Source organism: Nesoenas mayeri (genome assembly GCF_963082525.1).
Source record: "Nesoenas mayeri genome assembly, chromosome: 5".
In the NCBI taxonomy this organism is placed as follows: domain Eukaryota; kingdom Metazoa; phylum Chordata; class Aves; order Columbiformes; family Columbidae; genus Nesoenas; species Nesoenas mayeri.
This window is the reverse complement of record NC_137548.1, coordinates 69,082,113-69,195,185: the sequence shown is the minus strand read 5'-3', so window position 1 is coordinate 69,195,185 and position 113,073 is coordinate 69,082,113. Positions and strand designations below refer to the sequence as shown.

Genomic DNA, 113,073 nt, shown 5'->3' with positions numbered 1-113,073 from the left:
CATTCCCGGTGGGGTCATTCCTGGTGGGGTCTGTCCCGGTGGGGTCATTCCCGGTGGGGTCAGTCCCGGTGAGGTCAGTCCCAGGAGCGCTCTGTCCCGGTGGGGTCAGTCCCGGTGGGATCTGTCCCGGTGGGGTCTGTCCCGGTGGGGTCAGTCCCGGTGGGATCTGTCCCAGGGGTGCATGTTCCCCAAGCGGGATCGACCTCCAGGCGCTCACTGGGGTGGGTGAGGGTCTCCCCGGGGACAGCCCAGCCCCTTGCAGCCCCGCACAGCAGAGCCCCCTCCCCAGCCTGTCCCACCAGAGCAGGGGGAGACTGTCACCCGATCCAGGGCGAAATCTGCCCCGAAGCAGGACTCGGGGGGGACGGGCTGCAGAGCACCCGGGGGCCAATCTGGCTGGAGGGAGCCGTGCTGGCTGGAGCCCCCCAGCCACCCCTTGAACCCAGGTGCTCATCCCCAGTGGATTCTGTCCCCGTGGGCCCACCAGTGTCCCATGGGCTCCTTCACCCGAGACTGCGGGCGGAGGGACAGAGCCAGGGGCTGGGGACAAAGGCACCGCCAGACAGTCTAGCTGCGGGTGACCCAAAGGCCCTGCTGAGGGGAGCACGGCTGGTTTTGGGAGGCCCCTCGTGCGGCCAAGGCTGCAGGGACAATGCGAACAGGAGGGCTGATGCGAATGGTGGGAAAGCACGGATCTGACAAGCCAGGGGAGCCGGGCGGCGGGGAGGGTGGGCGGCCTGGCACTGTGATAACGGTGCCCTTCGCAGCACACGGGGAAATGCGCCAGCACCACCCAGCCAAAGCCATCCTGCTCTGCCCGGCTTCCCCAGCACCAAACCAAACGGTGCTGCCGTCCTCGCTGGCACGGAGAAATGGCAGAAGGGGACCTGGGGAGGTACAGTGGCCTGGGGCAGGAAATTTAAACGTGAGGTTTAATAACGGCAGCTCACCCAGCCCGAGGACTGCAGCTCCCGCAGGAGCAGCGCTCTGCACGGGAGCGGCGCCACGAACCAGCGCCTGGCCCGGCCGCTCCTCAGCCAGAACGGGCCGAGCCGGGCGGGCGCGGCGGCGAGCGGCTCCGTGCCAGGGGGTTTCCCCTCGGTGGGTGAGGAAGCGATGCCCAACCTGCCCCGTCCCGCGAAGGTCACAGCTGTCTGCCTCGCGTCTGGCCCCGGGCTGGAGGGATCAGGCACTGCAGAATCCTGTGTGCTCCTGATTGCCAAATCATTAGTAAGGCAATGGCAGGAGGAAAAGAGTTGAGGAAGGTTTTGGGTGGGGACAGCTGATTCTTGGGGTAAATATGCATTGCTCCATGAGGCAAGGAGGAGGTGGGGGAGATGCGATAACAGCCTGCAAATGTTTGAGAAAGTAATCCCCCAGCCGAGGGTGGAGTTTGCTCAGGGTGGAGCAAAAAGGTATGATGAGGAGAAACGGGATTCATGCGTGTGAAGGGCACATTTTGGGAGTTATCAGGATGTGGGACCCCCAAATCCTTGCTGATGTTTGATTTGTAACATCACCCGACCTGCAGGCTGTAAAGGGCAGGGAGAGCTGATCTCTGCCCTGCTAGGGACAGGGAGGTTTCTCCATCCCACAGCGGGGAACCGAGACCTCCTCCCTCCGCCCCCTCACCCTCGCTGTCCCCCAAACCGAGTGAGTCGGCCCCTCTTGCCCTGTGCCTGAGCGAGAGCTGCTCCCAGGCCACAGCTGGTCCTTGGCTGCCCGTCCCTCCTGTTGCCTGCACAGAACCACAAAATCACAGAATCCCAGAGTGTCAGGGGTTGAAGGGCCCTGGAAAGCTCATCCAGTGCAGCCCCCCATGGAGCAGGAACACCCAGATGAGGTTACACAGGAAGGTGTCCAGGCGGGTTGGAATGTCTGCACAGAAGGAGACTCCACAACCCCCTGGGCAGCCTGGGCCAGGCTCTGACACCCTCACCACAACAAGTTGCTTCTCCTCTTTCAGTGGAACCTCCTGTGTTCCAGTTTGCACCCATTGCCCCTTGTCCTGTCCCTGGTTGTCACCAGCAGAGCCTGGCTCCATCCTCCTGACACTGCCCCTTTCCATATTGATCCCCAGCAATGAGTCCCCCCTCAGTGTCCTCTTGTTCAGCTCCAGAGCCCCAGCTCCCTCAGCCTTTCCTCACATGGGAGATGCTCCACTCCCTGCAGCATCTTGGTGGCTGCGCTGGACTCTCTGCAGCAGTTCCCTGTCCTGCTGGAGCTGAGGGGCCACAGCTGGACACGATATTCCAGGTGTGAGGAGGAAGGCGGTGTGTACCCTGAGCCCTGGGGACAAGGAGGGACAAGAGGTGCTCTTGCAGTTCATTCTGGGAAGCGAAGTCCTCACCTGCTTGTCCCAGGGACTCCCGACGCCTCTGAAGGGACAGCTTTCCCGCGGGGAGAACGTACCGGGGACACTGCGCTCCTCTGTCCCAGCCCCGGCTGCCACCACGTCCCCAAGGGACACTGGGACAACGGGCTGCCGGGGGCACACGCGTGGGCTGGCGCGCTCACACAAACCCTCCGCCTTGGCCACACAGAGCGCCGGGCACTGGTTCGGGGGATCGCCAGACGAGCACAGCGGCTCACAAACGGTTCCAGCCCACGCGTGGGTTCCCAGCACGGCCTCTGGTGCCCCCGCCCCAGCAGGGTGTGCACGTCGTGCTAAGGCTGCACAACAGCGTGTCAGACGGGCGGCACAGCCCAGCGCGGCGGGAACGTGCAGGGCGGGGGCTGCCCCGCGCAGGACACGGGAGCGCTGCGGGTGCAGAGCTGGCAGCCCGGTGCACACGCACCTTCCTGCTGCTTCAGTCGGCACACACACTTAACAGCCTTTAAAGTCTTTGGTGCCTTCAAAGGTTAAACGCGCTGTCGCAAACACATCTCTGCCGGCTCCAGGCCGGAGCTGGAGTCAGGGCTCTGAAGCTGGCAATCGCCTCTTGTCCCGATGCTGCGGGATGGAGCTGCGCAGGGTCTATCAGCGCGTTGCCAACTCCAGCTCCCGCTCCAGCCGTGGATCCTGCACGTCCCTTCATCCTGCAGTGCTGCTGACGCCTTTTCCAGATGAGACACCCAGAAAACGCAGCTGCTGCCTGCACTGAGCACCACGACTTGTTTACAAGACAGAGCAGCACTGCTCGGCAGTGGGAGGCTGTGCGGGCGGCTCAGAGATGTCCTGCATTGTTCTCCATCAGGATAACAAGGCGCTTCCACAGCCCCTTTCCTACGGGAACCCCAAAAGGTTGTTGTCTCCCCTGCCAGGGGAAGCGCGGCACCTGGGGCTGGAACGACTCGTCTGCTGGGTGCCAGCGCTAAACGGGAGGAGGGCGGCTGGGGCTGCTGGAGCCTTTCAGCCCTAATTCGATGACACCATACAAGAAAGCAAGTTCACAGCCCACCCCAGCACTTCTTGGAGCAGCGTCTGGCGGCTGCACACGCTCAGTGTGGCACTGGGTCGGAACCAAGCGCGGTGCTGGGCCCGGGCCTGACCGTCCCGCACACCTGCCCGGTATTAACCTTTGGCGTCTGACCCGACTGTGCTCGGACTGTCAAATTCCTGTTACATCTTTTGCTCAAATGTGCAAATGACAGAAGCGTGCATGGAAATCTCCCTCCCCCCAGCCCCACCGCGGTCTGTCACTACTTACTGTCTGCTCCTGCTCCCCCCGGCTCTTTCCCCAGCCATGGATCCTGCCCTCCTCCGTCCCCGCTGCGGCAGTGCCAGCAAAGTACGAGGTGCTTCCCGAGAACGGGCAAGCAGGCAGCTCTTGTACCGCAGTCCAACAACGAAACCAAAAGGGGGTGTTCCTGGAAAAGAAACGTGGCTGTGAGACTCAAGATGGGACTTTCTCTTAAAGAAACCAGTGCAGAATCTGCTGATTTGAGGGCTTGGGAGCCACGGGGAAGCCGTGACCTGTGCTGTGGGGATGGCTCTGCTGCCAGCTGCAGAGCCTGGAGACCCAGCACACGCTGAGGCCGCCTCCCTTGCCTTCCCTTGCCTTGCCTTGCCTTCCCTTCCCATGCCTTCCCTCGCCTTGCCTTCCCTCGCCTTGCCTTCCCTTGCCTTCCCTTCCCTTCCCTTGCCTTCCCTCGCCTTGCCTTCCCTCGCCTTGCCTTCCCTTCCCTCGCCTTGCCTTCCCTTGCCTCGCCTTGCCTTCCCTTCCCTCGCCTTGCCTTCCCTTCCCTCGCCTTGCCTTCCCTTGCCTTGCCTTCCCTTGCCTTGCCTTCCCTTCCCTCGCCTTGCCTTCCCTTGCCTTGCCTTCCCTTCCCTTGCCTTGCCTTCCCTCGCCTTGCCTTGCCTTGCCTTGCCTTGCCTTGCTTTCCCTTCCCTCGCCTTGCCTTCCCTTGCCTTGCCTTCCCTTCCCTTGCCTTGCCTTCCCTTCCCTTGCCTTGCCTTCCCTCGCCTTGCCTTGCCTTGCCTTCCCTTGCCTTGCCTTCCCTTCCCTCGCCTTGCCTTCCCTTGCCTTGCCTTCCCTTCCCTTGCCTTGCCTTCCCTTCCCTCGCCTTGCCTTGCCTTGCCTTCCCTTCCCTTCCCTTGCCTTGCCTTCCCTTCCCGACACGGGGTCCCGTTGCCCACGGTGCACCCGCACGTCAGGACTCTGCCTCGTCCCGCAGAAGACAGCTCCCGTGGGGCGGGGAGGCTGGCGCGAGGCCCTTCATGGGGTGCGCGGGCAGCGTGCTGCACGGCCCGAGCGCCGCGAATGCCTCTGGAGCTGAGGGACTTTGCTTCTCCCGTCACCTGCCAGCTCAAGAGCCCACGGGGCCTCAGCCCCCCTGTGCTCTCTGCCTGGTGCAGGCTCACCCCAAACCCCCAGGGCTCACCCCCAAGGCCCCTGTGCTCTGTGCCAGGTGAAGGGCTCACCTCGAACCCCCAGGTTACACCGGTTCTGTCTCCCCTGCGGGGCTGCGGGGTCTCTGGAGCTGAAGGTGCTGCCCACGGGGACATTTCCAGGGCTGGGACCGAGGGTGCGGGGCTGCTGTGGACCCAGGGAGAGACAGCCAGGCTGGGGAGGGATTTAAAACACAAAGCAGCGGCAGTCGGGCTCTGAAGCCGGTGAGCTGGCCCCTCAGCCAGCGTCCACGGCCAGGGAACCCAAGCTTTCCAAGCAGTGCCTCCGACCATTGTAATTCCAAAAGATTGCAAGGGCTGGGGGAGGAAACATCTCTATTTTTCTTCTATTTTTACGAGCATATGATAGCACTTTGATACAAAATTATGTGTTTTGCTGTATCCCTCGGTATTTCGGGCCGGGGTCCAAGCCACCCGAGGCCAGCGCCAAGGCTGCCACCGACCGCAGCTCCGCTGCCCAGACCCATCGCCAGGCGCTTTCTTTCTTGGTTTGTGTCCATTTTGCATGCGGCAAAAATGGGTAAAAAACCACCCTCACATGTCCAGCCAGATGAAAATCCATCTGCAAAGCCACGGGAGATACCAGGGGATGATAGCACATCTGAACACTTTGTAGGCTTAAAATCTATGGCGTCATTCAGACTCCTGCTCTTCTGCAGCTCTTGAAGTTTCCACCCACTTTGGTTGTTTGTAAGAACAGCTAGTATCTCCGGGCAGTTGGGTTGGGATTATTATAATTGTTGTTCGTGTGTGTGGAGTGACTGGTGCAGACATTTTTACAATGGATGCTTTATAAAATGACAGAATACTTCCAAACAAAGTAGGCAGCGTCGTCTGCATGAAGGACGGCTTCCAAAATACCCACCATCAATCTTCCCTTTCTGCCGCTGTCTGTGCGTGCCCGCTCCTCCCAAGCGGCGTCAGCGAGCCGCCAAAACGCCATTTCTCACACGCCAGGCCACAATAGATCTTGAAAATCCAAAACAAGGCCCAGCACAGGGCTGTGAACCGTGGAGCTCCAGTGCCAGCCTGCGGGAGCTGCTCTGCACACAGTGTCCTGGTTATTTGTCTTGGCTTAGCTGTCTTGTCCAAGGGCAGGGGCCAGGGCAGGGTGGCTGTCCCCTGCTCTCCATCCCCTGCTCCCCATCCCCCGTTCCCCATCCCCACTCCCCATCCCCATCCCCCGCTCCCCATCCCCACTCCCCATCCCCTGCTCCCCATCCCCATCCCCTGCTCCCCATTCCCGCTCCCCGTCTCCGCTCCCCATCCCCGCTCCCCATCCCCTGCTCCCCATCCCCTGCTCCCCATCCCCGTTCCCCATCTCCTGCTCCCCATCCCCGCTCCCCGTCCCCGCTCCCCGTCCCCGCTCCCCATCCCCGCTCCCCATCCCCTGCTCCCCATCCCCGCTCCCCATCCCCTGCTCCCCATCCCCGCTCCCCATCCCCGCTCCCCATCCCCTGCTCCCCATCCCCGTTCCCCATCTCCTGCTCCCCATCCCCGCTCCCCGTCCCCGCTCCCCGTCCCCGCTCCCCATCCCCGCTCCCCATCCCCTGCTCCCCATCCCCGCTCCCCGTCCCCTGCTCCCCATCCCCGTCCCCTGCTCCCCATCCCCGCTCCCCATCCCCGCTCCCCATCCCCTGCTCCCCGTTCCCTGCTCCCCATCCCCTGCTCCCCGTTCCCCGCTCCCCATTCCCTGCTCCCCGTCTCCGCTCCCCATCCTCGCTCCCCATCCCTGCTCCCCATCCCCGCTCCCCGTCCCCGCTCCCCGTTCTCTGCTCCCCGTTCCCGCTCCCCATCCCCGCTCCCCGTTCCCTGCTCCCCGTTCCCTGCTCCCCGTCCCTGCGGGAAAGGGCCAGCACAACGGGTCTGGTCCCGCAGCCTGTCCCTTGCACGCCCCACAGCCCCGCGCTGTGCTCCTAGAGCCCCAGGCGAACGCCGCCCTGCAACGAACCACCAGCTTCGGCCTCCGGCGCTGGCCAGTGCAGCGGCCCGCCCGCCCGGGGACGCCAGGTCACGCCGGGCGGCCACGGCGGGGCTCGCAGCGCCAACCGGCTCCGCGCGCGCCCTTCCCGCCGCAGGCCCCGCCGCGGCGCCATTGGCTGGCAGGGTGCGATTGGCGGGCAGGGTGGGCCAATGGCCGGGCAGCTGCTGGGCGGGACAAGCCCCTGGGCCACGCGAGGCGGCGGGCGCGAGGCGCGCGGTGCCCGCGGTGCCGTCCCGTGCGGTCCCGGCCCGTCCGGTCCCGTCCCCCGCGCGGCCTCGGGCACGTCGGCGCTGCCCCCGCTCCCGCCGGCAGGTACGCGGGGGGCGCGGGGCTGCCCGTCGGGCGGGCGCTGGCGGCCGGGCCGGGTCAGGCGGCGGGCTGCAAGCCGGCCCGTGTTCCCCTCACAGTCGCCGGGGCCGGCGCCCTCTGCTGGCCGAGCGGAGCCCCCGAGATGGCGGGGCGCGTGGGAGCGTGCGTGGGCCCCTGCGCAGACAGCGGAGCCCGCGCGGAGCCCGCGCAGCCGTGCGGCCCGCGGCGTGGCTGCGCGGGGCCGCAGAACGCGCCTGCACCGCCCCGCGCCGGCCCGTCCCCAGCCGGCCGGGCCACCCGCAGCAGCGGCGGCTGCGAGCCCCGCGTCCCCAGGGCCGGCTGTCTCCGCAGGATGTCCGTGGGCTCTCCGTCGGCCACCCCGAGGCTGCTGTACCGCAGCACCCGCCTGCTCCGCGCGGCCTTCCAGCACCTCCACGAGCAGCAGCAGCGAGCGGACGCGTTCTGCGACGTGGTGCTGCAGGCCGAAGGTGAGCGGGCAGCGCGGCCGCGGGGCTGCTGGTGCTCGGGAGGACGCGTGGGCAGGGTCCCCGCAGCCCCCGGGGAGGGTCAGGGACAGCGGGAGGACTGCAGGGCACTGACAGCAGCTGTCGCGTTGCAGGCGAGGCGGTGGCGGCCCACTGCTGCGTCCTCTCTGTCTGCAGCCCCTTCTTCATGGAGCAGCTGGGTCGGGAGCTGCCCCCCCGGGGCCGCAGGGTGGTGCTGGAGCTGGGGGGGCTGAGGATCGGGGTGCTGCGCAAGCTGGTGCGTTTCCTCTACACGGCCGAGCTGGAGGCCACGTGGGAGGAGGCGCAGGAGGTGCTGGCAGCCGCCCGCCGCCTCCGCGTCACCGAGCTCGAGTCGCTGCAGCTGCGGGGGGGACGCCTGATGCGGCCCGGACCCCAGCGGCAGCTCGACCGCTCCTGCCTGCGCCCAGCCCGGCACGGCTGCCCCGCGGCGGGCGGCAGAGCTGAGCCCGGCAGCGCCACTGTCCCCACGGGGAGCGCCGCTGTCCCCCCGCGGGAGCGGTCGTGCTCTCCAGGGACCGCACGCCCCAGCCCCGGCCCCGTGGGGCGGGTGAAGCTGCGGAAGGTGGAGAGCAGGGGGTGCTGGGAGGTGGTGCAGGAGTGGCAGCCCCGCGCGCTGGCAGCAGGCGACGGTGCGGTGACAGAACCGCAGCCCCTGTCAGACGAGGATGCGCTGGAGCAGGCAGGCAGGCGCTCCCCCCACCAGCGGCCCTCACCGGCAGCCTGGAGGAAGCAGGAGCAGGTGCCCCCCGCACCCCCACAGGGTCACAAGCAGGTAGTGTCACTGGAGGAGGAGGATGTGGACGTGGGGACGCTGGAGCCGTGCCTGCCCTCTGGCACTGTCTGTGTCTGGCCCTGCCCCTCATCCGAGTCGGACGAGGATGTGGATGTGCTCACTTAGAGGGCGGCTCTGCCTCCCGGGCAATGCCGCCAGGGCTGCCCTCACCCCTGGCCAAAAGGCTGTACCAGCCCCAGGCTGCTGGGCCTGGAAATAAAGCAGTAGAGCTGAGCTTGTGGGGCTGCTGAGCTTTATTGGGGAACAGTAGGGGGACGAGGAGGACGTGGGGAGAGCTGCCCACAGCAGAGCTGCAGCATCGGAGACGGGACTGGGGCTGGCAGTGCCCCCCACTTCGTCTCGCCTCTTCATGGGTGCTCATGCTGCGAGTGCTGGTCCTGGCTTGGCTGTGGGGAGAGGTGGTCGGCGTGCGGCCTTGGCCCAGCCCAGCCCACCCCTGTCCCCACTCACCTGGCCGCCACCTCTATGCCAAGTTGCTCTTCAGCGCTTCCACCATGGCCTCTGGCTGGGGGAACTTCAGTTTGCGGGGGGGCCCCTTCCCTATGCCGCTCCACAGCTCCACGGCTGCAGAGAACAAGGGGGGACGGGTCAGGGGGGGACAGGGAACCCTCGCCCCCGCCCCCCCAGCCCCTGCACTCACTGCTGCCATCCTCCTTCACCAGGGACACCTCGAAGCTGTTCCTGCGCGGCTGCCGGGGGTTGATGTCCACGGGGAGATGGGCCACGGCCCCGCGCAGGGCCTCGCTCACCGCCGCCGCGTTACGCCCGAACACCCGTCAGCTCTTGCTGGGGGGACACAGGCGGGTCAGCGCCCGGGGGGCACCCCGAGGGCCTCCTTGACACCCGAGGGGCGCTAGGGGGCAGGTGAGGTCCGCTCACCAGTGCTCGATGACGACGCGGGGGCCGGTGCCCCCCGGGCTGTCCTGGCCCTGGGTGCGGGGCCGCTTCTGCGGGGCGTCCGCCTGCTCTGCAGCCTCAGGCACCGCCGGCCGGGCCCCGCGCTTCCGCCCGCGGGGAGCCATCCTGGGGAGAGCGCCGGGTGCTGCGGCCGGGGCGAGCTCGGGGGGTACCGCGGGGTCCCACGGTGCGGGGACAGGGATCCTGCCGGGGGACGGGAAGGGTGGGACACCGGGGGACCCGCGGTGGGCGGGGCAGAAGGGTCACGGGGATCCCGCTTTAGGAGGGGTCAGGAAGGGCGGGTCCCCGGGGATCCACCCTGGGGGTGAAAGGAAGGTCCCCATGGGGATCCTGCCGTGGCGCGGTGGAGATGCCGCCGCGGTGTGTGGAGAAAGGGGGTCTGAGGACCCTGCTGTGGGGCAGTGGGCGGGAAGGGGGTCCCGGGGACGCTGCTGCGGGGAACGGGCACGGGAGGGGCCGGTACGGGGGGCTCCCGGTGCCGGAGCCGGGAGCGGCCGCGCCGCTTCCTACCTGCAGCGCCGCGCCGAACACGTGCCGCGACCGCGGGGCACCGCGCCGGCCTCCGCCACTAGGGCGAGCCTCCGGGGGGGCAGGGGGCGGGGCCGAGCGGCGCTCCGGAGCCCGCGTGCCGGGCAACCGGGCCGCCCCCGCTCCTCGCTGCCTGACGCCTCTGCGGAGCCGTCTCGCCCTTCCCGGTCAGCGGCGGCGGCGAACGGGGCCGTGGTAACGCGGACACAGACCGGACACCCCTCCGGGCGGGATCAGTGGTTGCGCCCGCCGCTCCCGCTCGGAGCCGCGCAGCCAGCGCCGCAGCGACACCCAATCAGAGCGCGGGGCCGCAGCAGCGGGCCAGCCCCCGGCAGCAAGCCCCGCCCACCGACACGGACACACGGACACGGGACCACGGACACACACCGTTTATTGTCAGCGATGAGGACGAGCGTTAGCCGAGGGCGGGCCCGGCCCACACGGCACCCCCGGGCCCAGCCCGCAGCTGCCCCCACAGAGCCCTGGGCAGGGGTCCCGGGGGCCGGCGCCACCAGGAGCCGGTGCCGTGCGAGGGCTGAGAGCAGGGGCAGCCGCTACTTGTCCTTCTTGGTCTCCCCCGGCAATGGCGCCTGCGCGGGGGATTCCTCAGGCGCCTCCTCCCGCGGCTTCGGCTGCTTCTTGGCCCTCTGGTAGAGCTCGTTGAGGTTGAACTCCCGGATCACGTTCTCCTGCGGCACAGAGGCAGCGTCAGCGCCCCGGGACCCCCGCGGGCCCTCCCCGCCCCATCCCACCCACCTCAGAGAAGGTCCAGGACACGGCCCGGCCCTTCTTGTCGATCTGCGGCCGGCGCATGGTCTCTGTCCCGCCCTGGAAGAGGATGAGGGTGGGCAGCTGCTTGGTGAGCGGGGAGGTGCTCACCTTGTACCTGCAGCAGGACGGCACAGGCTGGTGGGGACCGTGGGCAGCTGAGGGAGCCGGGGGCTTCCAGAGACCCCAGCCCGGCCCCACTGCCCAGCCCGGCCCCCAGACCTGGTGCTGACATCCGTGTACCGGCCAACATCCACCTTCCCAAAGTGCAGCCCCGAGCAGTTGTACCTGGGCGGGACGGGCAGGAGCTGTGAGTGCCACGGGTGACCGGGCCCCGCGCCTCGCCCGGGCCTCCACGGGCACCACTCACTTGAGCGAGAGGTCGGCGAAGATGGGGGCGAAGGACTGGCACTCGCTGGACCAGTTGGCAAAGAACTCAACGATCCAGGTCACCCGCTTGTCCCGCTCCAGCTCCTCCTGCCGCGGGGGCGCGGGGCTCAGCGGGGGCGGCCGGCGGAGTCCCGGCCCCCCGGGAGGGGATACTCACATCTATGGTCTTGTCGCTGAAATACTTGATGTACTCAGGGCCCATGTAGAGGGGGGGCTTGCAGGTCATCAGGAACACTGCAACAACAGCGCCCCTGAGCCCCCCAGCTTGCCCAGGCTGGGTTTGGGATGAAGCTCCCCCTTCCCCACGGAGCCACGGCAGAGCGAGCCCTGGGATGGACCAGCCCCCTTCCCCTTGCGGCGCTCCCCGAGCCGCCCCTCGCCCGTGGAGGCTCCTCACGGCTGCAGCCTCCTTGGCAGCGAAGGACACAGGGCAGCCCGCGGTGAGGGGGCTCTGGCCCACAGCGGGGCCGCGGGCGCTGGGGGTGCTGGGCACACTGAGCCGTGCCCGCGGGTGCCCTGGCGCCCCCGGCAGGTCTCACCTATGCAGAGCGTGAGGTACAGCAGGCCCATGCGGATGTCCAGGCGGAAGAAGAGGATGGCGTTCGCCACTTTGCTGAACATGAAGATGTTCCCAATGTGCTGCTCCACGGTGACTGCGGGAGGGAGAGAAGACGGTGCCAGATCCTCACAGAAGACCAGGGACGATCCTCAGGGTGGGCCAGAGCTGGTCCTGCAGATCCCAACCCGTCCGGCTCCTTGCGAGAGGGCCCACACGCGGCCCCACGGCCTCCCCCACCGCAGCACAGGCCCCAACTCACTGGAGCGCCGGTTCTTCATCATCACGATGGCGCTGAGGAACATGAGGATCTCCACCTCCCGCTGGGACAGGACAGAGAAGCGTGAGCAGGAGGCACCACGGGCCCTGCAGAGCTGGGGCGGCCGCAGCGCCAAGCGCAGCGCCAACCGCAGCCAGGCTGCTCCTGGCACCAGGACGAGCGGCTGCGCCGGGCCCTGCTGGCCCCAAGCCCCGCCGGTCCCGCGCCTGCTCCGGGAGCTGCTTCTCCTCCCGGGCCCCAAGGGGGACACAGCAAGGAGACGGGGCCGCCCTGCAGCACGGCCTCCCAGGCCCTCAGCAGCGGGACGGCAGCAGCAGGGCAGTGCCAGGGCCACTGCGCTTCCCCAGCCGGGCCGGGGACACGGGCCCAGAGCATGGCCCCGCCAGGCCTCGGAGAGCGGGGCCAGACCCAGGGGCCCGGCAGGTGAGGGCAAGAGGGAAACCAGGCCCGGGGGGTGCGGGTGCGGGTGCGGGCCCGGGGGAGGCCGGGCCCGGGGGAGGTCGGGGCGCCTCACCCAGTCGAAGTCGCAGGGGTTGCCATCCTCCCGCTGCGAGGGCAGCCCCTGGCAGAGCGGCGGGACCTTGCGGACGAGCAGGAAGGCGGTGGCCAGCAGCGCGGACAGCGGGTAGTAGGGCCGCGCCAGCCAGCGGCACAGCCCGGGCACTGAGTACAGCAGCGCCAGCAGCGGCGCCAGCACCGCCATCTTGGCCTCGGCGCGCACGACCGCCCACCTCCTATTGGGCCGCCCACCTGCTCGTAAGCGGGAGGCGGGGCTTTTTACCCGCTGGCCAATGGCGAGCGGCGCTGTCAAGCACGCCTCACGCCTCGGCAGACCAATGAGGGTGAAAGAGAGAAGCGGCCAATCAGAAGGCTAGGTCTGAGTCTCCCTTAGCAACCGGGCAGCGGGCGGGGCTCGGCCAATCGCGGCGGGGCGGGGCGGGGCGCTGGCCCCGCGCGGGGCACGCCGGGAAGATGGAGAACTTCTCCGCGCTGTTCGGCGGGGCCGAGCCGCCGCCCTCTGCCGCCGCCGCCCTGGGCTTCGGGCCCGCTAAGCCGCCGGCCGCCGGGGCCGCACCGCCCCCCATCACCGCCGCGCCGCCGCCGGGCGAGGACGCGGCCCGCAAGGCCGCCACCGGCCCCTTCTACCTGCTGCGGGAGCTGCCAGGTGCGGGGCGGGTGACGCGCTCGGCCAATCGGCGCGGCGGAGCCGTGCCGCGGCGGAAACTGGCGGCGCGACGGGCCAATGAGGAGAGAGGGTGGTGGGCGGGGAGGCGCGAACTGACAGCGCGGCAGGCCAATGAGCATGCAGGGGGCGGGGCCAAGCGGCTTGCAGTGGAGCGGGGAAATGGCGCCTAAGGGGCCCGGGGCGGGGCGGGAGCGGCGCCTGGGGTGGCCGGGCGGGGGGAGCGGGATCGGGGGTGGCCGGGCGGGGGGAGCGGGCCCGGGGGGGAGCGGGATCGGGGGTGGCCGGGCGGGGGGAGCGGGATCGGGGGTGGCCGGGCGGGGGGAGCGGGGCCGGAGGTGGCCGGGCGGGGGGAGCGGGATCAGGGGTGGCCGGGCCGGGGGGAAGCCGGGCCGGGTCCCGCAGCGGGGGGGAGCGGGATCGGGGGTGGCCGGGCGGGAGGAGCGGGATCGGGGGTGGCCGGGCGGGGGGAGCGGGGCCGGGGGTGGCCGGGCGGGGGGAGCGGGATCAGGGGTGGCCGGGCCGGGGGGAAGCCGGGCCAGGTCCCGCAGCGGGGGGGAGCGGGATCGGGGGTGGCCGGGCGGGAGGAGCGGGATCGGGGGGGAGCGGGATCGGGGGTGGCCGGGCGGGGGGAGCGGGGCCGGGTCCCGCAGCGGGGGGAGCGGGGCCGGGGTCGCGGGCCCGCGCGGCAGCAGCTCCCCATCCCATCCCATCCCGTCCGTCCCGTCCCGTCCGCCCCGCCCCGCCCCACAGGCACCACGGAGCTGACGGGCAGCACCAACCTGATCACGCACTACAACCTGGAGCACGCCTACAACAAGTTCTGCGGCAAGAAGGTGAAGGAGAAGCTCAGCAACTTCCTCCCCGACCTGCCCGGCATGATCGACCTGCCCGGCTCCCACGACAACAGCAGCCTGCGCTCCCTCATCGAGAAGCCCCCGATCTGCGGCAGCTCCTTCACCCCCCTCACGGGCGCCATGCTGACCGGCTTCCGCCTGCACGCCGGCCCGGTGAGCGCGGGCGGGGAGCGGGGGGGCGGCCGCTGGGGCCGGGGGCAGCGGGCGGGGGTGCGCCCGGCCCGGCCTGAGCAGCCCCGTCCCCTGTCCCCAGCTGCCCGAGCAGTGCCGGCTGATGCACATCCAGCCGCCTAAGAAGAAGAACAAGCACAAGCACAAGCAGAGCCGCACGCAGGATCCCGTCCCCCCAGGTAAGGGGCTGCGCCGCCGCAGCCACTCCCGCTCCCGTCCGGCCCCGGGGGATGCCCGGGCCCTCCAGCGGTCTCCTTCCTCCAGAAACCCCCTCGGACTCCGACCACAAGAAGAAAAAGAAGAAAAAAGAGGAGGATCCGGAGCGAAAGAGGAAAAAGAAAGAGAAGAAGAAGAAGAAGGTGGGTGGGGAAGGCCGCGGTTCGATTCCCAGCCTGCGTCCACCCTTGGGGCTGCCGAGTGAGCTGCTGTGGAGCAGGTCTCACGGGATCCGTCTGTCCTTCCTCCGCAGAACCGGCACAGCCCCGAGCACCCGGGGGCGGGCGGCTCGCAGGCCAGCAGCAGCAGCAGCCTGCGGTGAGGCCGCCCGGGGTGCCCGGCCCGCGGGAACAGCCCCGGCTGACCCGGGAGGGACTCGGCTCTGCTGCGGCATGCGGCGGGGGGCTCGGGCTGGCCTGTGCCCCCCGGCAGAGAGGACACCCCGCAGCCCCCCATGCAGCCAGCGGGACCAGGGGACCAGGACTCTGCTGGCAACGGAGCTGCCAGCCTGGGCCTTTTATACCAGAACAACCCAGTGCGTCGGGGCCTCTCTTTTTTAGTCACCTTTTAATTAAAGTCTTTGCTCTGAGGAGGGGCTGGTGGCCGTGGCTGCTGCAACCGGGGAGTCCACGTGCCGTGGCACCAGCGCTGCCCCGACGCGCCGTGCCCGGGGACGGGGACCGCGCCCGCGCTCCCGCCGGGGCGGGCAGAGCCCGGGCAGGGGCTCCGGCTTTGGCTGCTGGGCTGGGGCGAGGGCCTCCGGGCTCCTCCCGCCTCGTCCCCCGGGCCTGGCAAGGACACGGGTACCCGGGGAGGCACCGTGTCCCCGGGCGGCGGCGGCTGCTGGCAGAGCAGCAGGACACAGCAGCTCCGGCCCGGCCGAGGTCCCGCCGCGCTCCCGGAGCCTGCGCCGCACCGGAGCCTGAGCCGCACCAGAGCCTGAGCCGCACCGGAGCCTGCGCGCCGCTCAGCCGAGGAGCTCGCCCGGCGCCGGAGCAGCCTGCACTGGAGGCGCCTCCCGCGCGGCTCGGTCGCGGACGCCGAACAAAGCACACGCACGCCGGCCGGGGCGGCTCATTAAATATCCTTTTATTCCTCGTTTTTAAAATGGCTAATAAGAATAAAAAACCAACGGCGTGGCGCCGCGGAGGCCACGGGGGAGAGATCGCCACGAGGGCTGCGCGGCGCCGGGCGCCCGCGGGGACGGGGACGGGAGCGCTGGGCTCCTTGGCTGCGTTTTTGGCATGTGATGAGAAAAATATTGCTCTACAGGGCCGTGCCCCCCGGCCCCCCCTCCCCCGGGAACAACCAGCGCGGACGGCGAGAAACCCGGTCAGCCCCGCTCAGACACCACAAAATGAACAAAACCAGGGAAACCCACCAACACAAATCCCGGGAAACGGTAAAAGCCCAAAAACCGCGGGTAGGAGGAGGGGCGGCCCCGGGCTGGAGCCTCAGAGTGAAGAGCCGGGAGGAGCCTCCTCGGCCAAAAGCACCTCGGGGGGGCGCAGCCCTGGGGACAGCAGCGCCAGCAGCGCCAGCAGCGCCGTCCGCCCGCACCCCGCGGGGACAGGGACAGGCGGGACCAGGCCCTGGGCCGGGGACGGGCACTTTCTTCCTCTCTCTGGGTAAGATATATAATTTCTGTGGGTTTTTTTAATATTTATATTTATATATATATAGATATTTATATATACACACACCTGGTAACTCAGAAAGAGAAAAAAAATAGAATCCGTAACAATAATAATAAAAAAAAGTATCCTGGTTTAAAAACAACGCACCCCTGCCCCGCCAGGCGGGCGATCGGCGAGGCCGCGGGGGGCGGCAGGACGCGGCCCCCGCAGTCCGTGCCGGGGACCAGCGGCCCGCGCGGGCGGCGCCCCGTCCTGGGGCGGGAGCGGCCGCGGCCCCGCCCGGCTGCTGGAGCCACAGTCTGGCGCAGAGCGCCCCGGGGCCGCGCCTCACACCGAGATCTCGTAGGTGGTGCCCCCCACCCCAGAGACCTTCTTGACGCCCCCGCGGGTGGGGCTGCCCAGGGGCGCCTGCCCCGTGCCCGCGGCCCCCAGGCTCTTGGGCTGCCCGTTGGACTTGCTGTAGGCGGCTCGCAGCTGCAGCTCGTCCCTGCGGGGAAGGACAGACGGACACAGGGTCAGGAGGGGCTGCGGTCACCCCCGAGGGACCCCAGCCCTGCCCCCGCCCTGGCTCCCGGGGGGGACTGGCTCTGTTCTGGGACAAGACGAACAGGGCAGGGTTCTACTCTGCCCTCTCCCCGCTGAGGGGGGTCACTGCTGCGGGTGCAGGGAAGGGGGGGCTGGAGGGGCTGCTGGGCGGTGGGGCAGCGCCGGGGCATCCCAGGGTGAGGACCCCCCCCGTGGCTCTGCAGACCCCCGCACGCGCGGCAGCCGGTGCCGGGACTTACTTTGGTGGCAGCAAGGGCTGCAAGGCCACCTCCTCGGGCTCGGGGCCGCCGGGCTGGCCCGCGGGTTTCTGGCTGCTGTAGGACAGGGACTTTCCGAGGTGGGGGGCAGCAGGCGGGTCGGGGGAGCCCAGGGACCGCGCGCGCAGCGCCGCGGGGGGCTCGGGCTTGCCGAAGCGCGGCGGCGCCGGGCGCGTCAGCGGGTTCTTGCCCAGCGGCGAGCGCTTGGAATCGTCCGAGGAGGAGCTGGTGCGCGGCGCGTTGCTGGAGCCCGGCGTCGACTGGATGCCCGAGTCCGGCTGTGCCGCGTCCTCGTCCCTGCCCGCGGCCGGCGGCTGCTGCAGCAGCTTCTCCCGCTCCTGGATGGAGGCCACGATGTGGCGGGAGAGGTTGTCATAGCGCACGGGCGAGGGCTCGCGCGGCACCGGCTTGGGGGGGCCGGCGAAGCGGCCGTGCAGGTCGGTCTCTCGCTGCTGGGCGATGCGCGCCGAGAGGAAGGGCGAGGTGTAGCCCACGGGCGCCTCGGGCTCCGGCGCCGCCTGCACCGACTCGAAGTCGGGGCTGTCGGAGGGCGTGAGCAGGCTGTCGTAGGACAGGCTGCCGTTGCGCGTCTGGTTCACCAGGCTCTTGTAGGAGGTGGAGGTGGTGCCCTCGGAGCGGATGGACTGCAGCTGCCCCAGCTCAAAGCCCGTGCCCTGCGCCGACTTGAGGCTGGAGGAGCGGGAGCCGCTGGAGAGCGGGTCGAAGGGGAAGCTCTTGCCGAAGGTGGGCGAGCGGAAGCTCTCGGGCTCCAGGCTGGGCTCCGAGCGGTAGCTGGGCTTGTGGCCGCCCTCGCACATGGAGTTGGGCTCCTTCAGGCTGTTCACTCGGCTCAGCTGAGGGGCAGAGGCACGGGGGTCACCCGCAGAAAGACAGGGTCCCTGCAGATCCCCACCCCCCCGCCAGGAACGCGCTGGCTGCCCGGCCCCGCGCGGCACAGCCGTACCTTGGCGCTGGTGGAGTGGGGCAGGGCCGCCGAGCTGCTGCTGCTGCTGTAGCCGGGCCGGTACCTGTACATGGTGGGCGTGGGGGGGCTGTCCTTCCCTAGCAAGCTGCCGTCTGCGGGGGGAGAGACACATTGAGACCGCGGCGGCTCGCGGGAAGCGCCATGCAGAGCCCCCTCCCTGCCCAAGAACCGGCTCTGAGCCTGGGGTGCACACACGGGGAGGCAGGGACGGGATGGCAGGCGGGTGAAACACAGTGGGATGGAAAACACGTCCCCGTGGCGCGGTGTGGGGCCGGCGCTGCCGTTCAGTGCCGCAGCCCCGCGGGGTGGGCGCTGCCTGGAGGTGCCGGTGGGTGCCGGGTGCTCCGGAGCCGCCGGCTGCTCAGCCGCAGGTGCCGCAGGTGCCGCAGCCCCTCTCCGGGGGGGCGGGAGAGCTGCGGAGACCCCGGCTGCTTCCAGCTCAGCGCTTCGCGTCCCACCTCTCGCCAAGCCCACGCGGGAGCTCCCAGCGCTGCTCCCACGGCGCTCGGGGAAGCGGAACGCGAGTCCGCAGCTGCCACAACGGTGCTCTGCCGCTGAGCCTGGCCCGCCGCCACTTCGCCCCCTTCACCAGGGCAACGCTCCTGTGCCCGCTGCGGCACGGCAGCCCGCACGCCGCGGCCACCGCGGCCTGTGCTGGCTTGGCACGGCTTCCTGCCCCCTCGCAGGGAGCAGCGCTGTCTGTGCGCAGCCCCAGCGCACGGGGCTGCGTGTACCAGCCCAGAAAGGCGGCACGTCCTGCTCCGCACCGGTGCCGATGTGCTCCGGGTCTGCCCTGCAGCCTGTTCCTGCGGCCCTGGCTCCTGCTCCGCCTGGCGCAGCCCTGGGCTCCCCTCCCAGCGCTGCCTGGCCCTGCGTGCCCTCCTTACCCTCGGTGGTGGCCAGGGTTAAGTGTGTCCTCAGGCCGGTGTAGCGGCTGAGGTCTGGCTTAGGTGGGGGTGGCGGCTCGGCGTCGGCTGACTGGCTCTCCGTCACCTCCAGGCTCCCCTTGGACTGCGGAGACAAAGCGCAGAGATCAGGGGCACCGGGTCTGGCCCCGGGCAGGGAGCGGCAGCGGCAGCGGCGCTGCGGGGGCTCTGGCTCCCCCGGCATCCAACACTGAGCGCCTGCGGGCGGCACGTGCTGCCGGAGCTGGGACGTGCTGGGGAGGGGACACCCATGGGACGCCGCGAGGGCAAAGGACGGACGGGGAAGGGGACGGAGGGGGCAAAGCTTCACGTGGCTGCCGCCACATGGGGGGACGTGGTGTCCGTCCCACGGGGTCTCAGAACGAGATGACACAGAGGGACAGGAAGGTGACAAGGCTCACTCGGTTCTTTACTCACGGATGCAGACTCGCAACCCTGGGCTGCGTGGAGGGTCCCAAGGTGGGGAGCACCAATCCCCCCCGTCCTCACCTTCGTCCTCTTCAGCTCGGTCTGGATACCGTTGTCCATGACCTTGACAGTGACCTGACCGTCCGACACGTCCGGCCGCAGGAAGGGGGGTCTCACCAGCACCGTCTGCTCAGCCTTGGGGCGCCCAAGGTACCTGGGGGAGGGTGTCAGGAGCCACCGCCGGGGACAGGCGGCTCCCGGGGCTGCGGGGACATGGCCGCGCGGGGACAGCTCACCTGGGGGCCGGGGAGCTGCAGAGCACCCGGCTGACGTTCTTACAGCAACCGTTGGTGAAGGGGTTGACGCCACCGCGGAACTTGCCCGTCACCTGCAGGACAAGGAGCATCGCAGCGCACGGGGCAGACAGGGACCCCAGGGGGCTCTGGTCCCACCGCCAGGCCAGGGACTCAGGTCTGCTCAGCTCCCTCAGGACAGTGTCCAAGGACGGAGACACCCGGAGATACCCCCTCCCCCTTCCAGGTCCCTGTCCCAAGGTTCAGCCGCCTTTGATGGGCACAAGTCCTTCCCCGACGTGTGACTGGACGCTGCCTTGTCCCACGCTGCGCCCATTGCCTCTTGTCCCCCAGAAGTGCCCGCCCGGCTCCGTGTCCCACAGACCCCCGGGAGCGGCGGCGGGGCTGCCATGCCCAAGCTGCACTCAGCCTCCTGCAGACCCCTCCTGCTCTGGTCCCCAACCAGCTTGGTGACCGTCCCCCGCTCCCACCCAGCGCAGCTGCCTGGCCCCAGGGCGCCCCAGCCGCCCCGCAGCCATACCTGCTCGTTGGTGGTGCGGCCCCTCGCCACCAGCACCACGTGGAACCCCGTAAGGCCAGCGACGGGAATGAAGAACAACCCGGCCACGCACATCACCACCATGCTGCCACCGCCAGCTAAGGACGAGCCGCGGCCCTGCGGCGCACGCACTGTCCCCAACCCCCCCGGCCCCAAGCCCCCCGCCCGCCCGCAGAGGATACGTGACGGCCATGCGGACGCCGGAGAGCTCCTCCACCTGGTACAGCACGTAGAGCAGCCCGAAGCCGAAGACGCCCATGATGTGCGTGGTGAGCGACAGCAAGAAGAGGAAGAAGTAGCGGTAGTTGCGCCGCCCAATGCAGTTGTTGACCCAGGGGCAGTGATGATCGAACTCCTGCGGTGAGGGGACACGGTGAGGGGACACGGTGAGGGGCTGCCGGCTCTGCCGGGCGCTGCGGGCACTGCCGGGCGCTGCAGGCTCTGCCGGGCGCTGCCAGGCTCTGCCTTGCGCTGCCGGGCGCTGCAGGCTCTGCCAGGCTCTGCCTTGCGCTGCCGGGGGCGCCGGCGGGTCCTCACCTCCACGCAGTTGTCGCAGACGCTGCAGTGGGAGCAGCGCGGCGGCCGGTAGAAGCGGCAGGTCGCGCACCACTTCATGCGCACCTGGATGCCCTTGATCTCCACCGTCTTGTAGAGCGGGGCTCGGAAGTCGTCCTCCTTGTCCTCGTCCTCCTCGGCTGGCGGGAAACGCCAGCGCAGCCGCGCGTCAGACGGGCCCCGCTGCCTCCTGCCCTCCCGTCCGCCTCTGCCACCAGGCCCAGGGACCAGCCCACGCACCGGCAGAGGAGGGGGGCTCTGCCAGGCCCTGCCCCCAAACCAAGACCCTCCTGAGCCCCAGGGACCCGATTCGGGTGCCAGGATTTATGCTGCTTCCACGTGCCGGTCCCATGGGCTGGGTGCTGCCCCCAAGCGATGTCCCCACGCCGTGTCCCCACCCGATCCAGCCCTCGGGATCCCCCGTGCCCCGGAGGAAGGAGGCGGCTCCACCGAGCCGTGTCCCAAGCAGAGCCGCACTCACCTCGCGGGAATATGCCGGGGTCCATGAAGGTGGCCATGCTGAAGTTGGCCAGCACGAAGAGGAACACGACGGCATTGTAGGCGGGAATGACCGGGGAGACGTACAGGCTGAGCCCGGGGCACCTGCGGGCACAGGGGCAGAGTGACGCGCTGGCGTGGGCCCCGCTCCCGCACAGCCCGGGCAGCGTCACCGAGCCCCGCGGTGCCCCCGTGAGCCAGCCCCGCGCACCGGGGTGGCCTGGCCGGGGAGCCCCCAGCCCTGGCTGCGTGTCCCGGCTCCTGCGCAGGGGCTGTGGCCATTCCCTGCCACCAAATCGCCCCCCACCCTCAGCCAGTGCCCTCCACACGAAACCGGAGCTGCAGCTGCACCAGCCCGACCCCAGCTGTGCTCAGCCACCCTCGCGGAGCAGCCTGAGGTGGGACGTGCTCCAGGAAACCATCACACAACTCCATCGTCACCCTTGGCCCCGCTGCCACGGAGAGCGCAGCAAGGGACTCGTCCCCGTCCCCCCGCTGGGCTGGGGACAGCGGGCTTCCCCGCGAGGCGCCACCGTAATTCCCTAATCTGCTTTGCCACGGGAGTTTAATCCGGCAGATCTAGGGCAGCATCTGTCCCTCCATCCCCCCGCAGCGATGAGCGCAGGTGGATTTGGGCAGCAGGACTGCGGGGCCCGGCGGGCAGGGGACATATGGTGCCAGCGCCGTAATCCCGCAGCCCCGAGCGGGCAGAGGTGAAGGGGCGGGCGCCGGTCCGTCCCCTCCTCCACCGCCACCCGCTGCCCCTGGGCCGGGGCCGGTGCCACCGCCCGCCAGGCGGCTCCAGTGGGGGCGGGAGGAGCGAGCAGGGCTGCCGTGCACCTGCCTGGCAGGCACGGGTGGGACGGGCACCGGGCACCGCGCGGGGCACCAGGCCCCGGCCCCACAGGGACAGGGACAAGGACAAGGCAGCGCCAGACACAGCAGGAGGGCAAATCTGCTGGGCTTTAGGGGACACCGGGCAGCGACACTGCGACAGGACCAAGCCCTGCTCTGCCTCCAGCACCCCGGCACAGGGCTGTGCCCACAGCTCTCTCCAAACCCCTGCACCCCGCCCCTCCCCGGGCACCTCGTGGGGCGGGAGCCTCGTCCCCCGGGGCACCCTGGGTGGTGCCACCAGCCCCAAGTACCTGGGACACATCTGCGGGGCCTCCCCCGAGCTGTGCCCGGGGCAGGGAGGGCTCCAGCACCGCCTGGGGCACCGGCCCGGCCGGCTCAGCCGCCCGTGTCCCCTCCCGCGTCCCTCGGAGCCCGTCAGGCGCTCCCGCTGCACCGCGGGACGGCTGCCAGAGCAGCAGCTCCAGCCTGCGCCCCAAACCCTCTGAGACAGCTCTGTGGAACCACGGGGGAACGGCACCGTGGGGAACGCCACCGGCACCGCGGGGAACGAACGGCACCGGCACCGCGGGGAACAAACGCCACCGGCACCGGCACCACGGGGCCGGGACCCGAGCGAGGGATGAACACACCAGTCGTGCCCGGCCCAGCTCACCCAGCACGACCAGCATTGCTGGGAGCCGCAGCAGCAGCGAGGGGCTCACACCTGCCCCCTTGGGCTGTGCACCCACCACCCCTCTGGGCAGCCTGTGCCAGGGCCTCACCACCCCCATGGGGAAGAATTTCTTCCTCGTCTCTCATCTAAATCTCCCCTCTATATCAGTTTAAAGCCATCACCCCTCGTCCTGTCACTACCCTTGTAAAAAGCATGTCCTCATCTTCCCTGTGAGCCTCCTTTGGGCACCGGAGGCTGCTCCAAGCTCTCCCGGAGCTTCTCCTCTGCAGCTGCACACCCCAGCTGTCTCACCTGCCCCAGCAGAGCTGTTCCAGCTCGGGTCACTCCCGGGGCTGCTCTGGCCCCTCTGCAGCCGGTCCATGTGTGTCCTGTGCTGAGGACCCGGAGCTGGACCAGCACTGCAGGGGGTCTCAGCATCTGCCCCATCCCTGGAGACACCTCAGGCCAGGCTGGACGGGCTCTGAGCAACCAGAGCTGGTGGAGACGTCCCTGCTCACGGCAGGGGGCACTGGGGGAGCTCTAAGGTCGCTCCCAACCCGAACCTTTCCGTGACTCCATGCACCCCACCCATGGGAGGGAGCACGGCTCCTGCAGGGAGCAAAGGTGCTGCCGATCCCCGGGAACTGCCGCTGTCAGCACTGGCTGCTCCCCGGGAAGCACAGGGGCTGCAGACCCTGCCTGGCAGGAGGAGCAGGAGGAGGAGGTGCCCACCATCACAGCCGCAGGTCTCACACTCTCCCAGATCCCTCTGCAGATGGGGACATGCAGCACGCCCATCACTGGAAGAGCTGTCCAGACTTGTCGCTGGCAGCACATAAGAGAACCTGGGGAATCTCGGGCAAACTGAGTCATATCAGGATCCGAAACGGGCTTTTTGCCACCAGCCACGCCAGGAGAGCCCATCACTGCCAGCCTGGCGCCCCCTCCCCGCCGCAGCCCCTGCCCCGCCCCCAGGACCCCAACGCACTGTGCTGGGCTCCCGGTGCCGTCCCACGCCGACTCTGCCCTCGCCGCGGTGCCAGCGGCCTGGCTGCACACACAGCCCCGCTCCCGCCACCGTCCCACCAGCGGCATCTGTGCCACCGTGCACCGGAGCCACCGCCAGCTCCAGGGACACCCACGTCCTGCCCTGGTGTCCCCTCCAGGCACCGGTGCTGGGAGAGGCCAGAGTTCCTGTCCCAAACAGGCGCCGATGCCCTGAGCCGTCCCAGCCACGGGTCGGCATGAACAGCTGGGGTCAGAGCTTTTACAGGTTCACCTAATTGCAATGAAGAGTTTATACTCTGCGGGCTCTTGCATGGCCCCAGAACTCCCGCAGGCTGACCGAGCGCCGGCTCTGGCGCGGGACGGAACCTCGTTCCGTGTCTCCCCATCCCAGCAGCTGGAGAAAAGCGTCCGGAGAACCGTATCGCTCGGAGTAACGCAGCCCCTGGCCAAACAGCCTGTGTGAAAGTGCACAGCGCCTTGCTGCTCTGCTTGAGAGTTAATGTCATGTTTTAAAGTAGGTTAAATAACATCCACTGACCTACAATTAACACGACCCTGCCCAGGTGTTCCTGCTCTGAACAAACCTGCTCGGCAGCACTGGCTCCGGCGATGCTGCACCGCGGCACTGACACGCGGCTGCCATCGGCCACCGCGACAGCTCAGACAGGGCTGTCCCCAACACACAGCCTGTGTGACAGCGCAGTCCCTGGGCTGTGACACAGCTGCTCAGAGACACTGCCGCTGCAGCCCCCGGAGCAGCCGCACAGACCCAGAGACTCCCTGCGAGCGTCGGACAGCCCGGAGCGGCCGAACCCCCACCGGGCTGCCGAACCCCCATCGGGCTGCCAAACCCCCACCGGGCTGCCAAACCCCCACCGGGCTGCCAAACCCCCGCCGGGCTGCCAAACCCCTGCCGGGCTGCCAAACCCCCGCCGGAGCAGCCAAACCCCCGCCGGAGCAGCCAAACCCCCGCCAGGCTGCCAGCGCCGCCAGACACCGTGTCCCGGCAGGCCGGGCCGGCCGCGCTGCTGAGCGACGCCACCAGCTGCTCTGTCCTCACGGGGCAAACGGAACGGCCCGGCCCGGTGCTCAGGTTACCCGCCGCGTTGTTGCCCGGCTGTTGCCAGGCGCTAGAGCCGCGGTGACCTTGCAGCGCAGCAGTCAGCGCGGCCGAGGAGGAGTTGCCTCCCGCGGCAAAACCCCTCAGCAGGGAGAGCTCTGGCCGGGGCGCGGGGACAGGTGTCCCACAAGAGCAAGGGACAGGGCGGGGGTCACCTCCCTCTGCACCAGCCACGGCCCTCCCGCCAAGGGAACGGCCGGGCAGGGAGGGAAGCAGAGCCGGCACCCCGGGCAGCAGCGCACATCTCCGGCTAACGGAACCACCCCAAGCCCTTCGCACGGGGCCAATGCGAGCCCTGCAAGGGGTGAGCACACAGAAAACCCTGTCTGGGCTACGCTGCTCTCTGCTGTGCCCCCGGAACACCCCTCCGCTCAGACCCCGACCCGGGGATACGCTCAGGACGTGGCAGCTCATCCCGGTGGCCATGCCCCGTGCCGGTGGCCGTGCCCCTCACTCCCTCCCGGCACACAGCGGCGTGGCCGCGGCTGCTGCAGGCGGCTCCGTGCCGTGCCCAGCAGCTCCTCGCCAGCCGCGGTCCTGCCTCCCACCCGCCGCCAGCCCAGACCCGGCTCAGACCCGTTACTGAGCTGTTTGCCACCTGGGAAGGGAAAACGCCAACGTGAGCAGCAGCCCTGCCCGTCCCGGGTGGGGAGGTCCCTGTGGCACCGCCTGGCCCCCTCCAGCGCCTGGCACCGGTTTACACGCTGCTTTTCCCCACTGGCTCCGAGGCCACGCAGGCACCTGTCCCAGGCAGGTCACCTCCTCAGCGCCCTCTCCAGAGGCACCAAACCCTCATTTCCTCGGGGCACGGCCAACATCGACAGCAGGAGCAAGAGACCACACAGGGGTCAGAGTCCTGCTCCTTGAACTTCCCTTTGTGGCCCACAAATCAGTTACGAAACTCTCAAATAACCAGGAGCCGCCGCAGTCCACCGAACCCCTTCATGGAGCTCCAAAGGTGACAGTTCCCTGCACCATTATCCAGCGCGGCCGAGTTGTGCAAGCACTCGGTGACGGGAGAGCAGTTGCCAGGAGCTGAGCTGAGCACAGCACGGTGCCTCGTCAGGACCCAACGCGTGCCCGTCCTCGGGCTCGCCCCCGGGACACCCTGTGAGGCGGGCGCAGCCGCGGCTGAACCGCTCCACGGGCCGCGGAGCTCCCGCACCGACCCTGCTCCGCACCCCCAGCACCACGGCCCGCCAGCCCGTGGAGAAGCCCCAGCTCCCCCCGCTGCCCCGGCGGTTCCCGCCCCCGCCCCGGGTGCCGGACCCGCGTGCCCCCGCCCGCCCCCGCCCGGGAGCGCCCGCTGGGACTCACGTGAAGGCGAAGAAGAGGGTGGTGGCTCCCACTAGGAAGATGGCGGCAGCTGAGACCGGGACGTACTTGCTGGGTTTGAATCTCTTTCCCGACGCTGCTGGCATGTTGGAGCTGTGGCGGGGGGTCCGCCCCGCAGCATAGCCCAGGCCCGCGGAGCCAGAGCCGGGCGAGAAGGGGAGCGCAGCGGGACACAGCCGAGTCCCCGCAGAGGAGCCCGGCTACACGCTGCCCCGCCGGAGCTCACGGGCGCGGGGAAGGGGGGTTAAAAACATTAAAAATTCAGAGCAGAAAACTGGATTTGGATTTAAAACCGTCGGGGCAGGAACGCCCGGAGCCCCTGCAGCTGCCCTCAGCTGGGCACCGGCCCGCTAACGCCGGGCCCAGGGGCCGAGGTGGCCGCTGGGCTCACCAGGATGAGGCCAGCGATGTGTGGGATGGGCCACGGTCCTGCCCAGCCAGCACCCCCGGAAACAGCACGGTATCGGTCGCTTCTGGCTGACAAACCACTTCTTTCTAACCTGCTCGGACGCCCGCAGCCCCTCGGCTGCCGCACGGAGCGGGGTCTGGAAGCGCTGCGGTGCCTCGCCGCGCGCCTCCCCTCGCTGGGGGCACAGGAGCACTCTCCCTGATCTCCCAGGATCCGGGGCTGGCTGGCGGTGGCCGTTTAATTTTATTTATTCTCTCTTGACTGTTAAAGCCGAGGAACAGCTGGTGCAAGGTTGAGCTGTAAATCCCTTTCTTGCCAGGGGGGCGGGAGGGGAAGGTCCAGCCGATTGTGCGTTTGCTCCTCTTCCTACTCGTTCCTTTCTCCTGACCCCCCCGGCCTTTCCGCAGGCTCCGTATCCACTCGGTGGGCGGGAATCAGCAGGAATTTCATCAAATCCTTTCTGCCGCAACCATGTCCAAGCAGCGCAGGGCGGGCCGGCCAGAGATCCGGGGGCAGCGCTCCTCACAGCCCCGGGAGACGACGGACGGTGGCAGCAGCGCTGGACAGGGCTGGCTCACCCATGGCCCGAGCGGAGCGGGGACGGCCTGCTTGTTCCAAACTGCGTCGCTTTTTCCACCGGTAAAATTCTGCTTCATTAATCCATTAGTCTTTTATAAAAAACAACTACATAAAATCATTAAAACTTGAAATCTGGTACACGACACCTCACCTAGAGAAAAAAGAAAATAAATTAATAAGGCACAAGACGAGCCGCGGCCATGCAAACACAGTCAGCAAAGTAGCGCCGAGCTCGCCGGGACACAAGCAGGCCTTGCTCGAGATGGAAACAGCACCTGGTAGATGTAAAACCCCGATGGCAACTCCCAGCCCGCGAGACGCCGATCCCGGCTGTGCCACAGCGACGCCGCAGCCCTGGGCCTGTCCCCGGCACGGCCGGCCCTGCCCACGGCCGCAGCACCCGGCGGTGACAGCCCGGCCGCCGGGGCCAACGCATCCCCACGGAGCCACCGGGAGCGCCCGCACCTCCCGCTGAGACCAGGGACCCGGCGGCCTCCCGCCCAGCGCCCCGCAGGTCCGGCGCCAGAGAACGGCACCGGGCAAGGGCCGTCCAGAGGGCTGGGGGCTCCACGCAGGGCGGAGGTGGCGGGAGGGACAGGCAGGAATCCGGTCCCTTCCCTGGGGCGCAGCGAGCGGGGACACCGGCCACTCAGACACAGGGACCCGCGGCTCCGGGCTGAGAGAGCCGGGGTCTCCCAGGGACCCCCACGGTTTAGGGAGCCCTGGGGAACGCGCCAGCCTGGGCCGAGCCTGCGGACACGCGAGGGAGCGCAACAGCAAACACAGAGAAACTGCTTGGAAATGGCCGCGGGAGACGCCAACCTGCTCCAAAGCCCAGACACCGAGAGCCCATCACAGCTCGGGGACGAGCCAGACACCGACTGTAACGGTACAGCAGCCCGCCTGTATCCACCACCGACTGCAACGGTACAGCAGCCCGCCTGTATCCACCACCGACTGCAACGGTACAGCAGACCGCCTGTATCCACCACCGACTGTAACCGTACAGCAGCCCACCTGTATCCACCACTGACTGCAACGGTACAGCAGACCGCCTGTATCCACCACCGACTGCAACGGTACAGCAGCCTGCCTGTATCCACCACTGACTGCAACGGTACAGCAGCCTGCCTGTATCCGCCACCGACTGTAACAGTACAGCAGCCCGCCTGTATCCACCACCGACTGTAATGGTACAGCAGCCCGCCTGTATCCACCACCGACTGTAACCGTACAGCAGCCTGCCTGTATCCACCACCGACTGCAACGGTACAGCAGCCTGCCTGTATCCACCACCGACTGTAACCGTACAGCAGACCGCCTGTATCCACCACCGACTGTAACCGTACAGCAGCCCACCTGTATCCACCACTGACTGCAACGGTACAGCAGCCTGCCTGTATCCACCACCGACTGCAACGGTACAGCAGCCCGCCTGTATCCACCACCGACTGCAACGGTACAGCAGACCGCCTGTATCCACCACCGACTGTAACCGTACAGCAGCCCGCCTGTATCCACCACCGACTGCAACGGTACAGCAGCCTGCCTGTATCCACCACCGACTGCAACGGTACAGCAGCCCGCCTGTATCCACCACCGACTGTAACCGTACAGCAGCCCGCCTGTATCCACCACCAACTGTAACGGTACAGCAGCCCGCCTGTATCCACCACCGACTGTAACCGTACAGCAGCCCGCCTGTATCCACCACCGACTGTAACCGTACAGCAGCCTGCCTGTATCCACCACCGACTGTAACCGTACAGCAGACCGCCTGTATCCACCACCAACTGTAACGGTACAGCAGCCCGCCTGTATCCACCACCGACTGTAACCGTACAGCAGCCCGCCTGTATCCACCACCGACTGTAACCGTACAGCAGCCTGCCTGTATCCACCACCGACTGTAACCGTACAGCAGACCGCCTGTATCCACCACCGACTGTAACCGTACAGCAGCCCGCCTGTATCCACCACCGACTGTAATGGTACAGCAGCCCACCTGCATCCACCACCGACTGTACAGTACAGCAGACCGCCTGCATCCACCACCGACTGTAACTGTACAGCAGCCCGCCTGCATCCACCACCGACTGTAATGGTACAGCAGCCCGCCTGCATCCACCACGGACTGTAACGGTACAGCAGCCCGCCTGTATCCACCACCGACTGTACAGTGCAGCAGCCTGCCTGTATCCACCACCGACTGTACGGTACAGCAGTCCGCCTGTATCCACCACCGACTGTACGGTACAGCAGTCCGCCTGTATCCACCACCGACTGTAACGGTACAGCAGCCCGCCTGCATCCACCACCGACTGTAACGGTACAACCCCCCCGACCTGTCACCTTCCACCCTGCCGTCTCGCCACACACGGTGTGTCCAGCCGGCGCTGCCGACGCCTCCGCTCTCTCCTCCTCGCATTCTCCTCTCCTGCCTCTCAAGGTCTTTTTCTTGAGGGTGGACAGGAAAGTATCTGGTGCTGACTAAACACTGCTGAAGGCTGAGAGAACTGCAGCACACAATTAAAGGCGCGTTTAATGACAGGAGCACATTACAATTAGATCGGTTCAGTCACAGCCAGGGCGTCAGTCACCTGGGCTGACTGACGCAGAACGCCCTCCTGCTGAGCTGCTCTTCCTTCGCAGGAACGAAGCTCAACTTCTCAAACGCCTTCTTCTGGCCCGTGTGACGGAGGGGACGCCCGGCACAACACGGGGCGACGCTCAGGAGCCGCCGGGAAAGCGCTGGTGCCACGCGGCAGCAGCTCTGTACCGCGATGAGCTCTCCAGCAGAGCCGCCGCCCGCCGCAGCGGCGCAACGCGGAGCCGGGCTGTGGCGAGAGGCGAGCGGGACCCGGCGCGCGGGGGACGCGGCCGGCGCCCACAGCCAGGAACCCGGCGTGCACAGCGCGGGCGGCAGCGATCCCAGGGATGGGTTACCAAGAAGTTAAACACGACATCACTGCTAATTACTTCAGCAGCAGCGATCTGCTAACGCACTCGTCTGCTGCGGCAGAACACCCCGGCCCTTTGAAAGGCTCCGCCCGAACACCAGCCACGCCTGGAACTCAAACAGATCCTGCCCGGGTGGAGCCTTCTCGGCAGCGCGGTCCCCAGCCCTCCCCGGCCGGCGCACCGAGCCCCTGCGGCCAGGGCTCCCCAAGCCCTCGAGGGACCTGCCCCAGCCGCTCCCCGTGCCAACGGGGCAGGAACTGCAGTGCCCTGACCCCCGAGGTCCGCGCAGCCGGCACAGCGCGGCAGGAACGCCAGGAGCAAGAGCCAGACCCCCACCGAAGAAACGAGTTGAGGTACGTGCTGAGGGACGGTCTGCCCGAGCAAGCACCACGCGCGGGGGAGCCCCAGGAGCTGGCGCTGGTGACACCCAGCGAGCCGTGACACAAGCACAACCCCCAGCTCCCTGCTGCCTTCGCCCGAGAACGACTGCACAGTTCACCAAACCTGCGCAGGGCTGTGAGCCTCCCGAGCCCCCGGCACCGCCTGCGGCCGAGGCCAAACGCCGGCCCCGACCCCCCATGGTTGGAACGTCCGGCTGCTGAAGCCACCGAGGTGCAGCACGGCCGGTTCTCTGCTGGGCAACCTTCAACGCACCTTCTTCTCTTTGGGCTAAACCACGTCACCCTGACCATCCTCGTCATTCGCCCCAACGTGCAGGAGAAACACCAGCAAAACCCGCCCGACTTCCCACGATGGCGCCAATTCACACCGTGTTCACACTGATTCTCCAAACAGGCGCTTCCTTCCCCCGCAGCCCTGCAACCCACCCACCTCCAGTCCACCCCACCTCCCTTCTTTCCAAACCCTTCGTCCCCACTCACGACAGCCACTCAGACTGTCCCCAGGGGCACACGGGCTCTGCCCCGGGCCCTCTGCCCCTTCCAGCCCCACCTGCCCTCAGCGCAGCGCCGCTCCTGCCTCCCCAGCCCCACCTGCCGGGCACGTGTCACCGGCGACTTCCCTTTCCCTGCCCACCTGTTTTTCCAACGCTAGCACCCCGTTCCCAGGGCGTCTTCCCGGCCCCGCTCAGCTCAGCCGCCTCCGGAGCTCCCCAGCAGAAGGGCTCCTGCCGTCCCTCCTCACCGTTCCTGAGGACTTCCCTAAACTTTCAGTTCCTTCTCCCAGGACGTCTGCGAGCGCGACTGCTGTCACCCCCATCTCCTTCAGTCCCAGCCTCCGTTCCGTTGGCTGAGGTCCTGTGAAGTCCCACTACAACCTCCTCTTGTTCCAGCACCCACCTCCCGAAGCCCCGCGCCCCTCCCGCCCTGCTGCAGACCCTCGGCTCACCGGCTTCTCCAGCCACCCACCCAGACATAGCCTGGAGAGGTGGTGCTTTGTGGCTTAATCTTCCTGCAGCATCAGACAGGACAGGAAAACACGCTGCACCGGGCCCTCCCCACGTCTGCCGGGCGAGGAAAAACACGTGTAACCAGCTCACAACATTCCCTTCCTTATTTCAGTCGCTGTCGATAACCACCGCGGTGCTCGGCGCTCCTGCCCTGGCAGGAGGAACACGCCACCGTCACCACGAGCTTCCCTGGACACGCCGCGTTCCGCAGCGCCCGCGGAGGAGAAAGTTCACTCTCGGCTGCCGGCTCCTCACCGTGCGTCACGTCCCCGCGATCGCAGCGCGTTCATTCCCACGGCACGGGCCAGACAAACAGCTCCTGCCGCGCGAGGCGGCGCCCAGCAGGCAGACCCGGCCTGGCACAGGCACGATGTGCTCTACCCTTGTTCTGATCAGCCCCAGCGGGGATCCGCGGGGAAGCTCAGCACCGCAGCCCGAGGCAGCCCAAGCAGGGACCGCGCTCCCCAGCATGGCTCCCCCCGCTCACTCCAGTGCTGCACAGCCAGCCCCCACCTGCCACTGAGGTTTAACACTCACGACAAGCAGAGAGAGCAAAGTGCTCTCAGACCTGCTGGTCAGCGACACAACTGGACCGGAGCAAACGTCCCAGGCCACAGGACGCGGGGACACCGCCTCTCTGCCGTCATCTCCACGAGGCGGGCCAGGGGCTCCCGCTGGCCCCCGCCGCCGCAGGGGCTTGCCGTGGCCGCGGAACCCTGCAGCCAGAGCCAACGAGGGGCTACTGAGCCCAGACAACGGGGCTGGACACGGGCTGCACAATCGAAGGCAGAGCCCGGGGCGCCACAGTTCAGGTGGGCAAACACCGAGACGAGCCCCAACGCCGCCGGAACCCGCGGGCTCTCCCCGTGGACACGGCTTTCTGATCACCCCGCCGCAGTGACACAGAACTCAGGCGTATTGTGCTGAGCACTGTCCGCGAATGGGAGTTCCTGCCTCAAAGAGGCGATATGGTGGCACTTCCCTGCTCCAATCCGAAAGGCAGGTCCCGGGCTGTCCTGGCTCCAGGCGGACGGCGACGCCTCTCCGCAGGGAGACGGACGGGGCTTCCAGCAGAACGAGATACAGAAAACGGACACGCGTTCCCTGCAGACAGCAGCTCAAAGGCCAGCACCCACTCCGTGCTGAGCTCCTGGCCAGGCTTACAGCATCCCACCCTCCCTCCTCCGCCTCCCGCTGCTTTACACGGGATTAGCCCCGTTTTACGGGCAGAGGGGGCAGGGGAACGTCTCATCCGCCACGGCCGCCTCTCACCGTGCACCGCGGTGAGGGACAACCCGGCCTCTCGCCGCTGCGTTACGAGACAACAGTCGGCAATGGAGACACAGGCACAGCGAGATGTGACTGTCCCCAAACAGGCGCCACAGCGGCCCTGTTGGACTCCTCAGCTCCACTTCATCACCAGCTTCTCCACCTCCAGCTGGGGCTCGTACCCCAGGAATCAGCAGGAACAGACGCTGCGCTGCAGAGCAACCGCTGCCTTGGCCACGGGCACCAAAGCGGCAGTGACATTAAGCCCACTAAGACAGGCCAAGACCAGCTCTCCTCGCTTCGATCTAGACAAGGTTCGAGCTGTTCTTCATGCGCCCCAAAACACTCAGCAGCACCCGCACGGAACAGCCCGTTTCCCTGCGTACCCCGCCTCAGACCCCGGGAAAACCGCAGCACGGGGCGCGCAGCGGCCGCGACCCCGTCCTGAAGCAGCGCCGGGTCTGACTTCAGCTCGGGGAGCGGACCGGCACGGGCACAGCCTCCCGGGGCTCGCGTGCCTCCCGGGGCTCGCACACCTCCCGGGGCTCGCAGGCCCCCCGGGGCTCACACACCTCCCGGGGCTCACACACCTCCCGGGGCTCGTGTGCCTCTCGCTCGGGTCCGGGACCCGGGCAGCGCGGCGGAGCAGCCGCCGGCCCAGGACACGGCGCCACGCGAGCTCGAGCAGGGAGCGCCGGGCTCTGCCCCCGGGCCCGGGCACCGCGACACGGCCCTTCGAACGGGGCAGGGGCCGCCCGGGCGCGGGCAGCTGACGTGTCCCGGGGATCGGGCCCGGCCGCCCGGGCACGGCCCCTCCCGGCCCCGCGCGGCGCTCCCGCCGCTGCCCAAGGTCGCGCTCGGCCCGCCCCGGTCCGGGGCCACGTCCCGCCGGGCCGGGCGGTAACACGGGGCGGGGCCCGCTCCGGGGGACGGCACCGGGGTGGGACGGCGCCGCGGGCCCCGGGAGCGCCCGAGCGCCGGGCCGGCGGGGCTGCTCGGGCCGGGCCGCGCGCCGTGAGGCGGGGCGCGCCGGGAGGGGCCGGTCCCGCCGCGGGGCCGGGCAGGGCGTCCGCCGCCGGGGTCCCCAGGTGAGCACGGCCCGGCTCGAGCCGCGCTCGGGGCGGCGGCAGCGGGGAGGGGCCGCGTTGGGCCCGGGCCGGCGGGGATGCGGCGGGAGGGGCGGCCGGAGCCGGGCCGGGAGGGGCGCGGGGCGGCCGGCGGGGCGGGGGCAGCCGGGCCCGCGCGGCGCAGCCGGTGCCGCGGGGGGGGGGGGGGGGGGGCCGGGCCGGGGCCGCGCGGGCGGGGCGGGGCGGGCCCGCGGCCACGTGACTCACCGGCGGCGGCGGGGGCCGCGAGCGCGCGGCGGACGCTCCCGGGCACGATCCGTCGCCGCGCTGGGCGGCCGGGCACGACGTCACGGCCACGACGTCACGGCCGCGCCTGCGCACGGCGCGGCGCCCTCGCGCGCCCCCGCCGCCGCTCCTCATTGGCCGCGGCGCGGTGAGCCGGCCGGAAGGGGCGAGGCGCGTGAGCGCGAGAGAGGCGGGGGCGGCCGAGGGCTCGCGTACGTCACAGGGGGCGGGGCACAGGCTGCAGACGGCGCGTGCGCGGACCGTACCACGTGCGGCGGGGAGAGCCAACGCTGCGTACTGCGGGGCCGGGGGGCGGGGCCGGGGCCCGGGGGGCGGGGCCGGGGGGCGGGGCCGAGGCCGGGGCCGGGGCCGCTCCCTCACACAGACAGTCCCCAGACCAAAAGTTTCGAGGTTTAATACGAAACGTTAATAAGAAACGTTACAAAAGGCTCTAAAAGCACGCGGCAGGCGCAGGGCCCGGAGGGCCCGGGGGGCCCGGGGGGCGCGGGGCCGCAGCGGCAGGGACCCCGCTACTTGAGGTCCATGAAGCGGATGTCCATGATGAGCAGGAAGCTCTTGGGCAGCGGGCGCGGGGCGGGGGACAGCACGGTGAACACCTGCCGCTCCAGGTCCACACCGGTCACCACGATGAACCCGGCCACGCTGGTCTCCGAGATGTTGTCGTCGGGGCCGTCAGCCGTGCTGACGCTGAGCAGGTGGTGCACCATGTCCCGCCCCGGCGTCACCGGCACCAGCTTCAGCTGGTTGTCCTCCTGCGACATGCCCAGCGGCAGGCACGAGTCCGGGATGGTGGGAGCCCCCACCTTGTAGATCTTGACGTCGGAGAACTTGACGTCGAAGGCGTGCGGGTAGAAGCAGCCGCGGAAGCCGTAGAAGTACTCGCGGATGCGGTCGTCGCGGCACTCGCGGCGGAAGTCCTTGGAGCGCTCCACCACGCCGCCGGACTTGGGCAGCAGGACGGTGCGCACGAAGTGCGGCAGGTCCCGCTTCAGCTCGTTGTAGAGCCGCTCCTGGTCCAGCACCACCACCACGTCCACCTCAAAGGCGGAGGCGGCGTGCACCAGCGCCTGGTAGCCCGAGCCCTTCACCCAGCCGCAGGTGTTGATGACGCAGCCGCTGACCGAGGCGCGGCGGTTCACCTCGCAGCGCTGGTTGAAGACGTCGGCCAGGCGGGACGTGATCTGCGGGGAGACCGGGCGCAGGCGTCAAGACAGACAGACCTTTCAGGAGCGCTCACGTCCCCAAACCGCAGCTGCTGTCTCCAGCACCATCGCTGCCTCCTTCAAAGCCCCAGCGCTCAATCCCCACGGCAGAGCTGCGCTGGCTGCAACCGGGCAGGGAGCTCAGGGAGCAGCGGGCGGCCCCGAGATGGCAGCCCGGTCTTCCCCTTGGGGACACAGTGACCCTCGCGGTTATTTACCGCTGAGGCCCCAGCACAACATCCAGCCCCTGGGCGGCCACGGGGTGAGATCCTCCCCGCTCAAGCTGCAAAGGGCGATGTGCCGTGCAGGAGGCTGAAGCTGTTCCCGAACGTGTTACAAGGGTGACAGACTGTGGCCGGAGACGCTGTTCTGTCCCAAGGGCTGTGGTGGCGTCCAGCCAGGCAGGGGCCTATGTCACCAAACAGCCACAGCGGGAGGGCCCTAAGCGATCGGGATCAGCTTTTTGGGCATCTTCAGGTTTTTCACGGACATCTTTCCACTCGGGTTTCCATTAACAGGGCGTGGGGGGTTCCTGCGGGGGCGCCGCTGTGTGGCGACGGTCACTGCGCTCTGACTGACGCCGGTTCTGCGTGAGAGCGATCGGACGCACCTGCGCCCTGTTCCCCTCTCACCCGACGAGCCCGCGGGCCGAGCTGCTCGCTGTGACCGCGGCTCTGGCTCCGGCCCCGCGGCTCCGGCTCCGGCCCCGCGGCCCGCAAAGGGCCCGGCCAGCGAGGGCTCAGTTGTGGCCCCTCAGCTCCTCCGTTCGGGGCTGAAGAGCTTCCCCTGGGGTCCCTGCAGCCCCTCCACCAGCCTCGTTCTGCCTCCCCCCTCCACAAGTCCCCGTGGAGCCGCAGTGCCAAGAGCCGAGCGCGGTGCTCGGGGCCACAGCCCCACGCGGCGGCAAAACGAACAGGGCAGCCGTGGTGGAGCAGGGAGCTCCGGAGGCGGCTCCGAACCCGGCCCGGCGAGAGCGCCTAGCCGCACACCCACCTTGTTGTAGAGCTTGATGTTGGTGCCGGGCGTGGTGGAGCCGAAGTGGTAGACGAGCGGCGCCTGCAGCGAGAAGCCCTCCTCCACATCGGCCGGGCGCTCGATGTAGAGCGCGCCCATGGTGCCAGGGATGGACACGGAGCCCTGGCCCACGTCCAGCTCCACGAACGTGGGCCGGCGGCCCAGCCGCACCGCGTAGTTCAGCAGCAGGCGGCACACGGTCGACTTGCCCACGTCAGTGGGTCCCACCACCATGACGCGGGGCCCGCGCTCGTCCTCGCGCTCCGCCTGCCGCCGCATCTGCTCCAGCGCCGTGTGCGTGTTGAGGTACAGCAGCATGGGGGTGTCCCTGGACACGTAGGCCACCTCGGTGCGGCCGCTGAGCTGCAGGGCGCAGCCGTGCCAGGTGAACACGGCCACCTTGGCGCCCGCGTCGAAGCTGAACTTCTTGTTGCGCGTGAGCTCGGTGCCGAACACCTCGGCCATGCCGCTCAGCAGCTCCAGCTGCACCGTCTGCGACGCCTCCACCTCGAAGCGCAGCTCCGTCTCCCGCTCCAGCTCGAACTTGGCCACCTGCTTCTTCTCCTCGCCACCGTCGTCTGCCATGGCGGGCCTGGGCTGCCCTGCGCGGGGCGGCGGGTGGGCGGTGGAACGGGTCTGGGCGCCGAGCCGGCCCCGAGCCCGCCGGAGCCGCCCTCCAGCCGCCCCCCGAGCCGGCCCCGAGCCGCCCCCCAGCCGCCCCCGAGCCGCCCCCCAGCCGCCCCCCAGCCGCCCCCCAGCCGCCTCTGAGCCGCCCCCCAGCCGCCCCCCAGCCGCCCCCCGAGCCGGCCCCCAGCCGCCCCCCGAGCCGGCCCCGAGCCGCCCCCCGAGCCGGCCCCCGAGCCGGCCCCGAGCCGCCCCCCGAGCCGCCCCCCGAGCCGCCCCCCTAGTCGCCCCCCAGCCGCCCCCCGAGCCGCCCCCCAGCCGCCCCCGAGCCCGCCGGAGCCGCCCCGCCCCCCCGGCCGCGGTCACGGCGCCCGCCGGTGCCCGCACCGCCGCTACTCACCGGCACCGCCGCGCTTCCGGGACGGAACCTGCGCCGGAAGTGGCGTCAGAGCGGCGCGCCCGAACCGTCGGGCGGAGGGAGCTGCGCTGGGGTTGCTATGGCAGCCGCGCGGGGCCGCCGGGTGACGTAATGACGCAGGGGGCGCCGCGCGGTGCTTCCCGGGAAGCGGAGTCCGCGGCCCCGCGGGGTCATTTGCATCTTATTTGCATACAGCGCGCGCCGCGCCCCGGGCGCGCGATCGTGTGTCGTTCGACTGAGCCCCCGGTCCGCCGGCAGGGCCCGGGGCCGCTCATCTGCACCCCCCGTGCGCGCAGCCCCCACGGTCATTGCGTGTTCGCCGAGGGGAGAGCTCGGGGGACACGGGGGACACGGGGGGACCGAGGAGCCGGCGGCGCCCGCAGCGCATCCCGGCGGCGGGGCTGACGTCGGAGGTGCGGGCGGTGACGTCACGGCGGCGGGGGATGAGTCACGGTGCCGTGATGCAGCCCCGGGCACGCAGCGGCCGCCCCGGGGACAGCGGCAGCGGCGGCAGCGGGGACAGCGGGGACAGCGGGGACAGCGGCAGCGGGGACAGTGGGGACAGCGGGGACAGCGGGGACAGCGGCAGCGGGGACAGCGGCAGGCGGTGAGCGGCTCCCGCGCACCCGGCAGCTCCGGGGACCCTCGTCCCCATCTCGGGACCCGCATCCTGTCACCCCCGGGACCCCCTCAACCCCCCCAGCTCCCCTCCCCGCGTCCCCTCTGGGACCCCAACATTGTCCCCTCAGGCACCCCCATCCTCCCGCCTCAGGACCCCCATTGTCCGTCCGGGACCCCCAGACTATTCCAGCAGGATCGCTCCCACTCCCCCCTCTCTCAGGCCCCCCTGGGTCTCCCTGGGGACAGCAGGGACGCGGCGCTGTCCCCCGCGCCGTCCCTCACTGCTGCGACGGGCCGGCCCGGGCTCGACTGGCAGCGGGGTCGGGGCGCGGCTGCGAAATGGGGGTGCAGGGGAAAGGGGCCCAGGCAGTGACCCCCACCGCCTCCCGTTACCCTCTCGCAGGCCGCCCCCCTTTTCCGCCTCCTGCTCTCCTGGGGGGGCCCGGGGCGGCCGTGCCCCCCCCACCTCCGCGCGGGAGGAACGACGGCGCTGGGCGCTCTGCTGCGCTGCTTCCCCTGCGAGCGGCTCTGCGGGGGCTGCGCGGTGCCCCCCGTGCCCCCCGGGGCGCTGCCGCCCGCCGCGCCGCCCCCCCGCCGCCGCCTGCCCCCCCGCACGTTCCGCAGTTACCTGCCGCGCTGCCACCGCACCTACAGCTGCGTGCACTGCCGGGCGCACCTGGCCCGGCACGACGAGCTCATCTCCAAGGTGGGGGCTGCGACAGCCGGGTACCCGCGCTGTCCCCGGCGGGGGAGCTGCCTGGGGGTGGGCTGGGACAGCCGGGGTCCCCCCATGGTGCCTCTGGTGTGGCAAGTGTCCCCTCGAGTAGTCCCCGGGGTGAGGACATTGCCACAGCGTCCCCAGGGTGGTGAGTGTCCCCCCACGATGTCCTGGGGTGGCAGGTGACCCCTGTGGTGCCCCGTGGAGGTGACCATCTTCCCCTCGGTGTCCCCAGGGTGGTGAGTGTCCCCCCACGGTGTCCCCGGGCTCGCGTGTTGCAGCCCATGGGGGTGATGCAGCGGGGCAGGGGGACGCGGGTGGCCCAGGGGGCGCGGGGCCCGGCCGGTGACTCGTGCCGTGTCCCCGCAGTCCTTCCAGGGCAGCCATGGCCGTGCCTACCTGTTCAACTCGGTGTGAGTACCCGGGGGCGGCGGCCGCGGGCGGGTGGGCTGGGCTGTGGGCACCGGAGACTCACCCCTGGCTGCTGTCCCGCCGCTGCCGGCGGTGCCGGGCTGTACCGGGCTGTGCGGTGCCGGGCTGTACCGGGCTGTACCGGGCTGTGCAGTGCCGGCTGTGCGATGTCGGGCTGTACCGGGCTGTGCGGTACCGGGCTGTGCGGTGCCGGATGTGCCGGGCTGTGCGGTGCCGGGCTGTACCGGGCTGTGCGGTACCGGGCTGTGCGGTGCCGGGCTGTAACGGGCTGTGCGGTGCCGGGCTGTGCCGGGCTGTGCCGGGCTGTATCGGGCTGTGTGGTGCCGGCTGTGCCAGGCGGTGCGGTGCCGGCTGTGCCAGGCGGTGCGGTGCGGCTGTGCGGTGCCGGCTGTGCGGTGCCGGGCTGTGCGGTGCCGGCTGTGCCAGGCTGTGCGGTGCCGGCTGTGCGGTGCCGGGCTGTGCCGGGCTGTGCGGTGCCGGGCTGTGCCGGGCTGTGCGGTGCCGGCTGTACCGGGCTGTGCGGTGCCGGGCTGTGCCGGGCTGTGCGGTGCCGGCGGTGCGGTGCCGGCTCAGCCCCCTCCCGGCGCAGGGTGAACGTGGGCTGCGGCCCGGCGGAGCAGCGGCTGCTGCTGACGGGGCTGCACTCGGTGTCCGACATCTTCTGCCAGAGCTGCAAGACCACCCTGGGCTGGAAATACGTGAGTCCCCCCGCGTCGGCACCCCCACCCGCACCCCAGCCCTGCCGAGGGCACCCCAAACCCTTGCCCTGGGCACCCCCTTTGCTGGGGCACCCCAAAGCCTCAGTGAAGCAGCCCCCGGGCACCCCAAGCGCATGGTGCCCGGAAGGCTCTGCTCCGTCTCCCCAGGAACAGGCGTTCGAGAGCAGCCAGAAGTACAAGGAGGGGAAGTTCATCATCGAGATGTCGCACATGGTGAAGGAGAACGGCTGGGACTGAAGGGCACAGCGGGGACGCCCCCGGCAGCGCCGCCGCGGGGTGCCGGCAGTGGGGACCCCCCGCTCACCTGCGCGGGGTCGCCCTGGGGTGCGGTGCCCGTCACCAGCATGCGGTGGTTTTCTAGGGCAATAAAGGCTTTTTTTTAGGAAGGCGCTGAGTGTCACCTCCCGGCCCAGCCCGGCACCCCGGGGCGGCGCCTGGCACAGCGGGGCCGCAGCGTGTCCCCAGCACGCGGGCTGTCCCCTCCCCACCCGCACGCCGGAGCCGCGCAGTGGTCAGGGCGTTTATTGAGGGAAACTGAGGCACGGGGGGAGGGGGAGGCGGGGACCTGTGAGGTGGGGGCAGTGACGGGCGGGAGATGGGGAGGGAGCGGAGGTGGGTGGTGAAGGGAGGGGGGGGAGGTGGGGAGGAGGAGGGAAGGAAAGAGGGAGGGAGGAGAGGAAGGATGGATGAGGGAGGGTGGGGAGCGGGAAGGATGGGGTCTGGGGGGTAGAGGAGAGCGGGACGGAGGGAAGGGAGAAAGCCAGGGAGGGAGGCAGGGAGCAGGGGGACAAGGGATGGAGGGAGGGAAACAAGGGATGGATGAGGGCAGGACAGATGGGAGGAGGGAGGGAGGGAAGAGAAGAGGGGACAAGGCAGGGAGAGACAGGGAGGGAAGGCGGGAGGGACAGAGGGAGAGGGGAGGACGCGGGAGGGCAGGCAGGGTTTGGGGCGCAGGCTCAGGGCTGAGGGTCGCTCAGGCGGCCCATGAAGAGGGGGATGTCACCAGCGTCGTGCCAGAGGACAAACAGGAAGGGACGCAGGGCCTCCAGCAGCAGCACCGTGCGGGCCACCGAGGTGGCCATGGCACCCGCCGCCTCCACGCCGGCCTCGTCCAGCGCCAGCACCGCACGGTGCCGCGCGGCATCCACCAGCACCGCCGGGCCCCGCGCCAGCCCGCACAGCTCCGCGTCCAGAAACAGCCCGAAGTCTGCGGCACCCGGGACACAGGGACACCAGGGACGTGGGGATGGACACGGGGACAACCAGGACATGGGTGCAGAGGGGCAGGAGGGGCTTTGGGGACACTGGGGACATGGGGGGCAGTAGGGGCACACCAGGGACACTGAGGACAACAAGAGCGAGTGGACAATGGGGGGCAATGGGGGACACCGGAGAGATGGGGGATATTGGGGCCACTGGAGACAGCAGGGTAATATGGGGACCCTAGGAGACACTAGGGACAAAGGGGACATTACAGGCACTGGGGGCAGTGGGGTATGTCAGGGGCACTGGGGACATGGGGGAGGCCAGGAACATGGGGGCACTGGGGGACCCTGGGGACATCGGGAAACACCAGGGCCACTGGGGCCACTGGGGCCACTGGGGAAAGGGACCTGCACAGGGACTGGGGAGGGGCCAGTGACGTCCTGCAGGGAGTGACATCACTGCACGTCACCTGTGCAGGATGTGACATCACCCCAGCCCACCCAGCCCAGGGAGTGACACGGGGGGTCGGTGGCCTTACCCATGTCATGGACCAGGGCCACCACGTCCAGGGCCAGGTCGAGGCGCAGGCGGGGCAGGGCCAGGGCAGTGGCCTGGAGGGGGGTCTGGGCCGCCCGCCGCAGCAGCCCCAGGAAGGTGGGGGGGTCCAGCGACTGCTCCAGGGTCCCCAGCGCCCCCAGGGGCCCCCGCGGCACCAGCACCACCAGGCTCAGCCCCCCGCTCAGCTCCAGCCGACCCACCTGCGGGACAGACCCCCAGTGCCACCGCGGTGACCCCACAGCCTGGCATCCCCCCAGTGCCACCGCGGTGACCCCAGGGCCTGGGATCCCCCCAGTGCCAGGAGAGTGACGTCACAGCCCGGGATCCTCCCAGGGAGGTCCCAGCCTGGCATCCTTCCCCGAGTTCCACGGGAGTGACATCACAGCCCGACACCTCCCCAGTGCCGCCACAGTGACCTCACAGCCCCGCACCCCCCGGTGCCAGAGGAATGACGTCATAGCCCAGCAACCCCCCAGTGCCACTGCAGTGACGTCAGAACCTGTCCCCTGCTCCAGCAGCAGGTCCCAGCGGGTACCTGGACCTGCAGGCGGGGGTCAGTGAAGGAGCCCACCGGGTACTTCTTGCTGGTCATGGTGGGCACCAGGCGGGGCGGGCGCCCGGGGCGCAGAAAGGGCAGCAGCACCGTCTGCTTGGCCTCCAGCGGCGTGCGCCAGGCGGCTGCGGGGACACGGACCGGCTGCGGGGGCTGGGGGACACGGGGGACGAGGGGCCGTGGGCCCGGCCCCGTGACGGATCCCAGGGCAGACCTTGAGGCCAAGCCCAAGGACAGATCCCTGATCCGTGTCCCCCGAGCGGGTCCCGGCGCAGGTCCTGCAGCGGGGCTGTACCATGCAGGTGAACGGCGCTGAGCAGCAGCAGCTGGGGCTGGGGGGGCAGCGCGGGCAGCAGTCCCGGCAGCAGCCCCTGGCTGGCCCCTCGCACCCACTCGTTGACGTGCAGCAGGTCCAGGGTCTCGTTGCCGCTCAGGGCGCTCGGGCGGGCGCCGTACAGGTGCCAGGAGGCGTTGAGGAAGCGGGGCTGGAGGTGCAGCTCTGCCCGGTGGCACAGCCGGCATCAGCCCCACGGGCTCTGCCAGCCCTGCCGTACCCGGCCCCCCGCCTCACCTGGGTGGTGGAAGATCTGCGCGGCACAGAAGAAGCCGGGTGCGCTGGCGAGCTGCCGCAGGGCGCTGTGCACGCAGGACAGCCCCAGCGGGTACGCCAGCACGGCGGCCAGACGCTCACGGGTCTCACCACGGGCACCTGCGGGCACCGGGGGCTCAGGGAGTGCCGTGGTGCAGCCACCGCCGCGGCTGAAATGGCCGAGGGGCCGGGGGTGGGGGCAAAGCCCACGGCAGAGCCCACGGCGGTGCTGGTGCCACTGGCAGCCTCTCACCCAGCAGCAGGTGCGAGAGCCCCATGGCCACGTTGATAGGGGAGAAGAGCAGGTTGGTGTCGGGCTGAGCAGCCTCCGCCATGTGCTGGTAGAAGCGGAGGGCGAAGGTGCCCAGCGCCTCGGCCACGGCCGCCCGCTGCTCCCCTGTGGGCGTCCCGCAGGCCTCGGCCGGCTCCTCGTCCTCAGGGCACGGCGGGGCGCTGGTGCCTGGGGGGCCCTGGGTGGTGGGGGGTGCGGATGCTGCCGTGGTCCCGTTGGCCCTGGTGCCCAGCTCCTCGGCTGCTCCCTCAGGCGCCGTGGGGCCGGGGGGGTCCGTGGTGGTCAGGGGGGCATCCGAGGCAGGCGGGTCCTCGGGGCGGGCAGGGGCGGTGGGCACCGGCGGGACGGGCGCCCCTGTCGGCTCTGGGGCCTGATGGGGGGGCACCGGCAGCGTCGGGTGCCGACTGAGCAGCTTCGCCTCGCGGGGAGAGGCCTCTGGAGTGGGCACCTGGGCACGGCACCGGGGTGAGCAGGGACAGAGGCACCCAGGGGAGAGTGGACTTGGGGGCACCTGGGTGCAGGGAGCCCAGGTCTCTGGGACACACTTACCATGGTGACGGTGGCCATGGCTGTGGCCACCAGCCACACCAGGGGCAGCCAGCACGTCACGGCGGGCATCCTGGTGGGTGAGCGGGTCAGGGCTTGGCAGGCGCCCACCACCCGCCCCACTCCCGGCACCCTGCACCCCCGGTCTGACACCCCGGGGTGGGTGCGGGGCAGCAGCCCGGGCCCACCTGGGTGCCGGCGGGTCGGTCCCCGTGTGTCCGGGCGCGCAGGGGAGCTGGCGGGACCCGGCCCTGCCTGGTGAATGATCAAGGACCGCGACGGGCGGCTGCCAGCGCTTCCCGTAAATCAGCCGGGGGGCTCCGCCTGCCCCCGCTGCCCGCCCCGTGCTCGGGGCGGGGCTCCAGCATCTTGCCCCGCCCATCGGGGCGTGGCGCGGAGGAGTCCAGCCCAGCGGCACCGGGCACCGGTAGCCATGGCCGCGAGGATCGTCAAGGTGGGCAGTGGCACCGGGGAACACCGCGGGTTACCGGGGCCGGCAGCGGCCGTACCCTCGTATCGGCACCGGGGGGCCGGACCGGGGGATCCTGGTGTCAGCACCGAGCGGTGCCAGCACCGGGGTGACCGGTGTCCGAGGGGTGCCGGTCACAGGGTGCGGGGGTCCCGGTACCGGCGTGCGGGAGGTGTTGGTACCGGGGTGGCGGGGGAGCCGGTACCAAGGTGCGTGGGGTACCGGTGCAGGGGTGCTGGGGCTGCCAGTGCGGGTAGTGCCCGTGCTGGTGTGCTGACGTATGTGGGATACCGGTGCGGGGCTATCGGTGTGGGGAGTACCGCTGCAGGGGGTGCCGTGCGGGGGTGCTGGGGTGCGGGATGTGCCGGTGCAGAGGTGCTGGTGCTGGGGTGCGGGGTGTGCCGGTGCAGAGGTGCCGGTGCAGGGGTGCGGGGTGTGCCGGTGCAGAGGTGCCGGTGCAGGGGTGCCGGTGCTGGGGTGCGAGGTGTGCCGGTGCAGGGGTGCCGGTGCTGGGGTGCTGGAGTGCGGGGTGCGCTGGTGCGGGGTGCCGCCACCCCCGCCGATCGCCGCGCTCAGGTTTCGTTTCCCGGCGCGGATGGCTTCGTGATGGGGCGTGGCTTAGATATTGCCCCGCCCACTGAGACGTGTGTCTGGTGAGACCCCGCCCATTCGGGCGTGTCCCGGGTGTAACCCCGCCCACGAGGGCGTGTCCAGCGTGGCTCTCGCCCACTGTGGCGCCCCCTGCAGGAGCTGGAGGAGGCGCGGCGCTGGGGCGGGGCCCGCGACCTGCGGCCGCTGGACGGGGACGTGCTGCGCTGGACGGGGCTCCTGCTGCCCGTGCGTGGGGACCGGGGCACCTGGGGGATCCCTGGGCTGGGGATATGGGGTGGGGCTCCCCCGGTGGGCGAGGGGCTGGGGTGCGGGGTTCCCATGGGGGAACACGGGGCACCTGGGGCAGGCCCGTCCTTTGAGGGCTTGCGAGCACTATGGGGCACAGGGGACCTGGAGGGGAGGTGGGCCCCTGGGAGCAGGGGGTGACTAGGGGAGTGTCCTGGGCGCATTGAGTGGGTGTCGCTATCAGAGCAACATTGGGGAGGGTCCCCCTGGGGACACTGTGTGGGGAACCTGGAGTTCTCAGCTGGGAGCACTGGGTGGGGATCCCCCTCCTGGGAGGCTCAGGCTGGGGGGGGTGTCTCCTCGGGGGCACCGGGTGTCACGGCTGGGGCAGGGTCCCCCCATGGGCGCTGCAGCAGGGGGGACTGAGATGTTCCCCTTCCCATGGCAGAACAACCCCCCGTACAACGCAGGCGCCTTCCGCTTCAACCTGACCTTCTCCCCCCACCACCCACTGGTTCCCCCCCACGCCACCCTCTGCACACGCATCTACCATCCCAGCGTGAGCACCGACGGCCACGTCTGCCAGCCCCTCACCTCCAACCAGCACTGGGTGCCCACCACCCGCGCCGTCCAAGGTGGCACCTCTGGGATAGGGAAGGGGCACGGCGGGAGGGGCTGCCCGCCCTGACCCCCCCATGCCCGCAGTACTGCAGGACCTGCTGCTGCTGCTGGACAGCCCGGACCCCCAGCGGGCGCTGCGGCCGGACCTGGCCCGTGAGCTCCAGGAGCGGCCCGAGGTTTTCCAGCGCCGGGCAGAGGAATACACCCGGCGCCACGCTGAGCGGCGACCAGAACCTTGAGCCCCCCGAACCTGGGGGCGCCCCAGCCTCACCCTCCCTCTCTGTGCCAGCCAGGCTGGCGCTGGCATCACCCCCACCTTGGTGCTGGGGCGTGGGGGCCCAGCCTGGCACAATGAGGGGTCCTGGCAACCTCCAGGGGCCACCCCACTCTGTAAGTAAATTAATAAATCTACTCTTGCTTTGGCACCATGATGCCTCATTGGAATGGTGGGGGCACTGGGGAGAGGCAGCCCGCTGTGTCAGCCCTGGGGGAGCTGCCCTGCCTGCCTGTCCCCTCTGCGGTGGCAGCGGGGCTGTGCCCACCCCAGTGCCAGCTTGTGCTACCCCTAACACTCGTTCGGTGCCAACATCCCCTGCCCACACGTCTCCCAGGACAGATGCAGCCACCACAGCCTGGCACCACAAGAATTTACCGCTGGGGAATGAAAGGGGGGGTGGCACAGGTGGGGGCCATGGGGGACCCCCCTCAGCGCTTCTTTGTCTTCACCAGCCCCTTGGCCACCAGGCAGCGGTACAGCTCCTGCAGGTACGTGTACACGCACTTGGCGTCAGGCACCGGCAGCCGCACCATGTCCTCCACCTCCAGCAGCGGGGCACAGCCCGCCCGCTCCCTGTGGGGACAGCGCTGTCACCCGGGGCCACCCGCCCGGGGCCGGGGGCGGGGGCCGGAGCCGCTCTCACTCGGCGGTGGCGAAGGCCAGGGCGAAGTTGCGGCGGCGGGCGCCGGGCTCCAGGCTGCCGTACTCGAAGGCGTCGGGGAAGAAGCTGTGCAGCAGGGCGCAGAAGGCCAGCCCGCTGCCCCAGCTCCCCGAGAAGTTCTGCACGTCCACGTGCTGCCGCGGGGGACGAGGGACAGGGTCAGGCCGCCCCACGGCCCCCAGCCGCCCCACGGCCGCAGCCGCCCCACGGCCCCCAGCCCAGCGCTCACCTGGTACCCGCGGGTCCGGGAGCGGCACCACTCCAGCAGCATCGCCTTCACCGTGGCCGTGCCCCCCGCCCGCTTCAGGTGCGGGGCCGGGCCCGTGGCTGCGCTGCAGGCGGTGCCAGGCGCTGTGAGGCACCCCGCACCGGGCACCCCGCACCGGGCATCCCGCACCGGGCACCCCCGGCCCTCACTACCCGCCACGTCACTCCCCCTCGGCCCCACCCACCCCAAGGCGACCTCCCATTGGCCAGTCCCTGCGCCATGAGCATCCCCATTGGTCCATCTGTGCCCCCAGGTACCTCCCCATTGGCTCATCCTTGCCCAGGTGTTTCCCGTTAGCCCATTTCCCCGTGGCGGCCGCCGCAGGGTCCCCACAGCGACCCCGCTGCCCGGAGTCCCTCCGAACCCCCCTGCCCCATGTCCCCCACAGCACCCCAGTGCCCCCCCACTGCCCCCCGATATCCTACTGTCCCATGGCCCCTCAGTCCCCCTGATACCCCCATTGCCGCCCCGTACCCCACAGGCCCGGCCCCTCTCACCCTCCGAACTTCTCCAGGATGGCGCTGCGCCCCTGTGCCCGGGTGCTCACCCGCGGCCGCCCCCCGGCCCCCTCCGGTCTCGGCCTCGGCCTCGGCCCCGCCGTGCCGGGGGGCGCACGGCCCCGCGGCGCCCCTGCCGATGCACCCCTGCGGGGACACGGGTGGCCCCGTGGGTAGAGGTGAGGGCAGTGCTGTGGCCACCCGTGGGGCATGGGGCTGTGGGGTACGGAGGTGCCTGGGGGGGGACACAAGCTGGGGGGTGCCAGCCTGGGGCAGGGGGCCGTGAGTGCCCGCAGTGGGGCAGAGCTATGGGGCAGCCCCGGTGCCGGTTGCCGTGGGACACCCGGGGGGCTGTGCCCCCCTGCCCACACTCACCTCTCGCCGCCCCCCGGGCCCTCGGTGGTGCCGGCTGCAAGGGAGAGGAGGGGTCAGTGGGGTGGGAGGGGCACCCCGGGGTGGGGGCACTCACGTTCTCTCCGGGCACTCATGGGGTCCCAAATGGGGGGCATCCCTGGGGCACCATCCCAGGACCCCACTTGCCCACCCTGCCCAGTGCAGCCCTTACCTGTGGGGGACGTGGGGGACACCGGGGACGTAGGGGACACCGGGGACGTGGGGGACACAGGGGGCGTGGGAGACAGAGGCGTGGGGCTGGTGACCTCCCCGGGGGGTGAGCAGGGGGGGAACTCGGGCCACAGCTCCTCCTCATCATCCTGCAGCCAGGCGGGCTCCTGCGGGCACAGCCGGGGTGGCACGGCCGGCATGGGTGCTGCCACCGCCCCTGACAATGTCACCCCTGTCCCTGGCACTGTCACCTGCTCCTTGGCACTGCCCGCATGGGCAATGCCACCTCTGTCCCTTGTACTGTCACCCTATCCCTGGCACTGTCACCCGGCCCGTGGCGCTGCCACCTCTGTCCCCAACCCTACCACACCTTTCACCCCCGCCAACCCCTGTCCCCCCCGTGCCCCCTCTCACCTGCCGGCCCCGGGTTGTTCCCGCTGCTACCGGCCCCTGCCCAGCCGCCTCCTGCGCGCCCCCCGCCGCCGCCCCCCCGGGACCCCCGGCTGCCTCTACCCCGGCATCGCCCCCGGCATCGCGCCCGGCGCCCCCTGTGCCGCCGGTGTCACCCCCGGCCCCCTTCGGTGCTTCTGCCCCTGCACCGCGCCCGGCATTCCCTGCAGCCCCTTCGCCGGTGTCATCTTCCGCCTCCCCCGCTCCGCCAGTGTCACCCCCTTTGTCTCCTGCTGCCCCAGTGTCACCCCCCACGTCCCCCGCTCCCTCAGTGTCACCCCTTGTCTCCCCTGCTGCTCCACTGTCACCCCTCAAGTCCCTTGTTGTCCCATTGTCAGCCCCTGTGTCCCCTGCTACTCCACTGTCACCTCTCAAGTCCCCTGTTGTCCCACTGTCAGCCCCTGTGTCCCCTGCTGCCCCAGTGTCACCCTCCACGTGCCCCGCTCCCTCAGTGTCACCCCTTGTGTCCCCTGCTACTCCACTGTCACCCCCTGTGTCCCCTGCTGCCCTTGCCCCCTGCCCATCACCCCCATCACCCCCCGCTGCCCGGGGGTCCCTCCCGCCATGTGGAGCTGCCGCTTCCCGGCTGCGCCCCCTCGGCCCTCCGGCCCTCGTCCCCGCGGTGGGGTGAGGAGGGGTGTCCGAGGCGGGGGTGCCGGGGGTCGGGGTGCCCGGGGTAGGGGTCTCCGAGGTGGCGGTGTCCAGGGGCGGGGTGTCGGGAGTCTCCGAGCTGCGGGTGTCAGGGCTGGGGGTCTCCGAGATGGGGGTCTCCGAGGTGGGGGTGTCAGCCTCTCCCTGGGGCTCCATGCTGCTGCAGTCACTGCTGCAGTGTGTCAGGGCTGTCACTGGGCCCCCCTCGGGCCCCCTCCGCACGCCTGTGCCCCCCATAGACCCCTAGCCCGGCTACCCCCACCCCGCCTCTGTCCCCATGCCCCCCCAGCACTGGTATCCCCATTCCCCTACCCTGGGCAGCCTCGTTGCCCCTGCTCAGCCCCCATTCCCCATCCGGGCTCCCCCATGCAACATCGCGACAGCCCGATACCTCAGCCTGCCCACCCCACACCTCCTCCGGCCCCCCATGCCCCATACCAGTCCCCTCATTTCCCTCTTGCCCCCCATTCCCAGTACTCCCATGCCCCATCCCAACCCCCCGTGTCCCGTCTCTGCACCCCCATTCCTCCCCCCGGTGCCTCGTGCCCAACCTCAGCCCCCCCACAACCCATCCCACCCTCCATTCTGCCTCTCAAACCCCCGTGTCCCACCCCGGCCCCCCATGTCCCCTTCCCGACTCCCGTGTCCCATCCCGACCCCTTATTCCCCATTCCTACCCCTCCAGTTCCTCCTCTCGACCCTCTAAACCCCATCCTGACCCCCCTACCCCCCCTCCCGACCCCACGTGTCCTATCCCGACCCCCCCACTCCCCTCCCGACCCTCCCACCCGCATACCGCCCGCCATACTGCCTCCCGCCCCCCTTGTCCCCTCCCGGCCTCCCAAAGCCCCCTCCCGCACCCCCATTCCCTGTCCCGTGTCCGCTCCCCCGGTTCCCCTCGCCCCGTACCCTCGGGCCGCTCCCGCTCCCTCCGTTCTCTGAGCTCACCGGCCCCGCCCGCCCCGGGGCTATTTTTACCGGGGGGCAGGTGCCGCCTTCACTCACCGCCCACCCGCAGGGCCGGGGGCACGCGTGGGGCACGGGGAGGGGCCGGGGCGGGCGGGCAGGCAGGGCGGACACAGGGACGGTCCGGGACAGACACACGGACACAGCTGGGGAGGGGACACGCCGACACTCCCACCCGGACAGCGGGGACACCCCAAAGCAGCCCAGGGGGCCACGGGGTCCACACGGGGACGCGGGTACCCAGGACAGGGACACTCGGGGGCATAGACAAGTGGGGGACATCAAGGGACATGGTGACACAGACACACTGGGAACATGGGGGACACAGGGGGGTCACAGATACACGGGCGACATCAGGACATCAAGGGACATGGTGACACAGACACACTGGGAACATGGGGGACAGAGGGGGGTCACAGATACACGGGCGACATCAGGGTGATACAGGGGGTGACAGTCACATGGGGGACACAGACACGGGGGACATCAAGGGGCATCAGGGGACATGGAAGCACGTGGGTCACACGGTGACGGACCGGCGGGCGCCCGGGGGGACGGGGAGCCCGCGGTGCCCCCGAACCGGCCCGGGGCGGTGACCGGTATTGGCCACGCCCCCTGTGGCACTGGCCCCGCCCCCTACCTGGCAAAGGTCTGGCAAAGCGCGCGCTTTCCCCCTTCGCCGCCGCCTCTCTTCTCTTTGGCTGCCGGCATTGCCACGCCCCCTCTCGCGACGCCCTATCAGCGTTGGGGACGCCCTCCTTCTCGCTCGCTCTCCTGGCTTCTATTGGCCGAAGCCGACGGCGGGGTGGGGCGGTTCTGCAAGTGGGCGGAAGCGCGGCGCCCACGTGGTTCCTGCCGGGAGCCGCCGCGGGGTCCCGGGCCGAACCGAGCCGAGCCGAGCGGGGCCAGGCCGAACCGAGCGGGGCCGAGCCGAGCGGAGCGGGGCCGAACCGAGCCGGGCCCGGCAGCCATGGACCCGCTGCGGGCCCAGCAGCTGGCCGCCGAGCTGGAGGTTGACATGATGGCCGACATGTACAACCGGTGCGGCCGGCCGGGGAGCGGCGGGAGCGGCGGCTCGGGGGGGCCACGGGGGTGCTGGGGGCATCGGGGAGGTGCTCGGACCTGGGGGGCTGGGGGCGCTGGGGTGACGCCGGGGGTGCCCGTGGCTCGGGGGGCACTGGGGGTGTCAGGGGCGCGGGAGGACGGGGCGGTGCTGGAGGGGTGTTGGGGACGCTGGGGGTTTCCAGGAGGTGCCTGGAAAATGGGGGCCGCTGGGGGGCCTGAGGGTGGGGGACATTGGGGGGGCTCTGGGGATGGTGGTGACACCGGGATCCAGGAGGTGTTGGGGGCGAGGGGCTGACGGTGCCGGTGCCGTGCAGGATGACCCAGGCGTGTCACCGAAAGTGCGTCCCCCCCCACTACAAGGACGCGGAGCTGTCGAAGGGGGAGAGCGTGTGCCTGGACCGCTGCGTGGCCAAGTACCTGGAGGTGCACGAGAGGATGGGCAAGAAGCTGACGGAGCTGTCGCTGCAGGACGAGGAGCTGCTCAAGCGCATGCAGCAGGGCACGGGCACCGCCTGAGCCCCCGCCCCCCCCCCCAATAAACTGGAGCCCTTGGGCCAGCTGGTTTGCTTCCCTCCACCCAGTGCCGCCCTGTGGTGACGTGTTGGGGGACACATCGAACCCAGCGGTGCTGGTGGGCGCTGCTGGGGAGCCCCCCCCGGATGTCCCCAGCTGCCGCATGCCGTGTCCTTGAGGGGCACCCCTGGGTGGCCCCCCTGTCCTCTGGCCAGGCCCAGCCCTTGTAATCCCCGGATTAGGCAGAGCTGGGCTGAGCCCCTTGTAATCCCCTGCGAGGTGGGGACGGGGCTCTGCCCCTCCCTGTCTGCTGGCCAGGGGACAGCTGGGGGCACAGCCGGGAAGACCCTGCACAGGGACGTAGCCCTGGAGCAGAGAGGGACAGGGACACCCTGAGACACCCAGCCCTGGCTGGGGACAGACAGGGACACCCGCAGTGGGACAGCCGGGGAGGAACTCCTGGGGACAGACACCCCCACCTGGACAAGGACCATGCAGGGACACCCCGAGACACCTGGGGAGGGACCACAGGGGCAGCTGAGCAGGGACAGTGAGAGAGTGCTGGGGACACCCAGAGAACTGCATCAGCACGGGGACACCAGCCCCAGGTGAAGGACACTTACAGAGGGACAGCCCTGGGGTGACACCCACCCAAAGGGACCCAGGCCGTGGGTTGGCAGCATCCGTCTGCAGCCGGTGGTGCGGGCTCTGTCTGTGCGTCTGCGCCTGCTGGGAAGTGGGTCAGGCTGCGCGGGGTGCGGGTGACAGCGTGGGCGGTGGCTCTGTGGCCCCCCGACTCCCATGACACCCACCATCCACTTGCAGGGCCAGCAGCCTGTGAAGGCTCAGGGCGCAGCGCCGCGGGGGTGTCTGTCCATCCCCATCCGTCCGTCCCGCAGCGCTGCGCACGCCTTGCTGCCCTCCAGCTGCCGGCGCAGCGGCCGTGCCAGCGCCATCAATATTTCAGCAGGAGCAGGCGCTGACCTGGAAAGGCAGCAGCCTCCCCCCCCGCAGCAGCCAGGCCCCGCTCTCCCAAAATAAGACAATTTTTAATAAATAATTTCCCACCTTTCAGTTCCTGTTGGGGGTTTTTCCTGTTTAGGATGAGGGGGACCCCTCTGCATCCTGCTGCCGCACCCCAGCTGCCCCCCACAGTTCCAGGGGCTCCCCCGGGGAGAAGGCGGGCAGAGGCACCCCAGGAGCCGGGACAGCCCCGGGGCGCCGGGACGGCTCAGAGCTGGGGCAGGAGCAGACCCAGGAGGGGCAGGAGGACGTGGGGCCGGCGGGGGGCGGCAGCAGCCGTGGGGGCGCAGGGTGCCCGGGGGCAGCGGGCGTCCCCGGGGGGGCCGCGGGAGTCGCGGGACGGGGGGGGCGGCCGGGGCTGGGGTCCCCGCAGGTCGTGGGGGGGGAGCCCGTCGCGGTAGAAGGCGGAGGGCGGCGCGGCCGGGAGGATGCCGGGGCGCCCCAGCGCTCGCCCGGGGGTGCCCATCACCGGCACCACCCCCCCATCGCCACCCTCCTCCTCCTCCTCGTCCTCCTCGGGGCAGGCGTCGAAGTCGCGGGGGCGCAGGTGGCGCAGGTCGGTGCCGCGGCGGTGCGGGGGGCTGGCGCAGGGCACGGGGGAGCTGGAGACGCGGGTGCGGCGGAACCAGCCCCAGAGCGGGCGCGCGCGGCAGTCGCAGGCCCAGGGGTTGGCGTTGAGGCGCAGGAACTGCAGCGCGGGCAGCGCGGCCAGCGGGTCCCCGGGCAGGGCCACCAGGCTGTTGTTGAACAGGTAGAGGATGGTGAGGCGCGCCAGCCCGCGGAAGGCGCGGCGGTGGATGGCGGCCAGGCGGTTGGCGTGCAGCAGCAGGCGGTCCAGGCTGGGCAGCCCGCGGAACACGCGCTCCGACAGCGCCCGGACGCGGTTCCCGTGCAGGAAGAGGTGGCTCAGGTTGGCCAGGTCGGCAAAGAGATCGTCCTGCAGCAGGGGAGAAGGGGTGGTGTGGGGTGTGCACCCCTGGGGAGCGCCCGGCTCCGCCTGTGTCCCTGCATGGTGGGCGTCACCTGGAGCTCTGCCCCATGTCCTTGTCCTGCAGGCGTCACTCGTCACCCTTCCCTGGGACCCTGTTCTGTGAGCATCGCCCCGTCCTGTGTCTGCGCTCCTTGGGTGTCACCCACCACCCCGTCCTGTGTCTGCGCTCCTTGGGTGTCACCCACTGCCCCGTCCTGTGTCTGCGCTCCTTGGGTGTCACCCACCACCCCGTCCTGTGTCTGCGCTCCTTGGGTGTCACCCACCACCCCGTCCTGTGTCTGCGCTCCTTGGGTGTCACCACCGCCCTGTGTCTGCGCTCCTTGGGTGTCACCCACTGCCCCGTCCTGTGTCTGCGCTCCTTGGGTGTCACCACCCCGTCCTGTGTCTGCGCTCCTTGGGTGTCACCCACTGCCCCGTCCTGTGTCTGTGCTCCTTGGGTGTCACCACCGCTCTGTCCCACGGGAATCACCCATGTCCGTGCTCCAGTGGCATCACCCAAAACCCTGTCCCCTGCCTATCACCAAGAGCCCCGTCCTGCGCCCCTGCCCTGCTGGTGGCACCCACACCCCAGCCCCACGGCCATCGCCCTGTCCCACAGCCCTGCACCCCGCTCCGCCCCTGCCCCACGGCACCCCACGGGGCCGGGGCAGCCCCTGGCAGACCTGCAGGTAGAGCAGCCCGTTCTCCTGCAGGTAGAGGTACTGGAGGCTGTGGAGGCCGCGGAAGATGGCGCTGGGCAGGCTGGCCAGCTGGCACCGGTACAGGTGCAGGGCCTGGAGGCGTCGGAGGCCGTGGAAGGTGTCGGGGGCCAGGACGCGCAGGTGGGGGTTGTCACCCAGGTCGAGCTCCTCCAGGGCGGGCAGGTGTCGGAAGGTGCCCGGCTGGATGGAGGAGATGTTGTTGGAGTAGAGCCAGAGGGTGACGGTGCTGGGCCCGAAGGTGCCCGCCCGCAGCGCCCCGATGACGTTGTTCTGCAGGAAGAGGCGGCGGGCGCCGGGCGGCAGCCCCGCGGGCACCGAGGAGAAGTTGTTGGCCTGGCAGCTGACGGTGGGCGGCGAGACGTAGCAGGTGCAGAGCGCGGGGCAGGCCGGCGTCCCGCCGGGCACCCACACCAGCGCCGCCAGCAGCAGGGCCGCCAGGCGCCCGCCTGCGGGCACAGCGGGGCGTCAGCGCGGGGCGGCATCTGCGGCGCTGCCCGGCCCGCCCTGCGCGCCCGCCGCCCCGGTCCTCCCCCAGCCCCCGGGGAGCCCCGGGAACCGCACCCCGAGGAGCCCCCAGGGCTGTGCCCACCCACATGGCCACGGCGCCCCAGGAGAACCCCAAGGCCATGACCACTCTATAGGGCCATGGCACCCCAGGAGAACCCCAGGGCCATGACCACCCCATAGGGCCATGGCACCCCAGGAGAACCCCAGGGCCATGACCACTCCATAGGGCCACGGCACCCCAGGAGCCCCCCAGGGCCATGACCACTCCATAGGGCCACGGCACCCCAGGAGCCCCCCAGGGCCATGACCACCCCATAGGGCCACGGCACCCCAGGAGCCCCCCAGGGCCATGACCACCCCATAGGGCCACGGCACCCCAGGAGCCCCCCAGGGCCATGACCACCCCATAGGGCCATGGCACCCCAGGAGCCCCCCAGGGCCACGACCACCCCATAGGGCCATGGCACCCCAGGAGCCCCCCAGGGCCATGACCACCCCACAGGGCCATGGTTCCTCAGGAACCCCTCAGGACCGTGACCCACCACATGGTCACGGTCCCCTGGGAGCCCCCCAGGCCCATAGCAGCCCCACAGGGCTGCGCTCCTCAGAGACCCCCCCCAGGGCCATGCTGCCCCACAGGACCATGCGCACCCCACAGGGCCGGGCACCCCAAAAAGTACCTGCCCGTGGGACTGTGCTCACCGCCTGGAGTCACGGTCCCCTGGGACCCCTATGGGTCCTTCGGCCACCCCACGGGGCAACGCTCCCCCGGGACCCCTTTCCACACCCGGGGGGTGCCGTACCCGCTCCCCCATGCCGGGGCGGCGCCACGTGCGCGCGTGCCGCGGCCACGTGCGGGGCGGGGCACGCGTGGGCGCGGGCTGACGCTCTCCCGGTGGCACGCGCCGCCGCCGCTCCGGGTGTTTCAGCGCCGCCGCTTCACCCATCCCCCCCCCCCCCCCCGCCCCGTGTCCAATCCGCTCCCCCCACCCCCCCGGCTGCAACTCGAGAGCTTCATCCATAATTCAGCCCGAAGGCCTGGCCCCACGCCCAGGGATGCGTGGATGCTCCCAGCCGCCGGTACCGGGGGAGGGGCAGGGGGGGGAGGCCCCCCCGGTGCACCTCCGGTGCACCGGGGGGGCCTCCCCCCCCTGCCCCTCCCCTGGTTCGCCACGGAAGGGGGGGACACACCCCCACCCACCCACGAAGGCGTCCGGCGCAGCTGCTCAGCGCCGCCCCCCTCCCCCGGCGCCCCGTGCCGGCGTGCGCCCCCCACCCGCGTCCCATCTGTCACTCCCCCTCGCCGCGGGCTGACTCAGTTGGGAGCTGAAGTCACCGGTTCCCGGGCATCTCTTTTTTTCCTCCTCCTGTGCCAGCCCCCCCGCTCTCCATCCCTCCTCCCCCCTCGCAAAGTCCTGGTACGGAACGGGCGCGCTGCTCGTGGGGACCCCACGGAGGACGCGGCACGCACCCGCGGGGTGACCTGGGCACTCGTGCAGCCCGGCGGTGGCCGCACTGTGCACCGGCTGTGGCATGGGACACCCCACGCCGGGCTGGGGTGCTGGAGTGGCACCGGGTACCCCGTGGGTCGTGGGGCACTCGCACCCCGCGCTGCGTGCCCTGGGGTGACACCGGGCATCCTGTCGGTCCCGGGGCACCCCCACGCCTGGCAGTGGGGTGCTGGGATGGCACCGGGCTCCCCGTGGCCACCATTGGGCGCGCCGGCGCTGCACCCACACCCCGGGCTGTGCGCCCCAGGGGGGCATCGGGCACCCTGTGGGTCCCGGGACACCCTCACGCCGGGCGGCAAGTCCTTGAGCTGAAACGAGCACCCCACGGAGCGCGAGGCACCGCCACGTCGGGCTGGGCTGGCACAGGCACCCCGCGGGTCCCGGGGCGCCCCAAACCGGGCTGCGCGCCCCGGAGCTGCACCGGGCAGCCTTCTGTTCGCGGGGGGTGCACCCTGGGGTGCCCCGAGGCTGCACCCGCACGCCGCGCTGTGCGCCGTGGGGCGGCACCGGCGACCCACGCACCCGCGGGCACCCCGAGAGCCCCGGGGCACCCCGAGCCGGGGCCGTGCTCTCCAGGCTGGCGCCCGGGGTCCCCCCGCCCCCCGGGGTCCAGCCGGCCCCCGCCCGTCCCCACGCCTACCTTGGGGCAGGTCCCGAGCCGTGGGGGGCCGCATGGCGGGGCCGCCGCTCAGGCGCTGCCCGCTGCACGGGGGCTCATGGCCGGTGCCGGGGGGGCTGCTCACCCCCTTCCCCCCCCGCCGCGCCGCCGGGAGCAGCAGCCGCCCCGGGGCATGGCACGGGTGGGCTGCGGGCACGGGTGGGCTCGGCACGGCTCTGCCCGCGGCTCCGGTGGGGCTGAGCCCTGCCCCGCGCCGCGCCTTATCCCGGGGCGGCCGCGCTCCGCCCCCCGCCGCCGGCCCCGCCGCTTAACCCTTCCCGGGCCGGCCCGCCCCGCTCCACGCGGGGCGGTCCACGGGGGACACTCGGCGGGGCTCGGGGGATGCGCTGCAGATGCCCGCTGGGGACGCGCTGCGGGACCCAGGGGGAGACCCGCCCTGCGGACGAGGGGCTCGGTGGCGGCTGCTGTGAGCGCGGGGCACGCGGGGGTGACCTGTGACCTCCCCCTCCCCGCCGCCGTCTCGGTGCTCGCCGGGGCTGTGGGGCCCGCACGGAGCCCGGCGGGGGCTGCCCACGGGTGGGTGCCGCGGGGCTGGGGCTGCGGCCGCGCGGGACGCAGCGGATGCCCCACGCCCACGCGGGACCGCGGCGCTGTCCGTGCTCCGGCCGCCGGCGCTGTCCATGGTGCCGATCGCGCTGCTCCCACCCGGGACAGCAGCAACCTCCCCGCGTGGGGCCGCGCCAGCGGGACGGGAGGTGTACGAGCCTGGCAGCGGCCCCACGCGGGTGCCCAGGTGGGGAGGGGGACACGCGTGGCCGCGCCAGGCTGCAGCAGCACAAGCTGGCACCGGCAGCGTGTTTGCGGCGCCGTCTCCGGCGCAGCTCCCGGCGAGCGAAATACCACAAGCTGGTGCGGCGGGCAGTCGTGGGTGGGGACGTGGGTGGCGCGGGGCTGACTCAGGGGCCGCCATCCGCTCCCCCCGCACTGGTGCCCCCAGCATCCCCAGCCCGAGCCCATGGCTACCCCGGCCAGGGCCCCCCCGGGACCTGTGCCAGGGGAGAGAGGGGGGTGTAGGGTCTGCTGAGGGTCCTGGGGGGATGCACCCACCAGTGGGTGCCTGTGCCCACCTGCCTGGGGGGGACCCGGGGACGGAGGAGGCAGCGGGACGGGCCTCATGCCACCAGCGAGGCCCAGGGTGGGCAGGGACGGGTGGAAGGAAGGCCAGGTGGGGCACAGCTGGAGACAAGGACAGGTGGCTGGCTGGGTGAAGGACAACTGGAGAGAAGGACAGACGGATGGATGGCTGGGTGAAGGACAAGCGGGGAGAAGGACAGATGGACAGCTGGGCAGAGGGCAGGGCAGGTGAGGGCAGGAGGGCTGGCAGGAAACAGGCAGGGCAGGTGACGGGCAGCTGGATGGGTGGTGCGACAGACAGACGGCTGAGCAAGTGCGCGGATGGATGGAGTTGTGGTTGGAGGGGGACAGACGGATGGGTGACGGACAGACAGATGGGTGATGGACAGATGGATGGGTGATGGACAGATGGGGTGGATGGGTGATGGACAGATGGATGGATGATGGACAGATGGATGGGTGATGGACAGACAGATGGGTGGCTGGCTGAGCAGATGAGCGGCTGGCTGGAGGGGTGGGGACAGGACGGGTGGCTGTGAGGGACGACGGACAGACAGATGGATGGAGGGAGCGGTGGGAGGACAGACAGGAGGCAGGAGCGGACATGACGTGAGTGGCTGAGGGGAGGATGATGGGAGGGACGGGGATGCCCCGGCTGGGGCGGCGGCAGGGGGGCACCGGGCGGGCTGGGAGGCAGGTGCCAGGGCAGGCAGGTGACAACGTGCCCAGGGCCGGGCGTGAGCGGGCAGAGATGTGGGCAGGGCCTGGCAGAGCACAGGCAGGGGGGCAGCGGGGGGTGGCATGGAGGGGGCCTGGCCAGGGGACGACTCTGGGGTGACACAGTGGCGGGCGGCCCAAGGTTGGCCCAAAGGTGGCACAAGGGTGGCCACAGCTGGAGAACCTCTTAGGGACATCAGGTAAGAAGCTGGAACACCTGGAAATGGCGTGGGGGCACAGGGGTGACACGGGGGCACAGACAGGGAGGCTCAGGGACAGGGTGGCAGCGGGGTGACACACCCACGGGTGGCACGGGGGTGGCACGGGGGGGCCCGCGGGGGCAGTGCCGTGGCACGCCGGGGGAAGGGCGTCAGCCGGGACAGCCCCGCCGGGGCGGACCCACGGGGTGACCCCCGGCAACGCTCCACCGGAGCCGCCTCCCGCGTCCCCCCGACGCCGCCACGGGAGGCGGGGCCGGGCCCTCCGCTCCGCCCCGCCCGCCGCGAGGACGGGCGGGCAGCAACGGCAGCACCGGGACCACCGGCAGCATCGGGACCACCGGCAGCACCGGGCCGGGCCCAGCCGGGGCCGCGGAGCCGCGCCGGTCCCTCCCCTCCCCGCCGCGCCGGGCGGGGCCGCGGGTGAGCGGCGGCGGGATGCGGCGGGATGCGGCGGGAGGAGCGAGCGGGAGCGGCGCGGAGCGGCCCGGCTGGTTCCGGCTGCCCCGGGGGCACAGCGGGCGGTCCCGGGCAGGGCCGCGGGGCCGCGCTGGGGGGCGGTGGGGCTGGGGGCCGTGGGGCCGATGGGGGGGTGTGGGGGAGGCGTGTGTGGGCCGTGCGGCTGTGTCGGCCGCGGGGCTGTGGGGCAGGGCTCTGCCTGGAGGGCTCCCCCTGCACCCCCCGCGCACCCCAGGGCCGTGCAGGGTGCTCCGGTGCCCCCGCGGCTGCCCACCCCCAGGGGCACGCGCATCCCCCCACACGTGTTCCCCGCCCCACGTGCGCGGGCAAAACCCCCGTGTCCGGGGCTGTGACCGCTGCCCGCCTGCCCCACAGCCGTGCCCCACGGGACACCCCCGCCCCACGCGGGGACACGGGGACAGGAAGGAACCCGCGGGGCACTCGCACCCCACGTGGGGGACACGGGGACAGGAAGGGACCGCAGCCCCGCCCAGCCCCGCTGCAGAAGCCACATGCAGCTGGGCTGGGGACCGGGCGGCCCGGGCAGGAACGAGCCGGCCTTCGTTGCCATTAATTATTAAAACGGACGAGGCCCCAGCCAGCCCGCGCCTGCCGGACGCTGCTGGGGCCGGAGGGGTCAGCTCCTGTCCCCCCTTGTCCCCCAGGTCCTGGCTTGCGTGAGCTGGGGCACACGGCAGGGCAGCGCAGCTGGCGGGGCTGGAGTCGCCCAGGACCCTCTGGTGCCCCGCGGGGGACTCACCAGTCCGGCCAGGAGAGACCAGCGCGGCTGGGACACACCGGCGTGGCTGGTGGCAAATGTCACCCACGGCGGGTGCCCGGGCAGTGACACCCGTGGCGGGGTATCTGGAGGTGCCGCAGCGGGTGTCACCGGCAGCACCGGGCAGGGCTGTCCCCACCTGCCCAGCGGCCCCGCCGCCCCCCCCGCAGGGCAGCTAAAGATAACGCGGCCCCCGCGGTCCGGCCGGGTTAATCTTCACCCGCCTGCTGCTGTAATGAGGCCTCATTAGCGGCCATTACACCGGCCCGAGAGGGACAGCCCTGGGACGGTGACACGGGGACAGGGGACCTCGGGCAGGCACAGCCTGCGGGTGAGTGGGACCAGGGGACACGGGTGATGGTGACAGGGGACATGGCCTTGGCACATGTGGCACCCAGCTGCAGGTTGCACCAGTGACACTGGGGGACAGGAGGGCCCGGCCGCGTGGGTCAGGGGTTCACAGGGGCAGAGGGGGTGCCCAGATGTTCCTGGGCAGCTCCCCAACAGGGTGGCAGTGTCCCCAGTGCAGTGGTGGGATCCCCAGGAGGTGAGTGTCCCCAGGGGACATGTCACGGTCCCCAGCAGCGTGCCAGGGTCCCTGGGTGCACGATGGGGTCCCCAGGCAGTACACGGGGTCCCAAAGCTGTGACAGTGTCCCCAGGAGCCATGCTAGCGTCCCCGAGGGACTTATCAGTGTCCCCAGGGGGTGTGCTGGCGCCCCAGGGGGTGTGTCACCGTCCCCAGGGGGTGTGTCAGCGTGCCCGGCAGCGCGCCAGTGTCTCCAGGAGCCCTGCCAGTGTCCCCAGGGAGCGTGCCAGGTTCCCAGGGGGTGTGCCAGGGCCCCCAGCGGGACGCGCCACATTTCCAGGGGCTGTGCCAGGTCCCCGGGGACGTGCCGGGGGCTGCGGGAGGTGGCAGGTCCCTGGGGCAGGCTGGCGCAGAGAGATAAGGAGGTGGCGACGGGGGACTGAGCCGCTATCAGGTGCCGGCAGCCCTGGGTGCTCCCAGGCGATGGGGGAAGCGCGGGGGGCCGTGCCGGGGTACGCGTGTGTGCAGTGCAGGTGTGCGCCCATGCACCCCGTGGCAGGGCCCCAACTCGGCGGCAGCGGCAGTGACAGGGAGAGCCTGGCCTCGTGCAGGTGGGTGGGGGTTGGGGTGCAGGGGGTGCCAGCACAGGTGCGTGTGTGTGTGTACCCGTGAGCACGCATTCTCACGCCTGCGCAGGCTGAGCTGTGCGCAGGGTCCTTGCTGTGCCGCCGTGCGTGCAGGGGACCAGAGCCAGCTGCTGGCAGATGGGGACAAGGGGCAGAGTGAGACCTTCATGGCCTTTGTCCAGGTGGCCACGTGTACCCACGTGCCCCTAGACCCCTCGCTCTGGGTGCCAGGTGGGTACAGGGGGTGTCACCGCATGGGTGCCAGGTGGGGTGTGATGTCCTGGTGTTTGTCACCCTGCAGGGACGGCAGGGACGCCCCTGGCCGGTGACATGGCACAGGGGGGCGCAGGCATAGCCAAGCGCCTGGGGACGCTCCTCTCGGGGCTGCTGGAGTGCGGCGGCTTCTGCGGCATCATCTTCGGCTGGGCCTCCCTCGTCTTTGTCCTCAAGGACCTGGGCTACTTCCAGGAGCTGTGCCAGCCCAGCGCCAACCGCACCGAGCTGCCCGGTACAGTCCCTGTCCCCAGCCCTGCGGTGCACCTGGCCCCACCATCACCCTGCCTTATGTCCCCTGCATGCTTGTGTCCACGTGGTGCTGGTGGCCGGAGGTGCCCCATGTCCCTGTGGTGCTGGTGGCCTCTCGTGCCCCAGATTCCGACTGTCCTAGTCCCCGCGTCCCTACTGTCCCCATGCCCTGTAGTGCCCCATGTCCCACAGTCCTGGTGACCTGTGGTGCCCCAAGTCCCAGCTTTTGCCATGCCCCACGTTCCTGCTGTCCCAGTGCTCCAGGTCCCCATGTTTCCCCATCCCCTGCGGCATCCTCTGTCCCCGCTGTGCTGATGCCCTGCGGTGCCCCGTGTCCCCGCTGTCCCCGTGCCTGTGTCCCCACTGTGCTGATGCCCTGCGGTGCCCCGTGTCCCCGCTGTCCCCGTGCCTGTGTCCCCACTGTGCTGATGCCCTGCGGTGCCCCGTGTCCCCGCTGTCCCCATGTCTCTGCAGGCTGCAGCAGGCAGGATGAGGAGTTCTCTCTGGTCTTCACCATCGGCTCCTTCATGAACAACTTCATGACCTTCCCCACCGGCTTCATCTTCGACCGCTTTGGCACCACCATCGCCCGTCTTGTCGCCATGTGAGCGGGGGGGCAGTGCCGGCAGGGGCTGGGGCACCCATGGGTGCAGGGGGCGAGGGCTGCTCGTTAGGGTGCTGTGACAGGGTGGGACGTCATCGAGAGCAGGGGGGTTATCAGGGCAGCCAGGCAGGGTGGGGCAGGCAGGGCCCTGCCTGCGCCGGGGGGGGCACCCATGGAGCCCAGGGTGCTGGCTTTGGGCACTGGGGGGACACAGCCCATCCTGGCACCCGTCCCCAAGTGCCACCAAGTGCGTCCAGCATATCCCATGCCCCCCCCAGCTCCCATACGCCTCAGGTCTCCCCAGTGTCCCCAGGACACCACATCACCACAGGGGCCCGCCATGTCCCCGTGTTCCTTGGCCCCGGGGGTGCCAGGCAGTAGTGGGACACACAGGAGATATTGGGGTGCTGGGTGCTGATGCCACATCAGTGCCGGGGTGCCCACGGACCCCAGGACCCCATCCCCATGTGTCACTGCTGTCCCCAGCTCTCTCTACACTGGCGGGACCCTGCTCGTCGCCTTCTCCACCCCAGGTGAGACCCCAGGGGCACCAGGTGCCCCGGCCCCATGGGGACCCAGTGGGGACACCCTTGTCCCTACTCACCCCCGTGTCCCCAGCGCTGGCAGTGCTGCTCTTCCCGGCCATGTCCATGCTGTCGGTGGGCGGAATGCTCCTCATCCTCACCAACACGCAGGTGGGTTTCCCGCACCCTGCCCCCCCGGTGGCCGGGGCACCCTGCCTGCTGCTGGGGTCCCTGACAGCATGGGGGGGCCTCTCCGTGCCAGGTGGGAAACCTCTTTGGGAAGTACCGCTCCATCATCATCACCCTCTACAACGGGGCCTTCGACTCCTCGTCCGCTGTCTTCCTCATTGTCAAGGTGGGTATGTGGGGGGGTCCTGGGTGTCCCTGGTCCCAGCACAGGCACCATGGGCAGGGCTGGGGACAGAGCTGGGGACAGTTTGGTCACAGGTGGGGACATGGTTTAGGACATTTGGGTCACAGGTGGGGACATGGTTTAGGACATTTGGGTCACAGCTGGGGACACAGCCAGGGGACACACAGATGGGTCAGAGCAGGGGACATACTTGGGGGCACAGCAGGGGACGCAGCTGGGACACCATTGGGCCACAGCCAAAAACACATCTGGGGACACAGCTGAGTTACCGCTGGGGCACACGTGGGGACACAGCTGGGCCTAGGCAGGGCTGGCACACGCCAGTGTGGCACGGTGGCAGCCGGTCCCTGTCCCCGTCCCCAGGTGCTGTACGAGCGTGGGCTGTCCCTGCGGACCATGTTCCTCTTCATGGCGGCCTGCAGTGCCTGGCACCTGCTGCGCACCCTGTTCCTCATGCCACGCTCCCGCATCCCCTACCCGCTGCCCCCCGCCTACGACTATGGGTAGGGGGCACTGCCCACACCCCTGGGGTGGGGTCTGTCCCGTGCGGTGGTGGTGGTGCCCATCCTGTGGTGGCTGGTGGGTCCTCCCATGGGTGGTGGGTCTCATCCCGGGGGAGGTGGTGGGTCCCATCCAGCGGTGGCGGGTTCCATCCCGTGGTGGGTGGTGGGGTTCCATTCCATGGTGGTTGGTGGGTCCCGTCCAGCGGTGGCGGGGGAGGTGGTGGGTCCCATCCAGCGGTGGCGGGTTCCATCCCGTGGTGGGTGGTGGGTTCCATCCCGTGGTGGTCGGTGGGTCCCGTGCCATGGGCGGGTTGTGGGTCCCGTCCCGCGTGGTGTGGGGTGACAGGGTGACAGGGCGGGTGGTGCCGCAGGCTGCGGTGCCCAGGGCGGTCCCAGTCGTACCGCACCTACGAGGAGAAGCGTCCGCCGGAGGAAACCGGCCCCGAGGAGACCCCACTGGAGCCCAGCGCCCCCACAGGTGCCAGGGCGGGGCTGTCTGGGGCGGGGCACTGGTGGGTTCATCTCGGGTGGGCGTGGCCGTGGTGACTGGCACATGGAGGAGGTGGGCGTGGCTGCAGGGTCAGCTGTGGGTCGGACTATGCAGATGAAGGGGTGTGGTCGGGAGGGGAAGCGGCTGGGTGTGGGCGTGGCGATGCAGATGAAGGGAGTGTGGCCCGGGGCTGGGCGTGGCTATACGGGGGTGTGGTCCGATTGTGGGTGTGGCTATGCAGATGAAGGGGGGTGTGACCCGGGGCTGGGCGTGGCTATACGGGGTGTGGTCAGATTGTGAGTGTGGCTATGCAGGGGTGTGGTCAGAGGGTGGGCGTGGCTATACAGGGTGTGGTCAGAGGGTGGGCGTGGCTATGCAGGGGTGTGGTCAGAGGGTGGGTGTGGCTATGCAGGGGTGTGGTCAGAGGGTGGGTGTGGCTATGTAGGGGTGTGGTCAGAGGGTGGGTGTGGCTATGCAGGGGTGTGGTCAGAGGGTGGGTGTGGCTATGTAGGGGTGTGGTCAGAGGGTGGGTGTGGCTATGCAGGAGTGTGGTCAGAGGGTGGGTGTGGCTATGCAGGAGTGTGGTCAGAGGGTGGGTGTGGCTATGCAGGGGTGTGGTCAGAGGGTGGGCGTGGCTATGCAGGGGTGTGGTCAGAGGGTGGGCGTGGCTATGCAGGGGTGTGGTCAGAGGGTGGGTGTGGCTATGCAGGGGTGTGGTCAGAGGGTGGGTGTGGCTATGCAGGGGTGTGGTCAGAGGGTGGGTGTGGCTATGCAGGGGTGTGGTCAGAGGGTGGGTGTGGCTATGCAGGGGTGTGGTCAGAGGGTGGGTGTGGCTATGCAGGGGTGTGGTCAGAGGGTGGGCGTGGCTATGCGGGGTGTGGTCAGAGGGTGGGTGTGGCTATGTAGGGGTGTGGTCAGAGGGTGGGTGTGGCTATGCAGGGGTGTGGTCAGAGGGTGGGTGTGGCTATGCAGGGGTGTGGTCAGAGGGTGGGCGTGGCTATGCAGGGGTGTGGTCAGAGGGTGGGCGTGGCTATGCAGGGGTGTGGTCAGAGGGTGGGCGTGGCTATGCAGGGGTGTGGTCAGAGGGTGGGTGTGGCTATGCAGGGGTGTGGTCAGAGGGTGGGTGTGGCTATGCAGGGGTGTGGTCAGAGGGTGGGCGTGGCTATGCGGGGTGTGGTCAGAGGGTGGGCGTGGCTATGCAGGTGAACAGGCGTGGCCATGCAGGTGGACACGGGGGGCCCCCAGTGGGTGGGAGTGTCCAGGGCAGCAGTGGGTGGGGCCTGGGCAGGCATGTCCAGGGCGGTGCCACCACTGACCCCCCCACAGGCGCTGGGGACATGCCCACGGTGCCCTTCCGGGCCTGCGTGTGCTCAGCGCTGTTCGCCTGGCACGTGGTCTGGCTCTCGGTCATGCAGCTGCGGCACTACCTCTTCATCGGCACCCTGAACCCGCTGCTGCAGCACCTGGCGCGCGGGGACACCCGCCTGGGTACGCGCGTGCGGGGACACGGCCGTGGGGACGCCCGTCCGGGTACACGTGACCCTGGGGAGGCACGGTGGGGGTGTGGGACATGGCTGCAGGGACACCCGCCCGGGTACACACAGTGAGGGGACACAGCCAGGGGGCGGACAGCCGCCTGAGTACACACAGCGGGGGGATATGGTCAGGGGGTGGGGTCACGGCCATGAGAACACCCATGTGGGTACACATGGCCGGGGGGAGTGACACAGCCGGGCGGGGGACATGGCAGGGACACCCAGAGTGGCCCTGACGCCCTCTCCCCGCAGTCAGCACCTACACCAACGCCTTCGCCGTCACCCAGCTCTGTGGGGTGCTCTGCGCCCCGTGGAACGGCTTCATCCTCGACCGGCACAAGCGCGGCAAGACCCCCCGCCCCGAGGGTAACCCACCGGCCCCCCGCCCCGCAGGTCCCCGGACAGCGGCCGTGCTGCCGCCGTCCCCGCAGCGGGGGTTGTGGCTGGTGCCACCGCCCGCCCTGATGCCGCCGTGCCCGCAGGAGCCCTGGGGACGCTGGCTGACCTGCGCGCGTCCGTGCTGTCGCTGGTGGTGACGGTGACGCAGTGTGTGCTGTTCTCGGTCTGCGCGGCTGTGCCGGTGCTGCCCGTGCAGTTCGGCACCTTCGTGCTGCAGGTGCTGAGCCGCTCCTTCCTCTACGGGGGCAACGCCGCCTTCCTGGCCATCGCGTGAGTCCTGCGGCCACCGCGTGCGGGGACCGGGTGCTGGGGCAGGGTGGCGGAGGATGAGGTGGTGGTTGCAGGGGATGGTGGCGGGGTCATCGTGGTGGTGTTGGGACAGTGTGGTGGGGGTCAGGGTGTTGGGGAGACGGTGGTGGGGTGAGGGCGGGGGCAGAGGATCGTGACAGGGTTGGGAGTGGCAGGGGACAGGGTGTTAGGGGGTGGCAGAGCACACTGGTGACGTGGGGTGGCTGAGCAGGGGATGGTGGCAAGTTGGGAGGGGAGTCAGGGAACAGGATTGGGGGGGTGGCAGGGGACAGGGTGGCTGGGGACAGGGTGGCAGAGCTGGGGGGTGTCAGAGGGGTGCAGGGTACGGTGGTGACACCGGGGGGCCGGGCAGGTTCCCTCCACAGCACTTTGGGAAGCTGTACGGGCTGGCCATGGCGCTGTCGGCGCTGGTGGCCCTGCTGCAGTACCCCTGCGTCACCCTGGTGCGCGGGCCACTCGGCGGGGACCCCTTCTATGTGAGTGTCTGCCCCACGGCTGCCCCCGGGAGGGCGGCCGTCCTGCCCCATGGGGGAATGGGGTCCCGCCCTGGGGAGGGATGGGGGTCCTGCCCCATGGGGGAATGGGGTCCCGCCCTGGGGAGGGATGGGGGTCCTGCCCCATGGGGGAATGGGGTCCCGCCCTGGGGAGGGATGGGGGTCCTGCCCCATGGGGGAATGGGGTCCCGCTCCGGGGAGGGATGGGGGTCCTGCCCCATGGGGGAATGGGGTGCTGGCCCCTGGGAGGGCGGGGGTCCTGCCCCACAGGGAACGGGGGTCCTGCACCCAGCTCACGGAGCCAGGGGCTGTGGGGCTGACCTGGGGCACCCCATTGTGGGGCCAGCCCCCGGCCTCACACCCTGACACCCCCCCAGGTGAACGTGGGGCTGATCGCCGTGGTGCTGGTGGCCTTTGTCAGTCCCGTGGTGGTGGCCCGCAAGTGCCGCCAGCTAGCCAAGGATCTGGGGGCAGCCGGCACCCCCCTCACAGCCCCCCCCAGCGCTGAGACCCCCACTGAGCTGCCCCACTGAGTCCCGCACCCCCCAGCTGCCAGCCCAGCACCCCATTTTCTATTGGACTGGGTGGGGTGCTGTGCTGGTGGAATGGGGGGTGTGTGCAGGGAATAAATTTTGGTGACCTCACTGTGCTGCCCCCTCCCCGCTCTCCCTGGGGGGCGGGCGCAGGGCTGGGGGCACAGCAGCCCTGGCACACACGGACGCGGCCTCGGGACACTTCTGCTTTATGGGACAGGGGCCACCGCGGGCCCTGGGGAGCGGGGGGGCCGCGGCAGCGCCCGGGCGCCTCAGTACCGGCAGATGAAGGGGCGCAGCTGGAAGCAGAGCGTGCTCCTCCAGAGCCTGTCTGGGGACGGGGACAGCGACAGTGCACTGGGTGCCCCCAGGGCCCCCATAGCTCTGCGACCAATCCCAGTGCCCCCTGACCTTACCCCCATAGCCCTGTGCCCCCTACCATTGTCCCCAGGAGCCCTGTGCCCCCCTGATGCCACCTCCCATTGTCCCCAGAGCCATGTGCCTCCCCCCCGCTGCTCCCAGTAGCCCTGTGCGTTTCCCAGTGCCCTGTGCCCCTCCCAGCACCCACGGGCCCCAGTGCAGTGGGTGGGGGTGCAGGTGTCTCACCAAAGGTGCTGAGTGTGGTGCACGTGGCTAAGAGATAGCGGGGGTGGGTGGGCACCTAGTTGGTGTGGTTCCTGGGGCTGCCGCCCGCCCACTGCGGCTCCCCCGCCATAGCGCCACCTCAGCACCCAGCCCCTTGCCCCAAAAACCAGCCCCAGCACCCCAGCCCCAGTGCCTTGCCCCCAAAACCAGACCCGGAAGCTCAGACCCTCATCCCCAAAACCTAGCCTCAGTACCCCATACCCAACCCCTCACACCCGAAAACCAGCCCCAGCACCGCTCCCAGCCGCCCGGGGCTCAGCCCCGCCTCACCCGGTAACGGCCCCGACCCGGAGCGGGAGCCGGGTGGAGGTCCGGGCCAGGCGCTGCAGCTCCTGGTTGCGGGCGGCGCTGTGCAGAGAGGCCGGCGCCCCCGCACCCCCGGCAGTGCCGCTGCGGGGACACGGCTCGGCGCCCCCCGCACCCCCGGCAGTGCCGCTGCGGGGACACGGCTCGGCGCCCCCCGCACCCCCGGCAGTGCCGCTGCGGGAGGACACGGTTCCGAGATACACCCACCGCCCCCACCTCACCGACCGCACCTGCGCACCCACCGCCCCCACGGCCCCTCACCTGTGCGTCCGCGTAGGTGCGGAGCGCGGTCACTACCACGTGGCGGAACTTGTGCCCCCCCTGGGCCGGGCCCGCGGGGGCATCCGGGGGTGTCGGGGGGGCTGGCGCTGGGGACAAGGCGAGGGCTGGCACCGGGGTCCCTCTGCCAGCCCCAGGGCACCGGCCCGGTGGGGGACACGGCACCTCTCCCGGGTGCCCGGGAGACACGGGGGAGCAGGGGTGTCCCCAGGGAGGCCCCGCCGGGGGGCACTCACGGAGGGCACTCACGGGGGGCACTCACCGGGGAGCACTCACCGGGGGCACTCACCGGGGGCACTCACGGGGGGCACTCACCGGGGGGCACTCACCGGGGGCACTCACCGGGGGCACTCACCGGGGGCACTCACGGGGGGCACTCACCGGGGGGCACTCACCGGGGGCAATCACCGGGGGCACTCACGGGGGCACTCACCGGCGGCACTCACCGGGGGCACTCACGGGGGGCACTCACCGGGGGCACTCACGGGGGGCACTCACTGGGGGGCACTCACCGGGGGCACTCACCGGGGGCACTCACGGGGGGCACTCACCGGGGGGCACTCACCGGGGGCACTCACGGGGGGCACTCACCGGGGGGCACTCACCGGGGGGCACTCACCGGGGGCACTCACGGGGGGCACTCACCGGGGGGCACTCACGGGGGGCACTCACTGGGGGGCACTCACCGGCGGCACTCACCGGGGGCATTCACGGGGGGCACTCACCGGGGGCACTCACCGGGGGCACTCACGGGGGGCACTCACCGGGGGCACTCACGGGGGGCACTCACCGGGGGGCACTCACCGGGGGCACTCACCGGGGGCACTCACGGGGGGCACTCACCGGGGGCACTCACCGGGGGCATTCACGGGGGGCACTCACCGGGGGGCACTCACCGGGGGCACTCACTGGGGGGCACTCACCAGCGGCACTCACCGGGGGCATTCACGGGGGGCACTCACCGGGGGGCACTCACCGGGGGCACTCACTGGGGGGCACTCACCGGCGGCACTCACCGGGGGCACTCACGGGGGGCACTCACCGGGGGGCACTCACCGGGGGCACTCACCGGGGGCACTCACGGGGGGCACTCACCGGGGGCACTCACCGGGGGTCTGGCGGAGGCCGCGCCCAGCAGAGCCGGGGCGAGGAGCAGGCAGCGCTGCATGGAGGGGCTGGGGACACAGGCACGCTCGGGCACCCTTGGGAAGTGCCATGTCCCCAGTCACCCTCTGCGACCCTAGGGCCGCCCTGATGAACATCCTTCTCCCCCTCTGCCCGCCATGTCCCCGCCGTCCCTCCGCCATTCCCAGTGCCACACAGTGCCACATCCCCTCTGCCCCTGCTGCCACCCCCACGGTCCCCTGGCACCCGTGTCCCCCATGTCCCCGGTTCCCCACGATCACCCCTTCTTCTGAACGCCCTGTGCCACCCCGTCCCCTTCATGTCCCCCTGCCGCCCCAGAGCCACCCGTGCCAGCATCAGGGACGCCCACTCCCGTCCCCAGCCCCGGCAGCTGGAGCGTGAGCCCGCCCTGCTGTCCCCATCCCCGCTCCTCCCCGGGGGGCTGGGGGGCTCTGCCCACTGTCACCCTTAGAGAGATGATGGGGCCACATGTCCCCACCGCAGCCTTGCGCCACCCCCACCATGGCCCCCCTGTTGCGGACACCGGGGGGACACCCCGGGGGTCCTGCCTGGCCCTGCCGGGACGGGGGGCACGCACCGAACACCGGGGGGATGGGGACAGGGGGGTGCGGGTAGGGAGACATTGCACAGGGGTGGGAGTGCGGGGGGGTTGGGTGCTGACACCATCTCCCGCCGGGCAGCGCTCGCCCAAGGGCCGTTTCCTCCTCAACAGCCGTGGCCCCCGGGGTCCGGCTTGGTCGTTGGCCCGCAGGCCCCGGCCTGTGTCCCCCCAGCCTGTCCTCCTCTGCCTGTCCCCTCCCGGCCTGTCCCACACGGGCGGACCCTTCCCCTGCCCCAGACCCCTGGCCCCGCAGGGACTCACGACTCAGCACCCCACAGCCTCACCCTCGGGCACCCCCAAAGTCCCCATCTCATGGCCAGTGCACCGCCCACCCAAGCAGCCCCACACACCAGCATCTTCTGCCCCCGTGCGATCTCCACGTGCTAGCAGCCCCCACACTGTACCCCTTGCACCCCAAACCTCTAGAGCCCCCACACTGTACTCCCTGCACCCCAAGCCCCTGCAGCCCCCACACCATGTCTCCTGCACCCCAAATCCCCCCAGCCCCCCGCACTGTGCCCCCTGCACCCGAACCCCCCCCACTGTATGCCCTGCACCCCAAACCTCTGCCCCTCACACTGTGCCCGCTGCACCCCAAGCCCCCGCAGCCCCCTCCCCAGGCAGGGTGCAGTGAGGGCCCCCCGGGCGGCCCCCTGTACCCAGCGGCTGGCGGGTGGGAGCCGCGGCGGGGCTGGAGGTGGTGTGGCACAAGGCTGTGGCTGGGGACACGTGGCCCTGTCACTGCCATAAGGGTGACAGCGGGCAGAGACCTCAGTCCGCAGCGTGAAGAGCCCTCCAAGTCCCAGGTGAGGAGCGGGGACGGTGACAGTGGCGACAGCGGGGACAGCGGGGCGGGCTTAGCCTGAAGCTGCCGGGGCTGGGGACCAGGGTGGGTGTCCCTGAGGCTGGCACCGGTGTCTCCGGGGTGGCAGAGGGACATGGAGGGACAGGGTGGCAACAGGGTGTTCAGGGGAAGGGGTGGCCGTGGGGCTGGCAGCGGGGAACCAGGGACATGGGGGGCACGGGCAGGCTGGGGGCCGTGGGGGTGGCACTGGGGGTGGCAAAGGGGCACAAGGCAGGTGAGGGTGGCCCCCAGGGTGGCAGAGGGTGACTGGGGACATGGCATCTCCCGAGCGCCGGTGTTCCAGCCGCGCCACGCAGTGCTGCCCGCTCCTCGTCCTCCGCGCCGCCTCCGCCAGCCCTCCCGTTGAGCGCCCGCCCCGCGGGGACACCCCGGGGACACCTCGGGGACACCCTGGGGACACCCCGGGGACACCCCTGCTCCCCGCGCCCCCTGTGCCCGGGGTGACGCGCCGCTGTCCCCAGCCCCTGCCAGACCCGAGGCGGAGGCGGCGGCGCTGGCGCTGCCGGAGGACGACGGGGACGATGGGGACGACGGGGACGACGCCTGGTGCCCGCTGGCGAGCGAGACGCGGACGCTCACCGTCCCGGACCCGCTGGCTGCCACCACCTACCGCTACGTCGTTGTCACCCACTGCCACACCTTCCACGGCGCCCGGGTGGGCAGGGGACGGGCGGGGGTCGGGCGCGTCCCGCAGGCGGTGTGCCGCCGGTGCTGCGGCGGGCAGCTGGCGTCCGCGCACAGCCCCCGCGTCAACGTGCTCCTGCGCTGCCGAGCGCGGCTCTGCACCAACCGCGGCCAGGTCTGGGTCGGGGCCGTCACCCGCCACGGGGTAAGGGACCCGCGAGACGGGACCCGCGACACCCCCTGGCCCCACCGCACCCTGCCCGGCCCGGTCACCTGCCCTGTCACCTGTCCCCGGTGCCCACCCTGCGTGTCCCAGCCCTGTCCCAGTGCCCCCAGTGCGCACGCTGGGTGTCCCAGCCCTGTCCCAGTGCCCTCAGTGCCCACCCTGGGTGTCCCAGCCCTGTCTCAATGCCTCCAGTGCCCACCCTGGGTGTCCCAGCCCTGTCCCAGTGCCCCCAGTGCGCACCCTGGGTGTCCCAGCCCTGTCCCCCACCCCGCCATGCCCGGTGTCCCCATGCCCTTGCCCCTCTGGCAGGGACAGACCGTGAGCTGCCACTGGGCCGACGGGAGCCCCTGGAACTACTCGTGCTGGTCGCGGGGGTACCCGCTGCGCTCCGGCTGCTTCTGCACCGCCCTCTGCACCAACAGTTGGTGGGGGGCGCGGGGGGCACTCAGGGCCTGGGGGGCTGTGCTGGGAACCTCTGCCCGTGGGGTGTGGGCGAGGCTGGGGGGATGCTGGGGGCCGGGGGATGGGGAGGTGGTGCCGGGAGCTGGGGTCAGTCCTGGGGATCGGGGTCTGGGTCTGGCGCCTCGGGGTTCAGGGCTGGTCTGGGGCAGCGGGTGCTGTTGGGTGCCAGGGCTGACCCCCTCCCCCCCGAACGGGCGCCGGAGGAGCGTGCGCTGCCGCACGAAGCTGCCCTTCGTCTGCCAGTGCTGAGGGGCTCGGCCCCTGCAGGGCCCTGCGCCTCGGCACCCCCGCGCCCCGGCACCCCCGCGCCCCCGGATCTCAGTAAAGTCTCAGCTGTCAGCGCCCATCTCTGTGCTCAGGCGCTGGGCAGGTGGGGGATCCTGGGGCTGTAACAGGGGTGCTGGGACACCCTGGGGTGCACAGGGGGGAGGTTTGGGGACAGGGGTGTCCCTTATGTCCTGCACGGACCCTGCATGGGCAATGGGGGGGCATAGGGTCCCCTCCCCAGGGTCTGTGGTGACACCTTGACACTGGAGCCCGTTGAACCCCAAATCGGTGGCACCGCCATGACCTCCCCTGCCCCTGCACCCAGCCCTTCCGTTAGACCCCCCATAACCAGCCCTCACCCCCCGCACAGGCTGGGACGGGTGGGTGCTGTGAGCCCGAAGTTTATTGGGGTGGGGGTGCTGGGAGCAGGGAGGTGCTGGGGGCCGCATAGGTGGGGGGCACTGGGGAGGCGTCACCCCCACTGCCCAGTATGTTCCCCGTGCCCTGTCCCACTGACAGCAAGGGGGTGGCAGCCATGCGGGGGGCTGGGCGCAGGGTGTGGGGTGAACACGGGGCTGCCCCACGGCGCCCAGGGCTAGAGGCCGAGGGAGAAGGTGCCCGAGTCAGTGGACTGCTTGTCCCGGCCGCAGTCCCCCAGCGCGCTGGGGGGACACACCATGGGGCTGGCGGGGGGCGCGGGCACGCTGGCCTCCGGCACCTGTGGGGCAGGGACAGGATGGGCGCTAGGTTAGTCCCTGCCCCAAGGCCAGGGCCCCCGGTGGGGCTCAGGGGTGCTGCCTGCACGTCCCCGCACCGGCCAGCCCCACAGAACCTCAGAGGGGCCCGGTCCAGGCCCCCCAGAGGTGACCCTGGCATGGCCCCAGCCCCACAGCGGCCCCAGCCCTGTGGCAGCCCCAGCCCCATAGCTGACCTCCTCGAACTTGCGGGCCTTGTAGTGCTCAGCTCCCTTCAGGAAGTTGAGCAGGATGATGTCGCACAGCACCGTGCCCTGTGGGGGGCAGCGTTGGGGTGGGGGGCACAGAGCCCCTCTGGGAGATGCCACCCCTCAGGGGCTGAGAACGGCCACAACTCACCACGCCGATGGAGGTGAAAGCTGCCACCGTGTTGATGAGGGTGGGGACGATCCCGAACTTCCCAGCCTGGGGGTGCAGAGACCCCCGTTGGTGGGGGGTTCCCCCTGCCATGGCCCCACAGGGCGCCCCGAGCCCCCCACGTACGTTGCCGTACACCAGGACGTCAAAGCGGATGCCGAAGGCCTTGGTGAGGGTGCGGCGCTCGGTGCCGTCCTGCCAGCGGTAGTACCGGGCGTGCCTGCGTGGGGACATGGGGCAGCGGGACCGTGCTGCGCTGCGCCCACGCGAGCGACACGCGTGTCCCGCTCGGCCGTGGCCGTGCCGTACCTGAAGTTGTATCCCGCGGCGGGCGCGCGGCCGTCCAGGCGGGTGAAGGAGTAGCGGGGCAGGCAGCGCTCCCAGGCACGGTCCAGGTCACACACCCACCCGATCTTGATGCCCAGCACCCCCCCCTGCCCCAGCCATCAGGGGGGACACGGCCCATGTCCCCACGGCCCCGTGTCCCCACACCCCATGTCCCACGTCCCCCTGCCTGTACATCCCAGCCCCCTGCCCTCACATCCACCCTCCTGTGTTCTCTCATCCATGTCCCCATCTCCTGCATCCTCGTGTCCCCGTGTCACCACATCCCACATTCCTAAGTCCTCACATCCCATGTCTCATGCCCCCACGTTCCCATATCCCACATCCCTGTCCCCAAGCTCCATGCCTCTGTGCACCCACAGCCTTATGTCCCCTGTACCATGTCTCCGTGTCCCTGTGTCCTCATGTCCCCATCTCCCACATCCCTGTGTCCCCACGTCCCACATCCCCATTCCCCACGTCCCTGCCTCCCCACGTTCCATCCCACGTCCCGTGTCCCCCCGCCCCCGCCGTGTCCCCGTCCCCGCTCACGGTGGCGGCCAGCGCGGGGAAGTCCTGCCCGGCCAGGCGCACCACGTCCCCCAGGCGCAGGATGGGGCAGAGCGGCTGCAGCTCGGGGTGGAACCGGCACCGGCCCAGCTCCGCCCCGCTGCCGGGGGGCGGCAGGTTGGCCCTGGGGACACGGGGGACACGGGGCACACGGCCATCAGCCAGCCGGGCTAGGGGGACCCGGAGCCCCCATCCCCGTGTCCCCCTGTCCCGGTGCCGCTCACTTCTCGAAGCCGAAGAGCGGGAAGCGGATGCTGTTCTTGATGAAGAGGGTGAAGTTTTCCGCCTCCAGCATGACGGGGCTGCGGGGACAGGGGTGTCCCTGGGGACACGGCGGACACGGACCCGCCGCCCCGGCCCCCGTGTCCCCCCGGCCGCACTCACACGTCCACCGTGTCCACCTCGGGGGGGCACCAGCCGCGGATCTCGCAGGTGCGCAGGGTCCGGTTGTAGGGAACGCAGCGCCCGGTCAGCAGCCCTGCGAGCCCACCGGTGCGCTGAGCCGGCCGGACCCAGCCCGGCCCGGGGCTCCCTCAGCCCTCCCGGGGGTCCCTCAGCCCTCCCGGGGGTCCCTCAGCCCCCGCACCGCCCCGAGGGTCCCGCAGCCCACCCAGGGGTCCCTCAGCCCCCGCACCGCCCCGAGGGTCCCTCAGCCGCGCACCGCCCCGAGGGTCCCTCAGCCGCGCACCGCCCCGAGGGTCCCGCAGCCCACCCAGGGGTCCCTCAGCCCCCGCACCGCCCCGAGGGTCCCGCAGCCCACCCAGGGGTCCCTCAGCCCCCGCACCGCCCCGAGGGTCCCGCAGCCCACCCAGGGGTCCCTCAGCCCCCGCACCGCTCCGAGGGTCCCGCAGCCCACCCAGGGGTCCCTCAGCCCCCGCACCGCTCCGAGGGTCCCGCAGCCCACCCAGGGGTCCCTCAGCCCCGCACCGCCCCGAGGGTCCCGCAGCCCGGCGTCCCTCACCGCTGCCGGTGGCGGCGCCCCTCCCGCGGCAGTCCCGGTCGGCCGCGCAGCGGTACTCGGCTTCGCTCTGCGGGGGGCGAGGGGGCGTGAGCCGGGGCGGGGACGCGGGGACACCCCCTGTGCCCCCGCCGTGTCCCCAGCCCGTACCTCGGGGCAGACGCCCTGCGCCTGGTTCTCCGTCAGGATCTGCTTGGTGACCACCACGAACACCGAGGTGCCCTGGGGGGACGTCACCGTCACCCTGACCCCCGCCGAGCGGGGAAACTGAGGCAGGGGCGGGACCCGGCGCCCCCTCACCTGGGGGGGGGTGACGTAGTCGGCCGTGTCCAGCACGCGGCCGGCATAGCGCCCGATGCCCTTGACCTTGGTGACCACCGAGGACTCGATGACCGTGTCCCGCACCTGGTAGGCTTTCTCATGGAGGAACACCCAGCTGGGACAGCACCCGCGGGGTGACAGGGGGGACAGCCGCCCCCGCCACCCGCGGGACCTGCCCGTCCCCGGCACCCCCCGCGCAGAAATGGGGCACCCGAGTGGCTGCTGCACCTGCGACAGGCGCTTGTCACCCGCCCGCGCGCCGCCCGTGGCCGCTGTCACCCCCGGGGAGAAGCCGGGGCCGCACACCCGTCTCTGTCACCCGCTCGGGCCCTGCTGCGGCTCCCGCCCCGCACTGACACTGTCCCCCTACCTGTTCCCCGCACGAGGATGCTCTTCTCGCTGTTCCCTCCTGTCACCCGCACCCTCTCCTGCGTGTCCCCATCGAGTCGCCCGCACACCTGACGTTCCCGGCGCTGACACTCGTGTCCCCCCCGCCTGTCCCTCCTCCGCCCTGTCACCCCGCTGTTACCCGCCGCTCCCGGCTGGGCGACCCCCCTCCCCGCACAGCCGTCCCGCTGTCCCCTCGCTGTCACCCCCGGTGTCGCTCGCAGCAGCCCCGGGAGGAGGGCGGCGGGGGGTCCTGGGGGTCTCACCCGATGAAGTAGGCGAGGATGAGCAGCTGCACGGCGCGGTTCACCGCGCCCACCGCCCAGCTCCGCACCACCACCGCCTTGGCCGTCTCGTACGAGAGGAATCCGGTCACCCAGCGCGAGGGGGACATGGGCGGGCAGGGGCCGGCAGGGACGGGCAGCGCGGGCAGCGCGGGCAGCGCGGCAGGAGCGGCAGGAGCGGCAGGAGCGGCAGGAGCGGCAGGAGCCAGGAGCGGCAGGGGCCGGCAGCGCGAGGCGGGGCGGGGCGGGGCGGGGCGGGGCGGGGCGGGGCGGGGCGGGGCGGGGCGGGGGCGCAGCCCGTTCTGGGGCTGCAGGGGCGGGCGGGGCCGTGGCGGGTCCCGGTTCCGGTGCCCTGCGGGGGTTTCCCCGGGGGTCCCGGACCCCACGCTGTGCGCACAGCGGGGCGGAGGCACGGGCGCAGGGCGCAGGGTCCCGGTTTCGGGGGTGCTCCTGTGGGGGTACCCGTGTGCGCGGCCCCGGTTTGGGGTGCCCCAAGTGCGGGGTCCCCCGTGTTTGGGTGCCCCGTTTTCGGGTGCCGCCTCTTCGGGGCGCCCTCATTTTCGGGGTTTCCCGTTTTTGCGGTGCTCGCACTCTCTGGGTGCTCTGTGTGGGGGTGCCGGGTTTTGGGGTGCCCCCACCCCGGGTCGAGACCCCCGCCGTTGCGGTGACGTCACAGGGATCACCCGCCACTGGCCAGTGGGGTCCGCACCACGGGGCTCCTGGGTCTGGGGGGTCTCCCGCCGCTCTATGGTGCCACGCGAGGCAGCGCGGCCGGTGAGTGGCCGCTCTAGCCCCCACCGCAACTCTATGGCGGGGCGGGTCGCCGCCTCCGCTCTAGCCGTGGTCCTCCGAGCACTCCATGGTCCCTCCTCGTCGCGGCCGTGCGGTCCTCCCAAGGCACCGCCCAGAGCGGCTCGTCTCTATGGCGGAAGTGGGGGCGAGTTCCGGCGGCGGCAGCAGCGGCGCGGAGGAAGCTCCGCGCGAGGTTCGTGTTGCGCAGGCGGGAAAAGTGGCGGCGGTGCGGGGGGGCGGGGGAGCGGGACCGGGGGCTCGGGGCGGGGGCATCGAGGGGGGAGGGGCCGGGCTGGGCTGAGGGACCGGCGGCGGGGGGACCCCGGCGGGGAGGCCCCGGCGGGGAGGCCCCGGCGGGGAGGCCCTGGAGGCCCTGGGGCCGCGGCACGTTTGCGGAGGGAGGAGGGAGGGGCCGGGGTCTGAGTGCCCCCGGCGGGGGGGCAGCGGTTTGGGTGGGGGCATCAGGGGTTTGGGTGGGGGCACAGGGGCTCGGGTGGGGGCACAGGGGCTCGGGGCACAGGGGCTCGGGGCACAGGGGTTCGGGGCACAGGGGCTCGGGGCCGGCCCGGCCGTGCTGACAGCCCCTCCCCGGCGCAGGGCCAGGTGCCACCTTCCCCCGGAGCTGCTCCCCCTGCGCTCCCCCCGCAGCTGCTGTGTTGGGTCCGGGACATGCGGGGCCGGGGGGGGCACTGAACCGCTTGCTGCGCTCGGCCTCCCGCCCCTCCCAAAGCCCCGGTGCCTCCCCGCGCCGCCATGGCCGACACGCTGGAGTTCAACGAGATCTACCAGGAGGTGAAGGGCTCCATGGTGAGTGGGGACGGTCCCCAGAGACACCCAGCAGGTGGCACGTGGCAATGAGTCCCGCTCTGCCAGCCACGACGCTGCAGGACGCTTCCCCCCACAGCCGGCGGCCCTCCTGCCCCCTTGGCTGGGCAGAGGGCGGTCTCGCCGTGGTGCTGAGCATTTCCGGGTCACCTTTTGCCCTCTGGATTTTGGGAGATTGTCCCCAAAGCCACATGGACTCTGCTATCTCAGCCCTCCCGGTTTGGGCGCTGGGAGGTGGTGAGGATGGAGGCTGGCGGGCAGTCGGGGAAGTTGCCCCATTTCTCCTGGGGGTTGTGCAGCCGCCCGTTGCAGCGGCGGTTCCCGTGCCGGGTGTCACTGCGCCGTGTGCCCTCATGCCCCTTCTCCCGCAGAACGACGGGCGGCTGCGGCTGAGCCGCCAGGGCGTCATCTTCAAGAACAGCAAGACGGGGAAGGTGGACAACATCCAGGCCTCAGAGCTGGCCGAGGGCGTGTGGCGGCGCGTGGCGCTGGGCCACGGCCTCAAGCTGCTCACCAAGAACGGCCATGTCTACAAGTACGATGGATTCCGGGAGTCGGTGAGTCCCCCAGCCCGCCTTGTCCCTGCTGGTGACACTGCTGTCACTGCCCCGTGCTTGGACTGTGTCCAGCTGCGCTCAGCGTGACCGTCACAGCTCTGACCCCGGTTTTTCTTGCCGCTTCCTATGTGCCGGGGGCCGTGTCCCAGTTACGGGCTCTGGGCAGTGGTTTCTAAGGGCCGTTCCCTCCTCTCACCCCGCCCAGGAGTTCGATAAGCTCTCGGATTTCTTCAAGGCGCATTATCGCCTGGAGCTGGCGGAGAAGGACCTGTGTGTGAAGGGCTGGAACTGGGGCACGGTGCGGTTTGGCGGTGAGTTGTGGTGACACCGTCACTGGGGACAGGCAATCCCGGTGCTGGGCGCTGCTCTGGCCGCTGGGACAGTTTCCCACCAGCGTGGCTGTTCCACAGCACCAGCCCCATTTCCTGCGGTGTCCTTGGGGACATCGGCCACCCAGGAGAGCAGAATATACCTGTGGGCCCCAGGTCTGGGGAGGGTTTTTTAGACAGGGAATCTCAGCATAAACCAGAGGCTGCTGTGGGAGCCGTGAGCGTCTGGCAGAGCTGGCGGTTCCCGAGGCGCCGGGGAGCGGGTGGGCGCTGCTCCCTGCTCTGAGGCCTGGGGAACAGACGGTTCCCTCCTGCTTGTTTGTGCTCAGAGTTGGTCTCTGGGGCCGTGGCCAGCAGGAGGAATCCCGAAGGTGTGGAGGGGGCTCAGGAGTGCAGAGAGAGCAGAGGTGTTGCTGGGCTCCGGGAGAGCGGTGGGGCTGGGGGGACGCCGTGGCTCTGCACCACAGGGTGGACGTGTCCCCTCCGCGTAGCGCGGTGGCTCCGGTCCTGCTGTGACCCGCCGTGTCCCCTCCTGCAGGGCAGCTCCTCTCCTTTGACATCGGGGAGCAGCCGGTGTTCGAGATCCCCCTCAGCAACGTCTCGCAGTGCACGACGGGCAAGAACGAGGTGACGCTGGAGTTCCACCAGAACGACGACGCTGAGGTCTCGCTCATGGAGGTCCGGTTCTACGTGCCACCCACCCAGGAGGACGGTGTGGACCCTGTGGAGGTGAGCGGGGCCGTGGGAGCGGCGGGTTGGGCAGGGGGCGGCCGGGAGCCCCCGCCCGCCGTGACTGCCTTCCCTTGCAGGCCTTCGCCCAGAATGTCCTCTCCAAGGCAGACGTGATCCAGGCCACCGGAGACGCCATCTGCATCTTCCGGGAGCTGCAGTGTTTGACGCCGCGCGGGCGCTACGACATCCGCATCTACCCCACCTTCCTGCACCTGCACGGCAAGACCTTTGACTACAAGATCCCCTACACCACTGTGCTGCGCCTCTTCCTGCTTCCGCACAAGGACCAGCGGCAGATGTTCTTTGTGGTGAGGGGGGCACGGGGCTGCCTCCCCCAGGGAAGAGTCACACATGGTGGGTTCGGGGTGTCTCAGGTCCTCACGTGCTCTTCTATTTTCAGATTAGCCTGGACCCCCCGATAAAGCAGGGCCAGACCCGCTACCACTTCCTGATCCTGCTCTTCTCCAAGGACGAGGACATCTCGCTGACCCTCAACATGAACGAGTGGGTTCCTCTCCTGCCAGGCTGCTTCCCTGACCTGCTCCCTGCGGGGCTCGGGGGGCTGCGGGAGCCACGCGGGAGGTGACAGCCCCCCGGTTCTTGTTCTCACTGCTGCCCGCTCTCTGGCTGCGCAGGGAGGAGGTGGAGAAGCGCTTCGAGGGGCGGCTCACCAAGAACATGTCGGGCTCCCTCTATGAGATGGTCAGCCGGGTGATGAAGGCTCTGGTGAACCGCAAGATCACGGTGCCTGGCAACTTCCAGGGGTAAGGAGGCTGTGGTGGGCAGCAGAGCGGGGGGTCCCTGCTGCGGGAAGGGATGCGGGGATGGGAGAGGCAAAGTTGGGTCCCCTGGGGCAGGAGGAGCTGCCTGGTTCGGCAGCTGAGGCTGTGGGGCCGGCGTTGGCCCCCGCGGTGTTCGACGCTGCGTGTTCTCGCAGGCACTCGGGAGCCCAGTGCATCACCTGCTCCTACAAGGCCAGCTCGGGGCTGCTGTACCCGCTGGAGCGCGGCTTCATCTACGTGCACAAGCCGCCTGTGCACATCCGCTTCGACGAGATCTCCTTCGTCAACTTTGCCCGTGGCACCACCACCACCCGCTCCTTCGACTTCGAGATCGAGACCAAGCAGGGCACGCAGTACACCTTCAGCAGCATTGAGAGGTGGGCGCGGGGCGCTGCGCTGCGGGGGTGCTGCGCTGCGGGGGCGCTGCGCTGCGGGGGCGCTGCGCTGCGGGGGCGCTCCCCGGTGGCTGCCCGGCCCTGACTGTCCCCCTGTCCCCAGGGAGGAGTACGGGAAGCTCTTTGACTTCGTCAACGCCAAGAAGCTGAACATCAAGAACCGCGGGCTCAAGGAGGTACTTGCTGCGCGGGGGCTTCCCCCTGGGACCGCGGCTCTGCCGGCCGGGGGAGAGGGCTGGGGGCTGGCTGCTCTCCAGAATTTTGCTGCTTTTCCCTTTTTTTTCACCTCTCTTTTCTCTCCTTGCCCTTGTAGAGAAAAAAGGTCCGTGCGATATCCCTTCCTCTTTCTCCTCTTCCTCCTCCTGGTGCAGGTTTCCTCTGCATGGCTGTGGTGGCCCCTGACTAACCCCAGTAACCTCGGCATGGTGTGCGAGAGGGGCCTCCCCTAACTGGGATAACTGCTCTGTCCCGCTCTCTGGAGCCCCGATGGGGACAAGGAGGGGACGTGGTGGCCATGCCGCCTGCACGGGTGTTGTGGCCATGCCCCCAGCAGTGTGCCAGAGTGGCAGAGTCGAGGGGTGCGCAGCCGGGGGCGCAGGAGCGGCTCTCACGCCGGCTCTCCCGCAGGGCATGAAGCAGAGCTACGACGAGTACGCTGACTCGGACGAGGACCAGCACGACGCCTACCTGGAGAGGATGAAGGAGGAGGGCAAGATCCGGGAGGAGAACGCCAACGACAGCAGTGACGGCTCTGGGGAGGAGACGGGTGAGGGCTGCTACCAGGGGGCTGTTTTGGGCTGGTTTTTGGTTTTCCTGTGCCCCCATACCTGGCTGTGAGCTGACCCCACGCTCTCTCCTGCCAGACGAGTCCTTCAACCCCGGAGAAGAGGATGATGACGTGGCTGAAGAGTGAGTGGGGTTGGGCTGGGTCTGTCTGGGGGGCTTTTGGGAGGTGCAGTTAGGGGTGTCACGTGAGGCTGGGTGAGCGCTGGGGTGTCGTGTGGGGCTGGGTGAGCTAGAGAACGCCCCAGGCACAGCCAGGATTGCTTTGTAAGCCCTGGACTCAGGAATCTGGAGAAGCGGGTGCAGTTCTGGGCTGAATCTATCATAATGACATTATGCAGCTCAAGTGCTGAGATGGGCACTTGGGACCAGATGGCTCCGGGATGGGGCCGTGGCTGCGGGGCTGGAGTCGGGAGCAGCTGGAAGGGGGGACAGCTCTGTGAACTCCCTGGCCGGGAGCGGGCTGGGGGAGCCGCGGTGCCCGCGCCAGCCCAAAGGGCCGCGGTCTGTGCTGGTGCAGCCGCGTCGGGCCCGGCAGCGGGAGCTGGGTCTTGGTGCGGCTGAGGCATGTGGTGCTGTGAGCGCCTAAAACTTACAGGAAGTCAGCAAACGATGAGCTGTGTTCGTGGAAGGCAAATCCCCCGAGAGCTGTTAAGCACAAACACACCATCTCCGGCTCAGGAAGTCTCGGGGCTGGGGGCTGGGAGGGTTCGGGGCAGGTCGTGCTGCTGCTCAGCACTGCTGCGTCTCCCCCACCTCCTGCTTTGTTTGGGGTGGGGGTCTTGAGCTGTTGCTGGAGCGCAGTGCCTCTGTGCAGGTTCGACAGCAACGCCTCAGCCAGCTCCTCCAGCGGTGACGGGGACAGCGACCGGGATGAGAAGAAGCCAGCCAAGAAGGCCAAGCTCGTCAAAGACCGCAAGCCCCGCAAGAAGCAGCCGGAGGTGAGAGGCTGCTGGGGCTCCGGTGGCGGTGACACCGGGGAGGTGCAGGTCACAGCCCTGCGCTCCTGCCACGTCCCCTCGGGTGCCACCACCTTGCTGTGCGCTGCCTGACCGGGGCGGGTGTCCTGACCCCGCTGCCCCCCAGGCCGAGTCGCGGTGGGTCTGACCGAAGGGCGCGCTGCCCTGTGCAGAGCCAGCCCCTTTGGGTGCTGGGTCTTGTCCCCAGCAACCGGCCCGTTCAGCTCCCGCTGTGGCTGGAATGGGGGGGACACGCTGAGCCCCAGCTCTGGGGTCTGCAGCCAGCGCTGCCTCTTGGCTCCCGCCCTGTTCTCTCCGCTCCAGAGCAAGAAGGGGAAGGACCCGAACGCGCCCAAGCGGCCCATGTCCGCGTACATGCTGTGGCTCAACGCCAGCCGCGAGAGGATCAAGTCAGACCACCCTGGCATCAGCATCACCGACCTGTCCAAGAAGGCGGGGGAGCTCTGGAAAGCCATGTCCAAGGAGAAGAAGGAGGTGCCGGAGGGGGCGGCGGGGTCCCTGCGCTGCGGGGGCAGCAGAGCCTGGTCTGGGGTGCCGGACGGGGCTGCGGGGTGCGGGGGGAGGCGGGAAGGTCCCGCTCACCCTGCTCTGGCTGCAGGAGTGGGACCGCAAGGCGGAGGACGCCCGGCGGGACTACGAGAAGGCCATGAAGGAGTACAGCGCGGGCAGCAGGGCCGAGAGCTCCCGGTGAGCGCGCTGGGCGGCGGGGCGGGGCTGGCCAAAAATCGGGGGTTCCCCAGCCCTGGCGGTGCCTGGGCCTCTGCAGCACGCGGGTGAAGGGTGTCCTGGCTCTGCGGGGCCAGGGCCCGGGTGACGTGTCTCCTTTCCCTTCCATCCAACACACGCAGGGAGAGGTTGAAAAAGAAGAAGAAGAAGCAGGAGAAGCAGCCGAAGGGGAAGGCGGAGAGGAAAGGGGCCGCCAAGTCCTCGTCCTCCAGCAAGTCGCCCGCCAGGAGCACCAACGAGAGCTTCAAGAGCAAGGAGTTCGTGTCCAGCGACGAGAGCTCCTCCGCAGAGAGCAAGAAGGAGGTGGGGCCTGGCGGGCAGGTGGTCCCGGAACGTCCCGGGGGGCTCTGCCGTGTGCCCTCCCCGTGCTGTCCCTGTGGGACGGTCCGCTGGTACCTCTGGGTGTGGGTGGCTGCTCTGCGTTCTACACGTCACCACTACCCCCGCATGCCTGCTGTGGGGCGTGGGGGCATGGGAGCTGCCCCCCCGACCTTGTCCCCTGCCCCCCCGCCCTTGTCCCCTGCCCCCCCGCCCTTGTCCCCTGCCCCCCCGCCCTCGTCCCTGGCCCCCCTGACCTCGTCCCCTGCCCCCCCGCCCTCGTCCCCTGCCCCCCTGACCTCGTTCCCTCCCGCAGGACTCGGAGGAGGAGGGGGCGGCCAGCGCGCCCCCCAGCTCGGAGGACTCGGCGTCTGGCTCGGATTAGCCTGCCCCCGTCCCAGGCTGGTTCCGGCCGGGGAAGGACCAGATGGTCCCCGCGGGACCCCGGCGAGCGGGGGGTGGGGGCCGCGGTGCCTGTGGGGTGAGGGGCGGGGTCCTCGCTCCCGCCTCACCCTCTTTCGCATCAATTTATTTTTTTTAAATACTCGGGTTTCTTTCCTTTTTTCCTTCCTTGTTTGTTATTTTCTTTATTTTTGTATTTTGCATCCGTTCACGTGGCAACTCGAATTGAATAAAGACTCCCCCGCGAGGGTGTGAGTGGGTGTGGGGCCGGCTCCCCCTCCCCCTCCCTCCCTGCCCCGGCAGCGGCTGCGCCCCCGTCCATTACGGGCCCCAGCTCCCCCGGTCCATTACCGGCTCCCCCTCCCGCCGCGGCGCCGCCGGCTCCTAATGGCGGCCCCGGGTCGATGCTGATGCGATCGGGGTTTTCTCGCGTCCCGGGGGGAGCGGGCGGCGGGGGGGCCGGGGGCGGTCAGCGGCGCTTCCCGGCCGGGCGCGGGACCGGCCCCGCGGGACCGGGCGAGGCCGCGGTGCCGCCCGGTTACCGGCACTGCCGGGGGCTGGCGGGTCCCGGCGGCCGCAGCGGGGGGTGGGGTCCTGGGCTCTGCCGTGGGGCGGGCAGGACCCCGTTGCACCGGCGGGTCCCCCCGTCCTGGCGGCGGTGCACCGCCAGCACCCCAAGACGCGGGCAGTGGTGGGAGCCTCTCTAGCGCCCTCTCATTGGTAAACACAACGGTGGCAGGGGCGGGGCACGGCGCCTCTCTAGCCCCTCCTCTCCGTGGTCCGCTCGGCCACGCGGCGCCGGGACCGCCGCTCTCGCTGGTTGGTGGAGGGTGGGGCAGGGTGGGCGTGGCCAGCGGTGGGGCGGGCGCGCGCTCATGAATATGCAGCAACGGCGGCGGCGGCAGCGGGTGAGCGGGGGTCGCTGCGCCGGGCCGGGCCTGCGGGGAACCGGGATCTCCCCGGGCGCCTTGTGTCCGCCGGGGCCGAGGACGGCGGTCTCGCGGCTCCGGCCCCGGAGGGTACGCTGGGCCCGTACCTCCCTCTTTCCCCAAAAGCGAGTGGGGGGCTCCGTTGCCACGGTGACGGGCCTGGGCCCGCTGGCTGCGGCCTACCCAGCTACTCGAGTGGGGGCTTCGTTGCCGCGGCAACGGGAGTAGGCCCCGCCGGAGGAGGACGTGGGGCGGGGGGGGCCGGGATGGACCCGCGTCCCGGGGCCTCGTCACCGTCCCGGGGCTGCCAAGGGGTTGGGAAACGGGCCCGATGGCTTCCAGATGTGGGCTGGGGCGGCCGTGACGCCGGTTTCCCGTGGGAGGAGGAGGGGGCTCCAGGGGTGGGTGGACCCCGGCGGGGCAGGAGGGAGCGAGGCGGGGAGAGGAGGAGAGGGCAGGGCCGGGAGGAGGCACCGAGCGGGTTTTTCCTGTCCCCGCAGCCCCGGTGAGTCACGGGAGCGGCGGCAGCGTGAGACCTGCGGGAACGGAATCCCCTCCCCGCCCGCCCTGCGCCCCCACCCGTGTCCCCGGCGCCCCCGCCATGCGGCTGCCGTGGGGAAGGTGAGCGGGGCAGTCTGGCGTCTGTGCGGGGGGGTCTGGCCCCTCTGCGACTGCCGGGGCTGCACCCCCGCGGGGCTCCGGGCGGTCCCGGGGGCTGGCACGGGTGGACGGGGGCTGCGGTGGGTGCTGGGGCAAACGGGGCGCCGGCCTGGGGTTTGTGGGTTTGGCTGAGGTCGGTGGGGCTGACGTGAGCATGTCGGGGTGTGGGGACGGGCCAGCGCAGGACTGGGACAGGTAAACGAGGAACTGCACAGTGTTCGGGGGTTCGCAGCGTGCGGGAGCCCGCTCGGGGTGCACATGGTGACCACGTGTACAGGGGGGTTTGGGCGGGGGAGCTGAAGTGCTGTTTGAGGTGCGTGTGCTGTGCCTGGTTGGCACATGCGAGCCGGGTCGGTGTACGGAGGGTGGTGCTGGCAGTGCGATAGTGGTTTGGCACGCTGGCCGGCTGCTGGCACAGGTGGACACGTGGGTTTGGCGCAGCACTGGGGGCTGGTCTCATGGTGCAGCGTGGCTGCCTGCCGCCCGGTCCCACCAGGGCCGGGGCGAAGGAACGCTCCCCAAAACGCTTCTCCCTTCTTCCTCTCTCCCCAGGGGCTGACCCTGCGCCGCATCCGCTGAGCTCCGGATTCGCAATGGCCTCCCAGCCGCAGCCCCTGCCCCCCAGCTTGCCCTGCGCCTCCCCGACGGGGGCTGGGGGGGCTGGGCTGGCAGCCAGCAGCCCCGAGAAAGGTCTGTGCCCCTGGTGGGGCAGGAATCAGGGGTGGGGGTGCTGCCGAGAAAGGTCTGTGCCCCTGGTGGGGCAGGAATCAGGGGTGGGGGTGCTGGTGCGGTTTGTGCTGGGAAAGCCCCCCGGGGACACCACGCCAGTGCCCAAGGTCTGTCCTGGGCCCAGCGCACCCCACTGGCCTTCCCCAGGGGGCCTGGTGGCACTCGCCAACGCGCATCTCTCCTCTCTATGCTTCTCCTGCAGGCACCACTCGCCCCAAGCCGCCGGTGCGGCCCAAGCCCCGGGTGCTTCCCAAGCCGGCCGTGCCCGCCAAGCCCTCCCTGCCTCAGCCCCCGCCGAGCCCGCGGCACCCCCGCCCGGAGCTGCCATCGGCCGAGAAGCTGAACCGCCTGGCGGGGCCGCAGCCCTACAGCGCAGGCGGCGCGGGGGGGCCCGTCCGGCGCCCCTCCTTCACCATCAAGTCACCTGAGACCTCCAATGGGAAGGGGCTCCCATCCCCTCTGGCTGCAGCTGCTGAGGACTCGGGTTCGATCCCCAGTGAGGAGGTGCCCCCCACCCTACTGACCCCTCCTCGGAAAAGCCTGTCTCCTTTCAAGGTGACGCCGGTGCCGGTGGCGACCAAACCGGAGCGATTCCCTGGCACCACGGTGGAGGAGATCCTGGCCAAGATGGACAGCAGGGAGGGCCCAGGCAGCCCAGACCGAGCCCGGCTCTCGCCCTTTTGCCCCGATCCCTCCCCTCGCTTCGGCTCCAAGACCTTCTCTGCCTTCTGGAGACGCCCCAGCGGGGCGGCGAATGGATCCCCGCCAGCAGAACCCCAACAGACACCCCAACCCACAGCGGGTGAGCTGGGGAAGGAGCATGAGAGACACCGGGTTGCTGAGACGAGGTGAGGGGCCGGGACTGATCCAGGGGGCCAGAGGCTGCGGGGATGGGGGCTGTTGCTTGGAGTCCTCCTGGGCACAGGAGTAACGGCGCTGAGGCCAGGCCGCTGGTGTTCCTAGCCGAGCCGGCAGCGCCCGGAGCTGCTGCTGTGGGAAGGCCAGGGCAGCCGCAGCAGCGGTGGTTTGCTCAGACTGCCGGAACGGGCTGTCCTGGCTGAGAAGCCGCTCCACCGGCAGCCCCGGGGGTGGGAAACGAGCTAGCGGCTGTCCTGCTGCCCGGCCGGGTGCTCTGGGGCCCGGAACAACAGGGAGGGGTCGCTCCCCTGGGAAATGCTCCCTTTTTCCCACTCTGGCCATTCGTTCCTGCCGGCCGTGCCGCGCGGGGGGAACCCGGGACCCGCGGCCTCCTGGCTGCGGCACATCCTGGGTGAGTGCCAGCGCTTGGCTGCGCTTCGGGAGCCGGGCACCTCCGGGACAGCGCGACGGGGCTATTTTAAACCCGAGTGTGAGAAACTTGTTCTCCGAAGGACTGGAAGCTTTCCGGAAGACAGATTGCGGCTGATTTGCCGCCCTCCCCTCCCCTCTGCAGCCAAAGCCTCACAGGTGGTTTGGTGCCGGTTTGGGTACGGCACATGGTGGCCGAGGGGGCTTCTTGTGGTTCCCCCAACCCCATCTTGCGGGCAGAGCAGGTGGTTTGGGGCCAGGAGGTGCCTGGGCGGGTGGTGGGAGAGCAGAGGCACGTCAGGGGAATTCATCCTATGTCCCCGTTTTGCTCCAGCAGCGGCTCCCCGCCTGCCGGCCCGAGCTGTGCCGGGGACCCCCGTGGATGCCGGAGGCCGCCGTCCCCCACTGACGTGAGTTCTCGCCTCGCCCTCCCGCGCCGCGGCGGCTCCGCTCCTGGGCTCTCTCCTTCGGGGCTCTCCTGTCTCCTCCGGGGCTCCCTCTCTGCGGGGTGCGTGTCTCTCCTTTCTCCTTGGGGTGCCAGGCGCAGGGCCAGGTTTTCGGGGGGGGTGTGTGCCCCCGCTGCCGAGGTGTGGGCAGGGAGCAGCCGTGAGTCACCGCTGGTGACCCGGCAGGTATGCGGCAGGGCAGGCCCTTCTGGGCTCCCCGCCAGCCCCTGCCCGCTCCTGGTGCTCGGGGCGGTGACCGGGATGCTGGGCTGTGGTGACACCAGGGCTGTGGCCCAGGCAGCAGCACTGGGTCACCCTGGCGAGGGGACAGACCCCGAGGGCACTGGCAGGGGGTGCCCAGCCCCACGCTGGGTGGGAGTCTGGGCTGGGGATGTTTGTACTCCCTGCTGCTGTGGTTCTGCTTCCCACATGGCTCCGCGCTGCTGCAGGGTGGGCGTTCGGGGAGCGGCAGCAGGGACCCAGGTCACACGGGAGCAGCCCTGCGCTGCAGGGACACGGGGGCACATCCTGCTTGGGTCTGGGGAGGGGGTGCTGGCAGGAGGGGCCCTCGCTGGAGATCGGGGCTGCGATTTGGGAGGGCTGTGATTTGGGGGTGGGTGACTCCTGGGCAGTTCCTCTTGAGTGACGTGACCCTCCCGCTCTTTCTACAGCTCTCCTCTCTGCAGCCGAGTGCCCTCGGAGCCCCCGGCTCCCCAAGACACCCTGCCAGCCCAGCCCCGGGGGCCCCTTTCCAGCCCATCCAGCCCCCTATCTCGGCTCCCGGCTCTCCTGATGCTCCCGCTGAGCTCCCAGCTCCTGGGTCCCCCACACCAGCCCCCAGCTCCCCCAAATCCCCTGCTCAGCCTCCAGCCGAGGTCCCGGCCACCCCCAGCCAGGCCCCGGGCGCTCCCTGCTCCGCAGCCGAACCCCGGCCCGGTGCCTCCCACTCCCCCGGCTCCCCCCACACTCCTGGAGAGGGATCCCCTGATACTGGCAGCCCCCCCACCACTCCCGAGCTGCCCCCCAGAGTCACCTGCCCCCCTGGGTCTCCCGAATCAGCTGCTGAGCGCTGGGGCCCCCCCAGCCCAGCCCCTGAACCCCCTGTTAAAGTCTCCTGTCCCCCAGGCTCCCCGGAGGGACCTGATGACTCCTCAGCATCCCCCCAGTCCCCTAAGGGTCCTGATTCCAGCCCCCCTTCCCCTTCCAGGGACTCAGGGCTCCGACGATGCTCAGAGGGGCTGTTGCAGCCCCTGCCGGTGGGGCAGGGCCTGGGGGAGCTGGGAGGCTCGCTGAGCACCCTGCCCCGTCCTGGGGACCCCCCGCCAGAGCTGTCCCTGGGTGGCTGGAGCCTCTCCCAGTCCTTCGAGTGGACATTCCCCGGGCAGGGGGCTCAGCGGCTAGTGTCACCCCCCTGCTCCCCCATCCAGGAGACCCCAGACTTGGGGCTGTCCATAGAGGGTGAGTTGGATGGGGGGGACCCAGCCCCCCGCCCCTCGTGCTCCCGGGGGAACAGCGGGTCCGAGGGGCCTGGCCCCGCCATGGCCAGCAGCCGGGCAGCGGAGGGGGCTCCGTGCCCGGGGGGCCCCGTGGCCCAGCAAGAGGCTGAGGGCTCGGCGGAGGAGGAGGAAGGGGAGGCAGAACAGGACGCCGCTGTGCCCTGCTCCCCGCGCTGCGTGACGGAACCTGGCCGGGACCCCGCCGAGCCCCCTGCCCAGCCCGGCTGCCCCGTCACGGCTGCTCCAGTGGATCCAACACCGGCAGATCCACCCGCCGCAGCCGAGCTGGCCTGGGCGCCAGCGGGTGACCGCCCCGGGAGCCTGCAGGGCCCCGGCGGGCCGGGCCGGGCCGAAGGACCCTCGAAGGGTGCTGACCCCCATGCCGACCCAGGCTGGCTGACGGAGCTGTTGGCATCGCCCAGGGCCCACAGGACGGGACTCGGCTCTCTGGACGCCGAGGGGCTGGAGGTAAGGGGGTGCGGAGGGCTGGGCAGCTCCACAGCAGCGGGGGTTGGTGCGGGGCCGCGGTGCGGGCGGTGGTGCGGTTGTCGGTGTGGCACGGTGCTCCTTGGCACACACTGGGTGTGTGTAGGGCGGCGGGACGGGTTGCAGGGGGTGAGTGGATCTGGCTGGGCTGGGGGAGGTGAGCAGGTTGTGCCGTGCTGGCAGGGAGGGCCGGGGAGCGGCCACGGGTGGGCCCGCTGCGGAGCGTGACCGGCGTATCGGGGACAGCAGCCGCTCTCTGGTGCTGCCGGCAACCTGAAGCTGTGGGATGTGCTGGGGGGGATTGGCAGGTGCATGAGCCAGGAATACGACCCCCTTTAATCCCCTCTGCCCCCAGGACCAGCTGAGCTGGTCACCGAAGGACCTGTGCAGTGACTTTGGTGCTGGCAGCCCTCACCACGGCACCTTCGACTGGAGCTGTGAGGCTGTGGCCAGGGAGAGAGACTGGCCTCGTGAGACTGAACGGGACCGGCACCCTGAGAGCAAACCAGACTGGGACAGTGCCCACAGTGCTGGGGACAGGGACCGGCAGGACAGGCCCTTTGGCTCCACCAGCAGGGACTGGGGCAGCGCTTACCAAGGGACGGAGCTGACGGAGGAAACAAGCCTGGGCTGCAGCGACTGGCCCGAGTCCCGCGGCACAGGAGAAAGCTGCCGGCAGGACCAGGACTTCGGTGCCAGCAAACCCCGGTGGGGCAGCGGGGAGGAGAGCGGCGCTGGGAGAGCTGACTGGAGCAGTGGCTGCGGCCTGGGACACGGCGTGGGACACGGGCAGCAGCGGGACAGGGAGCCTGGCCCCCGGCAGCACAGCTGGGCTGGTGTGTATGGCTCTGGGGACCTGGAGAGGCGGGATGGGGACATCACGTCTGCCTGGGCTGGTGAATACGGCACTGGCAATGTGGAGATGAAGGACAGGGATCTCACCCTGGGCTGGACCAGGAAATACAGCAGCAGGGGTCCTGAAACCAAGGATGAGGATTTGACACTGGGCTGGGCTGGCAGATCCAGCACTGGGGACACCGGGACCCCAGAGAAGGAGTTCAGCCCCAGCCGAGTGGCTTGGGACAGCGAGTACAGTGCCCAGGACATGGAGAGCCAGGACAGAGAGTTCAGCCCCAGCCGACCAGCGTGGACCAGTGACACCAGCACCAGGGACATGGAGAGCCAGGACAGAGAGTTCAGCCCCAGCCGACCAGCGTGGACCGGTGACACCAGCACCAGGGACATGGAGAGCCAGGACAGAGAGTTCAGCCCCAGCCGACCAGCGTGGACCGGTGACACCAGCACCAGGGACATGGAGAGCCAGGACAGAGAGTTCAGCCCCAGCCGACCAGCGTGGACCGGTGACACCAGCACCAGGGACATGGAGAGCCAGGACAGAGAGTTCAGCCCCAGCCGACCAGCGTGGACCGGTGACACCAGCACCAGGGACATGGAGAGCCAGGACAGAGAGTTCAGCCCCAGCCGACCAGCGTGGACCGGTGACACCAGCACCAGGGACATGGAGAGCCAGGACAGAGAGTTCAGCCCCAGCCAGCCGGCCTGGGATGATGAGTACCGCACCAGGGACGTGAAGATGCAGGACGAAGAGTTCAGCTCCAGCAGAGCGGCCTGGGCCAGCGAGGACGGCAGCAGAGAGGTGGAGAGCAAGGACAGTGGGTGCAGACCTGCCTGGGATGGCGAATACAGCACTGGGGACGTGGGGAGCCAGGATAGAGAGTTCAGCCCCAGCCAAGCAGCCTGGGTCAGCGAGCACGGCTCTGCGAACACCGCAAAGGAAGGAGAGTTTAGTCACGAGCAGCTGAGCTGGGCTGGTGAGCGCAGCCTCGGCCAAACCGAGCCAGTCAATGCCTTTGGCGTTGGGAAGGACGATGCAACTGGCTGCCGTGGCCCCGAAGCACCAGAGCCCGGCTGGGGCTGCACCGGTCGGCAGGAGTGCGGTGTCACCGGCAGCAGGGACTGGGCTGGAGAGCTTGGAGGGGCTGAGCGCCACAACCAGTTTGGTGTCATTGGCACAGAGCGGGTGCCAGAGCCCTGCAGTGCCGGAGCACCATTGGATGGCTCCGTGTCCTGGGCCGGGGGACTGGGGGAGCCCCTGGGAGCCTGGCACAGGGCTCTCGACTTTGGCAGCTCCAGTACTGGTGATGCCGGCGCAGTGGGACTGGGCCAGCCGGCCTGGGGCACGGGGCTGGGCAGCCTGGCTGTGCCAAATACCCCGCCTGCACCAAACGCCTTGCCTGCGCCAAGCGCCCTGCCCGCACCGGGCGGCGCGGGGCCGGACGAGCCGGGCTGGAGCGGGGGGCACGACACCGAGGTCACGCACCAGGAGTGGGCCAGCGCGTTCGGTGCCCGCTGTGCCGCACGGAGCCGGGACTTCAGCGCCGGGGAGCAGAGCCTGGCAGGGGACAGCAGCTCCGTGGACGGGTAAGGAGGGCGGTGGTGGTGGCAATGCGGCCCCGGCAGGGAGCTGTCCCCCTTGGGTGTCTGCAGCGGGGACTTGCAACGCTGTGGCCTGGTGTCCTGCCAGGCCTCAGTCGCGCTGGGGCTCCCCCTTCCCAGCCCCACATCTTCTGCAGCTGGAACTGTTGGAGGGATGGGGTTTCAGCTTGTCCTGGCAGGACCAGCCCTGGTCCAGGACGGGATGATGCCTCCAGGGCTTCTCGTGCCAGTCTCCGTCTGAGGTGGGGAGTCATGTACACAGTTTGAGGGTGCTGGTCTTCCCTTGGCCCCCCAAAAGTGGCAGAATTGCTCCTGTGCCCCTACTGTTTCCCCAGGATATGGGAACCCTGATTTCAGCCCAATTTACAGAGCTGGGGATTGCCAAAATCGGGGCAGGGGAAGAGCTGCACTGGCTGGAGCTGGAGAAACTCTGACTCTCGTCTTGTCTCCCCGAGCAGGACCCTCCATCTCTCGGCCCCCAGCCCGCTGGTGGGTGACACTCTGGCTGTCCCCCGCCTTGAGGAGTGTCCCCGCAGCGAGCCACCCAGCCCCACCAGGGAGGAAGAGGACATCCCCGCACCAGCTGGTCCTCTGCACAGTCCCTCAGCCTCGCTGGGGGCTGCTGGGGGAAGCCTGCCCGACAGCGGGAGCGAGGGGTCCCCCGCAGAGCAGCTGCGTGGGGGCAGCCCCCCGAGCGGGCAGGAGGAGCAGCCCTGCCCCGCGGGACCCCGGGACTGCGCCGGGCAGGACTTCTCTTTCCTGGAGGTGAGCAGGGAGGGGGCGGCGTCCAGCCCCCCGTGCGCCCCCGGGGCAGCCGGCTGCCGGAGACTCCTCTGGGGACGGGGGTGTCATGCCGGCCCTCCCCGGAGGGGCAGCCTGTGGATTCGAGGACCCCAGTGCTGCTGGGGGGTCTGTGGGTGCGCTGGCTGGGGGTGTTCCGGGGCTCCCAGTGCTGGCTGTGACCCGTCCCGGGGCTCCCGGTGCTGTCCGTGACGGTCCCCGTCCCGCAGGACACGGCGGTGCTGGACAGCAGCGTGTACCGCAGCAAGGCCAGCCTGGGCCGCAAGCGCCCGCACCGCGCACCCGCCCTGCGCCCCGCCGCCACCGCCGACGGGGACAGCTGGATCTTCCGCGACTCCACCGGTGAGCGCCGGGGCTGAGAGCAGCGCAGGGGCCGCGGGGGTGTCTGTCCTCGGCAGGGCGTCTGACGGTGACGCTGTCCCCGTGTCCTCCTGCAGAGCCCCGTCCAGCCCGGCCGGACGCGTCCTCCGACGAGGAGGCAGCAGAAGAGCCCCGAAGCCGGCGGGTGCGCGCGTCCCCGCTGGGCAGGGGGGTGAAGGTGCCGCTGTTCCCCAGCCTCAGCGCCTCCGCGCTCAAGGTGGGACCCGCGGTGCTGGGGGCACCTCCCGGCCAGGGAGGGGGCGACTTGAGCAGGGGAGTGGGAACTGAGGAAGGTTGGGGGGCGCTGGCTGAGGCAGCGGAGGGGACGCGGCCCGTGTGCCATTCTGACCGTGCTCCCTGTGCCCAGGCCAAGCTGAGGGGCCGCAATCGCTCGGCCGAGGAGGCGGCTGTGCCGGGGGACGGCAAGGCCGCCCCCCCCAGGGACCCCCATGTCCAGCGCTCCAAGTCCTGCAAGATCCCTGGCCTGAGTGGGAAGCCCCTGGCGCTGCCCCCCAAGCCAGACAAGTCCTCAGGGTGAGTGAGGGCACGGGAGCCCCAGGGGACCTTGGGGAGGGGCTGGGGGCTCGTCCCTGTCCTGTGCCCCGTGGAACGAGCACTGAGCGGGGTTCGAGAGGCAGGGGGTTCTGGGCTGCTTCAGAGCTGCCGAGGGACACTGAGGGGTGTGGGGGTCTCTGGGCTGCTCCCCCTGGTGTTCGCAGGCGCTGGGCTGGGCCCTGCCCGGCCAGAGCTGGGCGTGGGGGGAGGCTTTCCTGGGCCCGGCTTTCCCAGGCCCGGTTGCCTGGAGAGCAGGGCTGCTCCACCCTAAACAATCCTTGGGACTGAGCCCTTAAAGCTCCAGCGGCAGCTGCCTGTCCCTGCCCTCCCTGCCTCCCCTGCCCCGGCAGCCGGGACCCCTTGGCCGTGCCCCAAGGTTCCGCTGGGCCGGGGGCGTTGGGGGCTGACACGGTACCAACCCCTCCCAGGTCCGACGCCTCCCCGCCCCACTGGCTGCAGGCGCTGAAGCTGAAGAAGAAGAAACCTTGAGCGGGGTGAGTGGGGCTGGACCTGGGGGGATGTGGGGCTGGACCTGGGGTGAGTGGGGCTGGACCTGGGGTGAGTGGGGCTGGACCTCACCGCCTCTGCTGTGTCTGTTCCAGGCTCGCTCTCCTGCCTGCGCGTCCCCAGGGCCGCCTGCCGCTGTCACCAGGACCAGGCCTGTCCCCTGCCCGAGGCGGGACACACACACCTATGCACTTTGTATGATGCTCGCAGGGTCCCTGTCCCCCCACACTTCCCCCCTTCCTCAGCCCGTGGCGCCCCCAGCGCTGCCCTGCCCCTCAGTCCCCGTGTCCCCGGGGCTGGGGGTGGGCAGTGACCCCCGCGCTCCTTCCCCCCATCTTGTACCACATTCAAAGAGCAACAGGTCAGGATTTTGGTGCCACTTTGACAGGACAATAAAACTCGTTGGTTGGTTTTTGGCGGTCCCGGCTCTTCTCTCGGCCCCCTGGCTGTCCTCTGGGTGGGGTGGGGACAGCCACCAGGGGGCGCTCTGTGCCGGCAGCCCTGCCCGCGGCACCCGGGGGAGCAGGGGCAGGTCCCAGCTGTCCCCAGAGCACAGGGCGCGGAGCCCCACTCTCCTCCCAAAGCGGGGGGTGCCCTGGGCCCCCCAGCGATGACTGTAGCCGCGACACAACTGCAGGCTGGGCCGTGGGGGGGACAGCCGTGTCCCCACAGCTGGGCTGGGGGAGACCTGGGAGGGACTCGGCGAGACATGGCCGAGGAGGAGGACGTGGGTGACTCCAGCCACCCCAGAAAGCCACCAAATCCCAGCCCGTGGCACAGCCAAACGCTGCCCGTCCCACCCCGGTGGTGTGGGTAAGGTGTTGGTTATCAGCCCCCCGTGGATAATGCCCCCTCCCACCGCCTGCGGGGCCTTCACCAGCGGGGAGCCGGGGGCCACAGCGGGACCCCGGGGGACAGTGGGGACTGTGCGGGAGCCGAGCTGTCCCTGCTGTGGGGACACGGGTGGCTGGGCAGTGCCGGGGCTGTTTGGCGTCATGGCGCGGGGCTGGCGGAGGTTACCTGTGCTGCCCACGGCAGACAGAAATAACACGGGCGCTATTAATAGCGAGGGAACAGCTCCTGTGCAGCCGCTCCGGCGACGCCGAGGGGCTCATTAGCATTCCCTTTATTTCGCTGTTCTGTTCATTTCTTAGCTAACACGGTTAAGTCACGTCTTAGGCTGGGTCTGTGTGGGGGTCTGTCCCTTCTTTAAACAACTTTGCATGGTAACTGAAATCAGCAGCCCTCACGTTTGTGTCGGTTCTAAGCAGCTCTTCATCAGACTCTCGAAGCCGGGCTGGCCTCGGCCCCGCAGCCTGGGCGCCGTGTGCCGGCCCAGGGGCTGTCCCGGGGCATTGCAATGTCCCTTGTCTCTAGCCAGGTTCATCCTCCCAGGCCACGGCTCTGGGTCCCTTTTGGCAGCAGGTTTGGTGGCCACGGTGCCCGCCCAGCTCCGCTGCCCCAGCTCACAGCCCAGCCCCTCTCCCTTCGTCTGCTCTAATCTTGGAGACCCTGTCGAGCTCCCCCCGTTTCAGCCACCGAATGGCCCACCACCCCCTTCCTCACGGCGCTTTGCCGGTTGAAGGGACCTGCTGCGCCCGTGGGGGGTTCGCTGGGGGGTTTTGCTCTCGTGGCGGCCGCGTCCCCCATCTCCATCCCGCGGGTTCCGGCCACGCCGTTTGGCCACCCGTTCCTCTCGCGTTTACCTGTTCCGGCAGCCAAAGGCCCCTCCGCTGCGCCTCCCCCCGCGCTTCCCCTCCCGGGGACTCGGGGCTTTTCAGGCGTTTTGCAAAGTCCCTCTTGGCTCCTCCGGTGCTGTAACGGCGAGAGCTCGGTCCTGCCCGTCCGTGCCCCGCTGTGCTGGGAGCTGCCCGCTTCCTGCTGCCTCCCAGGGTTATTCTGGGGGTGGGAGTGATTTTCATCCTCTCCCGGCTCAGCCGGAGCCGTTGCAGCGTCCAGCTGCTCCGTGGATGGCGCAGCCTGCGCAGGGCGCAGCGAGGGCTCCGGCCGCTCCCTCCGCAGCCGGTGCCTTGAGATGGTCTTTTCGTGAGCTGGGGAGCCCTGGGGCGCCCGCTCCCCAGACTTTCGGTCAATGCATAGAGGTGTCCCCAGCTGAGCACACTCGAAACGGCCCCAGCAGTCCGGGACCCCCCGGTGCCGCGGCTGCTCGTGAAATGCAGAACCCTGGAAGCAAATCGGGAAAGGCCAAGTGGGACATCCCAAACAGCGAACGCAGAGTCCCACATGTAGAACGCCAAATGCGGCACCCCCGCCAACAGCCCCGGCAGACCGTCCCGCGCAGCCCGCCAAACGCGAACAGCCCAAAGCATGACACCCCGGTGCGAATGCCGGATGCAGCACCCCGAGGTGAGACCCCCAACCGCCGGGGCTGCTCCCCGAGCGCGGCAGCGAGCCGGTGCTGGGGCTGAGCGCGGTCCCCGGGGCAGCGCCCTGCGCGGGGGGTTATCTCGCGGGCTGACGCTTTGACACTTGGGTGAGAGCTCGGCAAACCCCCCAGGAAGGAGCCAGATGGAGGGTGAGGGGGGAGCTGTGAAATTTCCCACGGGGCCCTCCCGTCCACCCTCCCGCCCCGTCCAGGAGGAGGGCGGAGGAGGACGGGGAGGAGGAGGAAGGGGAGGTAACCGGTGGGATTCGCGGGGCTGGGCTCAGAGGGCCGGAGGAGCTCGGTGAGCCCGGGATGAGCTGAGCTGAGCCCAGCGCCATGGAGGAGGTGACGGACGCCTATGCCTACGGGGACAACGAGACGGAGTGCGAGTACGCGGAGTGGGGCTCGTCGCTGGCGCTGCTGCCCGCCCTCTACCTGCTGGTGTTCCTGCTGGGCACGGCGGGCAACGGGCTGGTCCTCTGGACCATCTTCAAGGGCGGCCGGGACCGCCGGCGCTCGGCCGACACCTTCATCGCCAACCTGGCCGCCGCCGACCTCACCTTCGTGGCCACCCTGCCGCTGTGGGCCGCCTACGCCTGGCTGGGCTACCACTGGCCCTTCGGCACGGCCGCCTGCAAGGTCAGCAGCTACCTGGTCTTCGTCAACATGTACGCCAGCGTCTTCTGCCTGACGGGGCTGAGCTTCGACCGCTACCTGGCCATCGTGCGGCCGCTGGCCACGGCCAAGCTGCGCTCGCGGGTCAGCGGGCTGGTGGCCACGGTGGCCCTGTGGGTGCTGGCGGCTCTGCTGGCGCTGCCGGCCCTGGTGCTGCGGTGGGCGGCCGCGCTGGGGGGGGACACCAAGATCACCTGCTACATGGACTACGGGGGCCTGGCGGCGCCGGGGACCGAGGCCGCCTGGGAGGTGGGGCTGGGGCTCTCGTCCACCGCCCTGGGCTTCGTGGCCCCGTTCGCCGTCATGCTAACCTGCTACTTCTTCATCGCCCGCACCGTGGCCACCCACTTCCGCCGGGAGCGGCCCGAGGGGCCCCGCAAGCGCAAGCGGCTCCTGACCATCATCACGGTGCTGGTGGCCGCCTTCGGGGGCTGCTGGCTGCCCTTCCACCTGGTCAAGACCCTCTATGTCCTGATGGACCTGGACGTGCTGCCCTGGTCCTGCGGCCTCCACACCTTCCTCAACAACCTGCACCCCTACTGCACGGCCATCGCCTACGTCAACAGCTGCCTCAACCCCTTCCTCTACGCCTTCTTCGACCCGCGGTTCCGCCGCGCCTGCGCCACGCTGCTGTGCTGCCGCGCGCCCGGCGCGCCCTCCGAGCGCTCGGCCAGCTACTCCTCGGGGCACAGCCACCCCCCCGGCGGCAAGGGGGCGCCGCTGCCGGGGGGCAAGCTGGACCCCGCCACGCAGGAGACGCTGTTCCGCGCCTGACCCCGCCCGGGCCCCCCGAGCTGGTCTCCTCGGGGGACCACCGCCTCCTCCGCGCCCCAGAGCCTGGCTTGCTTTGGGACCCCTGCTCGCGGGGAGGGGAAACTGAGGCAGGGGCGGCTCCCCTGGCATCCGCAGGGCTTTGTATTTTGTGACAAATAAAGGAATTTTGGTTAAAAGAGGAGTGTGCAGCTCTGTGTGAGGAGACGGGAAGGGTTGTGGGCACACGGAGTGGGGGGAACGCTGGCTTCAGGGGGGTGTGAGCAGGGGTGGGGGTGTGCATGATGGGGTGTCCCTGTGTCCCCTCCTGGGCACCCCCAGCCCTGCGGCCTCTGTCCCCGCACAGACCTGGGAAACAGGAGCTCCCACCCCAGCGCATCCAGCGTGGAGACGCCTGGACGTGGATGTTTAACACCACAAGGCCCCCCCGGGCGTCCCGCCTGCCCCAGCCCCCCAGCCCTGATTGCATCAGGCAGCCTGTCCCACCAAATCCCATTTTTGGGCTTTTCTCCTCCTTATCTGGGGCCCGGGCCGCCCTGGGCGCCCCCCCGCAGCGTGACAGCCCAGCGCCCGTGCTGCTGAGCACCCAGACGGGGGCCGGGCACCGTGTGCGCTGCGACGGGCGGGTTCTGGGTGCCGCAGCACAGCGGCCCACGCTGAGCCGGGATCTTGATGAGCCACCAAACGGCTCCTCTGCCGCTTTCCTCCCGGCCCCGCGGCTTCCTGACGCTCCGCTCTAAATAAATCTTGCCCCTATTAGTTATTTACATCCTTCATTTACTGGTGATGAACTATCCTGTCTCCTCGGCCTTTGTTCCCGCTTGGAAAGGATGCGGGACCATTACCGGGTTCCTCGGGCGCTTCCCGTCGGGGGGGCCGCCTCACCCTCCCGGTTGCCACCGCCGGGTTTTGGGAGCCAGCCTGGCCAGCGCCGTCCCTCCCCGCGTGGTCCTTTGTCTTCACCACGTCAGTTGAGGGGGGGGCCGGGGGCTGTGGTTGGACGACCCCCCGGCAGAAGGGCTCTTGTCACCCCAGCTGGGGTTTTGGGGGCTCCCCGTAGTGCTGGTTTGGTGTAGGAGCCGGGGGTCGGGGGTGGAACGGCTGCACGCGGGGCCGTGGCCCACAGGGCAATCTGATGGACAAACGCTTGTATCCAAGGTGCCTTCCAGGCTCAGCTGCCCTGGAGACACCCCCTGACACCACATCTGTCTGTCCGTCTGTCAGTCTGCCTGTCCATCCATCAGTCCACATCTCCCTCTACCCATCTAGCCGTCCATCTCTCCATCCTTTATTCCCTTTATCCCCCCCTCCACCCCAAATACCCCGGCGTTAAAGGGGGTGGCGGGGACCCCGTTTTCGGGGACAGCTGGGGAGGGCAGCTTCCTCCCGGTGGGTGTCCGGGCGCGGAAATGGCTGCAGGGCTCCCTGCCAGCGCGGACGAGCCGCCGGCTTTCTGTCCGCCTCTTGGAGATTTCCCTTTCCCTTCCAGGAGGGAAATGTTTGGCTGCGGAGTCTCTGGGGGACACGCAGGGACGTCAGGGCCGGGGGGCGGCGGGGGCAGCGGGGCCCGGACCACCCGTCGGAAGGAGATAAGGAAGGTGTTGCCTTCCTGCCGCAGCGCAGATGAGGAGCGAAGATAGAGGGGGGACAGCTGGGGACGGGGGGATGGGGACCCTGCGAGACCGGGAGCATCCTCGGAAAGCCTGGGAGGGCCGGGCAGCTGGGGAGCTGGGGAGCTCAGGACCCTTGATCCCAAAAAAGCGACGTGCCCCCCACTGCGGGTCTGAGCTCCGCTGGGGTCCGCGGAGCCCAGCCAGTCGTCCCCAGATCCTGTGCCAGGGGAACGAGGCGCTGGAAAAAGGGGGTTGTTGTGTGTAGGGACCTTTGAGTGCAGCTACAAGTGTCCCTGGGCCCTGACGGGGAGACACGGCTGGTGGGGACGGGACGGGGAGGGGACGGGGACGGGGACGGCGATAGGAGCCAGCTCCCCCAGCCCCAAGCTGCTTTTTCAAGTTGCCAAATGGCCAAGCAGGAGGTTCAACGCCCCATCCCGCCCCGGGGGTGCCGAAATGATTTGGTGTTGTGCTAAGCCAGGTGATGTCCCCAGGTGTCCCCTTTGAAGTGACCTCCTGGTTTACACCCGGCTCTGCGCTGCCTTCACACATCCCACCCCAAAGCAAATGGGGGGACCCGCACCCCCGTGCTGTGCTGGGGGGACAGAGTGGGGACCCGCACCCCCGAACTGTGCTGGGGGGGAGAGAGGGGGGGACCCGCACCCCTGAACTGTGCTAGGGGGGTGAGAGAGGGGACCCGCACCCCCATGCTGTGCTGGGGGGACAGAGTGGGGACCCGCACCCCCGAACTGTGCTGGGAGGGAGAGAGGGGGGACCCACACCCCCGTGCTGTGCTGGGGGGATAGAGTGGGGACCCGCACCCCCGTGCTGTGCTGAGAGGTCTGGCTCAGATTTGTGCCGAGATAACGTGGCGGTGCCGAAGCCGCGGCGTCGAAGCTGCACAGAGGAGCTTTGGAGAGACCTGGTGTCTCAGAAATAGCTGAGAACGTAACCATGGGGTGAGAGAGAAGGTGCCTGGGGGGCATTTTGGGGCTCCCTGTCCCAATGTGTCCCCACCACACCAAGCCCTGGTCCCTGACAACCCTCGGGGCTGATTCTCCCTCTTTGGAAGAAGAAAAGGCTCCGGGTGGGAGGACGGCGGGAGGGACGAGTGGGTGGACATTGGGACGGTGAAGTGACACAGCCCAGCTGCCGCCCGATCCCCCGGCTCCGGAGAGTCGGGACAGTCCCCACGTCCCCCTGCCCCACGGCCGGGGCCAGGAGGGGTCCCGGGGAGCGAGGTGACACGGAGGTGACCCGGCTGCCGGCAGCTGGGACTGGAGATGCTGCCGGAGGAACAACAGGAAGAGCCGGGAGGAAAACACGGCTGATGCCTTCGGCGGGTGCGGGGCAGCGCGGGGCCCCGGCCGCACACGCGTGTCCCGCTGGCACATGTATCCCCACTGCACACGTGTGTCCCCGCCCAGCACGAGTGTCCCCACCATGCACGAGTGTCCCTGGCCCTGAGCCGGGCTGCCTGACGCTCCTTGTTGTTGAGGTTCAGCTCTGAGAAAGCGCTCACTGTTTTACAGATGTCCACGGCTATAAAATGTGCTCTGCACACACTCAGCTGTTCAACCACCCATGTTGGGTGCAGAGGAAAGGAAAGAGAAAGGAAAGGAAAGGAAAGGAAAGGAAAGGAAAGGAAAGGAAAGGAAAGGAAAGGAAAGGAAAGGAAAGGAAAGGAAAGGAAAGGAAAGGAAAGGAAAGGAAGTGGGATAAAGAGTTAGAAAAACAATAAAAGAAACAAGGAAAAAGTGAAAAAGAAAAAGAAGCCAAAGGCTGCGGGTGAGGCAGAGGGCCGGCACAGCCAGGGGCACAGCGGGGTGCAGGGAGCCGTGCTGCAGGGACACCCCTGGGGGACCGGCACCCTGTGTCCTGCACCCCATGTCTCCCTGTGCCAGGGCGGCTGGCAGAATCAGCACCCAGGGGTCCCTGTCCCTGTGGGCAGCGCAGTGCCAGGGTCACACCCCGGGGTCCCTGTCCCTGTGGGCAGCGCCAGGGTCACACCCAGGGGTCCCTGTCCCCGCGGGCAGTGCAGCGCCAGGGTCACACCTCGGGGTCCCTGTCCCCGCGGGCAGCGCAGCGCCAGGGTCACACCCAGGGGTCCCTGTCCCTGTGGGCAGTGCAGCGCCAGGGTCACACCCCAGGGTCCCTGTCCCTGTGGGCAGTGCAGCGCCAGGGTCACACCCCAGGGTCCCTGTCCCTGTGGGCAGTGCAGCGCCAGGGTCACACCCCAGGGTCCCTGTCCCTGTGGGCAGCGCAGCGCCAGGGTCACACCTCGGGGTCCCTGTCCCCGCGGGCAGCGCAGCGCCAGGGTCACACCTCGGGGTCCCTGTCCCCGCGGGCAGCGCAGCGCCAGGGTCACACCCCAGGGTCCCTGTCCCCGTGGGCAGCGCAGCGCCAGGGTCACACCTCGGGGTCCCTGTCCCTGTGGGCAGCGCAGCGCCAGGGTCACACCTCGGGGTCCCTGTCCCCGCGGGCAGCGCAGCGCCAGGGTCACACCCAGGGGTCCCTGTCCCTGTGGGCAGTGCAGCGCCAGGGTCACACCCCAGGGTCCCTGTCCCTGTGGGCAGCGCAGCGCCAGGGTCACACCCCAGGGTCCCTGTCCCTGTGGGCAGTGCAGCGTCAGGGTCACACCCCAGGGTCCCTGTCCCCGTGGGCAGCGCAGCGCCAGGGTCACACCTCGGGGTCCCTGTCCCTGTGGGCAGCGCAGCGCCAGGGTCACACCTCGGGGTCCCTGTCCCTGTGGGCAGCGCAGCGCCAGGGTCACACCCCAGGGTCCCTGTCCCTGTGGGCAGCGCAGCGCCAGGGTCACACCCCAGGGTCCCTGTCCCTGTGGGCAGCGCAGCGTCAGGGTCACACCCCAGGGTCCCTGTCCCCATGGGCAGCGCAGCGCCAGGGTCACACCTCGGGGTCCCTGTCCCCGCGGGCAGCGCAGCGCCAGGGTCACACCCAGGGGTCCCTGTCCCTGTGGGCAGCGCAGCGCCAGGGTCACACCTCGGGGTCCCTGTCCCCGCGGGCAGCGCAGTGCCAGGGTCACACCCAGGGGTCCCTGTCCCCGTGGGCAGCGCAGTGCCAGGGTCACACCCAGGGGTCCCTGTCCCCGTGGGCAGCGCAGTGCCAGGGTCACACCCAGGGGTCCCTGTCCCCGCGGGCAGCGCAGTGCCAGGCCCGTCCTGCCTCGGAAACACAGACAGCGGGTCTGGCGGGAGGCGAGTCGGCTCTTCCCGCGGTGCCCAGGACCAGGAGCTGCAGTGCGGGGACACGGGGCGTCCTCTGTGTGCAGAGGGGTGTCCAGACTTACCAAAAGGAAAAAATAAAGGAAACTAAAGAAAGAAGAGCCCACGTGCCCGTTCCTGCCGCAGCGCGGGGGCCGCTGCCCTCCCGTGGGCGCGGGGACGAGCTGACCATTTTCTGTGGTTGAAACCTGCACCCACGCCCACACCCACACGCACACACACACCCCACTCCCGGCAGGCACCGAGCGCCCAGCCCCGCGCCGCTGCCGCGGCCACGGCCAGCACAGCCGGCCCCGAAGCCGGCACGGACACCACGAGGACGCGGCCGCACAGACGGGTCCTTCGCTCTTTTTGTTTTCTTTTCTCTCTTTTTTTGGTGCTCTTTCCGCCTCCCAGCCTGCCCACAGCAGCAAGCAGGGATGTCCCGCAGCCGCGCAGGCCCGGGTTGGTCCCAAACCTGCACGAGGCTTTGGGAGGGAAGGCGGGGACCGAGACGCGGCCGGGCGGTGCCGGCAGCTTGGCCACCACCAGGCACGGTGGCCCCGGTGCTGCCCCGGTGTCACCGGCAAGGCGCAGGTGTCCCCAGGTCCTTCTCATGGGGGCGGTGGTGCCGAGCTGGGTGTCCGCACCGGGTCCTGGGCTTGGCCCCCCAGCTTTTTGGGGAGGCTGAAGAGTGTGGGCAGGATTCGAGGGCCTCCACCGGTGCTGCTTTTGGGCTGAACGTGAGGATTTCCGTGGTTTTCCCCTGGGAGGGTGGCTGGCGTCCCCCAAGGCACACGCTGCCCTTGGGGGTCTCTCTGGCAAGCAGGGGGCTGCTCCGCAGCTGCAGCCCCCGTGGGACCCCCATGGGACCCCCACAGAACCCTGTGCTGCTGCCTCCACCGGCCCTGGGTAGTGGGAATGGGGGGGTCCGAGCTCATGGTGCTGGGGGGGACAATCCTGGAGGGTGCTCGCTGGGACAAACACTCCTTGTTTTGGGGCAAAAGGAAGAGAATCCATCCCCCAGTCTCCCCTGCCACAGCCGGGCCAGTGTCTCGAGGGCCACCCCGGCACGGGGGACAGCGGGAGGGGACGAGGACAAGGCACAGTCAGGCATCCCAGCTGGGGTGTCCGGGTCGGGGGGACGTTGGCGGTGGCGGTACCTAAACGTCCTCGTCCTCGCTGGCCTTGCTCCAGCGGTGGCAGCAGTTGGCGGTGATGCCCAGCAGGAAGTTGGTGGCCACCGAGGCGATGGAGACGACGAAGCCGACGAAGGCGATGAAGAGATAGTCGTCCAGCGTCAGGGTGAGGTGGCAGGCCTGGAAGCTCTCCTCCGTCAGGGACAGCAGGGGGGCTCCCGCCACCTCGGGGGGGGCCCGGCACTCGGCCAGCTGCGAATCTGATGGGAGGGGGGTGTCAGGGCCCCGAGGGGCGCAGGGCGGGGGGCTCGGGGACAGGCGGCACCCACCTGAGGCGCAGCGCTGGATGCGTCCCCGCAGCCACTTGAGGAAGGGCTCCATGGCGCAGCCGCACACCCAGGGGTTGCCCCCCAGGCGCAGCCCCACCAGCCCCGGCAGCCCCTCCAGCGCGTCCAGGCTGAGGGCCGCCAGCCCCCCGTAGCTGAGGTCCAGCTCCCGCAGCTGCGCCAGCCCGCGGAACGCCTGCGGGTGCACCCGCCGCAGCCCGGGGTTGTGGCTGAGGTCCAGGCGCTGCAGCCCCCGCGCCTCGCGGAACATGTCTGCGGGCACCAGGCTGAAGTTGTTGTAGCTCAGGTCCAGGTGCGCCAGGCGCGGCGCGCCCAGGAACAGCCCGGCCGGCAGCGCCGCCAGCGAGTTGTTGCGCAGGTCCAGGGCGCGCAGCTGCCCGTAGCAGGCCAGGTAGCCGGGCGGGATGCTGGCGATGCGGTTGTGCGCCAGGCTGAGGTTGCCGGTGTCCAGTGGCAGCTCGGGGGGCACGGAGAAGAGGCGCTGCCCGCTGCAGTCCACCGCCTGCCCGCGGCACGAGCACAGCACCGGGCAGCCCGCCCCGCCGCCCGCCGCCACCGCCGCCGCCGCCGCCAGCAGCCAGGGGCGCAGCAGCATGGCGGGGCGGCGGGGAGCCCCCGCCCGGGGCGGTTCCGGGCCCTCACGGGGCGGCGGGGGCCATCCCGCCGCGGGAAAGGGCCGCTGCCCGCGCACGCCGGGGGCCGCCGCAGCGGCGGGGAGCGCGGCCGCGCTCCGAGCTGTCACTGCGATGCTCCCGGCGTCCCGGCGGCATTCGGGGCCGCGCTACATCCCCCGGGGGCGCGGCGCTCGGCGAGCCCCGCGGCTGCGGCGTCGGGCCGTTCTCAGCTGCCTGCGAGGAAGAGGGGCGGGAGAGCCACGCTAGCCACGCTAGCCACCCGCCCTGCGGGGGGGCACGGCCTGTGCAGCCCGCGGTGGCCGTGCGGGGCACCCGCACCCCCGTGCCCCCCAGGCCGGGGCCGCCCCCGCCCCCGGCGATTTCAGCCAAAAAGGAGCGCCCAGCCACGCTGACCTTGGCCCGCGCGGCCCGGCCGGCCGTGGCCAGCGCCGGGAGTGCCGCTCCCCACCCCCGTGCGGGGACACCCCCTCCCGGCCCCCCCGCACCCCGCCCGGCATCCCCCCGGCCCGCTGCCCCCGCCGCCGCTCCGCTCCCTCCTCCCGCCCCGGCGCATCCCTCCCCGGCGCCCAGCCCGGGCTCACGCCGCCCCCGCCGCCCCCTCCCTCCCCGCCGGGGCCGCTCCCGGACTCACGGCGGGACGGGGGGTCGGCTCGCCCGGGACCCCCGCGCTGGGCGAGCGGCCGCGGTGCTGCCGAGCCTGGCGATGAGCGGGTCTTTCCCCACCTCCTCCCTCCCCTCCTCCTCCCCGGCCTCCCTTGTCTCTCTCTTTCTCTGGCTCTTCTTTTCTCTCTCTTTTTTCCTTAGGGCCAGATACTGACGTGTCGGTGTCTCTTAGCAACTGCCTCCACATCTCTGAGCAACAGGAGAGCGGGATGCGCTGGAGATGGCGGCGGGCGGAGATGCCCCCGCCCGGGGACACCCCGGCCAGGGTGGGGGGACCCGCACCCAGGTGGCCGAGGTATGGGGGGGCTGGAGCGGGAGGAGGGGGTCCCCCCGCCGGCCCCAGCTCTCCCGGGAGCACCCCCCGCGGGACGGGGTGAATCAGGCTTTCCCGGCCTCTGAAAACAGAAGCAAATCACGTATGGGCAGAGGGGAAAGATGCAGCAGCCCGGCACAAAGCGGTGGTGACGCTCCCGGCTGCTGTCACCCCAGCGCACCCCGGCCACAGGGACCCGCCGCCCGGGGCGGCGGCGGTGGCGGCGGGGACAGCTGCGGTGCCACCGCACAGCCCGCCTGAGCGGCAGGAGCCCCGCGGCCTGACGCGGCCAAGACGTGCGCTGTTTTCCTCTTCCCTGCTCACAGAGCTGGAAACGCCCCAGGTTGACACTGTTTTGCTCCGTGCAAGCTGAAAAATGATCTTTCTCTTCTCCTTTTGGATGAGGAGAGGATGAAGCAGGTTTAGGAGCTGCCCTCCTCCCCACAGCGGGCTTTTTACCATGAAAATGGCCCTTTTGGCTCAGAAGGATGCCCGTGTTTTGCTCTGGAAACACAGCAACATCGCAGCTACGGAATCTTTGGAGAGGAGGCACTTGCAAACCCAGCTGCCCACACCGGGGGTGGGGGGTTTCCTTGCTTTTCCTCCTGCCGTTTCCAGGGAGTTGCTCCTTTTCCCAGCTGAAACCGCGGTCTCTGGGCGGCCCGGGGCTGTTTGCTCCGCCGTCCCGGGGGACGCCGCTGCTCCTCTCCCGGGCGGGCATTAATTGGCGCAGCTGCTGCTGGGGATTAATTGCGCTGCTCCCCGGGGCTCCGGGAGCCGAGCTCCCCGCCGTGCGGAGCCGGCTGAGCTCAGACAGACGCGTAATTACAGATAAGCCCGGGCCTGGCTGCGGATGCTTCCCAGCAGCTATCAGCGGGTGTGTTCCAGCCCCCCCGCCTTTCGGGCACGGTGGCACCAAATAAATGTGCAAATTTCCCCGACCGGGGGTTGTTTGCAACGGGGGCCAAGCGGCACAGCGGGGCTGGGCTGCGGCCCGTCGCCAGCCCCCTGGTCACAGCCACGGCGACACGGACGTGCAGCGGGAGCTGCCACCCGCTCTGCGGGGCCCCCCGGCCCATCGAGCAGCATTGCTGGGACACACGCAGGGCAGGAGGGGCCGCCTCTTGGAGGATTGCTCTGAGCTTCCTTCCAGACACGCTTTTCAATCCTTCTCCCCCCTCCCCTTTTTGGGGAGGTGTTTGCGGCAAGGCAGCCCCCCCGCAGCCCCCAGCCGGGCTCCCCCCGCCCCATAAACCTGCCTTGGGCTCAGGGCTTTATCAGTCTCAGGGCAGAACCCGATAGCTGCTTTGTTTAATCTGCACGTGGTTGGAGAGCGAGAGGAGAGGAGAGGAGAGGAGAGGAGAGGAGAGGAGAGGGAGAGGAGAGGAGAGGAGAGGAGAGGAGAGGGAGAGGGAGAGGCAGGAAAGGAGAGGAGAGACAGAAGAGAGACGAGGAGAGGAGAGGAAAGGGAGAGGGAGAGGAGAGATCGAGAGGTCACGTCTCTTCTTCAGAGGAATGGTCGGAGCTGCTGGTCACAACCAGGCGCTCCCTGGCACAGCACAGCACAGCTCTGAGTGCAGCCTGGGATAGCAGCAGGACACACGGCCTGTGTTCACAGCAGGACAGATGGTCCATGTCCCCACGCCACCCCTGACCCCCAGCCTGGCCTCTCACACCCCTGGCCAGGCAAATTGGTAACACCTGGGCTGTGTGTGCTGTAAACGCCTCCACCTGTAGATGGTTTTGTCTAATTGTGTCTGCTCCCATCCTAAGTGCAGAGCAGCTGCTGAGAGTTGAGATAACTGTGCAGTTTTACTTAGGCGTTGAGAACAAGTCGACCAAAGAAATATACAAGATGCTGCAAGGATGAGAAGCTCATCAAACTCCGGTCACATTTTAAACTGATTTATAACAGTTTTATAGCTGCTCGGAGGACATCCTGGACACTGTGCAAAGACTGGCCGGCAGAATGGTGTCCTGAGATGACTCAACACCAGAGATGGACAATGCGAGTGAGGGGCTTTTGTCACCACCCACCAGCAGGGAGGAAATCAGTTCACTGCTCCCCGCTCCTGAGCCACAACCGCCAGGCAAATCTGCCTCCCACCCGAGCCAGGCTGTGCGCTAAAACCCCCCGAAAGCCCGGACCGAGAACCGGGCCTGGGCTTCATTCTTCCATTACGAAAGGAAAGAACAGCAACATTTAGGTCTTGCTTAAACTGTCCAGACCTTTGTAACTGCAGGAAAATGGTTCTGCTCAGAGTAACAAGAGGTGACAAGAATTCTTGAAGGGAAACTACCTGCAGGTAGCAGCGCTGTTAAACCCAACTATCGTACAGAATTGGTTATGAAAAACATCCCCCCTCAGGTTAATTACAGCATTTCATCAAGCAGACAGAGAACACACCATGGAGCAACATCGTCCCGTCAGCCGTGGGCCTTGGCGCCTGCAGGAACCACAGCCGACCTCCCCCCAGCCCTGGAGAAGCACCATCGCAGCGCCGCGGGGGAGAGGAGAGACCAACACTGAGAGAGCTTTATTAAACATATTTATTTTTAAATAAATGCTTAAAATCACAAAGCTGCTGTATGCTAAGAAAAGCCTGATACACAGTATTATATAAAACACATTTCCTTGCGTTCTCACTTTATGAAGTTGCAACATGGGCAACGGGTGCACTTGGGCACAGGCGGGGAATGCCAAACCGCCGAGCTCGTGCGCTTGAAGTACCGAGGCTTCCTCTTGCCAAAGATGCTCTCCAGCTTGGGGCTCGTAACGAGCCCAAAGAGCCGCTGGAGATTCACGGGGTGATGGTATTGGTGCGACACGGCTTGTTGAAGCTGAGCCCCTACAGAAACAACCACAGCACAGAAGCGGACACGCCATAAGTAAGTTTTCGGTGCTTAAGGTGCCCTACCCCGAGAGCCTGCAGGACAGCTGCTCCTCAGCCCACCCCGGACACGGGCACCTGCCTGCGGGTGACACAGCGCTGACGCTGGCTGCGAGCCCCACAGCCGGCTCCCGCTGCCCGCAGCGCTGCTGTGAGCTCCCCGCACACCGCCGTGTCCCACGCCCCAGCATGGTCCCCCCGGGACGCGAGGCGCAGCGCCAGCGAGCCCCCGCCGCTCCGAACGCGCCCGCGTTCAACCTCGACACAGCAGCACCGGCAGAAAGTGGCTCTGGTCGCCAGCGGCTGCCAGCAGCGCTGCAGCCTCACGCTGCTGGGCTGAGCTTCGGCAAGCTGAGCCTGCACCAAGGGCGCCTGGAAAGCTCCAGCTTCCTGGGGAAGCTGAACCCAACTTGGCACCTACCAACAGCCCAGGCAGGGACAGGCTTCCGAGGCTCATTCTCGTCATCGGTGGAGTCATCGCTTCTCAGATCCATCCCATAGTTGTTTTTGTTGGCTGTCAGGGCTCTGGATCCCTGCATGGCCTTGAGGGGCTGCAGCTGGGACGTGGAGCTGGATTTCTGCAACACAGCACTGATCAGATAGGACAGAGCAGGCAGAAATCCACACACACAACCTGCCACTGGTCCCAGTGACTGGATAACTCCTTTGGACCTTTAAACCCTCCTGTGTTTTGTAGCAATGCCCTAGGAAGAACAGACCGTGATGTCTAAATACTCTGCTGTAGTGCAAATGGCTCCACACTCAAACCCTTTCAGGTTTCACGGCAGATGTTTCGACTCTCCAGCGCTGACGCGTCACAGCACCGACGCCCAGCAGGAAGCAGTCGCTGAGCCACACGAGAGGAGCTCACTGGCAGAACCTGGCTCAGCTCTGACTCTGAGCAGCTTTTCCTCCACCCCTCCAGCTCCCAGGCCTGAGCGGCTCCAATTCAAACAGGAGTTTGAGACTCAGCGCAGGGGGGAACGGGGGCTGCTCCTGGGCAGCGACACCCGTGACGCGCTGCCATCCTGCGGCCACCCAGCGTCGTTCCAAGGGACAGCTCCTGCTTGGCCTCCGGGTGCCTGGTGCTGAGCTCTGCCCAAGCACCGCACAGCCAGACCCCCGGCACAGACCCGACCCCCCGCCCCCCCCAGCACAGACCCCGCTGAGCCCCAGGGCTGCGCGTCCTGCTGCGCGGCTGCTGGACAGTGAACCTGCGGGCTGGCTCCAAACCACAGCAGCTGATCAGACACCACACTGATCGCCTGCGGGCTCTGCCGGACCCGCGACTCACCTTCACAGTTTTGCTGAGCCATGTGCCAGAGGCGGCAGCCAGTGCCTCTGCCGGCTTGGTGTTCTCCTCTGCCGGCTGCTGCTGGGGCTCCCGCAGACCATCTTTCTCCTGTTGAGATGCAAGACTTAAGTCATTCTTAATTTATGTTCACCCGAGCAGAACAGCCAGACTATCTGCAGACACATTTTCTGGGTCCCTTGCAATAAAAAAAAATCCTCAGTCCCCCGTGTCGTCTTGTGCAGAAAAAACCCAAACCTGAGACTCAGGGATAAAGCACCTCCTGGCCTTGCTCAGCCCAGAGCCCACGCTCACCTTCACCGCCCTGAGCCAGGCGTTAGAGGCCACAGCGATGGATTCCGGGTGCTGGGCTCTCCTCTCCTGCCCCGGCAGCTGGCGCGGCTCTCTGGGGCTCTCTGCCTCCTGCGAGGAAAGAATTCACTGTTTCAACTTCTTTTCAACCCAAACCACTTTACCCGGGAGCTTCTTCTCCCTTTCAGCTCAGCAGGGAAGAGCTAACGGAGGGCAGGAGCTGCAGGCACTCGCAATTATATTCAAGTTCTTCCTTATCTGGAGGAGCTTTGCTGCGTCTCCCTCCAGCCCAATTGCTGGCAACATATGAAGAATTCAGAGCTTCATTAAAATTATATAGCACTAACAGGAGCTGAATGTCACGGACCTGGTGAGTAAGAGCAGCAAGAGCAAACACGGGAGGAATTCATCCCTAAGAGGAGCAGCCTATGGGGGGCTGACTTCTCAGCAATGAAGAAGGCCAAAGAAAGTGATGTTAAGAGTAGAAAGAGAGCAGAGGGAAAACGTTACTGTGATGTTTTGAGACAAACAGCCTTGACCTTACGCCGTAACGCTCGTTGTGCAAACGCAAGTGACGTTGCGTGGTGAAGCCGTATGATACCTGAGGTTTGTTGTGACCACATCCTGCAGGTACAGGGACTGAACGGACTAGTTAAAAAATAAGCCTCTTACTAATTTCCATATTAATTTGAGTATCAGTGAGTGTCACTTGGAGGTGCTGTTCTAATTGCCACTGTGTGGCTGTCCCCAGCTGGCGACAGGGCTCACCTGTTCACAAGAGATCACTCAACCCCAACTTCAGCAACACAGTTGGGTTATTCCTGCACAAACCCCAACTCCTTACAGTTACATGTTTGTTATTTGTTACTCTAAATAACATCATAGAGAATATTAAAACCTTAAACAGTAACACAGCACCTGGAAAACAAGACTGATCTTACAATAAGCCTGCGTGTCCTATGCCTCACTTGTTTCCAAAGGAGAACTTGTTTCAAGATTCCTTCAGCTCCCCACCTTGACGTTTTTTCCAGCGAAGGCTGCAGACACCAGCTGCGGTTGGGGGGTCTTCTCTTTCCCTTGCTGTCTGCGATCCCTGGGGAAAAGCCCCTGTCATTTAGTGACCGAGGAGAGCACGCGCCCTGCCCCACCAAGCGCCCCCACAGCCCGTGGCTCCAGCACCCGGAGCGCTGGCACAGCCCAGGCTGCAGCGATGCCGCTGGCGCTCCCGCTCCGCCCCACCCGCTGCCAAGTGCCCCTCTCCAGGACGCTACCAAACTCGGACCTCTCCCCCATGTGTTCCGTCTGTTGCTGCTCTACAAGATTTTTCAGCTCCAACACTTTCTTTCCTTTTTCTTTCCCTTTGTCCTCTCTCCTGTTCTGCAGCGGCTCTTGTTGCTCAAATTCATCTTCCCCCTGAAGAAGAAAGAAAAGCCTTTTAACCACGCAGCTCGGGTGGGGAAGGACAGGAAGGTGTGAAGTGAATGCTTTGAGACAACCTGCACCTGCTGCACCTCACCGTCACCCTCCTGTGCTGCCCACCAGCTGGGCGCTGTCCCTCTGTCCCCACAGGTAACCTCGTGTTCAAACCCAACATCAGATGTTGCACGTGGGCCCCAGACCCCCTGCAGCAGGAGCAGCAGTGCCCCTCCCAACCCCCCAGCGCCCCTTCCCCGTCCCCCCGGTCACGGCTTCTCAGCTATTCCTC

The 113,073-nt window shown here is 69.5% G+C and overlaps 17 protein-coding genes across 23 annotated transcripts; 8 read left to right on the top strand and 9 right to left on the bottom strand.

Moving 5' to 3' along the window:
- Window positions 1-8,715: 8,715 nt before the first annotated feature.
- Window positions 8,716-10,424, bottom strand: SELENOH (selenoprotein H). 2 transcript variants are annotated; one of them, XM_080345618.1, is made up of 5 exons: window positions 10,299-10,424; window positions 9,345-9,488; window positions 9,106-9,251; window positions 8,916-9,029; window positions 8,716-8,851 (listed from the first exon to the last, which is right to left on the bottom strand). In XM_080345618.1, the coding sequence occupies exons 2-4, from the start codon at window positions 9,485-9,487 to the stop codon at window positions 8,929-8,931; spliced, it is 390 nt and encodes a 129-aa protein (XP_080201744.1). In that variant the 5' UTR covers window position 9,488; window positions 10,299-10,424; the 3' UTR covers window positions 8,716-8,851; window positions 8,916-8,928. The 2 variants fall into 2 exon arrangements, with proteins under 2 accessions (XP_080201744.1, XP_080201743.1); XM_080345617.1 differs by having other exon boundaries at window positions 9,345-9,566; window positions 10,299-10,370.
- Window positions 10,062-12,619, bottom strand: TMX2 (thioredoxin related transmembrane protein 2). Its single transcript, XM_080345616.1, has 8 exons — window positions 12,420-12,619; window positions 11,888-11,948; window positions 11,609-11,722; window positions 11,227-11,303; window positions 11,050-11,156; window positions 10,902-10,967; window positions 10,668-10,797; window positions 10,062-10,600 (listed from the first exon to the last, which is right to left on the bottom strand). The coding sequence occupies exons 1-8, from the start codon at window positions 12,606-12,608 to the stop codon at window positions 10,466-10,468; spliced, it is 879 nt and encodes a 292-aa protein (XP_080201742.1). The 5' UTR covers window positions 12,609-12,619; the 3' UTR covers window positions 10,062-10,465.
- A 241-nt stretch (window positions 12,620-12,860) lies between these two features.
- On the top strand, window positions 12,861-14,921 carry MED19 (mediator complex subunit 19). The gene is made up of 5 exons (XM_080346288.1): window positions 12,861-13,070; window positions 13,842-14,098; window positions 14,199-14,295; window positions 14,381-14,475; window positions 14,586-14,921. The coding sequence occupies exons 1-5, from the start codon at window positions 12,878-12,880 to the stop codon at window positions 14,652-14,654; spliced, it is 711 nt and encodes a 236-aa protein (XP_080202414.1). The 5' UTR covers window positions 12,861-12,877; the 3' UTR covers window positions 14,655-14,921.
- A 104-nt stretch (window positions 14,922-15,025) lies between these two features.
- ZDHHC5 (zDHHC palmitoyltransferase 5) lies at window positions 15,026-33,999 on the bottom strand. Of its 2 annotated transcripts, none has more exons than XM_080346285.1 (12): window positions 33,930-33,999; window positions 25,952-27,108; window positions 20,980-21,101; window positions 20,481-20,638; window positions 20,126-20,298; window positions 19,926-20,028; window positions 19,388-19,479; window positions 19,101-19,305; window positions 18,645-18,768; window positions 17,737-17,849; window positions 16,755-17,626; window positions 15,026-16,456 (listed from the first exon to the last, which is right to left on the bottom strand). In XM_080346285.1, exons 2-12 carry the CDS (start codon window positions 26,053-26,055, stop codon window positions 16,297-16,299), a joined length of 2,226 nt encoding a protein of 741 aa, XP_080202411.1. In that variant the 5' UTR covers window positions 26,056-27,108; window positions 33,930-33,999; the 3' UTR covers window positions 15,026-16,296. The 2 variants fall into 2 exon arrangements, with proteins under 2 accessions (XP_080202411.1, XP_080202412.1); XM_080346286.1 differs by having other exon boundaries at window positions 19,173-19,305.
- Window positions 34,000-34,346: 347 nt separating this feature from the next.
- On the bottom strand, window positions 34,347-37,231 carry CLP1 (cleavage factor polyribonucleotide kinase subunit 1). Its single transcript, XM_080346287.1, has 3 exons — window positions 37,209-37,231; window positions 36,164-36,786; window positions 34,347-35,149 (listed from the first exon to the last, which is right to left on the bottom strand). Exons 2-3 carry the CDS (start codon window positions 36,767-36,769, stop codon window positions 34,478-34,480), a joined length of 1,278 nt encoding a protein of 425 aa, XP_080202413.1. The 5' UTR covers window positions 36,770-36,786; window positions 37,209-37,231; the 3' UTR covers window positions 34,347-34,477.
- On the top strand, window positions 36,768-40,096 carry YPEL4 (yippee like 4; the record flags this gene model as incomplete). Its single annotated transcript, XM_080345344.1, has 6 exons — window positions 36,768-37,274; window positions 37,375-37,833; window positions 38,251-38,553; window positions 38,935-38,978; window positions 39,587-39,695; window positions 39,864-40,096. The coding sequence occupies 6 exons, from the start codon at window positions 36,768-36,770 to the stop codon at window positions 39,951-39,953; spliced, it is 1,512 nt and encodes a 503-aa protein (XP_080201470.1). The 3' UTR covers window positions 39,954-40,096.
- Window positions 40,097-40,672: 576 nt separating this feature from the next.
- SERPING1 (serpin family G member 1) lies at window positions 40,673-43,656 on the bottom strand (the record flags this gene model as incomplete). The annotated part of the gene is made up of 8 exons (XM_080345343.1): window positions 43,649-43,656; window positions 43,464-43,533; window positions 42,876-43,362; window positions 42,605-42,742; window positions 42,329-42,532; window positions 42,016-42,158; window positions 41,461-41,680; window positions 40,673-40,923 (listed from the first exon to the last, which is right to left on the bottom strand). Exons 2-8 carry the CDS (start codon window positions 43,530-43,532, stop codon window positions 40,673-40,675), a joined length of 1,512 nt encoding a protein of 503 aa, XP_080201469.1. The 5' UTR covers window position 43,533; window positions 43,649-43,656.
- A 204-nt stretch (window positions 43,657-43,860) lies between these two features.
- UBE2L6 (ubiquitin conjugating enzyme E2 L6) lies at window positions 43,861-46,015 on the top strand. Its single transcript, XM_080345130.1, has 5 exons — window positions 43,861-43,914; window positions 44,677-44,766; window positions 45,215-45,401; window positions 45,472-45,777; window positions 45,999-46,015. Exons 1-4 carry the CDS (start codon window positions 43,894-43,896, stop codon window positions 45,624-45,626), a joined length of 453 nt encoding a protein of 150 aa, XP_080201256.1. The 5' UTR covers window positions 43,861-43,893; the 3' UTR covers window positions 45,627-45,777; window positions 45,999-46,015.
- Window positions 46,016-46,092: 77 nt separating this feature from the next.
- Window positions 46,093-50,432, bottom strand: SMTNL1 (smoothelin like 1; the record flags this gene model as incomplete). Its single annotated transcript, XM_080345342.1, has 9 exons — window positions 46,093-46,237; window positions 46,308-46,459; window positions 46,555-46,657; window positions 47,091-47,237; window positions 47,466-47,499; window positions 47,560-47,635; window positions 47,687-47,821; window positions 48,714-48,927; window positions 50,362-50,432. 9 exons carry the CDS (start codon window positions 50,430-50,432, stop codon window positions 46,093-46,095), a joined length of 1,077 nt encoding a protein of 358 aa, XP_080201468.1.
- TIMM10 (translocase of inner mitochondrial membrane 10) lies at window positions 50,375-51,778 on the top strand. The gene is made up of 2 exons (XM_080345401.1): window positions 50,375-50,762; window positions 51,101-51,778. The coding sequence occupies exons 1-2, from the start codon at window positions 50,692-50,694 to the stop codon at window positions 51,300-51,302; spliced, it is 273 nt and encodes a 90-aa protein (XP_080201527.1). The 5' UTR covers window positions 50,375-50,691; the 3' UTR covers window positions 51,303-51,778.
- Window positions 51,779-51,973: 195 nt separating this feature from the next.
- Window positions 51,974-56,914, bottom strand: RTN4RL2 (reticulon 4 receptor like 2). Its single transcript, XM_080345400.1, has 4 exons — window positions 56,673-56,914; window positions 53,976-54,460; window positions 52,368-53,259; window positions 51,974-52,028 (listed from the first exon to the last, which is right to left on the bottom strand). Exons 1-3 carry the CDS (start codon window positions 56,704-56,706, stop codon window positions 52,531-52,533), a joined length of 1,248 nt encoding a protein of 415 aa, XP_080201526.1. The 5' UTR covers window positions 56,707-56,914; the 3' UTR covers window positions 51,974-52,028; window positions 52,368-52,530.
- A 2,070-nt stretch (window positions 56,915-58,984) lies between these two features.
- SLC43A3 (solute carrier family 43 member 3) lies at window positions 58,985-67,511 on the top strand. 4 transcript variants are annotated; one of them, XM_080345396.1, is made up of 13 exons: window positions 58,985-59,143; window positions 61,413-61,619; window positions 62,111-62,240; window positions 62,727-62,773; window positions 62,859-62,935; window positions 63,027-63,119; window positions 63,501-63,640; window positions 64,012-64,118; window positions 65,457-65,618; window positions 65,918-66,031; window positions 66,148-66,334; window positions 66,726-66,849; window positions 67,245-67,511. In XM_080345396.1, exons 2-13 carry the CDS (start codon window positions 61,442-61,444, stop codon window positions 67,398-67,400), a joined length of 1,515 nt encoding a protein of 504 aa, XP_080201522.1. In that variant the 5' UTR covers window positions 58,985-59,143; window positions 61,413-61,441; the 3' UTR covers window positions 67,401-67,511. The 4 variants fall into 4 exon arrangements, with proteins under 4 accessions (XP_080201522.1, XP_080201521.1, XP_080201523.1 ...); XM_080345395.1 differs by lacking the exon at window positions 58,985-59,143 and adding an exon at window positions 60,168-60,288; XM_080345397.1 differs by lacking the exon at window positions 58,985-59,143 and adding an exon at window positions 60,812-60,939.
- Window positions 67,512-73,213: 5,702 nt separating this feature from the next.
- On the bottom strand, window positions 73,214-77,002 carry P2RX3 (purinergic receptor P2X 3). 2 transcript variants are annotated; one of them, XM_080346013.1, is made up of 12 exons: window positions 76,760-77,002; window positions 76,086-76,221; window positions 75,936-76,007; window positions 75,789-75,855; window positions 75,212-75,305; window positions 75,052-75,129; window positions 74,810-74,951; window positions 74,243-74,367; window positions 74,060-74,153; window positions 73,916-73,981; window positions 73,753-73,830; window positions 73,214-73,539 (listed from the first exon to the last, which is right to left on the bottom strand). In XM_080346013.1, the coding sequence occupies exons 1-12, from the start codon at window positions 76,885-76,887 to the stop codon at window positions 73,417-73,419; spliced, it is 1,203 nt and encodes a 400-aa protein (XP_080202139.1). In that variant the 5' UTR covers window positions 76,888-77,002; the 3' UTR covers window positions 73,214-73,416. The 2 variants fall into 2 exon arrangements, with proteins under 2 accessions (XP_080202139.1, XP_080202140.1); XM_080346014.1 differs by lacking the exon at window positions 74,243-74,367 and having other exon boundaries at window positions 74,060-74,128.
- A 305-nt stretch (window positions 77,003-77,307) lies between these two features.
- Window positions 77,308-84,562, top strand: SSRP1 (structure specific recognition protein 1). Its single transcript, XM_080345874.1, has 17 exons — window positions 77,308-77,762; window positions 78,167-78,376; window positions 78,766-78,951; window positions 79,157-79,262; window positions 79,819-80,009; window positions 80,090-80,320; window positions 80,413-80,516; window positions 80,648-80,776; window positions 80,950-81,171; window positions 81,293-81,365; window positions 81,817-81,955; window positions 82,053-82,098; window positions 82,790-82,913; window positions 83,256-83,426; window positions 83,551-83,639; window positions 83,801-83,981; window positions 84,313-84,562. The coding sequence occupies exons 2-17, from the start codon at window positions 78,323-78,325 to the stop codon at window positions 84,379-84,381; spliced, it is 2,115 nt and encodes a 704-aa protein (XP_080202000.1). The 5' UTR covers window positions 77,308-77,762; window positions 78,167-78,322; the 3' UTR covers window positions 84,382-84,562.
- A 1,359-nt stretch (window positions 84,563-85,921) lies between these two features.
- Window positions 85,922-95,436, top strand: TNKS1BP1 (tankyrase 1 binding protein 1). Its single transcript, XM_080345776.1, has 12 exons — window positions 85,922-85,948; window positions 86,540-86,677; window positions 86,919-87,564; window positions 88,338-88,413; window positions 89,121-90,413; window positions 90,787-92,873; window positions 93,347-93,653; window positions 93,899-94,031; window positions 94,127-94,266; window positions 94,417-94,583; window positions 95,033-95,098; window positions 95,207-95,436. The coding sequence occupies exons 2-11, from the start codon at window positions 86,581-86,583 to the stop codon at window positions 95,091-95,093; spliced, it is 5,007 nt and encodes a 1,668-aa protein (XP_080201902.1). The 5' UTR covers window positions 85,922-85,948; window positions 86,540-86,580; the 3' UTR covers window positions 95,094-95,098; window positions 95,207-95,436.
- A 2,397-nt stretch (window positions 95,437-97,833) lies between these two features.
- Window positions 97,834-98,946, top strand: APLNR (apelin receptor; the record flags this gene model as incomplete). Its single annotated transcript, XM_080345712.1, has 1 exon — window positions 97,834-98,946. The coding sequence occupies one exon, from the start codon at window positions 97,834-97,836 to the stop codon at window positions 98,944-98,946; it is 1,113 nt and encodes a 370-aa protein (XP_080201838.1).
- A 5,994-nt stretch (window positions 98,947-104,940) lies between these two features.
- Window positions 104,941-105,873, bottom strand: LRRC55 (leucine rich repeat containing 55; the record flags this gene model as incomplete). Its single annotated transcript, XM_080345341.1, has 1 exon — window positions 104,941-105,873. The coding sequence occupies exon 1, from the start codon at window positions 105,856-105,858 to the stop codon at window positions 104,941-104,943; it is 918 nt and encodes a 305-aa protein (XP_080201467.1). The 5' UTR covers window positions 105,859-105,873.
- Window positions 105,874-113,073: the final 7,200 nt, after the last annotated feature.

What these genes read in the sequence shown, in the direction of transcription:
- TMX2 (XM_080345616.1), bottom strand. Translation starts at nt 12,608, where the DNA reads ATGGCGGTGCTGGCGCCGCTGCTGGCGCTGCTGTACTCAGTGCCCGGG. An exon ending in ACCCCTGCGACTTCGACTGG is followed by an intron (nt 11,949 to 12,419) that starts GTGAGGCGCCCC and finishes GTCCTGTCCCAG; the next exon opens with CGGGAGGTGGAGATCCTCAT. An exon ending in TGTCCTGGACCTTCTCTGAG is followed by an intron (nt 10,601 to 10,667) that starts GTGGGTGGGATG and finishes TCTGTGCCGCAG; the next exon opens with GAGAACGTGATCCGGGAGTT.
- MED19 (XM_080346288.1), top strand. Translation starts at nt 12,878, where the DNA reads ATGGAGAACTTCTCCGCGCTGTTCGGCGGGGCCGAGCCGCCGCCCTCT. An exon ending in TCCGCCTGCACGCCGGCCCG is followed by an intron (nt 14,099 to 14,198) that starts GTGAGCGCGGGC and finishes CCCTGTCCCCAG; the next exon opens with CTGCCCGAGCAGTGCCGGCT. An exon ending in AAGAGAAGAAGAAGAAGAAG is followed by an intron (nt 14,476 to 14,585) that starts GTGGGTGGGGAA and finishes CTTCCTCCGCAG; the next exon opens with AACCGGCACAGCCCCGAGCA.
- ZDHHC5 (XM_080346285.1), bottom strand. Translation starts at nt 26,055, where the DNA reads ATGCCAGCAGCGTCGGGAAAGAGATTCAAACCCAGCAAGTACGTCCCG. An exon ending in TCTGCGACAACTGCGTGGAG is followed by an intron (nt 20,299 to 20,480) that starts GTGAGGACCCGC and finishes CCCTCACCGCAG; the next exon opens with GAGTTCGATCATCACTGCCC. An exon ending in GCCGCACCACCAACGAGCAG is followed by an intron (nt 19,480 to 19,925) that starts GTATGGCTGCGG and finishes CTTGTCCTGCAG; the next exon opens with GTGACGGGCAAGTTCCGCGG.
- CLP1 (XM_080346287.1), bottom strand. Translation starts at nt 36,769, where the DNA reads ATGGCAGACGACGGTGGCGAGGAGAAGAAGCAGGTGGCCAAGTTCGAG. An exon ending in ACATCAAGCTCTACAACAAG is followed by an intron (nt 35,150 to 36,163) that starts GTGGGTGTGCGG and finishes GTCTCCCCGCAG; the next exon opens with ATCACGTCCCGCCTGGCCGA.
- UBE2L6 (XM_080345130.1), top strand. Translation starts at nt 43,894, where the DNA reads ATGGCCGCGAGGATCGTCAAG. An exon ending in TGGCCGCGAGGATCGTCAAG is followed by an intron (nt 43,915 to 44,676) that starts GTGGGCAGTGGC and finishes CGCCCCCTGCAG; the next exon opens with GAGCTGGAGGAGGCGCGGCG. An exon ending in CACCACCCGCGCCGTCCAAG is followed by an intron (nt 45,402 to 45,471) that starts GTGGCACCTCTG and finishes CCATGCCCGCAG; the next exon opens with TACTGCAGGACCTGCTGCTG.
- TIMM10 (XM_080345401.1), top strand. Translation starts at nt 50,692, where the DNA reads ATGGACCCGCTGCGGGCCCAGCAGCTGGCCGCCGAGCTGGAGGTTGAC. An exon ending in ATGGCCGACATGTACAACCG is followed by an intron (nt 50,763 to 51,100) that starts GTGCGGCCGGCC and finishes GGTGCCGTGCAG; the next exon opens with GATGACCCAGGCGTGTCACC.
- RTN4RL2 (XM_080345400.1), bottom strand. Translation starts at nt 56,706, where the DNA reads ATGCGGCCCCCCACGGCTCGGGACCTGCCCCAAG. An exon ending in GGCTCGGGACCTGCCCCAAG is followed by an intron (nt 54,461 to 56,672) that starts GTAGGCGTGGGG and finishes CTGTGCCCGCAG; the next exon opens with GCGGGCGCCTGGCGGCCCTG. An exon ending in ACGGGCTGCTCTACCTGCAG is followed by an intron (nt 53,260 to 53,975) that starts GTCTGCCAGGGG and finishes CCCCTGCTGCAG; the next exon opens with GACGATCTCTTTGCCGACCT.
- SLC43A3 (XM_080345396.1), top strand. Translation starts at nt 61,442, where the DNA reads ATGGCACAGGGGGGCGCAGGCATAGCCAAGCGCCTGGGGACGCTCCTC. An exon ending in CAAGACCCCCCGCCCCGAGG is followed by an intron (nt 66,032 to 66,147) that starts GTAACCCACCGG and finishes CCGTGCCCGCAG; the next exon opens with GAGCCCTGGGGACGCTGGCT. An exon ending in GCCGCCTTCCTGGCCATCGC is followed by an intron (nt 66,335 to 66,725) that starts GTGAGTCCTGCG and finishes GGGGCCGGGCAG; the next exon opens with GTTCCCTCCACAGCACTTTG.
- P2RX3 (XM_080346013.1), bottom strand. Translation starts at nt 76,887, where the DNA reads ATGTCCCCCTCGCGCTGGGTGACCGGATTCCTCTCGTACGAGACGGCC. An exon ending in CCGCTCTTCGGCTTCGAGAA is followed by an intron (nt 74,952 to 75,051) that starts GTGAGCGGCACC and finishes CCGTGTCCCCAG; the next exon opens with GGCCAACCTGCCGCCCCCCG. An exon ending in TCCCCGCGCTGGCCGCCACC is followed by an intron (nt 74,368 to 74,809) that starts GTGAGCGGGGAC and finishes TGGCTGGGGCAG; the next exon opens with GGGGGGGTGCTGGGCATCAA.
- SSRP1 (XM_080345874.1), top strand. Translation starts at nt 78,323, where the DNA reads ATGGCCGACACGCTGGAGTTCAACGAGATCTACCAGGAGGTGAAGGGC. An exon ending in AGCGGCAGATGTTCTTTGTG is followed by an intron (nt 80,321 to 80,412) that starts GTGAGGGGGGCA and finishes TTCTATTTTCAG; the next exon opens with ATTAGCCTGGACCCCCCGAT. An exon ending in ACCTTCAGCAGCATTGAGAG is followed by an intron (nt 81,172 to 81,292) that starts GTGGGCGCGGGG and finishes CCCTGTCCCCAG; the next exon opens with GGAGGAGTACGGGAAGCTCT.
- TNKS1BP1 (XM_080345776.1), top strand. Translation starts at nt 86,581, where the DNA reads ATGGCCTCCCAGCCGCAGCCCCTGCCCCCCAGCTTGCCCTGCGCCTCC. An exon ending in GATCTTCCGCGACTCCACCG is followed by an intron (nt 94,032 to 94,126) that starts GTGAGCGCCGGG and finishes GTCCTCCTGCAG; the next exon opens with AGCCCCGTCCAGCCCGGCCG. An exon ending in AAGCCAGACAAGTCCTCAGG is followed by an intron (nt 94,584 to 95,032) that starts GTGAGTGAGGGC and finishes AACCCCTCCCAG; the next exon opens with GTCCGACGCCTCCCCGCCCC.